Source organism: Manis pentadactyla, chromosome 3, assembly GCF_030020395.1.
Source record: "Manis pentadactyla isolate mManPen7 chromosome 3, mManPen7.hap1, whole genome shotgun sequence".
Taxonomy (NCBI): domain Eukaryota; kingdom Metazoa; phylum Chordata; class Mammalia; order Pholidota; family Manidae; genus Manis; species Manis pentadactyla.
This window is the reverse complement of record NC_080021.1, coordinates 119,011,833-119,156,011: the sequence shown is the minus strand read 5'-3', so window position 1 is coordinate 119,156,011 and position 144,179 is coordinate 119,011,833. Positions and strand designations below refer to the sequence as shown.

General features: G+C 40.2%; 1 long non-coding RNA gene across 1 annotated transcript; it reads left to right on the top strand.

Annotated features, from left to right (window-relative positions):
- The first annotated feature begins 36,206 nt into the window (after positions 1 to 36,206).
- Positions 36,207 to 106,647, top strand: LOC118925880 (uncharacterized). The gene is made up of 3 exons (XR_008996401.1): positions 36,207 to 36,292; positions 94,626 to 94,691; positions 105,685 to 106,647. It is a non-coding gene; the product is annotated as an uncharacterized LOC118925880 (long non-coding RNA).
- Positions 106,648 to 144,179: the final 37,532 nt, after the last annotated feature.

Here is a 144,179-nt window from a genome sequence, read left to right as displayed (position 1 = left end):
GTCTTTTCTTTGGTCATCATTGTGAGAACCTGATGGAACTGCCAGAGGTAAACCCCACAACTGTGTGTGAGCCCCACTCTGCCTGGGCATCCCTGGAGCTTTTCATTCTCAGATTGGTCCCCCCTGAGCCGACAGTGCCTCAATCCAAGGGCAGTCAATTAGAGCTCGGGCTTTCCCACGCCCACACAGGCTTCCTGCGGGGTGGCTGCTGGGGGTCTTTGCTCCAGGAGGCTGTGGTTCTCCGGGTTCGCCCTTCTGTCTCTGTGATTACCGGACCAGTGGTTTGTCCCATGACCACTCATCTTTTATGCACCTAGGAAGAGTTGTTGATTTTTCAATTTGCTTGTCTTTTTACATGTTGTCAGAATGGAATAACAATTTCCAAACTTCTTTCACCTATTTTGCCCATCCCCCCACTCCCTCACTTATGCTTGTTTGTCTGTTTAGATTCCTTATATAAGTAAAATCATACAATACTTGTCTTTCTCTGCCTGGCTTATTTCACTTAGCATAATACACTCTAGGTCCATTCATGTTGTTGCAAATGGCGAGATCTCATTCTTTTCTACAGCTAAGTCATATTCCATTGTATATATGTACCATATCTTTTTTTTATCATTCATCTATTGATAGATATTTAGTTGTTTCCACATATTGGCTATTGTAAATAGTGCTGCCATAAACGAAGGAGTGATATCTATTGAGTCCATTTGGTCTAATGTGTCATTCAAAGCTGTTGTTTCTTAATTGATTTTCTGCCTGAATGAATTCTCTGTTGATGTAAGTGGGGTGTTAAAGTCCCTTACTTATTATATTACTGGTCAGTCTCTCTCTTTATGTCTGGTAATATTTGCTTTATATATTTGTGTTCCTCTGGTGGGTGTGTAGATATTTACAATTGTTATATCTTACTGCTGGTTTGAGCCCTTAGTCATTATGTAATGTCCTTTTTTGTCTCTTGTTATAGTCTTTGTTTTAAAGTCTGTTTTGTCAGATATAAGTAGTGCTACTGCAGCTGTTTTTTCATTTCTATTTGCATGGAATATCTTTTTTTTTGGGAGGGGTACATTTTTAATTTTTTACTTCCATCACTTGAGAACATGTGTACATACTCTACTTACATCTTTCTTAATACCCAAGAGTTTAAAACTCTCTCTTCCTTCTCTGTTCTCTCTCTTTGATCTCTTACTTTGTACTAGAGATAGTTGTACATCTGTATTTCCTCCCCACTAGATAATATACTATTTAAGGATGAAACCACATTTCTTAGAAAAAAATTTTTGATCTATTAGAAGCACTTATGAGAATGTGCTTTTAATAAACATGAAATGCAGAGAGACAAATCTAAGGACATAATGATTTGGGAATAAGAATCTTATTTACATTGACCTTAAGAGGGAAGAGAGGCATTTTGAAGTGCTTTCTTTTCTGATGAATCTTTGAAAGCCAATTTTTGTTAAATGAGTTTACATCTAAATTTTTGTTCTGTTGACAGTTAACTCAAGGGTCTTTTATCTGTGCTTAATGTCACTAGCTATATCCTGCCATCGATCTAAGGGAAAAAGTCCTTATTGAAATCAATGGGGAGTTCTATGTAAAAATCAATGGCAGGATATGGCTTGTAAGAATAGCAGTTACTATAAGCTTTTGGCTGTGAGGCCACCATAAATGGTACTCAGGGTAACCCTTTCAAAAACAACAATGGAAACAATGCTATTTTTTAGAAGGGGGAGAAAATGGCAGGAAGGAAACAGTATGTTTGTACAGAGTAATCTACATGTTCCCACAGCTTAGCAGCAGCTTTGCATTGTCTTTTCAAGATTCTCTAAGAAAAACTGATGTAAAAAGGCAAATGCTTTAAAAAAGCCTCTATTCCTTGAATGGAAAGTAAGTGCATGTTACCATACATAACAGCACCATCAGCTCACTGGAGTGGGGCCAGTCCCTCCCTCTTCATTCACATACTTGCTTCTGGCTCACATTTACACACTCTGTTTGCAGAGGCAACACTGGGACACCAGGGCTGAGAAGAGGCCAGAATAGAACCTGTGAGGACCCTCACTCTCAATCTAAGGCCTGTGTTTTCCAAGCAGTAAATATTTCTGAAAAATAAATTCTAGAACAGTTTGAGAAAAAAATGTGGACCAGATAGAGTGAAATATTGCAAATTTGCCATTTTTGTCTGGTTATTTGGTAGAAATTCCTCCCTGAATGTGTATGAAGTATCTCTTGCATGTAAGGAGCCTGTCCACGATTAGACGTGAGCCTCACCCACTGAGGACCTATTCATATCATGATCTCATAGTACTTTTGGAGATAAAGGAGATGCAGGGTGACTGGACTAGGTTACATTATGTCACTCTCAGAGGGAGACAGTTAAGCACACCCCTCATGTCACCACCCAGTGTTTTGGGGGAAGAATCGTCTTGATGTACCTTTGGGGCACTAGTCCCCTGTCCTAGCACACTTTTTCCAGATCAGATAGGTATCTTTTGACCTCCAGTTATCATGCAGTGTCTCAACTCTCCTTTCACACCTACTGTGAAATAATAGTCTACTGTGTCAGGGAAAAGAGAATTTCCTCTTGTCCTTAGGTAACATATCCCTTTCTGGGGTGTAAGGCCTAAAATTAAGGCCCAATGATATGTGTATCTTGTCATCTGGGGAAACCTGGAGGGCCTCTCCTCTGTTCCTGCGGATGAGGGCCCCTGGCCAAACCGATTTCCTTATCCTGGGGTCATGCTGTTCGCTCCTTTCCCTGAAGAGCAAGTTTCAGTTTCTGACACCTGAGGAAGATTCAAACAAGCCACTCATGCAGGGACGGGTCCCTTCACAGGAACTGGGGGTCCTTACACAAGGCCTGGGGGTCATTTCATCCTCTTGATACATCATGCCTGGCCTCCCACAGCCTGCTTGTTGTTGGCTGCGTTTCCAAGAGCAACGCTGTGTGTGCCTGTGGGGTATGCAGGTTCCCCTCCTCTGGGCGGTAAGCACACATGACTAATAAACTGCTCTCCATCTGTATCGTGTTTGGTTGTCCTCATAACCTAGGCAGGAATCCCTCCACAGTCAATGGTGTGAAGAGAAGACAATGAAAATAATTCTCTAAAAAGTAGCTTGAATTTAGAAATGGTCCCTTATACCCTTAGACATAATTATCTTAATTTTAATGTAAAGACTAGAGCATAATCACTTTAAAAGAATAGCCAGTATCACAGAAAGGAAACATGTTTTGAGGATCTCAAAGGGATAATGCAAAGGAATATCATTTGATATATATGTATGGTGTGTGAAGTGAAATGGCAGAAAGGCACTGGGATTAAGAGACTTACATAATGAAAGCAAAGGAAGGCTATGGTATGAGGTGAACAGGTTTTAAAAGGGAAGCAGGTAAAAGGAGATAAGTTGGAGAAACCATGTTTGCAGATGGAGAAGACAGAAGTTCAAGAATTCTGCCTGAGCAGAAGGAATTTTTCAGAAACCAGGATAATCTCTAGGATTTAGGGGAAATAAAGGCAATTGGTATCAGGAGGTAACATAGCTTAGTTGTTTTAAAACTGATTTTTTAAAAACAGAATTTATCATTCTAAAAACATGAAACCATGTTAATTTCTCTTGAAATGTAGTTTGTCTCCATCTCCCAATTCATATCTTCAAGTTAAGCTGTGTGGTCATCTTCAATGGTGAGTGTGTGACACAAAACCCTGCTACAGATACCAGGCAGAGATCGGGTAAATGTTGGCCCTCTATACTTCTTTTGTAAGAACAGAAGCTAAGAACCCAAACGGCTTGTCAGCAATGGACAGAAAGGAGGAAGGACCAAATCTCCTTCAGTTCATTTCGCTCTTTTCCTAATTCTATCTCACTCATTCACTCTGCAACAGTTTGAGCATTTGCTGTGTTCCCAGCACCGTAATAGACTCTGAGGTTGCAGAGAAGAGTTACCACAAAGGTTCCCCCACCTGACATGTGGGCAAGAAAACCAGGCTGAGGTTCTCCTGGGGACACAGGGACCAACATTTGCTCCCCCCAGGCAGACTTCATAATAAAGGGTCCAGACAAGAGCTCCCAGAAGAGTGGGTGCTTCGAGGGAGATTTTTCAGGCAAACATTAAAGAGATGGAATTGTTAGCACTTGGCGACCACAGGGACATGAGAATGAAGGCGAGAGGGGTCTAGGATAATTCAGATGAAAAACTTTAACAAAGACTAGAAATGTGAAAGAGCATGGTGTGTCTAAGGAATTGTGAATACAGCAGTCCCCCACTTGTCCACAGGGGATAACTTCTGAGACACCCCATGGATGCCTGAAACTACAGATAGTACAGAACCCAATGTATACTATGCTTTACCATATATATATATATATATATATATATATATGATATATGTATACACATACACACACACCTATGATACACACACACTTATGATAAAGTTTAATTATAAATTAGGTATAATAAGAGATTAACAAAAACAATAATAAAATAGAACAATTATAATAATATACTGTAATAACAGTTATGTGAATGTGATCTGTCTCTCTACAAAGCTTACTGTACTGTACTCACCCTTCTTGTGATGATGTGAGATGATAAAATGCCTGCCTGATGAGATGGAGTGAGATGAAAAATGTGGCATTCTGATGTAGCATTAGGCTGCTATTGACTTGCCAACAATATGTCAGGAGGAGGACCATCTACTTCTGTCCTATGGTTGACACTAGGTAGCAGACCACAGAAAGTGAAACTGTGAATATAGGGTGACTACTATAGTCCTGGGGTTTCTAGAGCTTAGCTTTTGGAAAAGGAAGTGGTGAGGAGGAAGGCTGAGTCAAATAATGAAAAGCTCTGAATGAAGGTAAATAGCTTGAAGCCTTGAAAATAAGCAAGAGCCCAGTGATGAAAAGACATAAATGCCAATCTAAAAGCAATGGGGAGTCACTGAAGTATGTTAAGGACAGAAGTTTCATGATCCAACTTCCATTACTTGTGTTACTCTTTTGGAGATGAAGGGGGCAGTTTTGAGAGGTATTCAAGAGAAATCTCTTGAAAGAGATTAACTCAAGCAGGGATTATAATTGATTCGATGGGAGATCGTGAAAGCAAAGATCTTGAAGGACTGGTTTTTGGCTTGGATTCCTGCAATGGAATGTTACTAATGCAGCCAGCACTTTGAGGAGGCAGGAGAGAGTGCCAGCCTGAAGTGGTACCCAGTGGGGGCACCCAAGAGAAGAGAGGGCATACCATTAAAAGTATATTTGCAGGATATAAGAAGTTTAGAGAGTTGTGTCTGGTGGCCTCTCTTTTCTGTCATGGAGGGGCTGAACCAAGCGCTGAGAGAGGGACAGGTGGGAATGTAGATGCTCTCAATGTGGAGGGCTCTGTCCCCTTGGTTTTGCTAACCTGATGCAGGATGGAGCCGGAGGAGGGACTCAGGCTGGTAGTGGTTTGGGGAGGGGCCACACTGACTTTCTCAGGAAGTCTCTCTTCACTGTGGCCCCCAGGCACCTGGCTTATTCCGCATTGGATTGCAATTGATGTTTTTCTTGTTTTTTTCTCCACTAGATGGTATGATGCCTGAAGGTGGGCACAGCAGTTTTTCATCTCTGGGTCCTCCCTTCCACTTTGCCCAGTATTCAAAAATGCCCTGAAGTTTTGCTGAATGATGGGTTATATTAACAGGGAGGAATTTAGACAGAAAGCAGGAAGATTAGGAGTTGGTTTAGCACTGAAGCTATTCTACGTAGTTATTAAAAGGTCTGGTTTTGATGATGGTAGTGGATTTCTGAAGGATAGTAAAGGTTAAATTCAAGTAACTGTGAGGCATACCTGTTGCCATTCACTCATCATTTCATGAGGCATTGAACTGGCTTGAGATGGAGAGGTAGGTTGAGGAGCAGATGATCACAGTCTTGATCAGGTAGAGTTGGTTCAGCATCTATTATTGAACATGTCAGATAATAATATACACTCAGTGTGTCAAAGCAAGTGGACATGCTTTAGCATCTGTGGGGAGAATTACATAATAAAGTGTGGTCCTTATTCTCAATTCACAGTCCCTGGGAGGAAGACGTTCTGTGCTGTGAATGGTAGGGACACTTACATTCTTGTCATCAAAACCCAGCACGGCAGTCATCAGATTATTTTCCCAATGGATTGGCCTCCTTTAGGAGTGTTCATACCCCAGGAGGGAGTGTATACCAGAGCACTGACCAGCAGGCCCATGATTTTAGCATGTTTATTTTATTCACAAGACAAATAATGGAAACCTGACAACAAGCTTTACTCCATCACAGATTCTTGGTGTTGGGGATAAGAAGCCAAGTGAAGAAATAATGAGGATTAAAGATTAGTAAGGCTCTTAAAACAGGGTCGGAGGGTGTGGTGACAATGAGAGAGGTCTTTGGGGCCAGTTGGGTGGGACTCTGACCCTCCTGCCACCTGAGCCGGTGTCTTCCCTTTTAGGGCAAACACACCAACAAGCCTTCCTCACAGCTGGAGGTGGAGACCAAACAAGGTCATCTGTGCCTGGCATGAGTGAGGAGCATTCAAGAACAGCAGCTACGAATGCGTGAGTCTGCATAGAGCCTGATGGAATCATGGTTAGGTAGCCAAAGTGCACAAAATCCAATTGGAGGGGAACTTATATATATTAGCCTGAGAAAACACATTCCTTGCAAAGTGCTGCTTACACCACAGAGTGGCATAAATACTTGTATACTTTGTAAATAACCCATCCTTAGTTTTTAATTTACTATTAATAAAATGATGACAATGAAGGTCTAATGACACTCAGTACTCAGTCCAAACTAGGGGGCAGGCCCTCGTTCAGTGTCATTGTGTTTCATGTATTTTGAACACCTGGCACATCATATTTGCACAGGAGATGGTAGCTGTCATTGTTGGGGCTGCTACTTAATATTTGATGATTTCTTTTTATGTCTGTATCATATGAGTGGTGTGAGGAAATGAAGCTTTGGTTCTGATATGCCATAAAATGTGTTCTTTCTTTTCTCACTTAAAGATCAGCTGAATTTTTAGAGGTGATAACCTCAGTCTTAGGAAGCCTGCTTTTGAAATTGTGTTGGTGTCAAACATGTGGAATAATGCAAATGGATTTGCAGATTAATTTTATTATAATGAAGAGTGTTCTCATCTGGTTAAAGTGATTGTTTCCATGCCTGTATTTTAAGATACAATTGCAGATTCCATTTTATGTCTAATATTGTGCTTGTTACTTTAGTTTACTACATAAATTAATGGTGTTACGTTTACATATGCCCATAAATCCTCCTCTTCAAGCACCGTGTTTGTACAGCTTGCGTTAGAGGTTTTTAGAGCAAATTATGACTTAAGGCTGTCTGATGATGTTGCCATCTTGAACCCTTTGGGAAAGGAGGTAGGGCACACATAAATAAATAAATACATGCTGTCAAACATCCAAATAAAAATGTGAAATATTCAATTTAAAAATGAGTATTTTATCTCTATGGTGCCAAAACATCCAGATTTTTGACTGTCTTTGAACATGGGTGGGTATTGAGAGTCAAACTGACAGTCTGAGCTGGCTTAGAATCTTTCTCTTTTATCTGGATTTGGAAAATGATTCTGAGCTGTGTCCTGCAAGCAGCAGCCTTGAATGTGGACGTTAGCCTGGTGGCTTTTCTGCCCAGTGACTTTTTTCTCTATTCCAGGTTCCCAGTAATTTCTCTCTCCAAGAAATTTGCTCTCTTGCTTACAAAAAAATGAGGGCTTCCTGGAGAGGCAGCGATTCTGACTTGTCTCTTGTCTCCTGTGGTGGTAAGCAAAGCCACTGGGGGGTTTTCACTCACAGTGGGTACAGGCAAATGTCACTTGCATTTCAATCTGAAATACTTAAACATGCATAGACAGATTCAGTATATTTGATTTCTTTAAGAATAAGAACAGTTTGGGTAATGGTTGTGAAATCAAAAGATGGCTTTATATGTTCAGGATGGTTATAATAATAAAAGCTACCATCTAGTGAGGGCTTTCTGGGGATTTGCTTTTTATATGCATTATTTCTTCACAGTATTTTTCTTATGAGATATTGACCACTAATGAATCCCAGTTTACAATGAAAAATCTGAGGCTCAGAGAGGTTAAATAATTTGTCCAAGATCACACAGCTAAAGAATGGTAGAGTCAAGGGTCTGTCTAATTGCAAGTCTGTTTTCTTTCCTACTTGTTATTACTGTGTTCTGATGGAACCTTGATGTGTTTGCAAATATGAGCTCTAGCTCTGTAGGAGGTTAATTCATATGTGGCAGTTTATAGAGTGTTTCTTTTATAACGTATGCTTCATTTTGCTTTTTAAAAAGTATCTCCTTTTCTTGCCAGGGTTTCCAATATTTTTCCTGAAGGATTACATCCCATAGGCTGAGAATCACCTCTGTCACCCCCAGTAAAGATTTGGTCAACCTTTGCTTTCTTCAGATTATGTTATCAAAACTACTTTCTCCCAATAAGAAAAAAAAGCTATTTTATAGCTTTTTGAAATTACCCATAATTCCCCATCCTCCATAGAATTCTGATAAATCTCTCTTGAACTAAAGACTTGGTCCCTGCCTACTCCACAATTTATGCTACTTGAGACATACTGGTTTTAAACTAATGTATGAAGCATGCTATTGATAATATAAGATAAAAAGTTTCTTCCCCCTCACCTGAGTCTTGCATAGAGAAAATTTTGATTCTGAACTCTAAAAGCCAGCCAACTAAATTTCAAAGTGATGAAGGGAGTGCAGATCAGTGAGTCTGCATCTAGCTAGAAAAGCTACAGAAAAGCAAAACATTTGTCCTTTTAATGGTGAATCCAGGACTACATGGAAGCATCTAGACCATGTCATTTGAGGGGCCAAAAAAAGCTTGTATAGGACAGAGTCTCTGCACACCTCTAGGGGGCAACACTCAATTTATGTTGTGCAGTACGTAATGTGTGCAACTATATAACAGCAGTCCTGTTTGTATGAACATTAGCTTCAGCTCAGGTCTCAGAATACTTGAGCTTCTGTTCTTTGGGATGAAAATACTGAGGGTGTTTGCTTTTATATACATGAGGTAAAAAGAATATATACATATTGGCTTCTGCCCCTGGCTCCTGGCACAGAGCCCCTAATACCCTTGTAATTTCCTAACTGCATCTTTTGTTCTCATATCTAGCCATTGACCCTGGTTCTTGACACCGATCTCCTTAATTCCTTGGAATTTCCTGGGTGATAGGAATGTCTTTTGTTCTGATGAGGTGACTCAGGGCAGGCTTATGGGTAGCTCCTAGATGGGGGTGGTCACCAGAAAGTCCAAACTGTGATTAGAAGCTTGGAATTTTCATCTTCACCCCTCATTCTCCAGAGAGGGGAGATTGGCAGGAAATGGAGTTAATAATTGATCATACCTGCGTGATCAAGCCTCCATAGAATCCCAATGGTAAGGGGTAGGAGGAGTTTCCAGGTTGGTGACACATCCACGTACTGGGAGGGCAACGCACCCTAACTCTGCAGGAACAGAAGATCCTGGGTTCAGGACCTTCCCAGACCTTGCCCTGTGCACCTGGCTGTTCATCTGTATTTTTTATCGTATCTCTTAATAAACTGATTAAATGTTAGTCTTTCCCCAAGTTGCTTACAGAGCCTAAGGTTGGGGGGGAACCCCTGATTTGTACCAAGCCAGTCAGAAGTTGTGAATGACCTACTACTTGTGATTGGCATCTGAAGTGGGGCTGAGCCCTTCACCTGTGGGGTTTGATGCTATCCCCAGGTAGATAGTGTCAGAATTGAGTTAAGTTGGACAACACCCGGCTGGTGTCTCAGAGTTGCTTTGCGTGTGTGGGGAAATACACTGTGTGGGAAGTGTTGTGTGGTGGTGGTGTGACAGTAAGAAATGACACACAGGAGGGAAAATGTTTTTTTTTCAATAGACAATTTAAATGTTCTCTTATAGGAATAATCTATTGATCTATTAACAGTTGTTATCCTAGAGCAAATTCCTGAGGAGCAGAAGTTGGAAATGAGTTAATTTTGCTTTTGAAGGAGGGAAAAGAGAGCTGAGAAGGGTAGACCTAGACCTGGTTCCATACTGAGGCATCTTGAGGAGACAGGAACAGCACAGGTCAAGCTAGGAGATGGGAGAATAAAAGGAGGAATAAAGACATATTTTAGATGATTAGAATCAAACTTCTTTCTTTTAGAATGTGGCCTGGGTCTAGTGAGTCGCCTCTTTCAAGTCTGGCTTGTTCTTTACCCTTTCTGAAAGACTGTCTCTCCTGAGAGGTCTTTTGATGAATGCTGAGATGGCTACAAGTTTCTTAAACTGGAAAGGAAAAGGCTCTTGAGCTTTAGAAGTATATGAGTTGGAAATTATTAAAATATTTCCAAGGTACATACTGTGTGACAGGTCCAGGAAATATAACCCAAATATTAGAGTCCTAATATAAGTGAGAGACTTGTGCATTAAGGTGTTTTTTTTTAATGTTTTATGTGTGGGATCTCAATAAAATCACTACAGTTCAGAGTAAAATGTAGCTTAAGTACACTGAATGTAGAACACTTCAAAAGTATAAATGGAATTATTATCCAAAGCAATTAATACTGATTGAAAGGTTCTTGCCAAAAGCTGACACATACAAAGACTCTACTAGCTGGTATCTAAACTAAAGAAATAGCAGGAGTCCAATATGCTGACTGATGAGAACAGAAACTACCTACTCCCACTCAGCCTACAATCTACATTAATTTGAGTTTAATATTGTATTGTATTCATTAGCATAACTTCACTGTTCCAGGAGACGCTTTTCCAGGCAAATTGTTCACTGTAAGAACAATTTACAGGGGCTACCAGCAATTCTGTAGAATGCATAGATTTAATATCAGGTTTGAACCCTTTGCCCCAAATTCCTCTTCTTGTCTCTTCCACGAATTCTAAACTACTCCATCATGATTTTTACTCAATCCTAATTGAGCACATCCCTTCACTGTCCCCTCATACTATAAAAGACCTATGTTAAACCTGAAGGAATCCAGAATATACCACCATAAAGAGCTTTTTCTCCTGAATTCTTACCTGTCTTAAAGCAGAGGCTCCTCATAAATCCCCTTTCTGGGAGTTTTGTAGTTAGGGAAGACTGACTTCTATCACTGGACAATAAGAGATGAGAAATTGGTACTGGTATAAGAAATCTCTTAAACAGTCACAAAACTATCTGATCTCTCACCTATTGTTCTAAAGCCCCACTTGTTTTTCCTAAAAGTTATTTTGCTCTTTCTTCCCCTCTTTTCCTCTATTAAGATGGTATATAAGCCCCCAATTCTGTCTTTTTGAGTCACAAGTATTTTTGTGAACTCCCACATACTCATGTGAATAAACACCTGTTTTTTTTCTTGCTAATCTATATTTTGTCACCTCCAAGACTGAACATAAAGGTGTAAAGGAAAAAGGTTTTCCTCTTCAACAAACCAAACTAAAAAATATAAACAAATTCCAACCTTGTCATTCCCACTTCAGGATGCTACCAAAGCTCTGCGAAGGTGGTGATCTCTCTGTACAGCAATGAACTCAGCTTTGTCTTATCAACATGGTGTTGATGACAGCTTTGTCTCTGCATTTCAGTAAGTGGTGAGCAACCTCTTCTTGCATAATAGAAAGACTTCTACTCAGTTGGAATATTACTATTCCACTGGAAGTCCCAGAAAAATTCCTTTTTGTCAAGAGATAAGTCCTGACAAATATTTGAAACAGATTTGTTCCAGAAATAAAAAAGGTTAATCTGTGATATGTGAAAACTGTTGGAAGCTGAGTGTATTGGGAAAAAGGCATAGTATTTTTCATTAGATCCCAAACAGAGATGGAGTACTGTGCTTTGATTTGCAAGGCATTAATGTCCCATGAGATACTGATTCTGCTATTAAACAATTAATTTGAAGACTGAGTGTAGCTCATTCCTCACAAACTCAGATCACAACATGGTGCCTGAACTGAATTCGTAAAACACTTGTGGCTATAGCAGAGTTCATTAAATAGTTCTCCAGAACTCAACCAGTCACTTCATTGGCTCCCCTGAATGCTAATACAGTGGCTGTTAACTGTGGCAGCTTGTGCATAATAAGGGGGTCCTGCCCCTGCCCTCTTCTAAGGGGCTCTCAAGTGCTCAGCAAAAGTTTAAGAGCAAGCCTTTAGGAGCAGATGTGCATCTTGGTTCCCTAGAAACTAGTCACAAAGCAGTACAATCTTTAATTCTGTGACAATAATCTCTAGAACATTTTTCTGCCTTTCAGATTGAATTAAAATGAGCCCAGGTTCTGTTCTCCCTGTAAAAATAAGACTGTTATTTCAATGCACAGCCAAGAAGATTAAACTTGTTCCAGAGGCATTGATTCATGTTTCTGGGAAAGGACAATTAAAATTATTATTATTTTTCTATTGTAATGAACATTGGTGACCTAGAAGAAAACAGAGACTGATTTTTCAACTCTGAGGGCTCTTACAAAGGATGAATACAGAAAAAATGTCAAGGACGTGGTTGCTGATATTCTTAAATTTAACAGGAATAATATACAGCAAGTAAAAAAAAATAATCACAATACTTCAACTAATTAATAGGAAAAATATGAAGAATTAATATTAGGCTTTGGAATGGCGTGATTACAGTAATATTTGGAAGAATCAAGCCGATGCTGCTAGGCATGCTAAAATTATTTTACAAAAATTATTTAAAAATCTTCCAAGTATTTTAAATGGCATAAGTTTTATCAACTTCATTTGCAGATATAATAAAGCCAATACAAACAATGTTAAGTGCTGTCATGTGGCAAGAAATGATATAATACAGATAAGGAAAATGAAATTATGGCCTTGTAAGATTCCGTTTCAGGTACCTTAGAGGATTGGCACTAGGACTGGTTATTAGACCCAAGAAAGGATGAAATTGCTCTTAAGGGTTTGTACTGCATGGAAACTGAAATGACATCAGGCTTCAATAATTCAGTTATGGGGAAGGCTGAGGGTGATGGGTTTGTTTCCAATGGAGCACAAGAGAGATCTGGTTGGTGTTTTAATTGCTGTTTTAAAATAATGAAAACTAAAAAAATTTCAAGCAGAGCCTCTTCATATTTGTCTAAAAAGCAAAGTCAAATGTAAGTATTTGACAGTTGACACAAAGGATGCTTTGTTTGGGAAAATATCAGAAGGCAGGCTGTGAGGAGCCAGAATAATAGCAAGGAGCCTCAAGAAAAAGAAAAAGCATGAGAAATAAATAGACAGAAATGAGCAGGGACCAGACAGCTCCAAGGTGTGCCCGACACAGGGGTTTTTTCTTCTCCCAGGACATTAGAGTTTCTAATGAGGAGAATGACTCCATCTTGTTCGTATCACAGCCAGTTAAGAACGTGACTTTCAGGGGGAGTGCGCAATGACAGGAAATCTTTGGCAAATGAGTCTAACAGGCAGTCAGTTTGACTCCTTCTGAAATCCCCAAGATCCACAATAAGGACTGTTTCTGAGCAGGAAAACCCGAGGCTCTCATATGCAGTGTTAACATTAATGCTGCCTCCCTGCACCAACTCCCAGTTATTTTAGTAATGGATAAAAAGAGAGCAAGTCTTGAAGGCATGTTTCCCAAAGCCATATTGTTGGAAGGTTTAGGCATTGTTTCCCCAATTAAACACATCTGGACTGATTTGATTTTAGATTGAATTTGACTAAATTGTTTAAATGTCAAGTAGATACAGCTTCACTATATCCTTGGAAACATGGTGTCTTCTCAGCTGTGGCTCTACCCTCTGTCTGTGAATAAAAGGAGTGTTGGGGTGGGGATAAGGGGAGCCCATTCTGATCAATAGCTGCTCCTTGAGATGCCATGTGTTTGGTTCCTTATAGAGCCATAATGCCTATTTTCAAGAAGTTTATAACAGCGTAAAATAAGTATAACTTAATTTTCCAGGGGGTCTCTTGCCAGGTAAAGGGTTGGATTGCTCTTTTCAGGAATATACCAGCAAGATACGTCACCTCTTCAATGGAAAGTATAAATAGACAGTTTATTCCCTAAAATTCCTTGAATCCTTGGTCTTAAAATCCTCACGCCACACTTTTCATAAAGCCTGGACTGTTGAATTGTGATTGACTCAGTTCTAATCAAGGCCCAGTTTTGAAAATCCCACCTTTAAGCCAAACGTCAAATTCTCATTAAGATCCAACCTTGCCCATTTCCTTCGAAAACGCTCTTGGAGCTCTTCAGCCGTGGCGCTTCCCCTCACCGCGCGGAAAGCAATGCACTCAGCTCTGTCTCATCAGGAAGTTATGCTGGCGAAAAGGCATGTGCCCACAAATAGTAACAGGTAAGGGTTGGAGCTGGAATTCAACACAAGCTTTATCTGACTTTAATGTCTGTTCTCTTAACAGCTACATACTGTGCTTCACCTGAGTGGTATTGGTTACTAAGGCTACCGGGAGAGATTTGAACAACCGAAAAAAAATTTTGTGACCAAAAAATAAGGCAAACGCAAAACCGCCAGAGTCAACCCAACACCTGAAAGTTATTCCACCCAGGCAATTTTCTGTTGCATTAGACACAAGTCGATGTGATTATGTAACAGAAAATTGTGCAAAATGACTGTAATTGTACCATCTGACAAGTAAACTACATGAGAGAATAGAGAATGCCTTTTAAATGGATACCTTGTAAGGGAGTACAGGGAGGAGCTAGATACATATAGGTCTCACTTCTCTCTTTTTGCTGAAAAATACCCTTTCTTAACATTCTCCTTCCAGCTATTCATTTTAAAGGGCGTCATTGTTTTTTCTGTTTGTATCCTGTTGGCTGTCTAGTTCAATTACAGAGTAAATTAAGTTGGATACCACGATATGTATCATGCTACTCACAGTAGTGCAAGTGTACTTAGATTTGTAAGACATTTCTATTGTAACTCCAAGTTTCACTTCACTGGAGCTTTCCAAAAACATTATCCTTTGGGGTTAAAATTTTCCTTGCTTCTTTTGAGGCCAAATTTTTTTCTTTTTGGAATGTACGTAAAAAATTGCCTGCAGCTGCATCTGAGTTACTGGTAATCAAAAGGGCTATTCTCATTGTAAAAGTCTTTATCTTATAATGTCTGCAAAACTCAACGAATAAAAATTACCAGTAACAGATAAAGATACCTCAAGACAAATGCTGGGCATAAAAGCAACAGGGCATAAATCTGCAAAGAAGTAAAAAGTCAACCTTTTCAAACAATATTGCTTCTCTCTCACTTACCAACTTTACATTTCCCTGTATGGCCCCGGAAGATGACTGGTTAGCCAGAGATGGGTAAGATTCCTCAAGGGAGGAACAACCTAAGACAGGCACAGTCGCAGGGGGGCCATCAGGTGAGAAATTGGGGATCAACAGAGGTGAGGCTTAAAACCTCATCCCCCCTGTTTTGAGAGAAATCTTCTGCATTCGTGGATGTTTTGTTGCCCTTGTCTAGCTTGGATTAATACTTAGTCTATAGGCACACATTTGATCATCTACATTTGCCCTCTTACAGCACTAAACTATGTTTTCTTCCTTTATCTTGCATCTACCTACCACTTCAGCATTTTATTAAAAATAAAAATAATAATAATAATAAGGGAGAAATGTGGGATTCACACATAAATCAAGTATAAAAATCAAACAAATATTCATATTTGACCTGATTGTTTATAGTTCATGATGCGTGATCAAAACCGAAAGTTTCTGTGATGACTGCCCTTGCACTGTTCACGATGTAAGAACTTATTCACTATGTAAGAATTTGTTCACCATGTAAGAACTTGTTTGTTATGTTTCAGAAGATTGGAGACTATTGAGAATTAGGCTTGGGGTTGATTAATGATTGTGCATCGAGTCCCCTATACAGAATTTTATTGTTGTTAACAACCATTTGATCAATAAATATGAGAGATGCCCTCTCAAAAAAAAAAAAATTACCCTAACAGAGACCTTCTGACACTTCAAGTTATGTAAAAGGCAAATTTATTACTCATTCTGGATTATTCTGGTTTCCCAGTGAAAAAAACCAAAACAAACTGACTTCATTAAATAATAAGCAAATAACTAATTCAGTAAATTCAAGTACCACCTGTGTAAAGAAGGCAACATTCTTCACTTAACTGGCAAATACTATGTGCTGACTTTGGACCAAATGCTATGCATTCCTTACATTTAATCTCTCCAAGCTCTGGTGAACTAGATAATGTTTTGCAGATGAAAATATTGAAGCATAAACTGACACACATTCAAAAAACAGAGAGATAAAATTAATGTTTTTGTATATTAAGGTAAACTAATTAATTTATTCATTTAATAAACATTTATCAAGCACCTACTATATGCTCTTGGGGCCACAAAGGTGAGGAAGACAGATTGGTTTTTCTCTCACCGACCTTAGAAATATTTCAACTGCAGGGGGCCAAGTATCTGTGAACTGAGAAATGTATAATGTATCTAAATCTGTGCTTGGTTCTGTGAAAGATACAGTTTTATTGGGGCAGGTCAGGTGCCAAGGCCAGAAACAGCTGACAGAGAATGTAGTTATAATCTGCACATAGATTGAGCTTCCAATCATCTTGAAATAGCAGTATTGGAAAGACATGACCATAAGGCTGTGGCCAACCTGGGCATCACGATGTTCATGTTAGAGCTAGAAACGATTGAGGCAGATAACCTAGTTTTGTTATTTTCCAACTGCCCTTCCAGGAATCCCACACGATGGGGGAGGAACGTGCATGGGGGAAAAGAAAGCAGGGACAAAATGGAAGAAGGGCCTGTTTTCCATTTCAATAAAAATAATTCTATTATGTTTTATATATTAATTTCTAGTATAATTGAAAGAAAAGACTCTTCAGAAAAGATAAAAAGGATGCTATTTCAAAATCATTCTGGTCTAAATGCCTCCTGTGCACACCCGTATATCTACGATGTCATTTCTTTCTGTTTTGGGTTGAATACAAAAATAGGAATAATTAGATTAGTGAATGGTCAAGACAAGAATTTCAGATGTGATCATAATTAATGCAAATTATTATCCTACAGCTCTTACTCAAGAATTAATTTCGATATGCAAGAAGGCAAGAGGGTCACACAGTTCAAGAACCATGGGATTTATTCACTTCATTCACAAGGAATTTCAAATTAGAGATGGGATGTAAGATAGAACTTCATTTAGGGAAGTCCTTGGAAGAAAGCAACTCCTCCCTACAGAGGAAGGCTGCCCACACACTTGAATCACAGGACCCAGGACAATCATCTGTCTTGCTCAAAAGCATCAAAGGAAACCAAGCATATCACTTTCCTTCATTTTCCAGAGAAAATCATCCGCCATGTGAATTGAAGCCATTCTGTATCAGAAGCCCCTCCACTGTCAGATAAAAAGGTTTTCTCAAGCCCATGTATAGAATATCCAGGACCAAAGCACAATTTATCAAGTTTAGGAAAACACTTTAATCGCCTAAGCCCAGATGTTCAGGAGAAACCTCACTTTTCAAGAATCACTGACCCTTCTTGCAGCAGGGAGACTGTTACTTCCCATAGTAACTTGCAGCTTTGGAAGTGACCACTAACCCTTTATCAGGTTGCACACATCTAAACTCACATCCTGCTGGTTGTGGGTAATGTGCTCTCTGTCCAATCTGGACCCTCCAAGACAGTCAGAAATAGGAGATAAGCACCCCTGGGGGCAGGGACCAGGTCTTCATCCTTGTGTGTGTCCCCAGTGTCAGGTACTGAGTAGAAAATAAATATTCGTTGGATGAGTTAATGGACTCACAGAAGTATAAAGACCCAGCAAGTACCACCCACAAGATAGAGGTATTGGTAGAATAGTGAACAGAATACACACTCATGGCAGCAGAAGCTCATACAGTGCACTGAATGCAGGGACCTGGACAATGAGACAAAGCTCCTCTCCTGTCGGAAGTCTCTCATACTTTGTACTGTGGCTTTCCTGGTCATAGCCAGTCCAGGCCAGAGGAATGAAAGACTTCTGTAGAGCAGCAATTCCTTGTATTACCAAATTGATCCCAAACATGAAATAAATCCCCTATTTGGGGCCATTTGAGTAAACTCCCACTTTGATCTAGTGTGTGTTTATAAAGTTGTTTGATCCAAGCATATGATCTAGGTCATATATGGTTTAATAGACTATACTTGGATTTGGTAAAGCAATATGAAAAGCAGGCTGAGCAACACATCTAAGAAATGAGCCCCTCCAGTCAGCCGTTTGGGAAGGCTGCTCCTTCTCTAGGCAAATTTTCTTCCTTCCAGGCAGCAAGGAATGGCACAGGTTACAAGAAAAGCCACTGCCTATGGCTCTCAAACTGCCCTACCCTCTGCTTAGTGTGTTCCTGTGAAACCACGGCCACTAGGTCAGTGCCAGTCTCAGAGCTACAGTTCCAGTTCATGGGAATCCTTCAAACGGGAGTGGACCTAGGCCAGACACTCCTCATCCAGTTTACTTAGGAAACCTAATCAAAATTCTCTAGAGAACTGGAGTAAAAAGGCTTTTAAAGTCTCTGTTAATAAAATGGAATAAATAAAAATAATGTTGTTATCTGTTTCCATTGCACTAATCACCAGAAAACCTTTATTCCTCTAATATCAAAATGTTATCAAGACTTCCTCTTCTGCAGGGATGGACTCTTTAAACGTCATCAGGAATCATTCCAGCTCATTAAGACTGTAAACATGTTCCTAGAGCACATTTTTCAACAACATTACTCCGTAGAAATCATAGTTGATAGGACTCCTGAACGTGGTGGTCAGAATGCTCCTGTAGTTTTCGTGTGATATAGATGCCAACTCAGATGCCATCTCAGAGACCAACTCAGGAATCTTCTACTAATAATTAAAAACAGAGTATGTGCCACAAAACAGTGATTTTGCTTATACATGTTCTACATGAGAAAAATAATTTCTGTAATGAAATAAGTACCAATTTTCATGCATGGGCTCTGTCCAGAGAATTTTGATTCTATTTAGAGAAATGTTTGAAGTATGATGTGATCATAATACTCAAGAAGGTAAAATCTTATCTGAATGTCCTAAATGTAATTTATAGCCTTATGTTACACAAAAATAATGTAAAATAGGGTACTCTTAGAATGAAAATATTTTGAATAACTATTAGAAAATGGGATTTGAGGAACTGTGTCTAAATAATATATCAGCTAAGCCAAATTTTTCCTGAATTTTTGAATTTATTAAAGTAAATGACACCTATAAAATTCCATGGGAATGATTTACAAAAAATAGCCTACCTTTTAATGAACTTTGCAAATACTGTAACTGAAGATTATTTTAATAAGGCAGATCTCCAGAAAATTTTCAATTGCTGGTTTGATTTTTGCATTGAGCATTTTATGGTTTTTATATCTGTTTTTATTTTCAGTTGAAAATTGCTTTACTAAGAATGACTATGATTAATTGATCCTGTAAGTAAGAATGACCACATGATCATCTATATTCTGTCTCATCATTGTATTATATAAATATTCATTATTTCATTATAGGAATACCAAGAGTAATGCTGTATCATTTTGTCATGTATTTTTAAAAACTTATATTTGTTTGATTTCAGAAATGATCTTTTCTAAAAAGCTATTCTTTAAGCAGGTGTTCATTTAAGTGGGCTTCATTGTTTCTTTTTTGTGCATTCAATTAAACTGCCAAAGCAACAGACTCCAAAAATGTTTGGCCTCAACAGCCTCACTATTTAATTATACCTTTTAAACAGGTTAAATGCAGTTAACTCACATTTAACCAAAACAAATCTCTCAACAATAAACATTAACCCAAACTCTGAAAGTACCTACATCAGTTGCTACTGGAAATTAAAATTTTCCCAAAACACAAAGAAGTTATATGTAATATGAATAAAGAAACACTTCCCTTTATTTAGTGGGGGGCAACTATTTTTTAGTGATGCCTAATCATAGTCTTCTTTTCTGAATAATTTGCTGACATGGATACTTTCCTAAATTTATTTATTTATTTTTTTGAGAGGGCATCTCTCATATTTATTGATCAAATGGTTATTAACAACAATAAAATTCTGTATAGGGGACTCAATACACAATCATTAATCAACCCCAAGCCTAATTCTCAATAGTCTCCAATCTTCTGAAGCATAACGAACAAGTTCTTACATGGTGAACAAGTTCTTACATAGTGAATAAGTTCTTACATGGTGAACAGTACAAGGGCAGTCTGCACAGAAACTTTCGGTTTTGATCACGCATCATGAACTATAAACAATCAGGTCAAATATGAATATTTGTTTGATTTTTATACTTGATTTATGTGTGAATCCCACATTTCTCCCTTATTGTTATTATTATTATTTTTAATAAAATGCTGAAGTGGTAGGTAGATGCAAGATAAAGGTAGAAAACATAATTTAGTGCTGTAAGAGGGCAAATGCAGATGATCAGATGTGTGCCTATAGACTAAGTATTAATCCAAGCTAGACAAGGGCAACAAAACATCCACGAATGCAGAAGATTTCTCTCAAAACAGGGGGGGTGAGGTTCTAAGCCTCACCTCTGTTGATCCCCAATTTCTCACCTGATGGCCCCCCTGCGACTGTGCCTGTCTTAGGTTGTTCCTCCCTTGAGGAATCTTACCCATCTCTGGCTAACCAGTCATCTTCTGGGGCCATACAGGGAAATGTAAAGTTGGTAAGTGAGAGAGAAGAAATATTCTTTGAAATGGTTAGCTTTTTACTTCTTTGCAGATTTATGCCCTGTGGCTGCTATGCCCAGCATTTGTCTTGAGGTATCTTTACCACTTGGAAGAATTATGATACTTGGTAATTTCGGTATGAGGCACAAATTCTACTGAAGGGTTGTAATTAGGAAGGAAGAAGAAAAGCTATAGAAGTAGCAGATGGAAGGAAACATGGGAAGATTGATTATTTCTTTGACATATCTTCTTGTAGAGTAACATAAGCATGTATAGGTTTTAAACTACTAATTGAATTGTGTACACACATTGACATAATAGGAATACAGCAACATAACAAAAGCAGACCTACAATTACCAGCCATATCCAGTGAAACCAAGAAAACCAGTTAGGCACCCTAGGCATTTGTGAAAACTTATCAATGATATGATGGATATTGTCTAACTGAATTTGAATAGTTTGAGAAAAATCAGACAAATTAAAACAACACATTCCTGGGACATGTTCACATCCCATATGTTCTTTTAACAGTAGATAGTCTATAGTTGCATGATTTTGGAGCACTGCAACTTGCACTTCTCCTAATTCTTGGTTGAGTTCCAACAGTATAGATCCAGTCAAATTTGTTGTTTTACTGTATGCACAGGCCAGCTTAGATATCTCCTTCTTCATTCCAATGGCAAGTCCAGGAACCGGTGGGATGAATGCAGCTACAACTGCAACAGTGCCAGGATCTTTCTTGAAGTTTTTTGATGATCATCTTCTGGAATGACTCTTTCAGAGGATGTTGATGGAAGTGCTTCTTCATATCATATCTTAATTCATTTTCTGGGTAGCCAAATTAAGCTTTGATCTTCTGTATAAAAACAAACCCTTTGCCCACACTTTGATATGACCTTTATACCATTGTGAAGAACTTACTGGAGATCACCACACAGGAACTGCTTTTTTTTTTTAAGAGAAAGGAATATTATCAGAAAAATGTAGTTCCAAAGCTGATCATCTGACACCCTTTAAATGACCAAAATTAAGGATATGTAAAGCATGCATTAATCGTTGATTTGCAGTTAGTTTTATCCTATCAGGGAGTAATGCCACTTTTCTTTCTCTTTTCTTTTCTTGTTATCATTAATTTACAATTACATGAAGAATATTATGTTCACTAGGCTCTCCCCTATACCAGGTCCCCCCCACAGACCCCATTACAGTCACTGTCCATCAGCATAGCAAAATATTGTAGAATCACTACTTGTCTTCTCTGTGTTGTACAGCCCTCCCCTTTCTCCCACCCCCCCATTATGCATGCTAATCATAATACCCCCTTTCTTCTCCCCCCCTTTATCCCTCCATACCCACTCATCCTCCCCAGTCCATTTCCCTTTGGTAACTGTTAGTCCATTCTTGGGTTCTGTGATTCTGCTGCTGTTTTGTTCCTTCAGTTTTTCCTTTGTTCTTATACTCCACAGATGAGTGAAATCATTTGGTATTTCTCTTTCTCCACTTGGCTTATTTCACTGAGCATAATACCCTCTAGCTCCATCCATGTTGTTGCAAATGGTAGGATTTGTTTTCTTCTTATGGCTGAATAATATTCCGTTGTGTATATGTACCACCTCTTCTTTATCCATTCATCTACTGATGGACACTTAGGTTGCTTCCAATTCTTGGCTATTGTAAATAGTGCTGCGATAAACATAGGGGAGCATATGTCTTTTTCCAACTGGAGTGCTGCATTCTTAGGGTAAATTCCTAGGAGTGGAATTCCTGAGTCAAATGGTAAGTCTATTTTGAGCATTTTGAGGAACCTCCAGATTGCTTTCCACAATGGTTGAACTAATTTACATTCCCACCAGCAGTGTAGGAGGGTTCCCCTTTCTCCACAACCTTGCCAACATTTGTTGTTGTTTGTCTTTTGGATGGTAGCCATCCTTACTGGTGTGAGGTGATACCTCATTGTGGTTTTAATTTGCATTTCTCTGATAATTAGCGATGTGGAGCATCCTTTCATGTGTCTGTTCGCCATCTGAATTTCTTTTTTGGAGAACTGTCTGTTCAGTTCCTCTGCTCATTTTTTAATTGGATTATTTGTTTTTTGTTTGTTGAGGTGTGAGCTCATTATATATTTTGTATGTCAAGCCTTTATCGGATCTGTCATTTACAAATATATTCTCCCATACTGTAGGGTACCTTTTTGTTCTATTGATGGTGTCTTTTGCTGTACAGAAGCTTTTCAGCTTGATATAGTCCCACTTGTTCATTTTTGCTTTTGTTTTCCTTGCCTGGAGGAGATATGTTAAGAAGGGGTCACTCATGTTTATGTCTAAGAGATTTTTGCCTATGTTTTTTTTCTAAGAGTTTGATGGTCTCATGAGTTACATTCAGGTCATTGATCCATTTCAAATTTACTTTTGTGTATGGGGTTGGTCCAGTTTCATTCTCTTACATGTAGCTGTCAAGTTTTGCCAGCACCATCTGTTGAAGAGACAGTCATTTCCCCATTGTATGTCCATGGCTCCTTTATCAAATATTAATTGACCATATATGTTTGGGTTAATGTCTGGAGTCTCTAATCTGTTCCACTGGTCTGTGGCTCTGTTCTTGTGCCAGTACCAAATTGTCTTGATTTTGGTGGCTTTGTAGTAGAGCTTGAAGTTGGGGAGTGAGATCCCCCCCACTTTATTCTTCTTTCTCAGGATTGCTTTGGCTATTCGGGGTCTTTGGTGTTTCCATATGAATTTTTGAACTATTTGTTCCAGTTCATTGAAGAATGTTGCTGGTAATTTGATAGGGATTACATCAAATCTGTATATTGCTTTGGGTAGGATGGCCATTTTGACAATATTAATTCTTCCTAGCCACGAGCATGGGATGAGTTTCCATTTGTTAGTGTCCCCTTTAATTTCTCTTAAAGGTGACTTGTAGTTTTCAGGGTATAGGTCTTTCACTTCTTTGGTAAGGTTATTCCTAGGTATTTTATTCTTTTTGATGCAATTGTGAATGGAGTTGTTTTCCTGATTTCTCTTTCTATTGGTTCATTGTTAGTGTATAGGAAAGCCACAGATGTCTGAGTGTTAATTTTGTATCCTGCAACTTTGCTGTATTCTGATATCAGTTCTTGTAGTTTTGGAGTGGAGTCTTTAGGGTTTTTTATGTACAATATCATGTCATCTGCAAATAGTGTCAGTTTACGTTCTTCTTTACCAATCTGGATTCCTTGCATTTCTTTGTTTTGTCTGATTGCCGTGGCTAGGACCTCCAGTACTATGTTAAATAACAGTGGGGAGAGTGGGCATCCCTGTCTTGTTCCCGATCTCAGAGGAAAAGCTTTCAGCTTCTCACTGTTCAGTATGATGTTGGCTGTGTGTTTATCATATATGGTCTTTATTATGTTGAGGTACTTGCCCTCTATACCCATTTTGCTGAGAGTTTTTATCATGAATGGATGTTGAATTTTGTCAAATGCTTTTTCAGCATCTATGGAGATGATCATGTGGTTTTTGTCCTTTTCATTGATGTGGTGGATGATGTTGATGATTTTTGAATGTTGTTCCATCCTTGCATCCCTGGGATGAATCCCACTTAGTCATGGTGTATGATACTTTTGATATATTTTTAAATTTGGTTTGCTAATATTTTATTGAGTATTTTTGCATCTACATTCATCAGGGATATTTGTCTGTAATTTTCTTTTTTGGTGGGGTCTTTGCCTGGTTTTGGTATTAGGGTGATGTTGGCTTCATAGAATGAGTTCGGGAGTATTCCCTCCTCTTCTAGTTTTTGGAAAACTTTAAGGAGAATGGGTATTATGTCTTCTCTGTGTGTCTGATAAAATTCCGAGGTAAATCCGTCTGGCCCTGGGGTTTTGTTCTTGGGTAGTTTTTTGATTACCGTTTCAATTTCTTTGCTCGTAATTGGTTTGTTTAACTTTGTGTTTCTTCCTTGGTTAGTCTTGGAAGGTTGTATTTTTCCAGGAAGTTGTCCATTTCTTCTAGGTTTTCCAGCTTGTTAGCATATAGGTTTTCATAGTAGTCTTTAATAATTCTTTGTATTTCTGTGGAGTCTGTCATCATTTTTCCATTCTCATTTCTGATTCTGTTGATGTGTGCTGATTCTCTTTTTCTCTTAATAAGTTTGGCTAGAGGATTGTCTATTTTGTTTATTTTCTCAAAGAACCCGCTCTTGGTTTCATTGATTTTTGCTATTGTTTTTCTTCTCAATTTTGTTTATTTCTTCTCTGATCTTTATTATGTCCCTCCTTCTGCTGACTTTAGGCCTCATTTGTTCATCTTTTTCCAGTTTCGATAATTGTGATGTTAGACTATTCATTTGGGATTGTTCTTCCTTCTTCAAGTGTGCCTGGATCACTATATACTTTCCTCTTAAGAGTGCTTTCGCTGCGTCCCACAGAAGTTGGGGCTTTGTGTTGTTGTCATTTGTTTCCATATTTTCCTTGATCTCTATTTTAATTTGTTTGTTGATCCATTGATTATTTAGGAGCATATTGTTAAGCCTATATGTGTTTGTGAGCCTTTTTGTTTTCGTCGTAGAATTTATTTCTAGTTTTATACCTTTGTGGTCTGAAAAGTTGGTTGATAGAATTTCAATAATTTGGAATTTACTGAGGCTCTTTTTGTGAGCTAGTATGTGGTCTATTCTGGAGAATGTTCCATGTGCACTTGAGAAGGATGTATATCCTGTTGCTTTTGGATGTAGAGTTCTATAGATGTCTATTAGATCCATCTGTTCTAGTGTGTTGTTCAGTGCCTCTGTGTCCTTACTTATTTTCTGCCCTGTGGATCTATCCTTTGGGGTGAGTGGCGTGTTGAAGTCTCCTAAAATGAATGCACTGCATTCTATTTCCCCCTTTAGTTTTGTTAGTGTTTGTTTCACATATGCTCGTGCTCCTGTGTTGGGTGCATATATATTTAGAATGGTTATATCCTCTTGTTGGACTGAGCCCTTTATCATTATGTAGTGTCCTTCTTTATCTCTTGTTACTTTCTTTGTTTTGAAGTCTATTTTGTCTGATACTAGTACTGCAACCTCTGCTTTCTTCTCTCTGTTGTTTGCCTGAAATATGTTTTTCCATCCCTTGACTTTTAGTGTCTGCATGTCTTTGGGTTTGAGGTGAGTTTCTGTAAGCAGTATATAGATGGATCTTGTTTTTTTATCCATTCTATTACTCTGTGTCTTTTGATTGGTGTATTCAGTCCATTTACATTTAGGGTGACTATTGAAAGATTTGTACTTATTGCCATTGCAGGCTTTAAATTCGTGGTTACCAAAGGTTCAAGGTTAGCCTCTTTAGTATCTTACTGCCTAACTTAGCTTGCTTTTTGAGCTGTTATATACACTGTCTGGAGATTCTTTTCTTCTCTCCCTTCTTATTCCTCCTCCTCCATTCTTTATATGTTGGTTGTTTTATTCTGTGCTCTTTCGTGTTTCCTTTAACTGCTTTTAGTGGGTAGTTGATTTTATTTTTTGCCTTTAGTTAGTGTTTGGTTCATCTGCTTTCTTTGCTGTGATTTTATTTTCTCTGGTGACATCTGTTTAGTCTTAGAAGTGCCCCCGTCCAGAACAGTCCCACTAAAATACCCTGTAGAGGTGGTTTGTGGGAGGCAAATTCTCTTAACTTTTGCTTGTCTGGGAATTGTTTAATCCCTCCTTCTTATTTAAATGATAATTGTGCTGTATACAGTATCCTTGGTTCAAGGCCCTTCTGTTTCATTGCATTAAATAAATCATGTCATTCTCTTCTGGCCTGTAAGGTTTCTGTTGAGAAGTCTGATGATAGCCTGATGGGTTTTCCTTTATAGGTGACCTTTTTCTCTCTAGCTGCCTTTAAAACTCTTTCCTTGTCCTTGATCTTTGCCATTTTAATTATTATGTGTCTTGGTGTTGTCCTCCTTGGGTCCTTTCTGTTGGGAATTCTGTGTATTTCTGTGGTGTGTTCAATTATTTCCTCCCCCAGTTTGGGAAAGTTTTCAGCAATTATTTCTTCAAAGTCACTTTCTATCCCTTTTTCTCTCTCTTCTTCTTCTGGTACTCCTATAATACGGATATTGTTCCTTTTGGATTGTTTACACAGTTCTCTTAATATTGTTTCATTCCTGGAGATCCTTTTATCTGTCTCTGTGTCAGCTTCTATGCGTTCCTGTTCTCTGGTTTCTATTCCATCAATGGCCTCTTGCGTCTTATCCATTCTGCTTATAAATCCTTCCAGAGTTTGTTTCACTTCTGTAATCTTCTTCTGGACATCTGTGATCTCCCTCCGGGCATCTGTAATCTCCCTCTGGGTGTCTGTAATCTCCCTCCGGACTTCATCCCTTAGCTCTTGTATATTTCTCTGCATCTCCATGATTTTTATTTTGAATTATTTTTCAGGAAGACTGGTTAGGTCTGTCTCCTTCTCAGGTATTGGCTCTGTTATCTTGGTCTGCCTGAAATTTTGCCTTTTCATGGCGATAGAGATAGTTTGCAGAGCTGGCACAAGTGACAGCTTGAGGAACTTCCCTTCTTGTTGGTTTGTGGCCCTCCTCTCCTGGGAGAACAGCGACCTCTAGTGGCTTGTGTTGGGCAGCTGCACGCAGACAGGGCTTCTGATTCCTGCCCAGCTGCTATGGAGTTAATCTCCGCTGTTGCTGTGGGCATGGCCTGCCTCATGCATCTGCTCCAATATGGTGGAGCCGTGTTGGATGGGCACGGCCGGGAGGGTATTTATCTCTGTGAGGGGCCTCCGTGCTCCCTGCTGCCCAGGGGGTTAGAGTGCCCAGAGTTCCCCAGATTTCCTGCTGCTGGACTAAGTGTCCCAGGATGCTTCCATCTGGCGGTGGGGTCCCTGTCCCTTTAAGACTTCCAAAAAGCACTCGCTTTTCTCTGTCCCCAGGGTGCCAGCTGCAGGGATCCGTTCACAGGTCTTACTGTCCTGTTTCCCTAGTATCCATGACCCCACGCATGCACTGTGTCTGCGCTATGGTGCGGATAGCTGGGGCTGGCTATTTAGCAGTCCTGGGCTCCCTCTCCCTCCCCGCTGCAACTCCTCTCCTCCCACCGGGAGTTGGTGTGTGGGGCCAGGGCTTGTATCTTACCCCCTTTGCGAGGCGCTGGGTTCTCGCAGGTGTGGATGTGTTCTGGCTGTTGTCCTGTGTCTTCTGGTCTCTCTTCTAGGAAGAGTTGTCTTTGTTATATTTTCATCAATATATGTAGTTTTGGGAGGAGATTTCTGCTGCTCTACTCACGCCGCCATCTTGGCTCCACTTGAATCCCTAAATTTATTTTTAACGGACTTTAGAAAACATTCTTAATTTTGATCTTTGAGTCAAAATTACCTCAATACATAGCCTAACTACAGTGGATCTTGAACCATGTGACAATGATGTCTTTGCAATGTTCACAGTAAAATAAGAAGTTCAAAATGTTTGATTAATCCTTGCGAACTTTCCTAATTCATTTTCTCTCCTGCTTGTGCTCCCAGAGTCTGCAAATCCTTTGACTAATCCATTTATTAGACTTGCCTATAAATATGAAACTCAGGTCTCAGCAAGGTCTGATTATTCTAGAAGGGAATTGCATATTTCCCTGTTGACCAGCGTTGGTCTGATTGCACACTGGTAAGAGAACCAGAGGGCCTACTGCAACACCATTTGTCATGTTATGAAAATTCTCCTGCATCTCAGTGATGAACTTGAAGAACAAGAAAGCTGCTGCTGGTCATTTGGAGCCCAATGCCTGGCCCTGAGAGTCTGATTCAAGGATATTGAAATGAGAGAATGAGAACCAGGTCCTTTATGAATTGCAATGTCACAAAAGTTGCAAAATGAGTACATTGCATATGTGCTGAGAAAGAAATTACAGTATGCACTTTGTATGTGTCCAGTCTAGGAATCTGTAGTGTGTGAGGGAAAAAGACTGTGGAAGGAGCTGTTTGCTTTTCTGGAGGAAGTTTCAGGAATATCTCCATTGCTGCTGCTTCTTTTGCTTCTCATTGTTCAGGCAGGTGCCTGGCCCCTTCCTGCCAGGCAGCCTGGCATTTTGTCCTATATTTTATTGGGAAACACATTTTAATATCTGCAAATCATTTGTAACCAGGAGATCAGCATCAGGCTTTCATGCATCTTCTGCCATTCTTTAGCCCATGACAAATACATTGATCTACCATGACAAACTTCCAAAAAGGTTCTCCCTTTGGCGGTGGCTCACAAGCTCTGCTTGCAGAATGTGTTCTTGCTCCTCTCCACACTGGGTAGGGGGAAGAGTTCTTCATTTTGCTGTTCCACGTAACAGCATGGAAGTTGGGACCCAAACTGTTATTTTAACAGGAATAGGCACTACCAATTTGTCTAATTAGATAAATCATTTTTTAATGGTCTTCAGTTTGAGGTTTATTGTATTTTCACTTGTATCTTTCACTACTCTGTTTAAAAAAACATAAATATTTGTTTTGTTTTTCATTCTAAAAACTTACACAATTTTCTCTCTGGTGTGTGTCTCATCAACTTTGTGGTTTGGGACCAAAACTTACCAGGTTAGGTAAAATGGCAGAAAACGAGGTGCCTTGTTGGAAGAGCGAGTGTGCAATCTGCTCTCCCTATGTGGTCGGGCAACTTTCAGGAGGTGATATTCTCTCATGCATCTCTCATCAAACAACTTGTATCCAAATGCGACACTGCTTTCAATGTAGAGTGACAGGTTGCAGCAGATGAGAAAAAGGGAGATGGAAAATCAGCAAGAGAAAGACAACACTGATGGGTAAGTAATGATAGTTGAAACAAAGCAAAAAAGGCAAGAAAAGAACCATGAAGCTCATGAGGAGTAAAGGAAGAAGGTTCTAGTAGAGGGGATATGTCTTTTTATACAGGATCTTGAAGAAGTAAAGCATTAAGAGGTTAAAAAAAAAAAGTAAATTAGGGATAGAAAGAACTCTCAAATCAGAGATGAAAGATGGTCAAAATAAATCAATGGTTAATGTCTGGGATCATGAGAAAAGACTCATCAAACTGTGTGAGGAGAGGCCTAGAGCTGGGTGGATGGCAAGGCGTCCAGCTGAGACATGGGAGCAGGGTTACTTTAAGGCTGGGGGCAGCAGGAAGCTGACGATGGACGTGTGTAAAGATGGAAGCGTGGAAGCGTAAATTCTTAGTTTAATTTATAAATTTAAGTAGCACCTCCGGTATGTGCCCAAAGACTTTATTTTTGCTTAAAGATTTCTTTCATCACCTGCAGAGCCTTTAAAGTGGATTAATGTGCTTAACTTCCTTCATCTCCCTTTTCAGTTTGGCTTTAGACAGAGGCAAAAATAAAGGGGTTCCAAGCCAGTGAAGAGTACAGATAATGAATATCCTTTGGAGTATCCTATGAAAAAGAACATCTAGCCACTACACCTCACTGGCTCAATCTCTTGAAGGCTTGACTTCACTATAACTGAATTTGCTGAGTGTTGAAAGTGTAGTTAAAATCTCACCCCAATTTTCCTGGTCATCTTAACTACAAATATAGGCAGCTCAGAGACATTGCAGATTCTGTTTCAGGCCAACAAAATAAAGTGAATATTGCAAAAAAGCAAGTTAAATGAATTTTTGTTTCCCAGTACATATGAAGCTCTGTTTACACTGCAGTATATATCGCCTATTAAGTGTGCAACAGCATCATGTCTTTAAAAATCTATATATCTTAACTTAAAAATACTTTATTGCTAAAAATGCTAACCATCAGCTGCACTTTGAGAGAGTTGTAATCACTGATCATAGATCGCCATATCAAATGTAATAAAAATGAAAACATTTGCAATATTGTGAAGATTACCAAAATGTGACACACAGACATGAGGTGAGCCAATGTGGCTGGAAAAATGGCACCAATAGATCTGCTTTAAGCAGGGTTGTCACAAAACTTCAGTTTGTAAAAATGCAGTATCTGTGAAGTGCAATGAAGCTAGATATTCCTGTAATAACAGTCACACTGATGATATTAACTTTAGAGGTCTCTCTTGGATGGTTGTAACTACACAATTCCCAAGTATACAGAACTAAACTAGAACTTGCAAATATTTATGCAGAGAATTGTTGTTTTTAATTACTCAGAGCATATGATAGGAAGGTGAATAATAACATGCACAAGTCCCAAATTCATGAGTTAAATTATAAAAATCTTCTCTCTCCCTCTCTCTCTTTCTCTGTATCTAAATAATTAAACCAAACTACTTTTTTTTCCCTGTCAATTGGACCAGACCAATAGTATTACAAAAAATTCTAGCCAAGAAATAGTCAGTCACAGCATTTTTGTTAATGATGCCAAATATTCTTGCCCAAGGGAGGGAAGGATGCTTTCCAGACATAAATCTTTCTACAGTATAGTGAAGCTGAAATTGTTCCTTTTAGTGTCATGATAGTGCTAAATGCAAGGAGACTGATTTCATTCATCTTGACAAAATAAATGTGCTACCCCTACGTCTTTTATACTTTTTGAAGTAATCTATCTCCGTTTGTCAGAGCTATCTCAATGGGTGGGGAAAAATCATACAGAGGTGCCCTGATTTTGAATGGTCACACCTACTACTGAAAAAAGTGGGCCCTCAGGTTCTCAGAACAGCATGTCTATTCTCTTTTGATATGTCACAGACATTTATTTCATCTCTGTAGTTTCTAAAAGAAAGAAAGGTGAGGATTAGGGTAGATTTGGAGGTAGATTAGGGAGATTAGGAATCCATTGGAGACTCCCATCTAAATTTGATATAACTAATGCACCATTTTTCTATGGGTCAGATTTTTGCAGCATTAAAGTTTGTACACCAAGAATTAGCCACTTCTAAGTTCATTTCCTGGATCTTTGTTTTGATATAGGGAAAGATAGCAGATGGTGTTCACTTTTAGTGTGTGAAAATTTCTGCAACCAAACCAGTCAAGAATTGCCTTCTGTTGATTCCATCAAAAGGTCATTAACCAAATTTCATTCTTACCTGAGCCAGATTTGCTTATCTTTGCTTATGATTCTGGCCCAACAGATACCTGGATTGTGCTTCCCAAACTCATCAGAGGTTGAAGCTAAATTCCCACTGGTAGTTGATTGAATAATTAGGCATGAATTTACCCCTGTGGGGATAGTGGGTGATAGACAGTAAAGAATAGCATAGGGGGAATAATAGAAGAGGAAGCGATTATGAATCTTCCTTTCAACTTTAAGTCATCAACACCTGGTTCTGAAAGAAATCATGAGGTAATTGTATGAATATTCCTTTGGAGTAAAGGGTAGAGATAGGGCTTGTTAGGGCTGCCCCACGGTGGGGAAAATGAGATGCCCTGGGATGGTTTTGTACCTTCTCCCCTTTGCAATTCCACTGATAGCAAAGTTCAGTAGATGTCAGACTTGTGTGCTCTTACAGTACTTTGTATCACTTTTCATTTTTCAATTCTTATCACATGTAAACAATTGAAGAGTTCCTACATCTGCCTTACAAAATGGTAAGCTCATTGAGTAGGAAACATGCTTGTTTCAATGCTGTGATTCCTGCAGTGCAAAGCTCAGAATTCTGCCCACATTAAATGCAAAAAAATAATAAAATTAAAGCATAAAATTCTTAGATTGGGGAAAACAGGGATTTAAAATGAAAAGAGAGGTTTTGAGACCTTTTAAGAATGAGAATAATAAATAAGAACGTCTTTTTATCAAGATCTCTCCAAAGTTAGAACAAGGTGCAGGCACCAAAACCACACCTCTGTCTGTGTTTGCTTCAGGCTAGTCATGTATTTTCTTTGCATCATTACACATCTGCCCCTTCCCCTCACACACATTTTTTCTTGTAGGTTTTTTATTTTGAGATAATTTTAAAAATGTAAGAAAAATGTAAATAATGTCCCAAAGAACTTCTGTACATCCTTTATCAAGAATATTACTTATTGCTTACATTTCACACCAGTTGCTGTATCATTGACCACCGTTCCATTTTTCAAGGAGAACCATTTAAGACAGAGGTGTGGATACGTCATGATGACTCCTGAATGTGTCAGTGTATGTTTAGAACATGCAATTCTAAGGACAAGAAAAACAAAGAAAGGACTGGGACTTTCTCTTTCATGTACATCTCTGTACATAATACAGTTATCAAAACTAGAAAATATGGTGGTACATACTATGGAAGTGATGTTGTATCTTTTTCAATGTGTCATGTAAAGAGGCACAAGATATTCCTTACCCCATTACTGGTGATATTAGCTGGGATTACTTGATTATAGTGATGGCTGCCAGGTTTCTACTCACATGTAGCTTTTTAGGGGTCTTAATCAGATAATGTGAATTATAGATATACAGCTGAGGGAGTCAATAATTAAAAAGACAGCCTGGAAGATAAATAAGTCATTTTATCCTTTTTGATGCTCTAAAATGGACACTTCTATTAAGCCAGACCATAAGAAAACCATGAACCCAGACCAAAACAGGGTTGCTATGTATAGGATTGCTTTACTTGATTGTGTTTGGTTCTGTGCCATTGGACTCTGTTGTATAATAAAGAATTTATTTGGTTTTTGTTCCAAGATCCTGACACAAAACTTCCAAAACCCTTGGAATTTCCCAAGGGATAGGAGTGTCTTTGTTACCATCAGCTCCCTTGGACCACACGTGAGGTTATGCTAATGGAGTGGCTCAGGATGAAGGCTGGCCACCAGAGAGACCAACCATGTGATTACAGGGTTGGGGCTTTAAGGCAGCCTGACCTCCAGGGAGGGCAGGGAGGCTGGAGATGGAGTTTTCAATCATGCGTATGTAATGAGACCTCAGTAAATATTCTGGACATGAAGCTCAGTAGAGCTTCCTGGTTGGTGAAGCCGTTCATGTGCTGGCATGGTGACATGCTCAGATTCCACGGAGAGAGGACACAGAAGCTCTGCACTTAAGACCCCCTCAGACTCTGCTTATGCAATTCTTCATTTGGCTGGTCCTGATTTGTATCCTTTATAATAAAAGTATAGTCATAAGTACAGTGCTTTTCTGAGTTCTGTGAATTATCAAACTGGAGGTGAGGGAGTGAGTCATGGGAAGCTCCTGGATTTGTAGACAATTGGATAAAAGTGCAGGTGGCTGGGGGATGTGACTTGTGGCTGACATCTGAAGTGAGGGCATTCTTAGGTATGGTGCCCTTTAACTTGTGGGTCTGTGTTAATTCCAGGTGGTTAGTGCCAGAGTCAAAGTGCAATACGGCAGTTGGTGTCAGAATAGGCTCTTACAGAAGGACTGTTATGTAACTCATAATGATACTTGAATTTGATAACAAAGTTTCAAATAAGAATGTTCATATATATGTATATAAAATGAGTTATATACATATATGTAAATAAGGATTACAAACATAATCCATCAATTAAACTTTACACGAAAAAAATAAAGTTGTTACAAAATAGTTGTATTTCTCATTAATTCCTTAGCAGAAATACTGATCCAAGGTTACATTAAAAATTCTGACCTTACATGTTTATATTTTAGTAGTTTGCCAAACATCTACTTAAATAAAGCTTGCATTTGATCTTGCCATTTTATTTGATAAAAATGATGAGTAATCAGTAGGAATTGTTCTAAAGAGTTCATTGTGAAAGTTTATTTAACCATGCTTTTTATTTTTTTCCTTCTAGATCGATATGTGAGCATATTAAAGTTTGTGAAAGATTTCTAGGGATGTAAAGAACTCAAGAGGTCCAAAATTTGTTACCATATCTTTGGTAAGAATTATACTCAAACCATTTCAGGAAAATGTTATCTTGGTGTTAGAATAGAAAGTATAGGAAACTGAGTGACTCAGTATCCCTCTTGCTCAGCTCTTGATGACTAAGTCATCCACAACTGGAGTCCTTCTTCAGACTTCTCCCTAGATCGTGAGGCAGTGAGGGCAGCAAGGGCATGCTGAGTGGGGTGAGCCTTGGGACTCCCCCTTCAGGAAGGGGAGACATCCCTTGAACCTATTACTTCTACAGGGAGGTATTTTCTGGGCCCTTCACAGAGGTTCTTGAGCTAAGGCAGCGTGGAGCAGTACCTGATTTTGCGATCTAAGTGCACACTCTCCCTCGGGGGTTCTGGGCTTTGCTTGTAGACCTGGACATTTTTGGTGGAACAGAGAAGTAATGAACTGAATGTTCTTGACCCGCTGTCTGTACAAACCCATGGGGAGTCTGAGACAGAGACGGATGGTCTAGTTACTCGTGGGAAAGGAAGGAAAAGATATGGAATACCTACTCTGTGCTAGGAATGAGTATCATCTCGTTTAATTATTAACCCAAGATTGTGGAGTGAATTTCTTCAATTCCTTTGCTCATTCATTTATCATACAAATATTTCGTGAGTACTGTGCGAAGTGCTGGAACTCAGTGGGCCTTGCCATACGGTTCTGGGTATTTCATCATTCATATTGCTTTCACTGAATTTTAATTAATTTGAAACTTCACAATATTTCTGCAATAAAATTAATATATTAAGAAGATAACAAATAAAATATGTAGGAGGTAGGATAGAAAGAAGAAGAGCAAATGGTCTACCTCCTAACATTTCCACTTAAAGGAAGGGAGTGTGTAAAAAGAACAAAAACCAACTTTTTAAAATCTTTTTTTTAATGTCCCCTATCAGGCCTTGCCATTGCTTTTGTTACCTAATAATACTTGGCCTATGAATCTTTCCCATCATCATATTCCAGTGAACTTTATTTCAAGATCAGCCTGTCTATTTTACAGGACTGATCTCCTTCCAGGCTTCAGATGGGAAATGTCAGCCCTCCTGTCAACATCCCTAACATTTAAATTCTTGGGATACCAAAGATACTCTAAGAGAACAGACAGTAATGGACTGTGTACACATTACTCTCCCAAGTGCTACTGGAAAGAGGCAAGATGAGAGCTTCCCAGCCATTTTTTAACAGCAAAATAGGCTAATAAAATGATGATACAAATCCAGAATCATCTTTTTGCTGAAGATTTTAGCAGACATATATAAAACAGAAATAAGATTTATAATGCTTATAGAAAACCTCAGTTGATTTTCAATCCATACCCTTGAGACCCACCAGGCATTCTGTGCTTTGGAGATACTCAGCTTCTTTATCAAAAGGACACCAAATTTACTAATATGACAAAGGCCACATTTGCCCAAGTGTGGGTGTTTTGGAATATGCTAAAATGTGGCACTCTCCCAAAAGGTATTTCTGCAGAAGTCTGTCCTTCAGACTGGCTTGCTGTGGCTGCCTGAGCACGAACATGACTTTCATGTTAAATCAGCCTCCCAGTCATTATGTTTGAGTGTGCGAACTTGTCTTGTGATTTTGTATGCCTAAGTGCTCCTTAGCTGACTCACAAGAAATTTTCGAGGTTATTTGCTGTGTCATGAAGAATCATCCTGTTTTGCCAGTGTGCAGAACACTTTGATCTGGAGAGCAGGGTTTACTGTGACTTGTGGGTGCTAACATTAAGCATGGCCATGGCCTGCAGGGGCCAAGGATGTGTCCTGCTGACCAAGGGGCTGCCCAGAGGCACACAGATGGGCAGGAAACAGGAGAAGCAGAACTCAGGAAAAGATGACATTTCAGTACTGATGAAAAATATCCCGGGTGAGCTTGTACGGGGATTGAAGGGGGCTGGTGGTGGACTTTGCATGCACCATTATGAAAAAGCTGCAGAGCGGGGAGCTCTTTTCCTGGGAGAACAAGACCTGAGGAGGCTGCTGAAGACATACTGTATCTGTCACAGCCAGAAGAACAGTATGCTGCCATTTGGACTCTAGTGACAGGGATGAAAATGAGATTTTGTGAAAGACATATCAGAGTCAATAGGCAGGAGCTTGGCTGTGGCAGGAAGGCTGAACCAACCAAATTGAGACAATTTGCTGAAAGAAGTGAAATTCCCAATAATTGCCTCAAACAGAGTGTGTACCTGTGTGAGAAAAGTGGCGTCTTAGCAGAAAGATGGGTGAGCTCAGTCCTCTTAGTGTTAACTTTGAGCAGCTGGTGAGGTCTCCTGGTGAGAATACTGTGGAAATAGTTGGATAAATTACTGCCCAGAGGGAGACAGTGACTTTCAGATTTGTACGGCCATTGGATCCGGCCCACAGGCTTGCTGTTTTTTCTTTTATAACTTAACATGGCTCAATGTGACCTTCTTGCTCTGTACTGCCATTGCATGTGATCAAGCCTGAGCCACGGGTGAGAAAATTCGTATGAGGTTTGCACTGGATGACATATTTCAATAGAGCTCTAGTAACTAAAAATAGAGTGTAACCCATGGTTTGTCTGTGGCCAGCTTGTGTGGATCTTCTGCATTTATGTTTATCAACAGGTTGCGATTTGGTGCACCTGAAAAAAAATTGAACCCGTTATTATTTGCATGCCAGTCAGAGAATGCCCATCTCACATAGGACCATTACTGAGGGTTGAATCATGATAACACTAATAATTCTTACATTTCCAAGGCAAGTGTACAGAAGAATCCCAAAAGCCTTGGATAATTGCCCACAAAATGCTCTAGTGAGGAGGGAGGGAAGGTGGAAGAAACTATTTCCCTATATTACCTGGAAGAGGTAAAGAAACAGCTTAAGCGAAACACCCAAGGTCAGACAAGAATGACAGCCTGACTCCTTCTCACCTATTTCAAAAGCTGGATTTCCCAACCCTGATCTTATTTTCTGTATGAATAATGTGCCTTGAAACCTGTATTCTGAGACTCAATCCAATTTCAGGGAGCTTCTAACAGGCATTAAGTGGGAAAAGAACATCTTTCAGGGGCCAGAGAGATCACTTCTTAGAGGAAACTAAATCCTTGATAGGAAACATACCCTGAGTTGCTGGGGAATACAAGCTGGGCGATGCTCAAATTAGTTTATAGGCACACACACACACACACACACACGAGTGAATGTTTATATGCAACATGGGTACACACACATCTTTTCTCAAAACTGTTTAGAAATTCATACAGAGTCCCTAGGTCTTATTTCATGAGCTACCTTAAGGATCATTTGAGAGTCAGTTTAAAAACACTTGCCATAGGACAGGGCACATCAGTGTGGGGCAAGGAGGAGACAATGGAAAACCCAATCAGCAGACAGACATGTGAATGTGAATTTGAGAGAGCAAATATGGCCAAGTGCCAGCACTCTAGGGAGCAAATGATGCCTTTTAGGCCAGCAAAGCCTGGGGCAGTGCTGATGGTTTATGGAAGACCACTATGCCAGTAATGGCTACTCTCAAAATTGGATTCAGTTTCTAATACAGTAACCGAATGTTGTGGTCACTTTTGAGCATAAACTTTATATATATTCAAAGGCAAGATCATTATCCCAATACCTCTTTAGAAAATATACTGCCTGATGATAAAGGAAGAGAGTATTTTTATTATTTTAAATTAGGTTTCAGATACTGTTTTAGTCCTCTCTCTTCAAATAGCCTCCTTTCGTCTTTCCAGCTCATGCCCAGTCTATAGCTCTATATGAATAATGTGTGCTGAGACCTATAGTAAGTGATTACCTGCATGTATCAGAGAGCTGTCATGGACATTCAGGGGCCAAACTACTTTAAGGCGATAGTTATTTTTATAGGAAAAGAGATCCAGATTAAAGCAGTCCTCTCCCAAGACAGCTGGTATTTCCAGTCCTCTTTTGATTTCCGGGAGAAGGAGATCTTTTGTTGGTTATTGCGAAAATCTGCCAGAGATCACAGAAATCCTGCATATATTAAACTTTAGCTCCCAGAGATAAATCTTAAAACTATTCATAAGGGGTCTTTATTTTTTTGGTCCCTATTTGATGTTTTCTGGGCAATTTATGGCAAAGAGGGCTTCCATCATCCAGAAGCCCACTGTTTTAGAAACTTTTGCTAGAAAATGCCAAACAAGTGAAAGGAAAGTGAAAAATTAGATCTTCCAGAAGTTTTCAACACCATTACTTGGCAAGTAATAACACTGACATGGGCCTTTTGCATTATCTCCTAATTTTATACCTCTGTCCCTGCTCCCACTGGAACAGATGTTCTCCTGTGGAATCTTGGGGCTTAACGACCCCTAGAAGATGACTTAGCCCAGATTTGCCATGTGTCTCTGGGACCTCAGGAGGGTGAGGACATAGAGCCAGCTGCCTGGGTGTGAATCTTTGTTCACCTCTGACTCAGTGTGTGACTGTGGGCAACTGACTTAGTCTTCCTGTACCTGGGTGTCTTTATCCGCCAAACAAGGGTAATATTAATCCCTGCCTCCTATGGTTGCTGGGGGAGTACAAAGACTTTCCAAATGCATAGTATTAGAGTGCATGTGGCTGGGTTCACTGAGATCACTGTCATCATTTTAGCTGTTCCCAGTGTCTTACTTAAAGACTGATTTAAATCTATGGCCTCTCTTCCAGCAATTTTCTGAAGTTCTGGAGTACCTTCTTGGCCTACAACTCCCTTTGTTTTCCTTGGGAGTGTGTGTTGTGCAGAATGCAAGTGCAACTACTGGAATAAAATATAACTTCAAAGCCTACAAATAGCCACTTGTTTCTTTAATATGTAGCATTAAACTAGTCCAATAAATAGTTGGTTAGTTCTTTCAACAGGACCAACTTTTGTTCTTCAACATCCTCAAGGAGGATTTCATTTATAATCTGTGGCTCAGGAAGAGCTTTTATTCTTGCAAAAACACACTCAGCCCCCTGTGGAAAGTAGCTTCTAAGAGCTGGGGGAGCATCGAGTAAACTTTCTTAATCAATTGTGTCACAGCTACCAAGAGTATGTCTGCACCCCCTTGTCAAATCCTCACTTAGGTGCTGTGAAGACGCTTTGCTTGCTTTCATGTAGAAGAACTGACTGTACAAAGAAGAACTATAAAGCCCAACTCTGGAAAGCCAGACCCATCCAGTCATAGCTTCCTTAGAGGCAGCTCTGGGAAAGGCTGGGGACTGGGAGGGTCTGCCTCCTGGCTCCAGCTCCCTCCCCCATTCTTGCTGCTCCCCAGCCCTCTCCATGCTGGCTCCCTAGCCCTAGAGCTGCCTAGGGCTCTGCATTTGCCCTGATCTCATCTTCCATCCAAACCAAAGTGCTTTCTTGCCTGCACCCCTGGGAATCTGCTAGGAATAATCTGGTAAACTAAATCTAGTTGCCACGGATATCATGTGTGTGTATATGTGTGTGTGTGTGTGTGTGTGTGCGCGTGCGTGCACGTGCATCTGCAGAAGTACAAGTGCAGGGTTGTAAAGGATGTTAATAATTGAGTTTGTTAAGTTCCCAGATTTAATTTACATTTTAGTAAACATCGGTGGAGTCTTAATCCAAAAAGAGAATCACATGGAGGGACACAGTGTCAGAATCAGGAGGGGAAACTTGTCCAAGGAGGCTGTTTCTACTGCCCCTCAGGTCCTAGAACATTGTCATGCATGGTTCAAATATGATGTTGGCTTTAACAGTGATGTTATATATCACATGCTGCATATACCAAGTCTGAAGGTCCTGATTGACTAAGCTTCATGACTATTGGTTAAAAATCTTTAGATGTTTTATTGGTGGACAAAACCTTAAAGGTGGTGGGGAGACACATGGTCTCAGAGTTCTGAAGGGCTCTCAGTCTTGGTTTGCTTAGCGGAATCACTGAGGCATGTGCTATATTCCCAGCACCAACAGTGGCTGTGCCATTCTGCCCTCCATCCTCGCTCCACAGGCATCCAGCTCAGGGGAGGATTTTGACGAGGACACAGGTGTCCTTCTGGCTCCTTCATCTCTGGTTAAGAGTCACTCACCTAGATCAACTGGCTTTGAGTCCTAGCTATGGCACTTGCCACTGAAGGAGTTTGGATAGGTTATTTAACCCCTTCTAGTTTACTAAATATGAAAAACAGGACAAAAATATCTAACTCACAGTGTTGTTAAGATGACATGACATAGTATATGTAAATTGCCTGCTTCCTTGTAGATAGTCCTACAACTATTAGTTTCATTTCCTACATAGTCAATTTCCACATGGCAGAAGGGAGGCTTTGGGAGGTTAAATGATTTACTCCATATCAACACAAAGATATTTCTATATATCAGTAAGCAGCATTTTACCAATTATGCTCATTGGCAAAACTGACCCCCAGAAAGGTGTGTTTACCATTCATGCTCTTTCTGGAAAGAGAGAGAGCATGTTTTGGTCTGTGACATGTTCTTCTCAGGTCTCAGGGTAGCTGTGAGCTTTCGGGCCAGCAAGTTCTAACAAATTACGTCCAACACAAGTATGGTAATTTTGCGACAATTGTTACTCTGCTGGAAGTTGAAATGAGACAACCAAATATATAATTTTCGTGTTTCAACTTTTCTGCACTGCCTTATTATCTTTAAATAGAAAATAATGTACAAACAAAATGTTAGGTACTTTTTTTTTATTCCTACGCTTCTCCCATGAGGTCCCTTCATTCCTCTCAGTCTCCATGGTGCCTCCAAGTGCTGCTTTCAACTGTTATGGGCCAAAGTTCCCATCGGCCTGCTTTCCCTGTCCTCCTGATATTTACAGGTGCTGATTCTACATGCAAAAATTCCAATTTACTAGTGTAATTACCCAATTTATATGCACAAAGGTGGACTGTCATTCACAAAAATTAATGTAGCTCCAAGTACCACAGGTGAGGCCAGCTCAACTGTGATTCTCACTTAACACATTCAGACCTGGCTGGGAACTCTGTTGACTAAATTGTTTTAGTTATGCTGCATCTCTTAATTTTACATCATTGCCATGATGGAGTCCTGTTCTGATGCCCATGCTTGAATCTTGACTTGATCTTGTAGGTGGCAGGGAGCTTTGGTGAGTTTTTCAGGATGGTGATACGATGGAGTTTGAATTTTTGCAAAGGGAATCTGGTAGGACTCTGCAGGATGATTGGTGGATTCTGCCATCTGGAGACACATGAGACCATTTCTGTTGAAGCAATGAGTGTGTGGGCTGGAAATGATGGCCTGGAGATCTAGAAGGGAAACATATCGAGGGGGTGGTGGGTGGATAAAGAAGGCTGGTAATGGCTCAATACTCATGCTGGCTAAGATGATGGTAAGAGTCTCAAATTGCCTGAGAAAGTAATACAGGTGGTTTTTGACTTGAGGGGGAGGTAATTTAGGAATTCCTGCTAGAGAATAAACAGTAAGCTTGGTAAGGACATGGTCTTTCATGGCAGGGACCAAATCTCATCCATTTCTGTGCTCCCACAGTATTTTTACAGTGTTTTCACCTGAGTGCATAGGTACTCAATAAAAAATTTGGTGAGTAATTACCTGTGTAATTTGGGAATGTTTGAATAATTCAGTTGTAAGACAAACAGGTCCAGGATGGCTGGTTCAAGGCTTTGCTATTGAAAGTCTATGCAACTGACAATTGTCACTATGTAAGATAGCTGGTCAGCCCAAACTTCATGTTCCAAAGAATGTTTTTCTCTGATAGACTTGTAATTCTCTAGCTCACTTGATCTACTTGTCAGTATGTGCCTGGGGTGCTAGTTCTCCCTCAGTCTACTGTTCTGCCAACAGTGAAAGCAAGCAGAACGTGGTGTCTGCGTATGCTGCGGAGGAGGCAGGAGGAGAGCTGTTTCACCTACAAGGCACATGGATTGAATACTGTGAAGTCACACTTTTGAAGGCCCGTTAAAGCAGAACCATCATCTCGCCTGGACACCATTCTGCATCTGGACTCTGCTCGGCAGAGGCCAGTGATGACAGGGGAGACCTGGCAGCTCGTGGAATGACAGCAAAGTGGCACCATAAGCCCTCAAGTCGTGCAACACTCATATCTGCTCTGAGTTCACATCTATTAAAAAAGCTGCTTGATACTAGAGTAAATTCTATCTTTGGGTCTGGCAAGCTGTTTTAAACTCTTGCCAGTTAGGTAGGCAAGAATCCAGAGACTGAACTCAAAATAACCATGACTGCAGGGTTTGCTCTGAGTGACCTGCAAAGAGGAAATTACCCCTTTTCTTCTCTCTCTGTTCTCTCCTCTCTCTCTCCTTTTCCCTTTTGGTTCACCAACTTGTAGGCCTAGTGCTGCTCAGTTGTTCAACAATCTGTATAAATTTTAAGTCAAATTAATGCTTTCTCTGCCAAACTTAAGGAGACAATTGCACTAAAGCCCCTCTGATATGAATAGCACACTTAAAAGTCTAATGTAACAGTAACAAACATGGGTTTTTTCTTCCTTTTTATTTGCCTTATCTTTTTTCATCAATTTGGGACATTTGTCAATAGTCTTTTTAGATTCTTTCCTGACTTAATATATGGGCAACCTAGACTCCTTTAAAAGGGAGGTGTGGTAATGAGAGAGGGCAATGTACAGAAGGTCAAAATGTGTCCTCTCTGCTCTGGCAAGACAAAGATGTTAGCATGGTTGGCATGTTGCAACCAAGCTCCCAAACTGGCCTGTTTATCTTCACGGGTCACATCTGAGGGATCCTCTCTCTCCTCCTTTCCTGATAGGGAAAGTGAATTCCAAACCTGAGGCCAATCCTTTGAAGCTTATGGGAAAAATAAATACCTTAGTGTCTGTAAACAATCCCTTCTTGCTACAAGAAAATATATTTATTTATCAAATAAAAATTGTTGTGCAAATATTTCTTTAAAGAGAAGCAATCAAAATGACAAGGTGCTTTATACTATAGCCTCCAGCCCATTGTAAATGTCTTGAGTCACTATAAATGCTGTATTAACCCCCAAGTAAACTGCTTGTTGGACATGAGCTCAGCCGTCCTGGGCTCTGCAAAGCAGTTTGAGCTGAAGGGTTCCCAGCTGGTATAAAAGACAAGCCAGAGACGGTAGCTTCTGTATTTGCCATGCGCTTCATTCCTTGGCTTCCAAAGGGTCTGAGTAAGAAGTGAGTTAAATGAAATGATGAGAAGGTCCTGCTGTAATCAGGTGTGTAAATAAAACTCAGAGGAGTCAGAAACTCTGTCATCTTTTTAGACTCTAAACAACCAGAAAGCTTCTTTTCAGGTCTATAAATGGAAAAATATTAGATGCCAAATATCCACTCTTCATTTTCTTTCTTCACATCAGGTCCTTCACACACCCTACTACCTCCTGCCCCAGTGGCCTTCTCATCTACTTACCTTGAGCCCTGAAGCCCTTTCTAGGTGCAGAAGATTCTCAGGGAACCAAAGCCTATTTCAGACTAAGACAATCTGGCTGGTGGGATGTGGCAGAAAGGTGGCCAGGTTAGAGGTTGGGAGCAGACCCTAAGCAGAGGCAGATTGTGATCATTGTCATAAATTGTGCACAAAAACAAAGTTGTGGGTGTTCAGAGAACAAGGGCACATCCTGTGGGATTCAAATACTATGGTACCAGAAATTAGATAGTGGCTCCAAAACCTAAGGTTCATTAGCAATGGCAACTGCTGGGCACAGAGGAAAAAATTCACAGCACTCTCCTTGGGCATGATGCTATTGTTTTCATTTTCATTCTTGTTTTGTTTAGGCCTTTCCCTTAGAAAGTAATAGATATATATATGCTTTTCATTTTATTAATAGATACAGTTTTCTTGCAGCAAAAAAGGATTATTTGCAATCACAAAAATATTAATTTTTCTCATAACTTACAAAGTAGTGGCTGGGCTTTGGAATTCCCTATCAGAAAGTTGAAGAGAGAAAATTCTTCTTTTTTCCCTTTTAATTACAAATATGAACATAATCATAATTAGCATCATCATGACACTAGCCATTTTGAGCACCTATTTATGTGTCAGTTCCTGGGTTAGGGCCTTTGGTACAGAATCCTACTTAATCTGCCCATTTTACAGATGAAGGAATAGAGACTCATATAGTTTAGTTTGTCCAAGGTCCCAAGAGATTCAAACCAGGGCTCTCTGGCACGGAAATGTGAATCTGTCCCCTCTCACCGAGCTGCTGCTGAGGCTCATGCTCTGGGGTCCCATGGGGTTGCCCCGCTCTGGGCAGTGTAGTTTTGGGGCAGGTGTTCCCACCCTTCTTGCCCAGTCCCTTCCTGCCATCCTCTCCCCTGTGCCTCTCAAAATGGTTCCCTACTCACTGGCTGATTCTTGAACTTAACTGTCCCTCTCCATTGTACTTGCAGTGAATTTGTCTCAGGGTTTTGTTTATTTACTCTCGTTTTTTTCTGAAAACAGAGTTTTGATAGGGCCTGGGGGAAAGAAGTGTCAAAGGCTCCAGAAGCCTGACTGAATTCAGCAGGCACAGAAGTACTGATGAGAGAGGCATGGAGCCAGGGACTCTGAGGGAGAAGGTTTAGTCCTGTCCCAGTTGAGGACAGCTTTATTCCCAACCAAGGGGCTGCTTTCTCCTGGGCCCACTATTGAACCTAACACTGATATTTGAGGGGTAAAATCAAGAAGGAGAAAAAAAGAAACTAGAGAATATTTGGGTAATATATTTGGAAACTTTGCTGTTCCCTTCAGAAACTATAAGCTTTTTTTATTTTTCACCATTTGCTGCCTGCATTGTCCTATAATTTACATGTCAATTAATTAATGTTGTACATGAAAGAAGTATTTTTAAACTATGCACTAATTTCTTAAGTTGAACAGCAACTGATAGTTGCAAATATAATCGATGGTCCACAGGAACATTTACAGAAGTCTGCAGATGAATTTCCCCAAATTTTATGTAACATAAATATAAACTCCTCAGCAATGCTCCTCTTACTGGCTTTAGGGGTATTTTTATGAGGAATACAAATAAGTAGACATAAGTAAAACCTTTGAAAACTGGCTCCTTGAGGTGGCTACTCCTAGTATCTGAACTTAGTGGAAGCAGATTGTTTTATTGTGCCAGCTTTCTAGATAGAAGGGCATTTGAAGCTGCTTATTGATTCAAATGTAGGATTAAGGGTTTAATAAAATGAAATTTGAAATTCCATAGATTTAGAAATATCTTTAGATAGAATCATGAACTGTTTAGCCTAGTTTGAGACAGTTGAGGTTTGTACTTTTTTATGTAATACAATTAGGAGTGGAGTAAATGTCTTCAGGAGATGCTGAGTGATAAAAGCAACCAAAGTGTCCATCAGTAGATGAATGGATAAAGAAGATGTGGTACATATGCATAATGGAATATTATTCAGCTATGACAAAGAAAGAAATACTGACATTTGTGACCATGTGGATGGACCTACAGGGTATTATGCTCAGTGAAATAAGCCAGGTGGAAAAATACATATACCGTATGATTTCACTTACATGTGGAATCCAAAAACAAAACAAATAAAACAGCAATAGACTCACAGACACTGAGAAGTGACTGGTGGTTACCATAGGGGATGGGCTGGGGTAGGGTGGGTGAAATAGGTGAAGGGGATAAAAAAGCACAAAATCTCAGTCATAATATAAATTAGTCATGGGGATGAACGTACAGCATAGAGAATATAGTCAGTAGTTCTGTAACACCTTTCTATGTTGCCAGATAGTAACTACACTAGTTGGGGTTAGCATTTAATAATGTATATAACTGTTGAATCACTATATTGTATACTTGAAACCAATATAATACTGTATACCAACTATACTTCAAACAAGAAATATTTTTAAAAAAACAAATTTTCATCTGTAAAACTGAAATCTTTTAAAACACATATTTATTTTCTACCTGTAATATATGTTTGTTGTAGAGTTGGAAAATATAGAAAAGTGTGAAGAAGAATATCTTGACAGAATTATTCATAATCTTACCCCCATTAAATATTTTGGGGGACTGGCAGAGAAATACAGATCCAAATATAAAAGGAACTACATTGGCATCAAATTAAATATACAATTATACTCCCACTTTTTTCCACTTAACATTTTTTATCTTGAGCATTTACCATGCATTGACTATATATCAGAAATGTGTTTTTTAAAGACCAAAGAGATTCCTATCCTATGGCTACCCAAAAATTAATGTTACCAATACTCCATTGTATGCCACTTGGAGTTTCCAATTTTTAGTTAGTAAAATAACCCTTAAAGAACAATCTTATTATATTTATTTATCTTTATGTTTGTGTGTAGATAAATAGATCCTTTTCTTGAGATAATGTCTACTAGAAGAATTATTAGGTTGAAGGTTATGAGCATCTTTGAAATCCAAGTTTGGATCCTACGTCAGTTTTTCAAAGGCATCCATACCAGGAGTTGCTGATATGCAGCCAGTTTCCTTTGGCGAGAGTGGACCATCATAATGGGCAATTCCAATTTATGATGGGTATTGTCCCAGTTGGCACGTACAAGCTTCTGTGAGTTTGGCAGTGATTGGCTCCATCCAGGGCTTATTTTACTTCCACCTGCCTAGAGTTCATTACAGACCCTGGAGAAAGGCCCATCCCTCCACAATGAGCTTCTAGTGGGCAGAGAAAACAATGGTAGCCATTGAGATGCTGGCTGGATATGTCACCTTTATGCAGACTGCTGTGTCTCTCATTCAGTTCACCAGCTGCCTCTGGAGAGCCAAGGGAACTCCTTGTTTACCCCACAGATATCATTCTCTGGATGGGGGGAGAAGGATAATGAATGTCTACTAGATGAAGCAATTAATCTTTAGAAAAATAAGAACTAATGTTGGAAGAGTGTCTGTGGAAGATGCTATATTCTATTTTTGGCAAAACGTGTACATTTATAGATAAATCATTCTGTCTACAGCACATACAGATTTTACCACCTGTGCAGTTAATTGAGTCAGTACCTAAATACCAATTTAGGTAGTATGCTCATTTATAAAGTTGGTGCCTGTTATTTATCTTTACAACAAAGGACAGTTGGTTTTCTTTTGATTTTCAAAGCTAAAAAACTGGATATCTTACTTGACACTGAAGTCTAAAGGAGACAGAATCTAGGGTCATTGGCCAATACATCTGTTTTCCTCTGAGTCACAAATAAACCTAGCCTATTTTCATTATACATTATTTTCAGGGCTGAAGGGAGCCCTGCTCCAGCACTGGCTGGTGTTCAGGCTGCCCTCAAACATCAGCTCGGAATGGAGGCCAGTGTGGAATCCTGGTATATTGGACATACAGACCAGGGGAAGGATGGGTTTGGGGGTGAAGCAGTTGGCAATGTAACAGTAAGAAACATTCAGGCACTTAATATTTGCTATTGCACTTGGAACTTGCATGGAAGCATCCTCATGGCCCAAATTGCAGTGTTTTGCCTCAGCAAGATGGACTCCACTGTGTCTCTCTCTGGTTAGTGTTGGTAAATAATGGCCTCTGGCTGTGCATGTGAAGGCAGTCTCCTTTGTCTCTCCCTGTTCCCAGAGTCCAGCATTTGGCTGAGCCCACAACGTGATGGGGAATCCATGGGAAAGGGCCTTAAAATAACAAATATTTCCCATGGCATTCAGATTTGTACTAGGTTAAAAGAGGAGGAGGTGGCTTCACTAACTAATCTTGAAGCAAGCCACTGATCTCTTTAGCCAGTTTTGTTCCCTCTACTATGTTTATTAAAATTAAAGCAAGAACACAGTTTCTAAAAATATGCCTGTCTCAGACCCATCATTCTATAAAACATCACATACAATCCTCTTAAACCTTTGTCATTGAATCAAGAAGCTGCCTTGGAACTGGAATCATCTTGTTTTCTGTTCTTTTAGTAAATGAATGACCAAATCACCCAGGACAAATGAAGCTGCTAGTTTTGTTCTTAAGGAGCCCCATGATGACATCAAGTGTTGGCAAGTGTGGGAGGAAATGGGTTCTCTGGCCCATTGAAGCTATAAGCTGGTACTTTCAGCAATGCCTATAACAGCAAAAATTAAAAATATCCTATGTGTCTGCAATAAGGGAAGAAGTGAATAAACTATTTGGACCCATATTATGGAATGTTTTGTAATTGGTAAGCAAGAATTATATTTTTGGAATGAGAAGTGGTAAGTGTAAACATGTATGTAGGATAGTATGGATCACATATGAAGAGAATCTGCCCACCAGATATAGGTACTGGTGTGTGTATGTCTGTGTTGGAAAAAGTCTGGAGAAAAACAGAGCAAGTCGACTAGTGTGTTGTGTACTTTTTGAAATGTAAATCAGGTATAATGGGGGTGACTAGGGGAACTTTATTTGTAATGTTTAAAATTTGAATAACTGTTACTTATTACTTATATATTTTATTTATTGCTTTTAACTTCTGATATTAATTTATTAGTTCATTATAGCTTTTATTTATTTCTTACCCATGTATTTTAAAAAGGTAAAAGAAAAGCTCTTCAGAGCAAAGCACACAGCAAGTGCTCAACATCTGCTGTCATAGACACTGTCAAAGGGTGATGGGTCTTCCGCAGTGCACCATTTCAGTGTCTGTTGTATCCTTGTGTCACAGACCTTCCTTTTGTCAAGCAGAAATTTTTCCCAATTTAGTTCAAGCTCATGCTTATTTTTTTCATTGGGCCCTCCTGTTGGGCCTTTTGAAAATTCAGAGAGCATGGCCAGCATTTTCTGCCTTTTCTGCCTATTGCAAGCCCTCTGACAGACCTGTTTTACATTCTGCTAGCTTCCCTTCCTCCCCTGCTGGGAGAAAGTTCTCAGCTTCTAAAGCTCACTGAGCTGGCTGATGGTTGTGCTCACAGGTGATCGTGTGCGCGACTCCTGCTCAGTCTCGGTGTGAGCGCTCATGGACAGGATCTGTCCACATCTTATCAATAGAACACAGGAGTGGTCCCTGTTGGCTGAGAGGGAAAAAATTAAGATTTCCTTTTGTTTTTTAAAGTGATTGACCCTGGGAAAGAGTTTCCATGCTGAACATGAGCTGTCAAACTATTCTGTGGACAATTAGTTCTCTGCAGTTCATTGTATATCAATACATATGCGCAAATTTAGAAATTTAGCAACTCAAGCCAAATATATTTGTCTATCCTCAGTGGGGAACATGTTCACCATAAATTATGTTAACTGTCAATCCAAGTTTTTTTTAATACATGAAAACAGCTATCTTACTTCTCTTATAAGTCAGCAGCCTGAATAATTCTATAACCTGAGTCAAATTTTACACAATGAGAGAAAAAGTGAGGAGCAATGTGAGGAGAGACAAATAGAAGATTCCATTGCTAGCTGGTGGCAAGAGGGCAGGGGGAGCAAGATGAATCCATGGGAAACTCTTCATAGAGAAGGTAAGGTGCCCAGTTTTTCATTTCACCATTTGTATTCCTCACATCAAACAATATTAGTCTCACCCCTGCCCCAGCCAATTGAATGCTAGCATGATGTTAAACTGATAGCCATTGCTGACAAGTTCTAGAACCTTTCTCACCTTGGGTAATTTCCTAACACTTCAAAATTGTCTTTCTTAGATGGTTTCCATCCATGCAAATGATGAAAAGCATATGCTGAATAGCACAAAAGATAACAGGGGCAGGAGCTCTTGGGAATAAAGCATTGCCTTTTCCAGGCCTTCTAGACCAGCTTGAGGTACTACCAGCCAAGACACAGAAAGACAGCAAGAGAGGAGAAGCCTAGAAACTTAGAAGGAGGCCACCATGGCAGAGTGGACAGAGGCGTGGCTAGAGCAGACTCCCAGTGGCCTCTCCCCCAGTGGCAGTGGCTAGTCTCCAGTGGAAACTCTGCTCTCCCAGGGCCTGGCTGGATGCTATGTACTCTTCTTGCTGTGACAGCAAGGCCACATCCCCAGTCTGGGACTGGCCATTGCAACTGCTCTCCAAGGTCCAGATGGAGGGTTCTCAGATGGGCTCAGCCCCACAGCCCTTCATCCTCCTCCATCCCAGGCCAACCTTGAGAGATACACATGTCCCTCTTTCCAAGTCAGGGTCACCTGAACTGTGAGGCACCCCTAGAGTTACTGAAAGTCAAATTCCTCCTCCTCTTAGTTGGAAATTTCACCAATATTTTGTCTCTGTCTTTTAAGATACTGCATTATGCCTTATGAGCATGTAGTCAACTATAGGTTCACCATGCCTCAGTGATCTTGTGACATGTCCAGACAACACACTTTGGAAGTGAGATGAGCAGGTTGTTAGGCTTGAACCACCCACCCTGCCACTGTGTGGAACGTCCTGGCTGCAGAGCAGGCAAACAGTCACAGAGCTATAGCTGGAACAGCCTCTCCTCTCCTCCCCATGGTAGGAGTCTGCTCAAGGACCCCCCCTCTGTCCGCTCAGCCATGGTGGCTTCCTTCTAAGTTTCTAGGCTTCTCCTCTCTTGCTATTCTTCTGTGTCTTTCCCCATGTCTCTTGTGTTACTTACTGAATGAAATTAAAATTGCCTAATATTAGTATACAGGATTCTTCACAATCTGCCTTACCACCTATTGTGAGATGAATCCTGTCCTCCAAAAAGACTCAAGTCCTATTTTTGATACCTGTGAATGTGACCTCATTTGGAAATAGGGTCTTTGCAGATGTAGCTGAGATGAGGTCACACTGGAGAGCAGGGTGGACCCCTAACCCAACATGATGGTGGCCTTGTAAGAAGGGGAGACAAAGAGACACTCATTCAGAGGGAGGAAGGCCATGTGACCATAGACACAGACTGGTGGGATGTGGGTACAAGAGAAAGGATGCCAGAGATTGCCAGGAAGCACCAGGAACCACCAGGAACTAGGAGACAAGTATAGGGCAGATACTTCCTCAGAACCTCCAGACACCTTGTGCCACCACTTGTGACACCTTGATTTTGGACTTCTGACCTCTAGAACTATGAGACAATCAATTTATGTTGTTTTAAGTTATCACAAATTTAAGTAATTTGTTATAGGAACCTGAGCACCACCCATGCTCTACCTCCTTCCCCATCCTGAACTCACCATGTAGATGCTCCACTCTCCTCTGCACACACCAGACCCACCTCAGTAACCTCTATCTCACCAGGAGTTTTTGTGTATTTAGGGTCTAGTCCTGGAGACCACAGAGAATGTAGGTTCAGAAAAAAACGCAGATTCTCTCAGACCATAATGACCTCTTACAGTGGGGCATCTGCTTCCCAGGTGGAGAATATTAGCTGGTCAGATAAAGATTTATGATGTAAATTGAAGCAAAAATTAAAACAGACAAGTGCAGATTATCTAGCATGGCATCCATGTAGTTTTCCCCCATGAATGTAAATATTTGTGGTCGATATTGAATGCAAAGTTGGATGCCCCAGAAGAAGGGTGTCCTCAGAGGAAACCTGTCTCTGGTAAGGTTATGGAAGAACAGAAGTCACCAACCTCCAGGCCATAGGAAACAGTCCCGTTAGGTAACTGCTCACTCACTGTTCCACCATTGTTGACTGAGACAAAGTCCATCGTAAAGCATGAGGGCTTCAGCCTTGAAGGTCAGATTTTTGTAGCTGTAATAGAACAATAGGAAATTCAAATACATTTCCATTTCTGCTTTTATTTCTTTCTTTTGCTCTCTTCAACTATCCATAGGCAGTAACTTTCCTGACTTTGGTTCAAAGAAATACTGTAGTTTCTTAAATCCACACACCTTATTTATAGTGCCTATGGCACAGGAGGCATGTATGGAGGTATATAGAAATAACGAACTAATATACAGTTGAGGGGATGAGTCAGAGAATGGGTGAATGGAAATATTTAAAACCCTAAATTAATCTGTGGAAGCTTCTCAACTTAACCTCTTTCTGAGGGCGAAAGAGAAGGAAGAGAGGATGTGGGTGGTACACTAAGAAGCAGGCGTGCTCCCTGGTCCTGAGAGGGACAGCAGTCTTTCTCACACAGGAAGAATAGTTGGTACTCCTTTTATCATTTGGGTAGGAAGAAATTCTTCCCAGAAATCATGGGGGATTTTTTCTTTATTAAAGTATGGATTTTTTTATATTTGCATATTTCTAGGTTTTTTTTAAAACTCTAGACTATTTCCATGGGATTTGTGGAACTAATTGTAAACAAAGTTTCTGATATGCAATCCAGTCAGCCTTTTCCCACATGATTGCTTTTTCAGATGGATTAGAATTTCTCCAGCTCGTGGACAGTACACGCTGCTTTACTTCAAAACCAGAGCTATTCTATCTGATAGCTCTGGACAAACCTGGGTACAGTGCCCATCATCCCCTTTCATGATTGTCTCATTATCTATTTCTGAGCTACATGGGTACAATTACCTACGTGTGTACACATGTATATACACACACAGACACACAGCAAGGCATGTACACACATTGATGCTTATTTTATTTAGGGGAAATGATGAGTAACTGGAGGGCAAGTGTATTTTATCACTTAATTCACTTCATTGAGTTACAATTCTGCGTGCACCACTGGCTTAACCCAGAATCCTCCAGAGCACATCCAGAATCCTGGTTCAGCACATGGCAGTAGGCAAGGCCTCGCAGTTGAGCAGCCAAAAGCATTTAGTGTTGCATTTGTTGTTGATTTTGAAAACAAACAAATGTGTATTGACGTAAAGCAGTCTAAAAATTCAGTTCAGGCATACTGACTTTTTCACACTTAGGCGTCAGAGAGTAGCTGAGAAATGAAAGATTCACCAATAATGGACGTGTGCCAGCACATGGTTGTAATGCACATTTGAAGGCTTCTCATCTCAACTGTCTATCACAGTTTTTAGCACGAAGAGAGTGCTCTGGTTGGTGCTTTGAATGTTTTACAGGGACTGGATGAACACAAATGCTTGTATTCCAGTATAGCCTTTTCCTCTGGCCCTTTGCACTATTAAGATGTGCACAGAGGGGTCTCTGTGAAATCATCCCCACAACCTCTGCACTTCACCAGGCACCTGGCAGAGACAGTTGAACTACGTTCCCTAACCCATGAGGCCCATATCTCAGGAGGAATTGGAAATGATGGAAAATTTGAGAAGCTACTGTTTGGTACAGGCCTCCCAAATAAAGCCACTACTTTTTGATAGATGAAATTCCCCCAGGGATTTCTAATCCTTTGGGAAGGTCATACTTTATTATCAGGATTATGCTGTCCTCAACTTTTCCTGTTTTCTAAGAGCTTTTATTTTATGCCCATGAGCTAGAAGGCCAAGAGAATTAAAATTATTATCTTTTCAGTTAAGTTTATAAAAATGGGTGAGTTTTCGGTATTATAATCATTCATATCCTCCCATTCTGGGACAACATCAAAATGACGAAGGGCTGATCTGTCACCTTTGTGTAGGCAGAAGAGCTGCCATTCTGTAAAACTGGGTATTATTTAACACAGGTGCTTCTTTGTACACACACCAAACAACATGGTCCCCAAATAACAAGAGACTGTTTTTGATGCACTGAGCTAAACAGAGTAATTATAGGTTCTGAGGAGACAGGCCGCTGTGGATTGAAGCTGTCTCAGTTTGGACTTTCTTTTTGTGGAAGTGTTTTAATTATATCTTTAATGGCCTAGAATTCACAAGAAACTGGAAAAGCAATATACTGATATTCTTTCTTGGGGTGTATTTGTTGGTTGTATTTGTTTTGTAAAATGATGCAAGGAAATGTTGCAAAGACTATAAATACTTGGGAGGAGTTGCTTATCTACCTCTGAAGTTGGCAGATTTCTAACCTCAAGATGAACTCAAATGTATTACACTTTAGGTTGGTTTTTTGGGGGTGGGGCAAGCACCCTTTTTTAGTTTTAAGGGTCTGAAAGATGGCTTTCTTATGTCTGTGTTCTAACAAATATGGGTTATAATAATTTTGGGTAGCTTCAGTAACACTAAGCTATAAAATAAAACAAGACCATTTGTACTGTTGGCATTTTCATAATGAGAAATAGCTTAAAAGCCATCGTCTTTTATCCAGATTTGAACTTTTTTTTATAAGTTTGGAAGTTATTTTATAAGTTTAGAAGAGTATCATATTCTCTGAAAGGTTATAAACATGCCTCCTGTTTCTTGAGCCATATGGAATGCATGATTAAATGAACTGAGAAAACATCTAACAGTGCCTACAAAATTATTTTTATTGTATTTGATGCATTAAGAAACAAAGAGGATATTTTAAAATTGAGACTAGTGATGACTTCCTTCTGGAGTCTACTATTAAATGTGTGTTTATCAAATGCCACCCTGCCAAGCAAATCTATGAATCAGTAGTTTAAGGGGGGAAAAATGGGTCAAGCCAACTGCTTGTCCTTTTATAGCTAAAACAATTGGTGAAATGGTCTAATTTTTTGATGGCCAATATGTTGTCATGGTATCTTATAGCTGTAGTCCAAATTCATGCTGGGGGAAGAGTGGGCTTTACATGATCAGGAAGACTACCTGATCAGCTTCTTTGTTTTTCCTGTTTTCAGTGTCCTCTTGCTTGCTTTTCTCTCTGTTGGGGACAATGTGATTCTCCTAAGCTCAGGAGGAACAAGTTAGCTTGCAATGCTCTCCCATAGTCTCATCTACAAGATGTGAATAGAGAAAAAGGTGAAATAATCCCAATTTATAGATTCATGAATTGTTTTCACTTCCAGTACGATCATCTAAACACCTACTAAAAGTTGACATTGGATGTTTAGTGTTGGTTTATATAAAACTGAAATTCAAAGGACTATAGAAATACTATTCTGTCCAATTATCAACACTGGGACACAGAGCCCTGTTTTGGTCCCAAAGATGATCGTGTCCTGAGAACTCCTGGTGTGACTCTGCTGGGCATCTAGTTGCATTACAGCAGCAGTCCTCCTGGGAAAAGTCTTGGCCTAATGAAGTATACACTGAGGCACATGGTAGCACATTTCTAAGTGCACTGAAATATATGTCTCTCTAGTTTCACTCACCCAAGCCCCCCCCCACCAGGGCTCAGACAAGACAGGGAGAGTGAGATATAAGAGAGCTGAGAGAAAAAAGCTGAAAGCTGTGTCCCTAAGAGCCTGTAACGTGCACTAGGAGTCACGACCTTGGGACCACATGACAGCATAGCTATCGTGATAAGCTTACTGTTGGGACCTGAAACACCTCCAGCCAAAGGGCCTTTGCTACAACACTGTGGCAGCAAAGTGCAGGTGCCTTCAGACAGATGCCTTCTGTTGACAGTTGCAATATTTGGTACCATCTCAGAAGTATCAGAGTAGCAGCAGTGGCTTTAGGCTCTGGTGGCAGGATTGGTCCCACTAGCAACACTGTAGCATTGGCAACTTTTTTTTGTAGTAACTGATGATGTCTCAGCAAAAGCCAGATAAAAGGGCAGTGGCAGGTGCCACACAGTGCTTGAGCAGGTTCAAGCACCCAGGAAGTAACCCCAGAGTCCCCAAGGAGGGACATGAGCATTTGAGGGGACAGCCCATTATGTATTGGTGGGTAGTCAGAGGAAAGTAGAGACAGAGAAGCACCACTGTGTCATGACTAGAGTGACCGATTGTTCCTAGGCTTCAGTAGTGTCACTGAGTCTGGACTGTGTTTCAAAGATGTATACCAGTTACTCTGAGAGACTATGAATTTCTTGTTTCCCAAGGTGTTGGCAAGAATTTTTGAGAACTCAAAGGGAAATTCTTTTATTGCAGAGTTGCTACCAAAATTGTGTGATCTTGTCAGCCAGAGTGTCAATTAATTGGGCTTGAAGAAGCATGTTCATCACCCCCCATCATATACTGGCTCTTGGAATTTCAAGCAGCAGTCCTCTACACACAGTGCATGTAGAATTTCTGTCATAATGTGAGAATGGGAATCATATGCTCTGCTTTCCTAAGGGGGAGAAAAATAGTCTCTAATGTTTTCCAGAAATGACACTGTTTTTCATTATCCGGTGCATTTCATGTATGTCGTTCAGCTCTATATGTTGGATTCGTGTGGCTGTGGTTGTTTCCCTAAGCTGCAGGGAGGAACCAGCATTTTTCTTTGCTAGGAGTTTGGAAGGCACATATCCATTTCTCTGGAGAAAAGAAAACAAGAAAAAATTCTTCGTCCTGTCTTTTGATTTACCCTCTGCCACCTCATTTACTTTATGACAAGTGAGTTAGTTTGGTCTTGAAAACATATCTCTAGAAATACAAAATTGACATTGAAATAATGGACACGACTGAGGTGCCATGAGCATTTTTCATTGCCATAATTTACTGTTTAGAGATCAACTTGGTTTCTAAATGGATTTTGAAAAATATGATCTCACAGTACATTTCAAGACAGAAGGAGGCCATATGGTCTACCCAAACCCATCCACCTGTCTATCTAATGTTCGTAGCATGGCATTTTTTTCTTCCTTGTCCAGCTCTCCTTTGAATGTACTCAGAGCTGCAGGTTTCATTGTTACCTTCGGAGGACCAGTTCACACATCAGTTATTCTCTGCATAAAGAACTTGGCTACTTTTTTTCCCCATCTTCCTGAAGGCTGAAGGGGAAAAGGTTGACTATGACTAACTTGAATCTTATGATAGCAGGTGGGCAGTTAATTGGGAAATGACAGCAACCTAACACTAATTTGCAGAAGCGTTTGTATTTCATGAGTAATTGCCATGTGAAAGGTAACTTGGCTGCAGGCTCAGTGAAGCTGAACAACAGACAATGTCTAAATATGGCTTTGGCATTTGGGACATATGTTCTTTGTATGGAGGTGTAGTGAAAGAAAGGCGTTGTTTCTGGATGCAAACTTCAAATTAGGAGACTTAGGATATTTTTCAAGGGAAAGCAAAAGTGAATGGGGCTGCATGTTTTCAGTGGGGTCAGATGTGCTCTGTAAGTTAGAGTGACTTTTCTCATCCTAGAGGCTGGGGTATGTTGTAGTGTTTGCTTGAGAGCCAGTACAATTGCCAGAGGCAAACTTTCTCTTCCCTAAGCCGAGAGAAGACCTGTGTGCTGCAATCTCACTCAAAAATGAAGCTGCATAGTTAATTTATCTTCCTGAGGAAGAATAGGAACCGCAAAGAGGTTTACTGGATTCTTTGTCCAAGGCTGCCTCCTGTGCAAGAAAGCCTATGAAATTAGCCCAAGGATCTGGGATTATGTCATGGATGGGAATCCTTTAGATGACATGTCTGCTTGCATGCAGCTTGGACTGGAAGTCCAACAGCTTTAGGGTCCATAACGTCAGATGACCCAGAGGTGCATTTTATATCCATAGACATCTCCCTGAGGGTGAAGAGGTAGTGATTATAACTGGCTGTGCCCTACAAACAGTTGCTGTGTTTGGCAGGTGATACAGCCTTGAATTCTCTAATACTGCCACACGATACCAGGGCCTCCTGACCAAGTTGTAGCCAAGAGCAGACACAGCAGCCTCAAGGAGAGATTCTCTTTGGTGAGGCTGGGAGGAGGTCAGTAAGACACAGGGAATGTGTGTGGAAATTGACTTTAATGAGAATGTTTAAGGCATATGGGAAAGCATTTGGAAGAATTACATTTATAATGCTGGCTCCCCAAGCCTCTAAGAAACAATTCAGAAAGGTCTCTTTACCATTTGTGAATTGTGAAATATTCACATCTCCAGGGGCGTGCGTGGGTGTGTGTGCATATTCCTATTTCAGGGGTGTGGACAATACTGGTACCAACTATTTCTTAAGTATTTGCCATTCCTATCCTGCTCTGACTCATCTGAAACTGGTGGGCTGCAAATCTTTACTGGCTGCCAGATTACTTTCGAAAGGAAATGTTTCTTCCCATTACCTTTCAAACTCAGCTTTCCTGGGTGTTGCTGGTGCTTTATTTCAATGTACTGATATCACTGAAGGAGAGAAGAGGAAGTTTCCCTCTTTGAGCAGGGGACAGAAGGGTCTAGGAGAGTTAACAGCAGCCCCATTAGAGAGGAAATGTGCCTGATGACTAGCTGGGGATTTAGTATCCTTCCATTTACCAAGGATTTACGAAATGCCTTTGCTCAACCGCATCTTTCTCTGCTCCCATTGTTCTGTGTAACTGAAACAAGTCAGCATAGCATTGTCATCTATGTCAATAACGGTCACAAAATTGCCTTTTCTCCTTCTGCAGTAGACTGCCTGCAAAATATAAAGGAGTGTAGTGATGCACCCAAGCAAATTACCCTCCCAACCTCATTTAAATAACATTTTCCCTTCATATATGCAAAAATCAGATGAATATTTACAACATCCAGGAATAGGTACCACAGGAAGGGAAAAAAACCACAAAAACGACACACAGCCAACCCACCCCAACCCTGCAAGTGTAATCATTCTCAAAATGCTCCCCAAACAAATTGTTCTGGCTGCTGGTTTGCCCAGCAACGATACGACTGTAGTATTCTGCCTGGGCACGTGTAAACTAGAGTGGTCTTTCTGCTTAGAGATTGCACAAACAGCAGAGCAGAGATGGAGCAAGATGTGAGGGGGTTAAAGTAGGGTCAGGAGTGCAGGTTGCCATGACCCTCAAATGAATTTCAGGCATTGTATGTGACATTTTTCTGTGTTCCATCACTTCACATTAGTCTTGCAATGAACTGCCTAATCAGACTTTGGGGGCCACGGGACCTCAGAGTTGCAGTAGTGTTAGGTCAATTCCTACCCTCCAGTGTACCGCCACTTGGGAGGCAGGCCATTATGTAGGCTCTTGAGGTTCTCAAGCTCTGAGCTGGGAGAGAGGACAAAGTTGCTAGGGCCCCTGTGTCATTCAGCAGGCTCTGACATAGCTCACCTTGTGGCTTCAGCTGCACCAAGTGCAACTGGCGCATGCAACGGCAGCTTCCTCCCAGAAAAGCTGCCCTGCGTGATGGGCAGTTCTCCTAAGTCATCCTTCCTAAGGTACAGGAATAATATTTTACTCATCTTTCTGACAGATGTATATGTAAAGAACAAAAAAAAAAAGGAAAAGGAAGCAATCACATAAAATAATGTACCTCTATCTGGTGCTAATCATTGGTCTTAATAGAGTCATGGAAGTATGCATGGGTGGGCTATAGTGTACTCAGGACAGAGGCAGGCTGCACGGAAGGCTTAGGGAAGTTCCACGTATCACTGGACCTTTCATTACATTTCTAGATGTTTCTGTGATGGTATGGGAGACCGAAGCAATAATACCTTAATTTATAATTGAGGTTTTACTTATTTATTGGTTATTAATTTCTGATATAATTAAGGAGTTTTATTCAACAAAACTCACAGTTATTTTGCAGAACAATTATCTCACAATCGCTTAATCTATAACTGATATAAGCAAAATATTGACAATATGCATGAAAATTAGCCCATAAAATTTCCCTCTTTGATTATGAAGACTCTCCTCCTCAAAACTCTTTATGAGTCCCATTCTTTAGAATAATATTTAAATGCTCTTTTTAACATCTTTCCTGTACAGCCAGGAGTTCTCTTTCTAAGCCTTATTCACCGATACTCCCTTAGTGAGGCCTGGGCTCAGTCAAACCAAAGGTACAGACTGATGGCAAGAACAAGGGGCTGGGGCAGCTGAGTTCACAGCTCTCCTAACTAGCTGTGTGATTTTTGGCAGGTGCCTTAACCTTTCTTGGCCTTTGTTTCTCTTCTTTGCACTGAGAGAGCGAGACCCTGTGATTCCTAAGATCCCGCACTTAGTCCTCTAATGCTCCTGTTTGCTCTGTTTTTCATGCGAGGCTTCCTCTATTTGACCCTTTAGTGTGATGGCAGCTGTCCTCGGCATCCCCTCCTTCAGGCTCCTCACTGAGCTCAGCCCTGTCTACAGCTCTGCTGTCAAAGCTCCAGTCCCACTGTCCACACTGTGGGACAGACGTGACCGCTCTCAGAGTCTCCAGCTCGTTTCCCTGCTTGGAGGAAGGCTGCCCACCTCCATGTTCTTCCATTCTGCTGCCAGGCCATCCCTATAACATGAAATGTGATCTGACCCCTTCCTTTGCCAAAATCTTTGTGTGTTTCATCATAGCCTACTAGGCAAAGTCTGATGTTCTTAGTGTGACACACAGGCCCTTTGTGATGGCAACTGGCTCATTTCTCCCAGGCTGCCCCTCGTCCCAGGAAGATGGGGTTACCTTTGCTGGGTGGCTCCCTCTGCACCAAACAACCTTGTTTACTCTTTCCTCCTCTGTGACTCCCTTGTGTCCTAGCTGTGCCCACATTGTATCAGCATTTTCTACATTGTTTTGTTACTTTCTACTCTGTGTGTTTCCCACCATTAGACTGGGAGCTGATTGAGGTTTAGGACTGTTCTCATTTTTGGATGCCTAGCTCAGTGCTGGCAGGAAGTTAGCATTTACATAAATATTTATTGAGAGAACAGTGTATGGTTTATTCACTCTCCATGAAATGGACCTTATGCTTCTCTTGAGCATCCTCTCCATTTCTCCCTGACTGTGCACATAATATTCAAGACTCCCTTTTTCCTTCCCTGCACCTCTTCCAATTATCCTAACCTAAGGAATCAAGCCCATTTTCATAAAGAACTTATTATTTATTTATATATCATTTAACATATTATTATTGTTATTATTAAATTATTATTATGTTACATATTAAATATTATTTTATTATTATTTATTTCATAATTAATTTTTCCCATATTCTTAGCTCTTACTATCCAGGTAAGTTATTAGAAGAGCTTATTTTTTGTAGCCCACATGGTTTGCTAAACATTGGTCTTCAGAAAGTATTTTTTCTATATTGATTACTACTAATGATTCTGTTTTATTAATGCCAGACTTTTCTTTTCTATTTAGCACTATTTTTATTCTAGAGAATGGTGAGAGATTTTCAGCCCACCACTCCTTTATCTTAGTGATAAAGAAGGGAGCTGGTATGACTTCTATTTTCAGTAAAAGCCTGCTTCCCTTATTTACTTTTTAATATTTAAAGAAATAAAGCAAAATGTCATGATGACATTAGAGTAAATGTTGTCATGACAAGCATTTATATTAAAGAAATTCTAGTCCTGTCTATGTTTCCATGGTATGTTCATTTAAATTGATCTTATAAGAGGGACTCAGACAAATTTTGGTTCTCAAAGCCACAATGCTAAAAGACAAGCTCCAAATACCTTGGAATGGTTGGACAGCTGATGGGAAGGGAGATATTTTATTAAGAGTAACTGGTTACTTAAGAGCTATTATTATTCATGATTCTTCTTCAGATGCTAACAATTCTTTCAAAGGCTCAAGCAAAGATTATTGCTACATTTCTGTGGTCAGTGGAAAAGCCCAGTGTAAAACTTGAGACCAGGAATAAATGAATCTTTTTTTAAAAGTAAAATTTAGATTGGGATAAATATCCTATAACACACTGGAAATTCATGGAACTTATGAACCTCCCGTCAGGAGATGTCCAGAGCTTCCTGCCAGGTTGCAAATACCAAGAGAATAGACTTTTTGGGGATATTTCTGTGCTCTACTTTTGATTCTGACAAAAAGGAAAGGTACAGCATTGTGCAAATGCAAATTTGTTCATTTAGTTCCTTTGGGCCAGCACTGAACCTGGACTGGACTTTACTGCAAATGGTTTATTTAGCACTTAAATTTATAGAGCAAAATTTTAGTCCTTGGCAAAAATTGTATTCATAGCCACCTACTAAAAGGAAAATGGCTGCTCACCATTTTAAAAATAATCATCAACCATTTTCTTAAGTGCTTTTTACATGGTATGCAATATTCTGTATCAGCCTCAGCCTTTAATTGTGTAAGTTGCAACTGGTGAAATATACTCAACCGTCAATCTCAAAATTACCTTCTGTCCTCAGACTCCTTAGGTTAAGAAAGTTAACTAGAGGAGTTCAAAGAACATATTAGAAGACTTTATTGAATAGAAGATGTGCCAAAAGACCATAATATATTCTGGTATCTTGATATGCACTAATTTGGTTTATGAAAATTGAACCTTGGAACTAAGATTTTCTTATGTGAACTACCTCTAACTCTGGTGTCATTAGGTGTGATAAACAAACTTAATAAAATCCTCATATTCCTCACTGCTGACAGCACCAGAGAACCAAACTCAAAAAGCTGTAGTGCTGGGTGATGGTCTGAAGAAACCAGATTCCTGGTAGGCTGTGAGGTCAGAGTTGCTGTTTCCATGAGTGGCACGGCCTCATCCTGACACTGAAATGGGCTACACTCGTCCATCACTCAGGGCCAACAAAATGCTTCATGTGCATCTTTCAAAAGAAAACTAAAGCTCATTTCCCCCAATTTTGTGTGTGTGGCTCAGAGAGACTCTTTTGCTTAGGGAGGTGTTGTGTTTGATCACAACTGTCCCCTCCAGTCCTTGGCCAGTTCCAGCCATCAGAAGGATCTGGAGACCCAGGGCCATGGCACGGGAAGCCTTGTCAGAGCACCAAGCTGTCCCGTGTGGCAGGCTGGGTTCAGCTGCCCAGTGATAGCCACCAGAGTCCCTCAAAGTCTCCCAAATTTGAAGTTCTGTTCAAGACTTTTCCTAATTAAATGTCTTTGCACATCGCCAAAACCAATAGTGTTCTGAGATATCAAATCACAGCACAAAGGGACTGTGGTCTCCACCTGTAGAAATCGAATGTTACTTTCTAAAACTCCAGGGAAAAAAGAAGGTGCCTTCCATATAACCTGACTATCTGGGCAGTCGCCCTCGTCACTGACTTCTCTTGAATATTGGCATGCATCCCATGTTTCTCCTGGCAAAGGAACTTGTTCCTCCCTCCCCCAGGTGACTCCATGCTGTGTACATGTCTCTAGGTCCACTCTTTCACTTGGGCTGCTTTCCTTATTCTGTTGTTTTTCAAGTATACTCCTTCCTCTTCCCAACTTTGCATTTTGTGTTGTTTCCCTTTTCAACTCCCTTAGTTCTGCCTGCACCAGTTCTTAGAGTCATACATCTGCACTTCTGAATAATTTAAGTTTCTTTTGAAAGTAATAGGAATCCCCTCTGAGTAACTCCAGTAAGAGAAGGAATTCCTTGGAAGGGTAGTGGGATATACCATAGAATTCCAGGAAGAACTGAACAAAGAAAACTTCCAAAGGGGAGAGGAAGGGGTGATTTAGTGACTTCAGTGAGAGACAGCATAAACTTCCTCACCAGAGTATCGCCACCAAGGTTATTCATCTGCAAGGACTCCCACCCCATGAGAAACTTGATTGAACTCTGAAATCTCACAGAGAAGAATCTGACTTACCCAGGTTAGCTCTGGTTGCCCAACTCTCCTGTCCTGCATGACATTATAGAGCCGAGGGGACAGGACATAATGTAGAGACATATTTGCTCTCTCTGGAGAAAGGTCTGAGCAGACTCATTTCCCTGACAAGGGGAAATCACTGTCAGCTGAGAAGATACCCCCAGTATTACAAGTTCTTTCTACAGATAGATATTTTTGCTATTGGCTCTTTGTAGTGAACATTTTTTAAAACCATGTTTCTATCCTGATCTAGAACATTAAGCTTCTCCATGGTAAAATGGGGCTGAATGTCCTTGCTTCTGTCCTGCTTAATTGATGAACTTCCAGTAGAGGCCTGACTAGCCAAGCCAATGAACGCCACACCAACTCTCGAATGGTAAGTTTCCCTTAGCTAATTCCCCTTCCCTAAACCTGATACTTAATAAACACCCACTCTACACAAGATATATGCAAGGCATTAAGTACTTAAAAATAAATTAGACATGACCATTATTCGTTAGACATACGGTCTAGTGGGTTTACTATATGATTAATATTTTGGGGGATTTTAACATGTAAATACTTGAAACAAGTCATTAGCAGACTCATTTTGAGAGTTCTCAGAAGCTGGGTAGTTTCCATTTGGGTTGTATGGACTCCACGTCAGGCAAGCATTCAGGGAATCACCATAAAATACAGGATTCTGATTGGCTATCTTTCCCAGCTTTTACCCTTAAGATAGTGTTTTTTGGCTATCACCCACCAAAGCTGACATTTGGAGCTAAAAGAAATATTTAAAAATACTTCTTTTTTCTCTAGCTATCCAAGATAACATTGGAAGACGCGGATATTTCTCTACTCTGGTATCCACATTTTCACATTGTGCTTACAGGTGTTACATTAGAGTTCTTATACTGTTTGGGTACTATGTGTATAAATGCTTTTTTATGACTCAAAGATCTTACTGAGTTCACAAGGAGACTGTCAGAGTAGAAAGAGGCTCTCGAGTGAACCAGACTTGGGTTTAAAGCTGGGTCTTAGAGCTTCCTAGCTTTATGACTTTGGCCAACTTACTTTCTGAGCCTTGGTTTTTTCATTTGCAAAATGGGGTAATAATACCTATGCCACACGACTGTTGTAAGAAATAAATGAGATAATATATGTGAAAGATTCTGACAAATCACAGAAAAACTGGTGTACATTTCTTTGCCTTCCACCAGGTGAAACCGGGAGCCTTCCTCCCTGGGCCTTCTTCCTACTCTAGATGTTTTCTCTTGTTTCCTAACCTGCACTGACAAGCAGCCTGAGGACGACGGGCATCTGGGCTCCTACTACTTCTGAGACAGCCTGGCTTGATGCTCTCTGGAGGTTCCTGAGGGTGTGTGACTAGAGGTAGTCACACTCCAGGTCTCCTGAACATAAGGCTAAAGCTGTAGAACAATGTCCCTGCAGGTGCTGGCAAAGATTTGCATATTTCACAGTGGCTTACTATATATTTTGTTTCAACATGCAGATAAAGATGCTTAATACAACCAACTGCTATATGTTAATCAATCAATGGTTACTCTAGTAGTTTTTATTTCTTCAAGCAAGGGGATGAATGAACAAATTTGGCCTTGGTAAGAGCTCAGAATAGGTGGCAGTCACAAATGGCTTTAATAAATGAAAGAGATATTTTGGCATAGCCAACTGAAACAAGTGAAGACTAATGCCCTCACCAGCATCATGGATTATATTAGATCTTCTACTTTAATTGCTCCTTATGAATGGAGGGGATAGAGGAAATGGAATTTTAACATCTAAGCTATGCTATTGAAGGCGAAGGTCTTTGTGACTTTATTGATTTGAGAAAAAACTATAGGGCACAGCTGAAATTGGCACAAAAGTTATGTCTCATTGCTGACATTTGATGCCTGCTATCAAATGTAGAAAACAAGACAGGAATCCAAATGATTTCATGTGTGCATTTGCCAACAAATACTGCTGAGCATAGCTAGAACCCTGTGGTGTTCAGAAAGAGTAGAATGTGATCAGTTTGTGTCCTGTTCCCTGTTGTGAGTTCTAGAACTGAAGGTATCTTTAACTGTGTTTACATCTCTTGCTTGGTAATCACACAGGCTACATGTTTTGTAGGCATAGTGACATATTCTGTATCAAGCCTCAGGGGCTACCAGCGGGCATTAGGAAGTCCTAGAATAGTATTGACATTTCATTTTCAGAAAGGCAGGGCAAAGGCATAAAGGGTTTGGCTGGGACGCAGGCTGGGGGGACTTCATCACTGTGCTCTGTGGCAGTCCTCCACCGCTTGGTGCTGCTGCACTCCAGCAGCTCACACTCTGATGGTCCGACTTTCTCTGCACTCCGCTCCCAGTGCCCATGACTCACCCCAAGGAAGTCCTTAGTTCATTGCGCCTGCTGAACCGCAGCTGTGGTGAACTTACATCTCCACCTCTGTTCACATAATTCTGGTTAGACCGTCTAGTCACCCAGATATAGCATTTTGATATGTGTATCAAGCATCTGATCTTCTCTGTTTTCATCCCCAGTTCTCAAAAATGATTTCATTCCTCACAGTAAATACATATTTGATATATATCTGACATATCATATGTCTGAAAAATCTGATACTCACACATAGCATATGAGAGGCCACATGGTACAATGAAAAAAAAGCATTAGACAAAAAGAAAAAAAAGGCAAAAAGATGTAGGATTTTGCTTCTAACTAATTATGCTATCTTGAGTAAATAAATAATATACCCTTTTTGGACCTCTCATTTCTCATCAATAAAATGCATCAACAAGATCCTATAAAAATCAAATGAGATAATTACAGGAAGTATTTGAAAACTATTAAGACATATAAATGGGAGGCAATTGTTTAATACCTGCCTCAACCTGAGTACCCTCATAGTCACTATGGAAGTTGAAGAAATGAAAGACACATTACCCATCTGTACTGGATACATAACCTGTGTAGGAAGATCACACATATAGACACATAAGATAATTAGTCATTCGTGTCATTATAAATTGATGCACATACTGTAGGCAGATGGCATGCCTCATGATTACAGTTCAAAAAACTGAAATCTTGTAAACATTGGATTATTTCACAACATAAAATGTCACTATTAACAATAAGCATTATCATCATCTTTACCACTCATCATACAGATTATTTTAGAGATTATCTCCATCCTTCTTTATGTCCTAATTTAGGTTCAAGATAAGTCTACATAGCTATGTTTCATTTATGTAGTGACTTTATGTCTTATTTACTACTATATCCCAGCATCTAAAACAATTTCTCAATAGATATCAGTAAATGAGTGGATGGATCAGTCAATCCATGGGGAAAAAAAGCAGCTTTTCTTTTGGGTCACATCTATTTTGCAATTCTGGGGAATATAGTAAACAGTGGGAGAAGGCTGGTGTGTGCACATGTCTTCACACACACTAGTATGACCATATGGAGGCATACCAGATTTGGAGTCTGGGGAGGTTGGTAGGCAGACTTTGAAAAAGCTATGCAGATAACTCTGTTAATCTCCCACATCAGTGAGAACCACTTGTCGAACGTACTTAGGGGCTCCACTGCCCTAACATACTATTCCAACAAATCGGAACTTTTCAGACAGCCTTCTGGCTTCTCATGCTTCCCCATTCCTTTCAGCTGGCCAGAACCTCATGATATTAACCAACTTGCTTAAGCTTAGTGTGAAAATTTATGTCTGATTGGATAATCAATTTCTTTTAACCTGGATATTGTTCTGAAAGTAGTTGGAGACATGTAAAGCAAACTCTTACCCCATTGATGTTTACCTATTGCTGGTAACGATCAGTTCAAAGGGAGTCATTTTCTACGAAGATAAACTGCTCTAATCAGTGTCAGTGTAATAGTTAACCCCTCAGGCCAGAATATATGGCTGGCTGTCATTGTGCAGCTGTGCTGATAGAGTAGTTTGGGCCATCTGAAAATTTATGCCATTTTTATGTGATTGCTAACCACCCATTATCTGTAAAGGATAATCAGTTTTTTCTTTTCTTCTTAATTTCTAAGGAACAAAAGCTTGCCTTCTCTTTCTTACTGCAGAGTTTGAGAAAAAGCAAAAAGTGAAGAATAAGAGTGCCTTCCATTGTCTAATGTCTACCCCAGTACTTGAGCTACAGCTCTTACCCCTCCCCTGCCTATTTTCAAGTATTTCTGAAAAAAATAAAAAAGGCACTTTAAAGAAAACAAGATGCTGTGCATGGAACCCAAGCACCAGCAAGGAGAAGGCATTGAGAAGTGGCTGACGACCCCAAATGACAACAGATATAGTTGGAAATTAAAACAATCTTTTTTATTTAAAATGGAAATACTAGCAGATGTCACCAGAAACATATGGAACTAGCCACAAGCAAATACAGAGCACTTTTTGTGGATGAAGCTAGAATAGAGGGAATGTCCATCTCAGACTGCTGGGGGAAAACTCCGCAAGGAGTTTTCTGAGTCTAGAATCTTGCCCTAACAAAAGAGTATTTACAAGCTTGACTCAGAAATTTAAATATTTCTTGTCAGGCAGCTTCAGGACTCTATCCATAATCACATTTATTTCATAATAGGTTGATCTCATGTATCTTTTTGAATGTGTTTGCCATTGCATTTGTGCATTGTTAAATGTTTGCTCTTGTACCTCAGAGTGAAACAAAATAGACAGTCAGAAGACATGGGGTATGCACGTGTTGTCCACAGGCATTTCCCACCCCAGAGATCTGCCTGTGCTAGCTTGTTAATTTATTGTTATCTCTTGTCAAACAATAAGATATTATTCAACAACCCACATATTTTTCTAAAGCAATATTTCTATATCTTTACCTGATTTCCAAGAATATGATCCATGTTATTCCAGTACAGGTATTTTTTTCCCTGAAAAGGGCAGTAATATAGTAAATGTTCCCTTACCCATGTGCCACATGGAATAATGCTTTTGAAAAGGCAATCACAAGCCATCTTTCTTTATGTGATATTTATCCTTCCCAAATAGTTCACTGGGGTCTGTAACAGGAATGAAATGCTTTCTATATATGAAAGTATTGTCTCTAAGGATGAAAAAGCCCTAAAACCCTGACTGACATTCAGGTTTGAGGTATTGTGAATATGTGGAAAATAGGATTTTACACAGTGACAAGACTAGTAAGAGTTCTGAAAGGCATGCTTGTAATGAAAGGGTTCCGTGTGGAACAGCCCAGATTATGGACTCAAATGGTCTCCATGTGACGGAGTATATTTGTGAATGAAGTGCCTTTCAATGAGGAGAAATCAATTTTAACAGCTCATTTATTGATGAAACCAAGTCTAGTCTCAGCAGTTAGAGTACTTTCTTGGAACATGGACTAGATGATTCATCTGTCTCACCTTAACAGAGGAAAGAAAAGCTTCTCATAAAATGTGTTTATAGTTCCTCTGCTACTGGAGCTTGGATGAACTATTATTTGATAATTATTTAACAGGAGATTTAGGAAACTCAGAATGCCTACTAACATTTCCCATGCCTGTTGCATTCTGTGGCACAATGATCATTCAAATATGCCTAAAAAACGAACCCTGAAATGACTGGATTATGGGCTCATTTAATGTCTTAATCCCACTAAGTGTCCTTAACTCTACCTTTTGCTTTGTCTACACTGGTTTATTTGCCATGCCAACCCCATGCCTGGAATTTCCCTACCTCTAAGTCTGAGCTTATGCACAGACTGTACAGTGCAGAAATGGATGCAATGGCTCGGCCTCCATTCCCCTGCCAGGTACCTTCTTCGCATCCCTGTCAGTTGAAATCCTGCTCTTACAGTTTCAGCTCTTTTGTGAAACCCTTCTAACAAATTTTGCTGTAACTTCTCTTTTGTATCTGTGGTGACCTCAGTCACCAGGTGGGTACAGACCACGTTCTGTTAGTTGTTTGGGTGTGTCTGTTGAGAGCCACAGATGGGTTGGAAGCATTGAGGCAGGGGGAATACCCTTTTCAATTCCCATAAGCACATGTTTTCTCCACCTAGTTACCAAGCCAAAAATCTAGCCACTATTGATCAGCCTCTCCTTACTACCTGCTTATATCCAAAGAGTGAATCCGGTCAGTTCTGTAACCAAAATACATTTTCTGGTCTTCCCTCTTTTCACAAGCTCATTGGCTATGTCCCTAAATCAAGCCACCATCTTCTCTTTCCAACTGCCATCTCCCCCAACTGGTTTCCTGCTTTGACTCATTTCCTTCAATAATCAACCTTCTACAAAGATCAATATCCTTGCCCTCCAATCCTGTTTAAAACACCTCAGGAGATTTCATTACAATTACAATAAAATTTAAAAATTGCATAGTCTGTATTTGACATTTTTAGCTCCCTAGAACATGAATCCCCCTTCTTCACCTAGGTGAGAACCTGCCGTGGCATGGATCTCACTGGCAGATGGGACTGTGTCTCCTGTAGTGAGCTTGTATGAGCCCTGATAGTGGCTTAGATGCTTTCTTAAATGACTGAATCCACATTCAACTATTGTAATGCAGTTGGGAAGGGATAGACTTTGGTCAAACAATCAGTAAGGAATTCAAATTCCTCAGAGTGAGAAATGCTGGAGTGAATTTATTCTTGTAATTTAAACTTGAATTTATTTTTATCCTATTTTTTCCCCTTGAGAGAGCCTCTAAGACATTATTCACGAAAGCCTTGAGAAATATATTGGTGAAAAATTGTACCATCATCTTTGAAAAACATGTTAGTGCCTGTGTTCTGTGACTCCTACCATTAAAATTCCTCATTTCAATATGGGCAAAGGATCTTTAGGTGACAGAGATTATGCAAATAGTGAGTAACAGCCAGAGACAAAGTGGGAAAGGTGGCTGTGGGGTCCTTCCTGGTGAGCAGAGTGGTTTGATCAGCAGGGATATGGAATAATAGTTAATTAATGAAAGATCTTAGGAATGAGAGAGATATGCATTCCTTTAAGGTTCTACTTTATATTAAAGACCCTATTTATATTAAGTAGAAAACAAAACCCTAGGATTCATGAAGAAAAGCCTGAATCGAGCCACACTGAGAGAGCTAAAACCCTCTACCTTTTTCTCAGAGCTGTTCAGGTGAAGGGAAAGGACAGAATCCTTGAGGACTGCATAAGAAAATCACAATTAGGGATAAGGAAATATCCCCATCTTTCCTCAGGGATGCATGGTGATGTTAATCAGGGTAACTGTGCACCAAGGAAAGGAAATACCCAACAATTCCTGGGGCCATCAGACCTTAGATTGAACATTCATTTCTAGAGCCCAAAATAACACTGCAGTCTACCAAGTAAATTCAATTAACAAATACTTTTGAATACCTACTATGTGATAAGCACAGTTCTAAATGCAGGAAATACAGTGCTGAGCAAAATAGAATCCTCAAGAAGCTTGTATTATATTGGACAAAGAGGTAATAAACAAACAAACAAACAAATAAATAAGTAAATTTTAGAAGCTCCTAAATGTTCCAAAAAGGGTATAAGAGGGGTAATATTAAACAGTGATTTGGAGGCAGTTGCTGTGGAACTGTGCCCTGAATTTTGAGGAAGACACATTTGTGGAAAAGAGTTCCAAAGAAAGAAAAGAGATGATCAAGGATCCTGACATATTACGAGTATGTCTAGGTCTCCAGGGAGAGAAGCATGACTAGTGCAGATTGCAGTATATAAAAGATGGGGAAAAATGGAAAGAGTTGGTAAAAGAGAATTTGTTTGGAGTCAGAAGAAACCCTTAGGCTTTGATGAGTTTAGACTGTGTCACAGCCTGATTTGAAAGCCATTGAAGAAATTGCAGTGGAAAGCCATTTGAGGATTGTAGTCATGGGAGTTACATGATTTGATTTATGTTTAGAAAAATTATCTTAGATTCTTGCGGTTATAGTGTGGAATGTGGGCAGACAAGAGTGGAAACAGTGAAAACTACTTAGGGTCCTATTACATTAGTCAAAGAAGAGATGTCAGTGATATAGGTAAGTGTTGTAGCAGTGATTATGTAATATGACATATTTGGGATACATTTTGTAGGTAGAACTTATGGCTGGATTCAATGTAGACACAGGAGTGAAATAAAAAATAATATCAAGATTTTTAGTCTGAAAAACTATGCAGATGGTGAAAAGCCATGCTTGAGAAAGAACAAGTTTACTTAGTGGGGAGAACAAATCGACTATAGTCTTTTATTAGTTTAAGATGGATAGTAACATCCAAATGGAGAGATATAGTAGGAGAATATGTAGCTCAGGGATAAGTTCAAGCATATGTGCTTACATGCAAATGCATCTATATGTACATATACATATAAACACATACATGTCTATGTACTCTTTAGAGTTGTACGTCACGTAAGATAAGGAGAAAGTATACATTGAAAAGAGGAGGGTGCTGAGCCCCAAACCGAGCTCTGGAGCTCTCTGCATTCTGACAGACAGAGACCTGGACGAGTGGAAGAAGCCACCCAAGCAGGACAAACAGCAGTAGGTCAGGTGACCAATTGAATTTTGATCCAAGCTTGGTCAAAGTTTGGTCTCATTAGGACCCAGTGGGACCCTAAACCATGTGTTTTCCCCAGTCCAAACACACAGAGTAATCAACAACTGAGAAAATCCATGCACATCAGCTCCCTGATCTGTGAAGGGAGGACCAAGTGAGTATCCCTGGATATTTACCAAAATCACATTCCAAAAAGCAATCTTACATTGTTAGAGACTTGAAAAATGCACAGGTATGGTGATTTTTATTGTGTCCTAATTTCATGTTCCACTATGGCTTGCTGATGGGTTTTGGAGAATAATGGGTTATTGTTTTAATATTATTATTAATTAAATAGTGACTCAAATTTCAGCAGCTGTTTCAGATGTGTTTTCTTTACTGAAGCAGGTAATTGCATCTCTGCCACCTACCATACAATATTAAGTTGAAGAATTTTTTTTTCTCAGTCTCATTAAACAAAGGACACCAGAATTCATTTGTTTTCATCTGGCAGAGATTATAATACACCTTCAAAAATTTGCCTCAATGTTACTTTAACCTCAGAATTACTATTTTAATTCTGACATTAGCCATATGTGGTCCAGAAACTGATCTTCTCCCCATCCCACATAGTATCATGCTAGTTCATCAAATTTATAGTGTTTAGCTGCTGGAACTTAGACAACTGAAAGTAGCTGATCTATATGCATCAGTAAGATATATGCAAACCAGAGGAGCTAAGATAAATCCCTTGAAAACAGAAGGCATTATGAGGACTGCTGTCTTTCAGATGCTCCAGACAAAACAGTGTACCTTATGCTTCATGTCACTAAAGGGAGCCTCTTTAGATTTTGGAGATAATATATACAATATTTGTGTGTATACCACTCTAATCCATTTATAAGGTGAATTGAAAGACTTAAGTGGAAACTAAAGTAAGAGATTGATCTTTGGCCAATGCAAGCTGGGTGACAAACAGTTTAGTATTCAGTCTTTGTGGCCCAGCAGAATTCTGGTGCTTTCGGTCTCAGAGAATAAAAATATTACATGAAACACTGGCAATACCTAATGGGAAGCCATGGGATTTTTGTAGTAAAACCATGCCTTCTTTAGAAAATATTACTCTCCTTTTGAAAAACAAATAAGGTTTTTCTAATACTGGGGATTGGTAGATTTAATTCTTGTTCACAAACAGCGAGTGACCATGTGATCCATGTTGTCCATGATGGAGTAAAGAATATTGGATCCCCATTGCCATAAAATCAGGTGTGCCCGGCATGTCTTATCACAAACCTCCAGGGATGGAGGCAGAGCACAGTTTCAATGACTTGGACATGTGTCAGTGAAGTTTATTTGGATACTGCCATCCCTAAGAGCCTAATTAGCATTGTTGAGCAATCCTGAGGCCTTGATATGGTATTATACCCTTGGGGCGGAGGTACAAGCAGACAGTAGTAATCTGGTAGCAAGCTTTCCATCTTGAGGAGGAAAGTGTCATCATCGTCCAATGCACAACATTGCTTCTGATCCAGGAACTCACTTAAAAACCAAAAAGTCTGATGTTCCTTTTAGTCACTGGGTCTATCATGCACCCCTATTACCTGCAAGGTCACAGAATGCTTATCAGCTCAAATGTCATCTCCTTAAAGAGGCTATTCCTGACCACACAAGTAATTATCCTATTATTCATTTTATCTTTGTTCCACAATGTATTTCTTTCAACTTTTGCTTTATTACTTTAAAAAATCAGTTTTCTCATTAGAATATAAACTAGATGAAACTGAACCAAATCCACTCATTCAAATCCATCATATCTGTAGCACCTAGACCAGTCCTAGGAAACAAATAGATGCTTAATAAATATTTGGTTAATGAGTAAATGCATAAATTATTAATTAGAATGGATAGTTAGGACCCAATACATATTTGATTAACAATTGGAAAATCAGGGACCAAATCACTTACTTAACAAACTAGTGAGGACACAATTTTCCTTTAGAAAGGCTAATTTGATTCCTTCTCAGGAAACTTACAACCCTAGAAATTTAAATACCTGGGAACAAATGTAAGAATCAATCAAATCTAATTTCATTCTCTCAGTGCCCATTACTTGAAGAATTCTATGCTAGATAGAAGAGAATATATTGATAAATGTAACATGACTCTGTACTCTAGGGAGTTATAATTGAGAAGAGAAAATGCATAGAAAAAAACTGGCAGACAGACATAAGACACCTAAGGAATTGTGTGTATGTGCAAAGAGAAAGCCATTTATTCAGCTGAGATAGGGAAATCAGAAAGCTTTTGTTGAAGAAGCAATATATGATATAAGACTTAAAAAATAAGTAGAACTTCAACAAACAACTCTGGAGAAAAACATCTAGGCAAAGGCAAGAAAATGGATCATGGGTATGGAGAATGGGGAATGCCAAAAACACGGAGATGGGTTGGAGGTGTTGGCCAGATCATTCACGATTTTGGATGTCACACTCATGTGGCTGACTCCATCATGTAGGCAGTGGGAAGGGAAAACAAAGATTTGGGAGGCAAGGTCTAATGCCATGTGATCTGTGTTCTAGGCTATGTTTGGCGGAATAGAAGGATGAGGGAAGATATTGAAGACAGAGAAATCAATTAGCAGATTAATAGTCTAAGGACAAACTGAAGCCAGTGGACTTGAAATAGGCCCATGCAGGAGCACATGAAGCAAAGGAAATGGATGCATAGATATTAGGAGAGGTTTGTAACAAGATCTAACTGTGTGTTACATGCTGACATCTTGGGGGTAAGCATTGTGTAAGGTGCCTTTTGTAATTCCAGTCTGAGTGATCTAGAGGATCCAAGTGATGTTAAGTGAAGACACAACATCCTAACAAGAGGTCACAGCTCTGATTATGACAGTTTCCCACTTAACCATGAATGGTCCAGGATCGTTTATACACTAATGTCCCGACTCTTTATATAGCATTCAGAGTGTTGCTGACATGGTCACCATCTCGCTTTATATCCCATGACATTATCCCTCTTCCATTCACATACCTCTATGCTCCATGTTGACTTTACTACTTTGGGGCCTTCATTCCAACTGTTCCCTGGAGTTTTTCCCACTCAAAAGTCCCTGACTGAATTGACCCTTATAGAATCTTCTCTGTGCTTCTTTTGTACATTTGCCTCAGTGTCCTTTGCTGTTATATTCCTTTGTCTTTCAATAGACTGTAGCTTTTGAGGACTGAAAGTTTTTCCTCTTCGTGCAGTATACCTGCTTTCTTGAGAATCTGAGCCCAGCAGTGATTACATGGATGTTCTTGAGAAAAAGAGAGAGAAATAATCACAGCTTGGCACATTCTGGCTCTGTGTGTTCCCTTTCTTTTCTTGGTCTGACTGATCCGATATAATGAGAAGAAACATTAACGAATGCCCATAAACAGGATAAAAGTCCCTCGTATTGCTTCATTCTCTTGGCCAATTACTTTCAGAAAAAAAGTAAAAGAAAGAAAGAAAGTAAGGAAGAAAAAAAGAAAGAAAACCCACAAAATGTATTAGGTCTGGAACTGGAGGGAACTTCATTATTTTTAATGTCCTAGTAAAAGATATTTTTGTCTCTCTACATTTACCAGACTAATCCCAATAATGTCTTTCAAACAATTAATTCTAGTTTCAAAAGCATTCTACTCGGCAGTTTGTCCAGAATTAAGTGACCATTAGAAGGCATTAGCTTAGAAATGAGTGCCCTAATTACTTCTGAAAGTTAGCAATAAAACAAGAAAAAAAGTCCAAATTTCAGAGAAATCAGCATCCTTGCAGCCCTGGCTGCCTTTTGTATACCTTCCTGTCTTCCTAGCATGAAATGTCAGTCAGAGGACAGCCCCAGTGTGTATTGATAGCTGCTGACTGAATTTTGTTTCAGGCAAGTTATGTAATCTTGCCCCAACTCTAGAGAATAAAGTGAATGAGAGACATTAAAATGTGGACAGTTTACTGTAGACTAACTTGAGGGAATGCCATAAGGGGCCACAAATGGTGCATGTCTGATTGTGAATCTGTAGAGTTTTGTTACTACTTCAAAAAGTGTCATAGGCACAGTGGCTCTCTGGGGTAAGCATGCTTGTTTCAGCAGTGATGTCAGGTCAGTTTGCTGTCTGAGCTCAGACCTCTCAGCTACCTATGCCAGCCTGCTGGATACGCTGTTCCTAAGTCTAGGTATTGTTGGGGTCCCAAGTTTCTTAACACATTCTCTTTGCATACAAGGGGGAGTTTCCACCATGAGACCTGTTCAGGGGAGATGGTGAACTAGGCTGTGCCTACACGACTGACGGCAGAGGTTTCGCTCAGTGGGATTCCACACATCTATGTGGAACCTGTTTGCAAATGTTAGATGGAAGACTTGGCAGGGCTCACAGCCTTAATGTCTACGTTATAAGCAGTTACCTACAGCTTCTGTGTCCACCCGTGGAAATGCAGGTGTTCCAGAAGAGGGTTCTTGCATGGGGGTGGGGGAGCAGTGAAAGCTTCTCGTATTTACTGCTTCCCCTTCCACTCTGTTGCAGTGTAAGATCTTGGTGATTGTGCCCTTTAGGGGAATAGCATGAAACTATGAATGCTTTAGGGGGCAAGACAGGGCTTGGGCTCACTTAGACTGCTTTACCAAGATTTTGAGGTTCAGGGGCAGAAAGAAGTGAATCAGTCATTTTCTTCCCTTAGGTTTCACTCCAGACTAGAGCAGCTACCATTTCTCAGGTTAACAGCTTTTCCACGACTTCATGTCGATATGGGAGTCTTTGAGGGCATTCACTGACTTGAAGGAACTTACTGGTCAGGCTGGTCTGGGACTTCCCCCCTCACTAAGTGGGCAGTAGGAAGGTGACACAGGGCAATCTAGCTGAGTGGGGCTCTACGGTTCCACACTCCTGCCTGGGGACCCTGGCTGTGCCCCTTGCCATGAGACATTAGACACCTTCCATATCTCACAGTCTCAGTCTGAGATTAAATGAGATAATGTGTCTGAAGGGTTCAGCACAGGACTGAGCACATAGTTGACAAATGTTGGTCGTTAACAGCAGTAACAACAAGTTTTGTTGTCCAGTTCTCTGAAGCTTCACAAAGGAGAGAGGCATCCAAGGGAGGAAAGACAGAGAAAAACAGCATTACTGTCTGCATATTGCTACTTTGTTAGAAGTCTGGACTTTAATCAGATGAGAGCATGTTAACTTCAGAGCACTGTAGTCAGACACTCAACACAGGACCTGCTGGCCTAATGAAGTCTTTGATGTGGTTCACCCTGGTTGCATAGGTACCTACCTTTAATCATGGGAAGCCAAGGACTGATAGTAACTCACAAGACTCCCTTTCATCTCAAAGCATTCTTATAGCATGATTTGAGAAGTAAATACCCAGGCATATTATTTTTGCCTTTATACCAAATTAGAAGCAGGTGAAAGGATGCTATTTTTTGGCCTTTGCCATGAGGAGATGAGTTGCCCAGAGAAAAGAAACATGTATCCTTCTTCAAAATTTATGTCTTTCTCTGAACTCCCATGGCTTATGAATAAGTTCAGGGCTAGGAAACTTAAAAATGTTGGAAACTGCAGGTTTCATACCCCTGAAACTGGTTTCCACTCTTTCAAGAAAGGTTGTTGAATGCAAGAATGTTATGAATTCCTTGAACATTAATCACTGAGCCCCACCAGGGAATTTTCTGTCCCTTGCCTTATCCATCAATGAAAAAAATTCAGAAGACCTATATTATTCCATTTATTTCATGGTTATAAATAATCAAATACAATTTGCATCTCTGTGGTTTGTAATGCATTCAGACTGACTTAGAACATGATGGAAAAGAACATGTTTGCCTTGTACTTGAGCTTTGCTAAGGCCTGGAATTCCCCAGGTAGCTCTCTCTCTCATTATGTAGGGCACAGCTATGTTGCTGGGACCTCTCTGGAAGCCCAGGGGAGCGCTGCCTCTCATTAGGCACGTCCCAGTGAGCACCACTGTTGGGAGTTAGTGATGCACTGAAGACCTGCATGTCTAGGAGAATGATCAAGATTTCAAAAATGGAAATCTTTTGAGTCATCTTGGCAAGAGATTTTTTTTTTAAATCTTTCAAATCCTTCAATGCAAAAAAGAAATAGAGGGTGATAATTCAAAACGGAAGATTGTTGCTGTGAATTGGTAGTGACGACAATATGGTCAAGGTCTGTTTTTCACAGTTGGGTTCACACTTATTTCAGGGCTGGGGGAAAATGTGTTCTTGAAATAAATCGGAACTCATTCAGAGATTGTGAGCATGAGATGTTAATGGAGATACTTTTTTTCTTTCCTTTGGAAATTATGAGTCTCATTCTGAGTCCAGCCTCCCTGCCTGCCTGAAGGAGGGTCTGAATCCTCCAGCAAACTAGAGGTAGCTGCTTATTTTCTTTGGTTTTTCCCAAGGCCAACTTCTAAACATCCTCCCACCTGCCATGTTGGCAGGAGCACTGGCTCCTAATTAAGTCACGCCACATTCAGGATGGGCTCCTCTGGGGACAGAGCCCTGCTGGGGAGATGGCTGAGGCTGTGACAGGGCTGTAGTCCTCAGGCCCTATCCCAGGCACCTGGGCAGCTCCGTTCCTGGCATGTAGCCCCTACCCTGAGCCTATGGGCTTTGTTCAGATGGTGTTCGCACGAACAAGGGAGCAAGCATGGAAATCACTGTTCTTGTTGAAGCATTGGCAAAGCTTAAGGGTGTCCTTACACCATGGACTCTCAGGGGAGTAGGTACTGCAGCTAAATCCTTGATGCAGCAAGTACTAACTACTCTGGCCAGATTAAAAGGCCAAGATTAGAACAGGTGTTCTGACTCCACTGAACTCGTTCAGGGGGAGAAAAGAGTCTGCAGGCTCCTTTATTTGGTAAGAATTCTTAAATTGGCTGGTCCCCTTAGCACATGGTGTCATGTGGGCTTGGCAGGGCATCCTGTCCAGGAGATGAGGGGCCAGGAGCATCCACCTCAAACCTATCTCCATTGATAACTACAAGATTAATGGTACCTATGATTAATCCCCGTCACCCTCAGAAATTCCTCCTCGCTGCTTTTCTCATCCCCTTCCCTGTCTGTGCCCCTGACCTAGCATTCTGAGCCTTTAACCCAAATGTCTCTTGCCTCACCAGCCTGCAGAGACAAATAATAGGAAGATAGATATTTAAGCATTCTTGCTCTTGTCCATGTAAAGCCAATGTCCATTCCATGTCCCTGTCCTGCTATTTATCCCATGAAGTCCAGGGTGTTCACATGTGTAAACTAACAGTTACCACTCGACTCCTGACTTATTCAGTGATTCTGCCTGTGTTGTCTGGGTGTGAACCTGCCCGAGGGAGCCTCTCTGCTGAGAGGCTGCCTAGCCCAGGAGTGCTGATGTCCACATACGAAGGGGCAGGAGTAATGGGTTCCAAGCCCTCCTGCAGCCATGCCTTTAACTCTCCCAGTGTAGGACTCAAGGCCAATCGTCAAGTTTAAGTTGGGGCAGATATCATTCTACCTGTCCTCAGGTGGTCCTGAACAAGTGGAATAAAACAAAAAAAACGTGGACAGAAAGCCCCCTCTTTCCATTTAAAAACACAGCATCCTCCAGCACACTGATTTATGTTAATAGACACTGGAATGGTCCCCGGTCCCCAGTTCCAGAAACAGCCGAAATAGAATCCCACCAGGGTCTTGGCTACTGTAGACAATATAGGCAACTGCTCTGTATGGTATAGAGGCCACTTGACCACCTACAAAGACACAGCGAGCCTGCTCTCCTCTCTGGAGATTTGTGATTGATTCATCTGGGCCCCTCCAAAGCTCATATACTGAAGCCCTAACCCCTAATGTGACTGTATGGACATAAGGCCTTTAAGGAGGTCAGGAAGGTTAAGTGAGGCTATAAGGGTGGGAGTCTAATCTAATGGGATGGTGTTCTAACAATAAGAGGAAGAGATGCCAGAGATCTCTCTCTTTGTTCTTGCTTCTGCTCAAAGAAAACCGCCTGAGGACAGAGTGGGAAGGTTGCTGTCCACAAGCCAGGAAAAGAGCCCTCCCTGGACACCACTCCTGCTGGCACCTTGATCTTGAACTTGCAGCTCCAGAACTGTGAGAAAATACATTTCTTTGTTTAAGCCCCCCAGTCTGTGTGTCTTGCCATTGCAGCCTGAGATGACTAACACAGGTTCAGTCCTCAGCTGGACGTGTGAGGTAATGGGTAGGTGGAAGGGCCAAACCTCGGGCCCTAGTCACAGGTGTTTTCTTATGCCAGTGCTGTTGTAACAGGAGTAAAGGAACAAAAGCCCCTTGCCCTTATACAGAGATTTGTCCCTTTCAAATGGCTTTCATGCATGGTACTTCCTTTGGTTCTCATAACACCTTTATGACCCTTTGCAAGAGTCAGGCGATATTATTGCCATTTTACAGCTAATGAAACTGAGGTATTAAAAGGCTCTCTACTTAATGTAATATGCCTGAAATCACCCTGAGAGTCTGTACTTGAGGACTGTTCAAATACCAATCCAGTGTCCTTTACACCATGCCAGAGCATCTTCAAGTGGGGTGGGCCAAAGGACCTATGCTGGGCTGGCAAAAATTGAAGTTCATTTTGTGTTTGTAAGCAGTTGTATGATGGCAATGGGCTTCATTCACATTCGCAAAACAGCTGAGAGAAGCTGGGGGAGGCCAAAGATGACAGCTGCAGGAAACAGTGGCAAAGAAGCCCAAAAAGCAGCCCATGGTGACCAGATGGGGAGCCCATGGAACTGTGAGGAAGGCCAGGCTCTGTGTATGCTGCCGACACTCTCCAGGATGCCTCCTGACTGTGGTAGGCTGGCCCAGAGGCTGTCTACATGGCATGCCCCTGTTATTGTTACTTAGGCTTTTATTCTGTGATTCTCCATAAGAAGGACCTGAGAACCATCCTTTAAGGCCTGATGGTTTGTCATAAACACTGTCTTTTCACCCCTAAGGTCGTTCCCCTGGCACAGTGCAGGACCACCCAACAGTCCCCAGTTCATCTTGCTGATTGCTTTGTGTAACTAGGATGCTTACTGCCCCATCCTTCCTGGGAGCAGTGGGGAATTCCTAGGAACACCTCACTTTTAGAGCAGCTTTTTCAGAGGTGGCTGGAGCTGCAAAGAATAGTACTCCAGATTCACTCTGGCCTCTTCTGCACCTTGAGAAGAAAACTTTCCAGGTATGCTTTATTTTGCCTAAAATACTCATGCTTTTTCAGGGCTGGTCTCCATCCTAATGCAGTGGTTGAAATCAGAGACTTGGGAGTCCGATTCTGCCACTTAACTGCCTTGAATGAGTTACTGAACCTCCCTGCTTCCAAATTTCTCCCACCTGTAAAATAAGGGTGAAAGGAGCACCTCTTCCTAGGGTTGATATAGTGATTATATGGGCTAATATGAACCATGCTTGGAACAGGGCTGATGTATGGTAAGTGCTAAGTAAGTGTGAGCTCTTGTTGTCATCACCATCAGTATGTTCACCCAGTAGCTACCACTGAGTTGAATCTTGCCTGATACATGTTGAACATTTCTTTGTATAGCTAGGTTTGCCTAGATGTATTAGTCAGTAACAGCATTGGGATTATTTCCATTCTTATGCTTTCACTCTTGGTCCTTTCAGTTTTAATTTTGTTACCTTCCTTCTTAGCCATTCCTCAATTTATATAATTAAAAAAACACTCCTTTTATATTCTTTGTTCCTATATTATTTTCAGAATACAAAGTTGACACGATGTGTTCCAGCAAAACCATTATCTTTGGTCCTCTTTGGACCTCCAATGGTACCATCACACATACATCGTCACCCCACTTGCCCTGACGTTCTCAGGGCCAAGGCTTGTGTCTTACACCTTTTCAGAGTCTCACACAAACTTTGCATGTGGTAGATACTCAGAAGTGAAGCAGGGGTTGACTTGTTTGCATCCTATTTGCCCATTACCTTCTCATGTCTACAATGCTCATCTCTCATAATGCTCAAGTCTATTCTACTGATACCTAATACATTTAATAGACACCCAATGGTACTATAAGCCACCCAGAGAGATATGTGCATCATGTTACATTATTTTTCAAGGTTGATTTCCTCTACAGCTGAGCTCCTCTCTCTCCTTCAAAGCAGGACATTATCAGTCCCATCCCTTGGGAGTAAGAATCCTGTGGGGCTTGTGTGCTGATGTGTCCGGCACTTAGGATAGTGGACTAGTAGACATTGTTAGCTGCCTATCTATCAACCATTGCCCTTGCTGCCTTGTTTTGTCTGATAAAACCCTGATTTGTCTCACCCTAACCCAGAGAGTGTGTTATAATTATTCTAAGTCAGTCCTAAGTTTTCCTATTCTTATTACTAGTGATTGGTTTAGGAATGGACATGTTCTGTGCTTTTGCCACAGTTGTCCTTGTCTCTAGAAAAGAGCAATATGATGCCTGGATTTGTGCAGCCATCTTGGCATCATGAGGGAAGCCAACTTAAGACCACAAGCCAATAACCTGATAATGGCAGAGTGGGAAGAGAGATATTCTGTGGTGTTGGCAACATTGTTGAGTTGCTACAGATTAACTAACCTTGGAACCTCCACATCTGCAGACTTCTTATGTGAGATAATACATAACTTAATCCATAGTTGATTAAGCCACTTTTAATTGGGTCTTCATTTTCCATAACTGAAAACAACCTGGCCCAGGAGGCATGCCATAAATGTTTGTTAACTTACTGACTGTTGAAACCTGCCTTAACTTATGTCATATTGGCTAACTGTACCTCAAAATGTTGACTCAGAGCATCAGCAAATTCTGGTAGACAAAAACAATTGTATTTAAGCAATCAGAAAAAATGAATGTTTTTTATGTTGTTCTAGGTCTTGACTTTGGTGGTGAGGTTGGTGGGTGAGGAGATTCTGAACCTTGGAAAATCACCTTAAGAGAAAATCTCCAAAAAGTTTGATTGTTGCTCTTTAGTTGAATTATATATTTAAATTAGCCTGTGCTCAAAATACTGCACTTTCTGCCCTAGAAGCAAGTGAGCTTTTTCTCTGGCTAGTGCTGTGGCAGGATGTGGAGCCATGTGCCTGAGTCATGTAGTGCCAGTCTTAGAGGGAGGGCTCTTGTGGCCTCTGGTCACCTCCAGGGCTGCTACCAATGGAACTATATGGCAGCTACTATTTTAATGGGGCAGTCTTCCATCATTTGCAGCCCAGATATGCAGCCCATTTTCACTCTTTTTCCATATTGTCAGGTAATCTACCTGCCTGCATAAGCTATCTGAGTTTGGAGAACCACAGCACTGGCCCATGAAGGCAAGCAGGATCTGGCACATGGCAAAGCCCTTGCTTCAAACTGTTAAGTCAAGTCAACAGAAGGACTTTTGGTGGTTGGCCAATTTGTAGTTTTGCATCTCCTGGAATATTGCAGTAACCTTACATCTACTCAACTCTAGTTTTGCCTTATTCCAGCTCACACACTGCATGGGTACACAGAGCCAACGGGGTGGGCGGCTTCCCTGCCAGACAACCCTTTCATGGCTCCTCGCCATCTGTAGATACATGCAAGCTCCTGAGTCTGCATGTGCGCTCTGGCTCTGTGTGGACTCTGCTTCCTGTCCAGTCTCTTCTTTCCTCTTGCTCCCCCAGGTAGACAAAAATCTACCCACATCAAACTACCCCTTTGTGATGCTTTCTTCTTTGGAATGCATTCCTCACCTTGCCATCCCCACACGTCACTACCTGTGTTGAGACACATCTCTGGTGCACTCTGGGAAGCCTTCCCTGGTTTCCTTCATGCAGAATTAGAGTTCATTTTTTCTCTGCTCTTCTTACTTCTAATCACCATTATTACACTAATCAGCTGTTTGTTTGACAGTTTCTTTGACTCTTGCCCCCACCACATTCTGAGCATCTGTGGTCAGGACTTGGTCCCGCCCAGCGCTGTCCTACCTCACACACCAAGGGCCTGCTCAATCACTTTACGGTTTGAACTGAAGGGAATCACATTGAAAAAGAGTGTGAAGGAATCACCTGCAGCAATTTCTGATGCAGACAGGTCTGTTGTAGGTTTCCTCTTTTTGGCAACAGAAAATGAACCAAATGTTAACAACTTCCCAGGGGAGTGCCTGGGAGTGAATTTTGAACAGAGAAAGAGAATTTGGGGAATTGAGGCAGCAGCTACACAGGAGCACTACTGACTGACCCCACACTAATCCAGTGACCTGTCACTCTTCTCATTCTTTGTCCTACCAGTCAGACCATTGAAATATTTTCTCAAGCTAATAGTTACCCATGAAAGCTTAAATGGGTTGCTTTCATTTCCTCCTCTTTTTGCTTTATAATCTAGAGCTAGGCATAGCAGGCAATGAAATTGTTATCTCCTAACACTTCCAAGTCCCTGGCTGATTTGTGAGGCCAGAACATTTGTTACGTTCTTGCTCAGGGTTTCCTCTCTTCTCATTTGGGAAATTACCGTCTGCCTCTGGTGTCTCTCCCCAACTTCCTTTGTGATCTAAAGGGCAAAGTTTTAACTCAATCATTTTAGCAATACCTACCTCCCCTGTGATAAATAAATCTTTCCGAGCTTTCTTTTGGGAAGTCCCTGTCTCCTCTGGTCACCTATCACTCCACGTATGAAACTGTCCTTTCAGGAACTTTCTCAAGAACATCATTTGGGTTTATCTTGGACAGAGACATGCACCTGGATTCCAGAAAGGTAGTCTCCCAAAGATCCTGTGGATGAAATCCTTTCCCAGTATTTTGTTCAAAGGGCAAACAGGGTCTTCATTACCCTTGATTGTCATTGTAGGAGGAAAACTGGCTGTCCCTATGGCGGAAAGGGAAAACTTTCAGTTACTGAGAAATTTGAATGCAATTCATCTGTCTGTACGGCTCTCTTCAAGGCAATCGAGCACATTCACTTCTGTGGTTTCTGTAAGCTTGGTAAGCCAAGGTACCTTAGAGTTATTTTGTTTTCCCCATCTATAGACCCTTTTGCTTGATTACCCTGCCTGAACCCAGAAAGTATAGTTTGAAAGATGATATTTTATGTAGAAGTATTTGCATAGTGCTTAATGAAAGAATACAATAAAAGAATAGAGAAGTGACAGGAAATTCATATTTTTGCTTTTACTGCATGCACTGCAGTCTGTCTGAGAGGACTGTGGACGTATGTGGCTTGGCTGGTGTGTATACAATCAAATGGGTCAACAGAAAGTCTGGAAACTCTGGGTCATTCAGCAGTGTGGCATCTTTAGAAAAGCTACACCCACACTCTTCAGTCTCTTGAATGCTTTACAAATGAGTTTTGCCAGTTTCTTTCTGTCAACTGGTTTCCAAATAAGGGGTAAAAGAGAAAAAAAATGATGGGGAATGATGAACGGTTGTCATGTGCTTTCGCTCCCAAGCATGAAATAGGGGCTCAGGCCAGAGGACTGAGTTTTCTTTGGATCCAGGCCAGCTAAATGAACCCCTAAGAACTCAGTCTTTGGCATGTCATTATCTAACAAGCCAAAGGAAATAGATGACATGATGCTGACTAAATGAGATAAATTTTGGTCTATAATTTATGTGAACATCAACTAACAGTTAAAATACTGATTCATGTCAGTATCAGATTGTTCAGTCATGAGGACAGTGAGGATGGAGCCACAGTGCAGGCAGATTCTGCATGGTCATAAGGACTTTGGTCTAGATACCCTGGCAATGATCATTAACTCTGCTGGGTTTTGATTTACTGTTTGTGTTAATGTATTCTAGTATGTCTGAGAATATGAAGCAACACCTGGTGTGCTCTGTGCAAATGCTTCTCTGTTTCAGGAGGAAAGCCAAAGGGGACACACAGCTGAACCTGAAGGATCATTATAAATAGGCTCCTGGGAACAAACTCCTCAGATTTCTGAGAATAAAACAAAGTCAGAGAAAATATACAAATATTTGAGCCTTTCTCACATGCAAGACATACCATTAAGGAAATGTTATGCTCAGAAGTTTGTAAGCCAGTACTGTATGTTTTGTTTGCATGTAAATGCCCTTAACAACACACACACACACACACACACACACACATACACATGCACAGTGTGAAAGCAGAGGCTGTGAGGCAATTAAAGAAATGCTCATGTTCAGAGGTTTAATTTTGCTGATATCTCGAGGCTATCAAAAGGTAAATAGTCTTCCTAGAATTATACCTTCCAGAGCTGGGTACACCAAACAGTGTGCTAGATAAGTGCCCTCATGGTGAAGTGCCGACTTTATATTCCTTCAAACAATCGCTTCAGCTCCCAGCACCTCTGAAATCAGCACCCCCTTCCTTTTGTGTAATTGAGAGCTGGCAACTCACACATTGAACTTATCATGTAAAGAGTCTCTAAAAAAAAAATAGGCAAGGCAAGAAGCAGCCCTTTCCTCAGAAGACCTAAAACATGGCACCTCACATTGAGAAAAGCTGCTGGATTAGTTTAAATTTATGGTATTTCCTAGATCTGCATCAAATCTAATAAAGGAAGATAAATTGAGTTCTTGGATTTCTTCTACAAAAATATCCAAAAGTCATTTCAGCCTTTTATTCCATGTCTACTTTAAGAAAAAATCTTAGCAACTCAAGTTTCATTCAAATCTAGCTTGCCCCTTCCACCCTTGTTAGAATTCATCACCAAAGAGAAGATCACTAATCACACAATACCATTTTTATTGCTATCCCCATCTTACAAACCTACTGGCAATTCTGGTGGACATTTCTAAGATGTAATATGAGCAAGAGAGAATCCACTATTTCCCCCCCTGATGTCTAAAGGGGCAAAATAATTTCCCTGATTGCCACGTTCCCAGGGCTAGGAAGTCCTACTAGCAATCTCCACCTCCACCTGGAAGCCAAAGGTGGTAATATGCAATCAATGAATTCGATATACCTTGAAAATACATTTCCGGCTCAACAAGAGTGCTGAGCATTCAACTGGAGTTCTCAGGTGCAGTAGGAAAATGCAGTGGTCTGCTGAGCTCACATTCTGGCTGATTAATACATTGCTAAATGCTCTTTGGAACTCTGCCAGGAGAAATATAAACAGCAAAAGAACTTACTCTACAAGTATCTGTCTTTTTGCAAATCATACAAGGAAAATGTGTTGAAGAAAAAAAAAATGATAGGAGGATGTGTTTTTATTACATGTATGCTCATCAGATCCCAGCTCTGCAAAACCCATTAAAAACAACATGAAGTATTTAAAATCAGCAGCAATCACCTTGGTTGGTTACTGATTCACAAGATTAAAAACATTCTGAACTGAAGATGAAGGTGTGTTAGTAAACATGGGTTCTTCAAAGAATCCTTGGTGGTTTCTTGCTGGTCTCTTCTGGGAGAGGACTCAGGACTTCTCAAGGAAAAATGTCAGCACATAAGTGAGGGGGAGGCGTTGATACTTGGCAACATCCCTAGGAAATTGAGAGGGTCGTTTAGTAGTCACTGCTCAGAGCCCTAAGCACTATCAGTATTTGTTGTAAAGTCTCTGGCATGCATGGGTCCAGTGACAGGACAAGTTTTCAAACTGACTATGCACCATGAGGGCCTTCCCACAGTTAGGGAAGACATTCCCTTTATTCTATGCTTGTTTGGTTTTGTAACTCAGAACTTCTGGAACACAGGAAAATCCTAGTATTGAAGCAGAGTAGAATCACCAGCACCAATCCCTGGCCAGCACTTCGTCTGTGCCATGCTCCATTGTGAGTGTTGACAAAGATGAACACCTTTAATCTTTCCAAAGACCTCATCAGTTGATGCTGTCATTATTGTGTTTTATATTATAATATGATATATTACAGAAACAGACACTGAGGCTTTGAGAGATTTAGTAACTTGGAAGAAGTTCTAGCAGCCAGCGCATGGGGGAGATGGACACAAACCCAGCCGACTGGCTTTCAGAACTGAAGCCAGCATCCTGAGCTCAGATGTATTCAGATCTTATCCTTTAGGAAGCACAACTTGAAATGATCTCTCACTGTTTGTCCTCTCCCAAAATGTATCTTTTTGGAGGAAAAAAAATTCAAATGGGTGGAACCTTTGTTTATCAGTGTTGGAAGTGAAATAATTGGGTGCAGTGTAATAAATAAATGTAAAACTGTAAAGAAGAAAATGGAAGATGGCAGGTTCAGGTCATTTTTAAAGAATCAGTTCCTGGTTATGAAGCTCACCAATGTCTCAGGGTCAGCAGATGGCTGAATGCTCCATTTGGGGATGTGACTGGAGCCTAAAGTTCAGAAAGCCATGAAGCCAGGGATGCAATTGATGGAAGCTGTGTTTTCACCCATTTCTGTGCTCCAAAGTCCCTGCCGGATAAGGGGTCTTCCCCTCAGTGAGTGCCTCATGGTTACAGTGATTCACCACTGTGGTACATGGAGGGGAGGAAAGCCCAACTGATAAAACATAGATACTTATAGATTTATATCTCTCTCGCTACTGAAGAATCTCAGCATTTTCTTTTTAAATGAATGTATGTTTTATTTAAAAGTTTCACATCTTTTGGGGGAGAAAAGTTTCAGGATTATTTTAACACCAACTTGGTTTTCTTTGTTCTTGTTTAGATAGTTTATTTTATTTTTATTTTGGTATCATTAATATACAATCACATGAGCAACATTGTGGTTACTAGATTCCCCCCATTACCAAGTCCCCACCACATATCTCATCACAGTGACTGCCCATCAGCATAGTAAGATGCTATAGAATTATTACTTGTCTTCTCTGTGTTCTACCGCCCTCCCCATGCTCCCCACCCCACATTATACATGCTAATCATAATGCCCACTTTCTCTTCCCCGCCTTATCCCTCCCTTCCCACCCATCCTCCCCAGTGCCTTTCCCTTTGGTAACTGTTAGTCCATTCTTGGGTTCTGTGAGTCTGCTGCTATTTTGTTCCTTCAGTTTTTGCTTTGTTCTTATACTCCACAGATGAGTGAAATCATTTGGTACTTGTCTTTCTCCGCCTGGCTTATTTCACTGAGCATAATACCCTCTAGCTCCATCCATGTTGTTGCAAACGGTAGGATTTGGTTTCTTCTTATGGCTGAATAGTATTCCATTGAGTATATGTACCACATCTTCTTTATCCATTCATCTACTGACGGACACTTAGGTTGCTTCCATTTCTTGGCTATTGTAAATAGTGTTGCAATAAACATAGGGGGATCTCTGGATTTTTAAGGGTTACCTCTTTATAATGCTTCAAGACCACTGTGTTGCAGGTGGGCCTGCCCTGCTCAGGGTCTGACCTCATGTTGCCCTTACTTTCCAGATGTCACCTGAACTATGCATACAATTTCATAACATCATTGGACTTCCCTTTGTGCCTTTGTTTTACTTGGCTTTCTAAGTAGGTAAGATGTCCAAGTCTAGCTGAGAGAAGGACAAATTTCCAGGCAGAGAAACATTGCTTCATAAAGGAATACTTTCTGTCTCTGAGGTAGCCCCAAGCTAAGCGCTCCATAAAACCTCACTGTGCTCCAGAGGCTCAGGTGCCCTTCTAGGTGCCATCTCCTGTCCCCATCATGATACCCTTCACTCACGCTTTGGGTCAACTTTGTGTCCTATTGCTTCACACCTGTACCTGCAGTTAGCATCTGCTGATGCTTCCGCTGGACTGGTCAGCTGGCTTTCAGTGGTGGCTTTGTCCTGGATGCTGTCTCTGGATCAGTCCCAATGCTCCTTCTAAAGCCATCTATATACTCAGCCCAGATCCTTGAGATCCCAGCCCAGCAGCTCTGCTCCTGGAGGGAAGTTGGAAAAATGTACATAAAGATCAGGTTTAATTTTCTTTTCATGAACCAAGATGCCACATTTATCAATAGGAAGAAGCTGCTGGGAGTCATGCTGGAATCATTGATAAAAGCCCAAGGTATTGTTATAAAGCTACATCTTGGCTTTTGGTGGCCTCTACCCTTCATCGACTAGTTCACTGGACACGCCTACTGTTCGGTGTTTTTTTTTTTTAATTTTTTCCCTCTTCTGGTACTGTGTGAATGAGTGATGCATCTCATTCAGCCAGATGCTTGAGCTTAACTCCCTGCACATACTCTCTGTAATAGCAGAAACAATGAGGTTATCTTACAGTGGTCTCCCCAAAGCTCAAACCAATACTGCTCACATCTCAAACCATTACTGCTGAATAATCATATTCAGCCCAGGGTAAGAACTTCTCCAGCATTGAGGGGTTAGTAAACAATTCTGTTATATAAACTGATTACATATTAAATTTAGGTTTCAAATAAGTTCAGTCAAACATGTACAAAAATATACTGAAGCACGGAGACCCATTCTGGCATAGCTGCTGGGAGACACAAGTACCCTGTCTGGGAGTGATTATGGTAACACAGCAAGGTGACAGGAGATTAGCTGCATCTAATGTTAATGGGTGACGTGAGTGACCATGTTTGCACACGGTGATATTTTTTTTGACTGATGAGTCTAGGGGAGTGGTCATGTGATCTGATGACAGCCTACTTTAGGGGATTCTGAACTCCATGTACACTCCACTTCAGAGACTCATGTTAATGAAAAGAGCTCCAGTAATTAGACTACAGTCTGTGCCCTGGACAGTTGGCCGTTACCTCTTTAATCCTCACACCAACCCAGAGGTGGCCAGCAGTTGTCAGCTGCATTGACAGAGAAGGAAACTGGGACCATCCTGGTGAAATGGCTTGCTTATGGTGACATGGCTGAGGCATAGCATGGCAAGCAAACTCACCATGTCCCCTCACTTAAAAGCCCACTATCTCCCACTTCAGTTGGAAATCTACCCATACTCCCCTTCTAGTTTTGCAAATTAGGGGGCTGGGAATTCTCACTCAAAGAATACATTATCACAAGGTTTCCTTGACCACATGCCTTGGGTGGGGAATACTGACTCTGGGGCTGTCCCCTTAGGAAGCAGGGTGGACAGTTGTTTCTGTTAATATTAGGCTGCACCCAGCCACCCTGAATAATCAGGGAAGCCCTGATGATGTGCCCTTTTGGTGAGATGTGGTGTTCTGCCTCCCACTATAGAAAGCAGAGAGAAGGTGGGAGAATCCCCACATCCCTGGAGGCCAAGCTTCATGCATGCAAGTGGCCTGGGTCTGGACAATTGGAATTTCCTGCCGGTTTCCTAGACAGACCATTTCTGCTGAGAGGCACTTCTTACATTTCCTGCCCCATGGACCTCCCAAGCTGCCAGAGCTGCCAACTTCCCAGCCGCTCCTTCAGCTCCTGGAGCCTCCCCTGTCCTTCCAGCAAATACCCTTCCTGGCTTTTTATCTTAAGTGCCACCTTTTCTGCTGCACTATCAAGAGCTGACCACCTTCTGCATGCTGGGGTGGCACTGTGTCTGGCAGATCACCAAGAAGACATCTCACTCCTTGACTCCTGGGGTTTAGGTCCCCAGGTGTCTTGTTTGGGCTTAGCTAGGGTCCTGGGTTTTGAAGTAAAATATTCCTTTGTGGACTCGATCTGGCCTTTCAAATTTGGTTTTGTCCAAATAAGGAAACTATATAAACATGGAAAACATTTGTGTTTGATATTCTTAAGTGAGAAAATGAAACTTAAAATTTATAAACATCACTCCATAGAGAACATGAATAAAATGTCAAAGTATATATGACAAGGCTTTGGTGAACCCAATAATCCCTATTTTGCCTGAATTTCAATATTCTGGAATTAACTTTTGTTACTTTTTTACCTTCAGAAAGAAAAAATTAAGAAATGACTCTTTCTACCTTTCTGTGAGTTAACTCACATCAGGAAAAATGTGGTTTGATAGGGTATTTTTCTATTGAGTACCTAGCTCTCTCCTCATAGTTTAAAAGAGCCTGTCACAATTCCCAACATGTTAATGCTAAACGAGCTGTGAAGAGAAAGAAGCACATGCCCAGGGTTAGAATGAGCTACATTAATGAGAGCCAAGTATAAGTCTATAAAAAGGAAATATACACACGTATATGTATATACACATATAAGAACATAAGGATATTCACACATCTGTGTATATGTATGTGCATATGTAAAAAATCTTTTTATTTCCATACTTTTTTGATGAGCTCTAATGGAACTTAAGTTGGAAACAAACTGATACAGTCTGTGCATTAAGCAAATGAAATGTCTTAAATGGAATTCTTACTCCTGAAACTTCTCCTTCTCCTGAAAGTCACTGGACTGGAATGAAGATCTGAGCCCCTGGCCAGGTTCTCCGAAACATCTCAGTGGTTTGATAGGGATGGGCTTGTTTCTTGACAATGAAGGGTTAGGGGTCCATAATGAACTTCCTAAAAAATTATGAGGCTATAATTTATAAAAATGCGCTTGTTGTGAATTCTCCTTTTGCTGCTGTTCATGTTCCCAACTGGTTTTTTCCTAAATGCTGAGGAGCTGTGTGCACTAATTCCCCTGCATTTCCATCCCTGTCACTCATTCCCCATGCAGCTGCAGCTTGAGGCCTGTGGGAAGACATGGGGCTGTGGGTGGGGCTGCTGGGTGGTGAGTGATGCTATCAGGGTCTGAACCAGGGAACCCGGAGTCCATGACTCCCATGCCACTGAAGTATTTCTGCCATTAAGTCATTCACTCACCACTTAAAGTGTTAACATTCCATACATCTACATGGAAAATCCAACACTAAAAACCAAGACAAAGTGTATCATTCAGGACACCAACAAGAAACAGATGGCTCACTAAAATTAGGGAATTTCAAAGGAGGTTTATTTACAAAGAGACTCTTTATGAAAATGTGGGGAAGCACAAGGAACATTGCTGTAACCTGGGGTCAGTAGTGGAGTAGCTCCCATGACTAAGGCTGAGGAGATGAGGGGAGAGATTCATGTTCTGAATTTTCAAGACTTACAGAAGAGACCTTTTAGAGAAGAACAGTGACATTTGCTTGAGCAACAGAAATAGCCCAAGGTAATATCTCAGAAAGGGAGCCAAGGTGAATAAATAATACCAGGGTACTCTCTTCCCTTGTTCTCATCTTCTGCCAAAGCTCTTCCCTGGTTAAACTCAATTGGAAGTCAAGAGGAGGGGGTTCCACGGATGCAATCCATATACGTAAGTCTTCTGAGGCAGGAAGGAGGGTGGAGAGGAGCAGGAAGTGAAACTAGAGGATCAAAGAGAAGATGTCCAGCATGCAAAGAAAATAAACAAACACAACCCAGGGGCAAAATGGTTTCAAACTCTTTCATTAGAGAACTGTAACCTTAAGACACTAGTTATATAAAAACACTAATACATTTGTTCAGCCTTTTGTCATATGAACTTGGGTAGCAGTCCCTCCCTGAGAGATGAGGGATAAAAGTTTACCCCGTGAGCATCACACAATGACATCAACATCTAATGGATGAGAGTGGAGATAGTGGAAAGGGACAAAATGCCTTCCTGGTCAGCAGGATCAGAAAACTACCATCAGGCATTTGTGTATCTATGGAAGCAATATGCTGGTCAGTGATTAGTACAGGGTTCTAGAAACACAGAGGAGGGAGTCTTGGAGGCAAGATTTGGGCAATGAACTAGAGAAAGAGTGTTCAGGCTCCAGCAAGGAACTGCTCTGATCCCCTGCTTGGCATCCTGTTGCACAGGAACACACCTGGGATCCCCTCCTGCTCCCATAAAATCCCTTTGTCTTGGGTACATGATCTTCAAGCAGCTCTCATTCTGATCTGGCTTTATTTGTAGTGTGAATACAAAGTGAGAATGTTCTGAGACAACCTCATGTGTCTGAGATGGTGGTCATATTTCCAATGACAAATGAGAAAACTGTCATTCTGCCTGCATTCTTCAGTCCTGTGAGCTTGACTGCAGTCTGTAATGGATCAACTCTCCTGAGCTGACCACCTAGATTCTGAGTCTGCAAAGCCGAGAGCCAGAGTATGGACCTGAAGCTCTTAGAAAGTGGAGCTGCCATCTCCCTGCAGATGTGAGGAGCACTACCCTTTACCTCTGGGAATTTCCATCAACTTCTCATCTAAAGTCACTTTCATACTTTCCCCTTCGATCTCTACTGCAGCCCTCTGAGAATGATGATTGTCTTCTCGTATTTCAATGGATATGAACGAAAGTTCAGAGAAGGGCAATAAATAGACCAAAGTTACGTAACTACTAGGTCACAGAGGAGGGTCTTGAAATCAGACCTGAGTACAAATTTAACGTTAGTAGTAGTTATAGCTTAAATGCATTAAGAAATGAGTATGTACTAGGCATTTTTCTACACATTTTCTAAGCATTAACTCATCTATTTCTCCAAGAACCGTATGGATGAGATTATTATTATCTTCATTTAGTATGTGAGGAAAATGCAGCCAGAAGATTAATATCCTGCCTAACATCAAACATTTACTGGTGACGTGAGTTTTCAGCTGCAGGGGGTCTGAGTCCAGAGACCATGCTTTCACCATGTGTGACTGTGCCCTGGGGTCCAGACTGAGGGATGAGGGAGCAGAGGGTGGGAAATGAAGTAGTGGGGACAGTCCAATTCACACCAAGCCAACTGTTATGGGGTTAATGAGCTCAGATGTTAATAGCAGATTTTAACTAATCCTTTACTTATTAACTCTCTGAATTAAATGCTGCTTGCTTTGTCTTTCAGAATATCTGAGGATTTAACCCCAGTGCTTGTTACCCATTTGAATGAACACTCCAGGAGGTTCAAAAGGTTAAGTTACTAAAAACAAAACCTTGGTGTTTTGCTTTGTTTGGTTTTGGGGATCCAACTGTCTACTTCTAGTATTTATGGAACCAGAAAGTGCTGAAATAACAGGAATGTGATGGGCAGAGTAATTTGTTACAAAAGAAATAAGAAAGAAAGACCTGGAAACTGTTGAAAAAAGATGGTTCTTGCAACATTTCTACCTGAGTTTTTTTCTCAGTCCAATTTGAGTGTTGGTTTGACAGAGGTTTTTGTCAATGATGAAAATGCATTTTAACCTTTACCTGGGCCAAGGCTGTGCTAGATGGTAGAGCCTCTAGCACATGTTGGGGTCACAGAGTGTATTTCACTGCCCCTGCTTTCTGATACAACTCCACAAAAGGGCACTATTTTGTTTCAGTTCAGTAATGTGGACTTATTTTTGTTTTTTTTCTGTTTTAATGATTCTTTTATTTCAGTGAATATTTTCTTGTTTATTTCATTTTCCCATTTTTTTTTTGTAGATAATTATTTTTTATTGAAGGGTAGATGACGCACAGTATTACATTACATTAGTTTCAGGTGTACAACACAGTGATAAAACATTTATATACATGATAATTCTAGGTACCAGCTATCACCTTACCAAGCTGTTACAATATCTTGACTATATTCCTTATGCTATACATTACATCCCGGTTACTTATTTATTTTACCATTGGAAGTCTGTACTTTTTTTTTTCTTTTTTGTGAGGGCATCTCTCATATTTATTGATCAAATGGTTGTTAACAACAATAAAATTCTGTATAAGGGAGTCAATGCTCAATGCACAATCATTAATCCACCCCAAGCCTAATTTTCGTCAGTCTCCAATCTTCTGAGGCATAACAAACAAGTTCTTACATGGAGAACAAATTCTTACATAATGAATAAGTTGCATAGTGAACAGTACAAGGGCACTCATCACAGAAACTTTCGGTTTTGCTCATGCATTATGAACTATAAACAGTCAGTTCAAATATGAATACTCATTTAGTTTTTATACTTGATTTATATGTGGATACCACATTTCTCTTTATTATTATTATTTTTAATAAAATGTTGAAGTGGTAGGTAGATACAAGATAAAGGTAGAAAACATAGTTTAGTGTTGTAAGAGAGCAAATGTAGATGATCAGGTGTGTGCCTGTAGACTATGTGTTAATCCAAGCTAGACAAGGGCAATAAAACATCCACGTATGCAGAAGATTTCTCTCAGAACAGGGGGGGTGAGGTTCTAAGCTTCACCTCTGTTGATCCCCAATTTCTCACCTGATTACCCCCTTGTGACTGTGCCTGTCTTAGGTTGTTCCTCCCTTGAGGAATCTTACCTGTCTCTGGCTAACCAGTCATCTTCCGGGGCCATACAGTTAAATGTAAAGTTGGTAAGTGAGAGAGAAGCCTTATTGTTTGAAATGGTTAGCTTTTTATTTCTTTGCATATATATGCCCTGAGGCTTCAATGCCCAGCATTTGTCTTGAGGTATCTTTACCACTTGGAAGAATTATGATACTCGGTAAATTTGATATGAGGCACGAATTCTATTTAAGGGTTGTAATTAGGAAGGAAGAAGAAAAGCTATAGAAGTAGCAGGCGGCAGAAAACATGGGAAGATTGATTATTTCTTTGACATATCTTCTTGTAGAGTAACTTCAGCATGTATAGGTTTTAAGCTACTACTTAAATTGCGCACACACATTAACAAAATAGGAGTATAGTTACATAACCAAAGCATATCTGTAATCACCAGCCATCTCCAGTGAAACCAAGAAAACCAGTTAGGCACCTTAGGCATTTGTGAAAACTTATCTATGATATGGTGGATATTGTCCAACTGAACTTGAACAGTCTGAGAGAAATTAGACAAATTAAAACAACCCATTCCTGGGGACTGTTCACATCCCATATGCTCTTTTAACGGTAGATAGTCTGTAGATGTAAGATTTTGGAGCACTACAACTTGCACTTCTCCTAATTCATGGTTGAGTTCCAACAGTATAGATCCAGTCAAATTTGTTGTTTTACTGTATGCACAGGCCAGCTTAGATATCTCCTTCTTCATTCCCATGGCAAGTCCAGGAGCTGGTGGGATGAGTGCATCTACACCTGTAGCAGTGCATGGATCTTTGTTGGGTTTTTTTGATGATCATCTTCTGGCATGAGTCTTCCAGAGAGTGCTGATGTTGGAAGTTCTTTTTCATATCGTATCTTAGTTCATTTTCGGGGTAGCCCAATTAGGCTTTGATCCTCTGTATAAACACAAACAGACCCATTGCCTACACTTTTATATGCCCTTTATACCCTTGTGTAGAACTCATTGGAGGTAACCACACAGGAACTGCCCTTTTTTTTTGTTTTGTTTTGTTTTGTTTTGTTTTTGGTATCACTAATCTACACTTACATGATGAATATTATGTTTACTAGGCTCTCCCCTATACCAGGTCCCCCCTATAAACCCCTTTACAGTCACTGTCCATCAGCATAGCAAAATGTTGTAGAATCACTACTTGCCTTCTCTGTGTTGTACAGCGCTCCCTTTTCTCCTACTCCCCCATGCATGCTAATCTTAATACCATCCTACTTCTCCCCACTCCTTATCCCTTCCTACCCACCCATCCTCCCCAGTCCCTTTCCCTTTGGTACCTGTTAGTCCATTCTTGAGTTCTGTGATTCTGCTGCTGTTTTGTTCCTTCAGTTTTTCCTTTGTTCTTATATTCCACAGATAAGTGAAAACATTTGGTATTTCTCTTTCTCTGCTTGGCTTGTTTCACTGAGCATAATACCCTCCAGCTCCATCCATGTTGCTGCAAATGGTTGGATTTGCCCTTTTCTTATGGCTGAGTAGTATTCCATTGTGTATATGTACCACTTCTTCTTTATCCATTCATCTATCGATGGACATTTAGGTTGCTTCCAATTCTTGGCTATTGTAAATAGTGCTGCGATAAACATAGGGGTGCACTGATCTTTCTCATACTTGACTGCTGCATTCTTAGGGTAAATTCCTAGGAGTGCAATTCCTGGGTCAAATGGTAGGTCTGTTTTGAGCATTTTGATGTACCTCCATACTGCTTTCCACAATGGTTGAACTAACTTACATTCCCACCAGCAGTGTAGGAGGGTTCCCCTTTCTCCACAGCCTTGCCAACATTTGTTGTTGTTTGTCTTTTGGATGGCAGCCATCCTTACTGGTGTGAGGTGATACCTCATTGTAGTTTTAATTTGCATTTCTCTGATAATTAGCGATGTGGAGCATCTTTTCATGTGTCTGTTGGCCATCTGTATTTCTTTTTTGGAGAACTGTCTGTTCAGTTCCTCTGCCCATTTTTTAATTGGGTTATTTGTTTTTTGTTTGTTGAGGCATGTGAGCTCTTTATATATTCTGGACGTCAAGCTTTATCGGATCTGTCATTTTCAAATATATTCTCCCATATTGTAGGGATCCTTTTTGTTCTATTGATGGTGTCTTTTGCTGTACAGAAGCTTTTCAGCTTAATATAGTCCCACTTACTCATTTTTGCTGTTGTTTTCCTTGCCCGGGGAGATATGTTCAAGAAGAGGTCACTCATGTTTATGTCTAAGAGGCTTTTGCCTATGTTTTCTTCCAAGAGTTTAATGGTTTCATGACTTACATTCAGGTCTTTGATCCATTTTGAGTTTACTTTTGTATATGGGGTTAGACAATGGTCCAGTTTCATTCTCCTACATGTAGCTGTCCAGTTTTGCCAGCACCATCTGTTGAAGAGACTGTCATTTCACCATTGTATGTCCATGACTCCTTTATCAAATATTAATTGATCATATATGTCTGGGTTAATGTCTGGATTCTCTAGTCTGTTCCATTGGTCTGTGGCTCTGCTCTTGTGTCAGTACCAAATTGTCTTGATTACTATGGCTTTATAGTAGAGCTTGAAGTTGGGGAGTGAGATCCTCCCTACTTTATTCTTCTTTCTCAGGATTGCTTTGGCTATTCGGGGTCTTTGGTGTTTCCATATGAATTTTTGAATTATTTGTTCCAGTTCATTGAAGAATGTTGCTGGTAGTTTCATAGGGATTGCATCAAGTCTGTATATTGCTTTGGCAGGATGGCCATTTTGATGATATTAATTCTTCCTAGCCACGAGCATGGGATGAGTTTCCATCTGTTAATGTCCCCTTTAATTTCTCTTAAGAGTGACTTGTAGTTTTCAGAGTATAAGTCTTTCACTTCTTTGGTTAGGTTTATTCCTAGGTATTTTTTTTTATGCAATTATGAATGGAGTTGTTTTCCTGATTTCTCTTTCTGTTGGTTCATTGTGAGTGTATAGGAAAGCCACAGATTTCTGTGTGTTGATTTTGTATCCTGCAACTTTGCTGTATTCCGATAACAGTTCTAGTAGTTTTGGGGTGGAGTCTTTAGGATTTTTTATGTACAGTATCATGTCATCTGCACATAGTGACAGTTTAACTTCTTCTTTAGCAATCTGGATTCCTTGTATTTCTTTGTTTTTTCTGATTGCCGTGGCTAGGACCTCCAGTACTATGTTAAATAACAGTGGAGAGAGTGGGCATCCCTGTCTAGTTCCCGATCTCAGAGGAAATGCTTTCAGCTTCTCGCTGTTCAATATAATGTTGGCTGTGGGTTTATCATAGATGGCCTTTATTATGTTGAGGTATTTGCCCTCTATTCCCATTTTGCTGAGAGTTTTTAACATGAATGGATGTTGAACTTTGTCAAATGCTTTTTCAGCATCTATGGAGATGATTATGTGGTTTTTGTCTTTCTTTTTGTTGATGTAGTGGATGATGTTGATGGACTTTCGAATGTTGTACCATCCTTGCATCCCTGGGATGAATCCCACTTGTTCATGGTGTATGATCCTTTTGATATATTTTTGAATTCGATTTGCTAATATTTTGTTGAGTATTTTTGCATCTACGTTCATCAGGGATATTGGTCTGTAGTTTTCTTTTTTGGTGGGGTCTTTGCCTGGTTTTGGTATTAGGGTGATGTTAGCTTCATAGAATGAGTTTGGGAGAACCCCCTCCTCCTCTATTTTTTGGAAAACTTTAAGGAGAATGGGTATTATGTCTTCCCTGTATGTCTGATAAAATTCCGAGGTAAATCCATCTGGCCCGGGGGTTTTGTTCTTTGGTAGTTTTTTGATTACCGCTTCAATTTCGTTGCTGGTAATTGTTCTGTTTAGATTTTCTGTTTCTTTCTGGGTCAGTCTTGGATGGTTGTATTTTTCTAGGAAGTTGTCCATTTCTCCTTGGTTTCCCAGCTTGTTAGCATATAGGTTTTCATAGTATTCTCTAATAATTCTTTGTATTTCTGTGGGATCCTTTGTGATTTTTCCTTTCTCGTTTCTGATACTCTTGATTTGTGTTGACTCTCTTTTCTTCTTAATAAGTCTTGCTAGAGGCTTATCTATTTTGTTCATTTTCTCGAAGAACCAGCTCTTGGTTTCATTGATTTTTGCTATTGCTTTATTCTTCTCAATTTTATTTATTTCTTCTCTGATCTTTATTATGTCCCTCCTTCTGCTGACCTTTGGCCTCATCTGTTCTTCTTTTTCCAATTTCGATAATTGTGACATTAGACCATTCATTTGAGATTGCTCTTCCTTTTTTAAATATGCTTGGATTGCTATATACTTTCCTCTTAAGACTGCTTTTGCTGTGTCCCACAGATGTTGGGGCTTAGTGTTGTTGTTGTCATTTTTTTCCATATATTGCTGGATCTCCATTTTGATTTGGTCATTGATCCATTGATTATTTAGGAGCGTGTCGTTAAGCCTCCATGTGTTTGTGAGCCTCTTTGCTTTCTTTGTACAGTTTATTTCTAGTTCTATGCCTTTGTGGTCTGAAAAGTTGGTTGGTAGGATTTCAATCTTTTGGAATTTTCTGAGGCTCTTTTTGTGGCCTAGTATGTGGTCTATTCTGGAGAATGTTCCATGTGCACTTGAGAAGAATGTGTATCCTGTTGCTTTTGGATGTAGAGTTCTATAGATGTCTATTAGGTCCATCTGCTCTACTGTGTTGTTCAGTGCTTCCGTGTCCTTACTTATTTTCTGCCCAGTGGATCTATCCTTTGGGGTGAGTGGTGTGTTGAAGTCTCCTAGAATGAATGCATTGCAGTCTATATCCCCCTTTAGTTCTGTTAGTATTTTTTCACATATGCTGGTGCTCCTGTGTTGGGTGCATATATATTTAGAATGGTTATATCCTCTTGTTTGACTGAGTCCTTTACCATTATGTAGTGTCCTTCTTTATCTCTTGTTACTTTCTTTGTTTTGAAGTCTATTTTGTCTGATATTAGTACTGCAACTCCTGCTTTCTTCTCGCTGTTGTTTTCTTGAAATATGTTTTTCCATCCCTTGACTTTTAGTCTGTACAGGTCTTTGGGTTTGAGGTGAGTTTCTTGTAAGCAGCATATAGATGGGTCTTGCTTTTTTATCCATTCTATTACTCTGTGTCTTTTGATTGGTGCATTCAGCACATTAACATTTAGGGTGACTATTGAAAGATAGGTACTTATTGCCATTGCAGGCTTTAAATTCGTGGTTACCAAAGGTTCAAGGTTAGCCTCTTTAGTATCTTACTGCCTAACTTAGCTCGCTTATTGAGCTGTTATATACACTGTCTGGAGATTCTTTTCTTCTCTCCCTTCTTATTCCTCCTCCTCGATTCTTCATATGTTGGGTGTTTTATGCTGTGCTCTTTCTAGGAGTGCTCCCATCTAGAGCAGTCCCTGTAAGATGTTCTGTAGAGGTGGTTTGTGGAAAGCAAATTCCCTCAGCTTTTGTTTGTCTGGGAATTGTTTAATCCCACCGTCATATTTGAATGATAGTCGTGCTGGATACAGTATCCTTGGTTCAAGGCCCTACTGTTTCATTTTATTAAATATATCATGCCATTCTCTTCTGGCCTGTAGGGTTTCTGTTGAGATATCTGATGTTAGCCTGATGGGTTTTCCTTTATAGGTGACCTTTTTCTCTCTAGCTGCCTTTAAAACTCTTTCCTTGTCCTTGATCTTTGCCATTTTAATTATTATGTGTCTTGGTGTTGTCCTCCTTGGATCCTTTCTGTTGGTGGTTCTGTGTATTTCATGGTTTGTTCGATTTTTTCCTCCCCCAGTGTGGGGAAGTTTTCAGCAATTATTTCTTCTAAGATACTTTCCATCTCTTTTCCTCTCTCTTCTTCTTCTGGGACCCCTATAATACGGATATTGTTCCTTTTGGATTGGTCACACAGTTCTCTTAATATTGTTTCATTCCTGGAGATCCTTTTGTCTCTCTCTATGTCAGCTTCTATGCGTTCCTGTTCTCTTATTTCAATTCTATCAATGGCCTCTTGCATCCTATCCATTCTGCTTATAAACCCCTCCAGAGTTTGTTTCATTTCTGCGATCTCCTTTCTGGCATCTGTGATCTCCCTCCGGACTTCATCCCATTTCTCTTGCGTATTTCTCTGCATCTCTGTCAGCATGTTTATGATTCTTATTTTGAATTCTTTGTCAGGAAGACTGGTTAGGTCTGTCTCCTTCTCTGGTGTTGTCTCTGTGATCTTTGTCTGCCTGCAGCTTTGCCTTTTCATGGTGATAGGAATAGTTTGCAGAGGTGGGACGAGTGACGGCTGGAAGAACTTCCTTTCTTGTTGGTTTGTGTCCCTCCTCTCCTGGGAGAACAGCGACCTCTAGTGGCTTGTGCTGTGCAGCTGCGAGCCGACAGGGCTTCTGCTTCCTGCCCGGCTGCTATGGAGTTAATCTCCGCTGTTGCTGTGGGCGTGGCCTGGCTCGGGCAGCTACTCCAAAGTGGTGGAGTCGCGTTGGAGCGGGAGCGGCTGGGAGGCTATTTATCTCCGTAAGGGGCCTCCCCACTCCCTGCAGCCCAGGGGTTAGGGTGCCCAGAGATCCCCGGATTCCCTACCTCTGGATTAAGTGTCCCGCCCTGCCCCTTTAAGACTTCCAAAAAGCACCTGCCAAAACAAAACAATGACCACCAAAAAAAGAAAAAAAAAAGAAAAAAATTTTTAAATAAAAAAAAAAAAAAATTTTTTTTAATTAAAAAAAAAGGTGGCCGCTCGTTTTTCTTTATTCTCCGGCGCCGTCCTCAGGTCTCTGCTCACTGGTCTTGCTGCCCTGTTTCCCTAGTATTGTGGTCCCTATCCCTTTAAGACTTCCAAAAAGCGCTCGCCAAAACAAAGCAGCAAAAAGAAAAAAAAAAAAATTGGTCGCGCGCTTTTCTTATGTCCTCCAGCGCCCTGCCTCCGGTGCCCGGTCACTGTTCTTGCTGCCCTGTTTCCCTAGCATCCAGGGCCCCCTGGGCACGTACTGTGTCTGCACTCTGGCTCGGATGGCTGGGGCTGGGTGTTCAGCAGTCCTGGGCTCCGTCTCCCTCCCACTCTGCCTATTCTTCTCCCGCTGGGATTTGGGTGGATGGGCACTCGGCTCCTGCCCGCCGGGGCTTGTATCTTACCCGCTTCGTGAGGCGCTGGGTTCTCTCAGGTGCGGATGTGGTCTGGGTATTGTCCTGTGTCCTCTGGTCTTTATTCTAGGAAATGTTGTCTTTGTTGTATTTTCATGGATATATGTGGTTTTGGGAGGAGATTTCCGCTGCTCTACTCACGCCGCCATCTTCCCTGTAGTCCACTGTGGACTTATTTTTACATGAGCAATCTTATAGGGCATTGCATAATGGAATTTGTTAGATGGCATCCTTGTGTTATGCCATCCAACATGTTGGTCACTAGCCACAAGAATATTTAAAGGTAAACTAATTAAAATGAAATATAGTAAGAATTCAGTTCATCAGCTGCACCAGCCATATTTGAAGTGTTCAGCAGCCTCCTGTGGGGTCAGTTAGTGACAGCTGCCTTGGATGGGGCACACACAGGGCATTTCTGCCACCAGAGAAAGCTCTACTAGAGAGCTGTGTAAGGCCCCATCTCAATTGGGAAGGAAATGAAGCACAAAAGGGGGTTCTTTTGGTGAAGAGGTTTCTTTCCTGGACTCGCACCGAGAATGGCAAGGTGTCTGTAAATCTCAGGGAGCAAGCCAGCTCGGGTAGAGGCTCAGCACTACTTTGGAAGCCAGAATATTTATATCCCACACACTGTTTGTGCATCTATCCTCTTATTCTCTATGATACTACTAATGACTTTAGGAAGTTAGAACCTCTATCAGCCACACAAAAGGGAACCAACGAAAATGGCTTTGGGCTACAGCTGGATCTGAACTCCTAATAGTGGTGGTAGTAGTAATCAAAATGGAGAGTCTGGGGGAGGCAAAACTCGGGGTAAGAAAATGGAGGACCCTAGGTCTGCTGGCCATTCCACTTGCCTGGAATTCCCTTTCAAGGAGATTCTGGATTTTGTTACTTTGTCAGAATCTGTGTTCTCTTCGTAAGAAGCCATGTCGCCAGCATCTCTGAAGCTTTCTGCCTCTCTTATATAAAACTGAGCTCAAGGAAATTCTTTTACAGGCATGATTGTCTCAACTTTGACCACGTATTAGAATCATCTGGAATCTTTTAAAGCACCCAATACTCAGACTGCACCCCAGACTAATTGAATACAAATCACTGGGGTGGAAGGTGGTATTGTTTTAGACTCCCCAGGTGATTCTAAGGTACAGCTAAAGTTGAGAAACTGCTCTCTCTAGAGAATCCTTTTAAATCATAGAACAGAATGACCTAGATACATATTCCATAACCTTTTCTCCATCCCTCGGTTTGACAATAATAAGAAGGCCTTTAATTTATATTAAGATGATCTGTCTTGATGGCAGTGCAGTAAAGGAGAAAGAATTCTAAATCAGGAGCCAGAACATTAGAGATTAGTCTAAACTCTTCCCCAAAGAGCTATTATCTTATGCAAACTGCTTCACCTCTCTGCACTGTCATTTCCTCACCCGTAACCTAGAGGCTTTAGACTTGAAGAGGTCTAACTTCCCTGGAGTTGTCCACTGTGTGCCTAAGACTGTTCCAGACGCCCAAATCCGTGAGTATGGAGATGAGGTACCTCTGACGATGTAGCTGCTGACCTAAGTATTTGGGGATAAGGAGACCTTTTCTCCTTTGACGCTCCACAGTGCCCACTGCAATGCCTCCTTAGCAATAGCCACTTACTATTGCTGGCTGGATGAGTGTGTACTTTAGATTATTCTCTCTCAGGGTATTGATGAGTCACTATTATGGACAAAATGAGCAGCCTTTTTAAAGTCATGGAGGTTATATGTAGTGCTTCTCTGCCTCTCAGCCACGTCTGTCCCATATGACTGGAATACTCTGCATACAGGACAAAGCTTGGGAACAGGATTTAGAATTTGACTCCATTGATCAATTTGGCCATGATGCACAAGTTCCCACTGGAGGTCCCAATATGTGGCCTCCTCTCATCAGCCCAGCTCAGGAATCAGGTGTGGCTGCACCTACCAGTTAAAGGCAGCAGAACACATAGCCGTTTCAGGAACACCCCAGGAGACCAGGATCCTCTCCTTTATCTGCTGCTAACTAGCTGCATGACCTTGGGCACAAAAACATCTCTTTATATGTCAGCTTTCTTATCGCAAAAATAAGCTGCTCAGGTCATGTGATCCTAAGATCCTTTCCAAATCTAAAGCCATTTGAAAGAACGTTTTCTTTGGAAAGCTATCCTTGTTATTAGTCAATGCCCTGTTCTTTTCAAGGTACTTGACAATAGATTTTGTGATTATTTCCTCTATCTTTTCCCCCTAACTTCCTATGTAGCAAAGTTAAACTTGGAAGCCCAGGGTTTTTCAGGGTCATTTCTTTTTCCATTTAGAAAAAGAAACCACGTTGTTCCATTCCTGCTTTGTCAAATCATTTACCCTTCAAAAAAAATCTTTAAAATGACACCTGATGATACTGAAATTACTCTGGACATGTTCTTAAGTGTTTGTAGTTCAAGTTGTCAGGGCCTGGAATGGATTTTAACTGTGTCTCTTATTTTGCCTCATTTTCTTTCCTCCTATTACAGGGTTTCTCTGCATAGAGACTGAAACAGAGTATCCTGACTTCTTGGTGTCTGCCAGCAATTTTTCCCACTCCTTAATACAGAGTTCTCAAAGCAAGGTGCCTTGCCCAGCAGAAGAGGTGGCATTTGGGAAACTGTTAGAAATGCAAATGACCAGACAGTCCCAGACCACAGAATAATCAATCTATGTTTTAATAAGCCTTATGGTGGTTCTGATGTGTGCTAAATTTGAGAATTTGAGAATTACTGCTAATAAAAGGCAGCATTTTCTCTTTTCCTTTTCATTCTTGATATACTTCCCTATTTCCTTAGGTAATACATTAAAAGACTATGAGATTGTTTCTCTGTAAATCTTTTGAAAATGGAGTTCTGTTTTCTGCTTTGACTTTTCTTATTCTGGCTCTGAGAGACCTATTAAATTCTTCTGTCCTTTATTGAATGGCTTTCATTTTTCTTTCTCTGGCTTTACCACAGAGTAAGTTTATCACCTGGCATGAATTAAATGAAATGCAACCTAATAGGTGGCTGATGAATATTTTTACAGAACTCTAGAGTCTTGCTACTCCAAGTGTGGCCCTCATTCAGCAGGACAATATCAGTGTTACTGGGGGCTGGCTGGTTCTGTAAAATCTGTCTCCAGTCTCAGCTCCACTGACTGAGGATCTGCACTCTGAGGGTCTCCAGGTGATTAATGTACAAATTAAGGTGTGCAGTGCTCTAAAATAATACCTCAGACCTTAAGTGAAACAACTGTTTCTGAAGCTGGGATAGTTACTTGAAAATTTTAGCCAAGCTGACAAGTTTCATCTCCAAGGCAAAATATTACTGTATTTGGTAATGTGAGCTTTAAGATGATGGCAAAGAAGGAAGAGAATACTTTATCTGAAATAGATTACACACAATCAGTGAAAAGGTTTTCATTCTTCTATATAGGATTGTTTCAACCCAAGGATGGAATCACAGAGAAAATCCAGGTGTAGGTAAAGGAAGCATAATTGGAAAAAATTTGCCAGAATTAGCATATAGACCACTCAGCCAAGGGAATGGCATAGATAATGTCACTGTAAAGAGATTACAGAATGGATCTAGAGGCACACATGGCTCCATACGAGAGCAGTGTAGTAATGTTAGTCACTGTGGTATATTTACTGAGTAGATAATAAATAAACTCTGCTATGCATTTTGCCTGCATCATGTCACATAACACGACAACCCAATGAGGTTGGTACATCATTATCCCTATTTTACAGGGGGGAAATTGAGGGGGTTAAGTAACTAAACATGGATATTCATTCCAGAAGGTTTTCATTACTCTTACTGATTTAATTAGGGTAACATTGGTGGCAGTAGCAGATAAAATCACATGTCTTGACGGCTTATGAAAAATTCATTCTTACTTATGCAAAGTTCAAAAAGGGTGTTCCTGGTTAATGGAACGGAGGCTCTTTTTTAAACAGCTTCCATAACCCAACTTCCTTCTTTCCTGTAGCTCTGCCGTATTCCTCATTGGCTTCCAAGGCCAGCCTGCCTCTGTAGCCAGAAGAAGATGGAAGAAGAAGAAAGACATGGGCCATTGGCTGAGGGGGATCGTTTAATGGTCCAGCCTGGAATAGCATGCATTCACATTCTACTGGCTTGAACTTCAAGGGAGGCTGAGAAATATGGGCAATCCCCAGAAAGAAGAGGAAACAAGTTTGGTGAACAGGTCTCTACCAAACTACCTGCCTGAATTCATGCAAGTAACTTATCCTTGCTAACTTCAGTTTCCTCATCTATAAAATGAGAATAATTATACCTGCATCATCAGAAGGCTGTTAGAATTAAATTTCTTAACCTTTATTATGACTGCAGTGCCAGGCTGATAAAGTGATTTTTCCTAGCTGATGGAAAAAGTGCAGCCTATTCAAGACTTACTCTGATCTTACTGAGGATGAAGGCATGAGAGAGACTCTGGAATTAAGTAAAAGTATTATCAAGGAGTCCAGAGGAGCAAGGAAATTAATATTCATCAGTTAGGCATAAACACTGAATTTTAGGAAAGCAGATTTCAAAGACTTTGAAGAAAATATAGCCTCTTGGTTACAGACTGCAAATGTGAATGTGGCTCATTATGGAGGAAAGGATCTAAAAGAAAATAAAATTCTGACAGCGCACCATACATGATTACGTTAAGGAAGAAAAGGAAGGAGTCAATGTCCAAAGAAATCTTTGCTGCTGTTTAGAGTGGTTTCTTGAAAAGGGGACGTGTAGAAAATAGGGGAGCCAGAATATACTCATTACAATTATCAAAGAGCATCATGTATCAGGAAAGGCTGAAGTCAAAGGCAACAGAAACAACTTTCCCTTCTGCTTGGAGGAAACACAGAAAGGAATCAGGCCCTGTGATCGGAGCAGATGATGTGGAGGTAACAGCTGTCAGAGCAAACAGCCCCCATCCCCCATTTGCTTCTCTATTCTCCTTCAAGAACTGGGGGAGATGGAAAACTGGTTCAGCAAGGAGATCGTCGAACCTTTAAAATGGGTCCAGACACGTAGGTGCAGGTGCAGGACCTCCCAGGATTTATGGGAACACAGATTGAGAGTCAGGAGATTGGAGACGGCCAAACCCCCTTATTTTCGAAAAGCAGAGCAAGGCAGGAATGACCACTTTGTTTGGTGACCTTCATAGAGTTCTGCCTCCATCCCGACCTCCATGCTTTACCTAAGAGCTGGTGAGTTCTTTGGGAAGAAGTGGGATGCTTGTGGAGCAGCACGGTTTCCCTCATCTCAAACCTAGCTCATTTCTCCCTCCAAGGGGAAATGTGCCACAGTCTTAATATAAATTGGTTTCAGCAAAGAATTAAACCAAATGTAGCACAGAACAGGGACTCAGTTAAATTCGTTAAATTTGTGGATAGATAAGATCCTTAGTAAGAAGAGAAATAACTACTGGTTTAGACAATGCAGTTAGGTGGAATTATGTAGTTTGAACAATAGATCTGTGTCTACATGGAGAAGGTCTTTACCAGGTTTTCTGTCTAGCCCTGTATAGACTTGGGTTTGGTCTTAGAATTGGCATGGAATGAAGACCCAGGAGGTAAATATGTCAAATCTAGGAAAGATGTGGCCCATTTAAGGAGGTAGTAGCTGCCCAGTTCCCAGAAGAGGTTAAACTGGGCTGCAATATTATTTCAGTCTGGAAACCACATGAAGAGGACCAGTAGGGAACTAGGACCTGCTCCAGTGGTCAACGGTGAGGATGAAAAGGTGGAAATGAGGCCACATAAGCAATGGTAAGAGAGGCCAGGGTTGTTTAGCCTGGATAGGGAAGACTGGAGGTAGGGGTGTGGGCATATGAGCCACTTTCCACATGTTCTAAAGACTGGGGAGGGTATGAGCTATTCTAGGCATCCCACTCTTATTTCAGTATACGCAGAACTTGAGGCTTCCCAAAGCAGTGATTTCTCTCTGGTCTGAGTGGTCACCTTCCAGATGTGTTAGTCAATTATTCCAGCTGTGTATGGGAAATGGAAGCAAATAATCGCTATATCTCTGGACCCAAAAGCCAAGATGATCCTTGATTCCCCTCTGGCATTTTGTTCTCCTTCCAGATGACAAACTAAGGTGCTGGATGTGCAGCAGCTGGCTGTGCTGGGAAGTCAGGGCTGCTGACTCGCATTTCTGTTGCGTTGGCTGCTATGCTGTGAGGAGCAGCACGTGCGTGTCACTTCCATAATGCATGCCACCTCCAGCGGAGAGATGCCTCTGACAACTGGCCAGGGAAGAGCCCTGATGTCAGCTGTCAAAGCACCAATAGTCTGAGCTTGCAAGCGGGGAAATGAGATTTCGTTGCAACAATAAGAGAGCAGACAATATGTTCAAAATTAAACTGACCTTAAATAAGTTCTTCCATTTATATGATACTGGGAGTTCTCCAGGGCAAGCCAAAGTAGCTCTCATTAAGGTGGTAGTTACAATGAGTGGCACATTATTAGTATAGTAGTAAATATTGTGATCCTTGTGTCTGTCTGGTCTGAACACCTCAAGGGCTGTCCTGCTTTTCTATTCATTCCTCCTTACCCACAATAAATAAACTTCCCAATTCATTACTACCTCCTATTGAGAAGGTCTCTTTTTCTGGGGATCAAAATCAGGAAATCTGGGGATGGGGAACTTGAGTAAGTGATTCTAAAACAAAGTGTTAACATAGATTTCATGTATTTCTCAAACAGAACCCTAATATTGAGCCTGAAGCTGATGCAAATAAGGTAGTGACATGTGATTCATATTTATACTGTGTACGTATCTATCTTGGCATACCATTAAGATGCAGCAGTGAAAAATTTCACTTGCCTCCATAAAATCAAAGTTAGTTATTATGAAAATTATGAATTTCTCTTTTCCGAATAAATACCCCAGATTCTCCATCCATTCCCCAGTGGACATGTTTCTGTAACTACCCTTGACATCACAGTACATGTTTCATTTGGTCTTGTTGAGAAATGGCCAGAATGAACTTCTAGATTGCAGAGAGCAGAAGAGGCCCATCTACTGCCCCATCCAATTCCTCATTCTGGCTACTCCCTTCCTAGTAACGTGGCCTCATTCCCCTGTATTTTCCAAGGCAAGCTCCTTGGGCTCTTGGGTCATATGAAGCTTACTTTCAACATAAAAACCTTTTGTCTTTTTGATGGTACAAAGTCACATCTTCCCCATACCACATTGTTCAGGTTATTTTTTTAACAGCAATGGAAAATTCTACATTTGTCTCTGTTATATTTCATCTTATGAGATCCTGTTCATTATATCAGTGTGCCAAGAACTTATTGAGCTGGTTCCATAATCCTTCATTTTTCTATCCTTCCAAACCCTATGTGAGCTGCAGAGCAAATAAAGCCACCCTCTACTTCTTCATCTAAGTCACGGATTCTATCATCCAGGACATGAAAATGGATTTTGAGTAACTTTTCCCCTTTCAAATCATTTGGCTGGAATATATTAAGCCATCTTTATTTTTGTGATGTACTCACCCTCCTCATCCTCTGTTATTTCTTCTGTTCCAGTTATCTGTAAACATGGTGACCTAAAACAACAACTACTTAATTGGTGCTCACTGATGATGGCTCAGGAATGTGGACAGGGCACAGCAGGGTGGCTTCTTTCTGCTCTGAGATGTTTGGGGCCTCAGCTGGGAAGACGTGAATGGCTGCTGGTGATTCAAACAGCTTGGGCTGAAAGCATCTGGAAGCATCCTCACTCGCACGTCTGGCACATGGGCTCAGCTGGGGCAGCCCCCTGAGCACTGACATGTGGCATCTTTGATCAGCTGAGCTTCTCACAGCCTGGAGCCCGGTCCATGAAGAAGCATCCAGAGAGAGAACGTTCCAAGAGGACCTGGAGAAGCTACACAGCCTTTTCTGACCTGGTCACAAAGCATCATTTTACTCTGTTGGCTGAAGCAGTTACAAGACATCCCAGATTCAAGGGAAGAGGACCTACCCACCATCTCTCAATGAACAAAGTGTCAAAAAAGTTGGGAGCATTTTAGAAAATATATACATTTGAGAGCTCTCCAAGTCTATTGAGCCTTATAATATGAAAATACATTTTGTTAAGGTTTTGTTCAGACAGAAAAAGCATGAATGAGCACACACAAGAGTTACGTATTAATGTTCAACCCATATGGAGTTTTTGTTTTAGTATATCAGTTTTGGAGGCATATTTAAAGATTAGTAGAATATTTGAAAGCATTGTATTTGATAGGTTGAGTATACTACAGTGGCATGTGATATTCAAAGCCCTAATGCGCCATGCATACAATTTCTTTAATTCATTCATACCTTCTTCATAAGTGGTTGATTCTCAATCATGAAGCTCACCACACATGTGGAATTACTCTCAGAACCGGAAGCTCTAGCTAATGGTGATGCTACAGGTGGAGGAAATGTGCTTTCTGTCCCAGGAGCCAGCGAGGGCTTCTGGCACCGAAGCCTCTCAGAAGCACTCAGAAGCTCTCCAGATTAATTCTGTGGGAAGGAAGATGTCACAAGCAACAGAAAGCACCTTCACATCATGAGTAGTTCATGATAAGGCAATCAAAAAAGTAAAATACCAGAAGAAGGTTAAGGATTCAGGGGAGGGTCTCCACATGGTGCTTCAATAGGAAGCAGCAACATTGGTAAAGCAAAAACAAAGACATTTAAAAAAACCCTTAAAACTAAATTCTTATCTAAATCATCTAAGCTGGATTTCATGTTTTTTTCCTTTGGTCATCATATGATATTACTGTTTAGAACTCTTGTCCTCAGGGCCACTGTGAATGCCAGCAACATGTCCCAAAGCAGCATCAGCATGTGTGATGGTTTTCAGAGATGAGCTCCAAGAGGCCATGCATCTGCCTGTTGGTTCCGTGAACAGCCATATCATCTCATGTTATGTATAAAGTGAACGTTCCTGTGGTCAGGATTCTCACCTGGCCCTGGTCGGCTGGCTCACCACACATGTGGGGGCAATACATCGTTATTGCCTCTATGTAGAGTCTTACCTAGTGCTCTGGGTGACACAGTGGCATGGCTGCAAGGCTGCAGGAGAGCAGAGACTAGAGTGGTGGCAGTGCTGAGGACAGAGACTGAGATGGTTGTGGGGTGTCTTGCCAATGGGTTTCAGCCCCAGGTAAGCTCACTATGGATTCAGTGTGACCAAGGAAATGACACTAGAACATTCTTGGGGTTACACCCAACATTATTTCCATGGTGGCAGGTCAGTCACTAAAATCTCGTTCACTGAGAGCAAGTCTGCATGCAGCAAGCGGGTCTCTGCCTCTGGGCCTCTCTAACAGCATAGCTGTCCTCTGGGCTCTCTGCCTGCACAGCCATCCTCTGGGCCTTTGTCCTCAGCGCTGCCACCACTCCAGCCTCTGCTCTGCTCTCCTGCAGCCTTGCAGCTGTGCCACTATGTTGCCCAGAGCACTGGACCGAGCTCTTTATATAGACTCAATAGCAACGTATTGCCCACAGGTGTGTAGTGAGCTAGCCAACCAGGGTCAGGTGAGAATCCTGGCTACAGGAACTCTCATTTTATACACATACAGGCAGAGAGGCCCAGATGCAGAGACTGGCTTGCTGCAGTGAATGGGATTCTAGTGATTGACCTGCCATGATGGGAATAAAGTTGGGTATAATCCCTTTCACCCCAAGAACATTCCATTGTCATATTTTTTGTCTCATTGAATCCATAGTGAACTTGTCCAGGGCTGAAACTCATTGGCAAGGCACATGTTGACCTCCTTCCTGAGATCAAACGGGGATGATAATGAATTCCGGATTGGTCAGCTCTGCCTGGCCAAACCTCCGAAATTTGCCTGGTTTCAGACATATCTGCTGGGATGTAAGAATCATTCTTGTTTTCCTCTCAGAGTCTGTTACTTGCAGTCCTCAGTGTGACCTAGGAGCTCCTAGACCAATGTTCCCCTTGGAATATATGTTTGAGAGGGAAGGCGTATGTTCCCTCAGAGTTATGTGATGAAAACGCAGCTTAGAATTTCAAGCTCTCCTTTCAGAGATTCAAGCTTTCGCAGACCATTTTAATTAAAGTTCTCTAGACAGGAGGCGGAAAAAAGATTGACTGGAATGAATATAACCTGCATGGAGCAGTGAAAAAAAAAGAATCACGTGGGGATGTAGAGTTATACAACACGTTTTTGGGAAACAAATCAATATGTATCCCACAAACAAAGCACTGGCTGCCCAAAGATAAAGTTAAAAATAACACATCAAGCGGCTTGAGGCACAGGATTATTTGAAAAATACATCTTTATTGCCTTACAAATTCACTTTAACAAGAGATTCGTTTTTCCACTGAAGGATGTGCTGATTATTGTCCTGTGGTTTTCAATTAATAAGTTCACAGCTAACAGTTTTTAAGTACACTGAATCATGTAAATTTCCATATCGCAGCAGCTAATTTATTTGTTTATTGTGGTCTCACAGGCACCACATGAATCTGGTTTTGAAATCAGTTCCAAGTAAAGCAGATGAGTTTTGCAGGAGAGACGAAATGTAATGAAGACCCTCAAGCTTCTCCCCGTGCTGCTCCATCTAGAGAGGGTTTCATGCTGCCACAGCAAGTGGGAAGGGCAAAGAACCAACGTTACTATCCACACTGCTAGGCTGGGAGAATCGAGTCCTGTTTCTGAGTCACTGCTATCTTTTATTTATGATAATGCACTCTTTTCTTTGAGAGCTCTTAATGTATTCACAGACACACAAACACAAGGATCATTAAGTTACAAGCTGGGTTTATTTACCGTTTGCAGCTATCTCAGATGGTATGGTGCTACTGAACAGCATTCGCATTTTAAGATTATATACCAGCATTTCCGCTTTGCCTGACCCCTGTCCCTGACCCAGGCATGCACAGGAAATTTTACTTGGACTTTAGGAAGCTGATTCTCTAAAGAACTGTTCAGGATTGAGGAGGGATCCTTTTGAAATATCAGATGTTGAGAAAGTTCCCCCTAGAACTGGCAGGCTGAGTGGAAGAGCAGGGAGATAAAGGGAGCAAAGTTTATGAAAAGGGAAAGAATATGGAGAGAAGGGATCAAAGAAATATTAGAAAGTTCTGACACCATTCTTTCAAAAAAAATTCGTAATGATGATCTGTTTCTTTGAAATGAGTAAATGAAGAAATGTTTGAACATTTCAATCAGTACAACACATAGACCGTGAAGAAAAAGTGACATGAAAGCATTGAGAAATAAAATTGAGTAAAACGTCCCCAGTTAATTTGAAAATTTCAATACACTCTCAAAATTGCTGGCAACCAAAGAAACCTCACAACTGTGCAAATTGGAATTTTCTTTTCTTGGGCATCCACGCGGATGGTGTAATTGCATATCTGAATGTATATGTTAGTATTTATACTGGCCTTGAATGTGTTGATCTTGGACACTTTTCTCCTGTAACCTATTAATGTTAACATTTTCTCCCAATGCATTATGAGCTACCATAAGCATTTTAATCATGAAGCAGCTTGATCTTCAGATTTACTGTTCCATGAATATGAGGAGAGCCCATTTTTGTCTTCCCCAGAGCTGTCATTTCAAGGGGCCCCATCTTCTACATGTTTGCTCCATCTGTCTCCCTTCATGTCTGCCTTTGTTCTGCAGTGGAAAAAAATAGGCAAAGTAGAGACGAAAAAACATGGAAACCACCAGAATTGGAATATGTCTGAATGATGCCCTTACAAAAATGGTTTAATTTTGGATTCTTGAAAAAATAAAACTCAGATGTAAATAAGCTAAGCATAAGTGGATCTTGTTTCAAGACAGGGACTAGCTTTTCCAGTAAGCTGGACACTCTCAATGTTGCTTGCGACCTTCAGGGTCTGGGATGAAGTAGACATAATGCCTCATAGAAAATGAGGTTTGGGTGGTTGTTGATTCTTCTTCTTGAAGGTCATGGGGCTTTAGGACACAAGTAAGCCATTGTGATTTTTTTTTACTTTGGTATCATCAATGTAAAATTATATGAGCAACATTATGATTACTAGACCACCCCCATCTTCAAGTCCCCACCACATACTCCATTATAGTCACTGTCCATCAGTGTAGTAAGATGCTATAGAATCACTACTTGTCTTCCCTGTGTTATACTGCCTTCCCCGTGCCGCACCCCCCCCCCACATTATGTGTGCTAATCATAATGTCCCATTTTCCCCATTATCCCTCCCTTCCCACCCATCCTCCCTAGTCCCTTCCCCTTGGTAACTGTTAGTCCATTCTTGGGTTCTGTGAGTCTGCTGTTGCTTTGTTCCTTCAGTTTTTTCTTTGTTCTTAAACTCCACAGATGAGTGAAATCACTTGATACTTGTATTTCACCTGGCTTATTTCATGAGCATAATACCCTCTCACTCCATGCATGTTGTTGCAAATGGTGGGATTTGTTTTCTTCTTATGGCTGAATAATATTCCATTGTGTATATGTACCACATCTTCTTTATCCAGTCATCTACTGAAGGACACTTAGGTTGCTTCCATTTCTTGCCTATTGTAAATAGTGTTGCGATAAACATAGGGGAGCATATGTCTTTTTCAAACTGGAATCCTGCATTCTTAGGGTAAATTCCAAGGAGTGGAATTCCTGGGTCAAATAGTATTTCTATTTTGAGTTTTCTGAGGAACCTCCATACTGCTTTCCACAATGGTTGAACTAATTTACCTTCCACCAGCAGTGTAGGAGGGTTCCCCTTTCTCCACATCCTCGCCAACATTTGCTGTTGTTTGTCTTTTGGATGGTGTCTATCCTTACTGGTGTGAGGTGATATCTCATTGTGGTTTTAATTTGCATTTCTTCGATTAGTCATGTGGAGCATCTTTTCATGTGCCTGTTGGCCTTCTGAATTTATTCTTTGGAGAACTGTCTGTTCAGATCCTCTTCCCATTTTTTAATTGGATTATTTGCTTTTGGTTTGTTGAGGTGCATGAGCTCTTTATATATTTTGGGTGTCAACCCTTTATCAGATATGTCATTTATGAATATATTTTCCCATACTATAGGATGCCTTTTTGTTCTACTGATGGTGTCCTTTGCTGTACAGAAGCTTTTTAGTTTGATATAGTCTCACTTTTCATTTTTGCTTTTGTTTCCCTTGCCCAGGGAGATATGTTCATGAAGAAGTTGCTCATATTTATGTCCAAGAGAGTTTTGCCAATGTTTTCTTCTAAGAGTTTTATGGTTTCATGGCTTACATTCAGGTCTTTGATCCATTTAGAGTTTACTTTTGTGTATGGGGTTAGGCAATGATCCAGTTTCATTCTCTTACATGTAGCTGTCCAGTTTTGCCAAAACCAGCTGTTGAAGAGGCTGTCATTTCCCCATTGTATATCCATGGCTCCTTTATCATATATTAATTGGTCATATATGTTTGGGTTAATATCTGGACTCTCTACTCTGTTTCATTGGTCTATGGGTCTGTTCTTGTGCCAGTACAAAATTGTCTTGATTACTGTGGCTTTGTAGCTTGAAGTTGGGAAGCATAATCCCCCCAGCTTTATTCTTCCTTCTCAGGATCGCTTTGGCTATTCAGGGTCTTTTGTGGTTCCATGTGAATTTTAGAACTATTTGTTGGTATTTTGAAGGGTTTGCACTGAATTTGTAGACTGCTTTAGGCAGGATGGCCATTTTAACAATATCAATTCTTCCTACCCAAGAGTATGGGATGAATTTCCATTTGTTAGTGTCCTCTTTAATTTCTCTTAAGAGTGTCTTGTAGTTTTCAGGGTATAGGTCTTTCACTTCCTTGCTTAGGTTTTTTCCTAGGTATTTTATTCTTTTTGATGCAGTTGTGGATGGAATGGTTTTCTTGACTTCTCTTTCAGCTAGTTCATTGGTAGTGTATAGGAAAGCAACAGATTTATGTGTATTAATTTTATATCCTGCAACTTTGCTGAATTCAGATATTAGTTCTAGTAGTTTTGGAGTGGATTATTTAGGGTTTTTAATGTACAATGTCATGTCGTCTGCAAACAGTAACAGTTTGACTTCTTCCTTATCAATCTGGATGCATTTTACTTCTTTGTTTTGTCTAATTGCCATGGCTAGAACCTCTAGTACTATGTTGTATAAAAGTGGGGAGAGTGGGAATCCCTGTCTTGTTCCCTATCTTAGGTGAAAAGCTTTCAGCTTCTCACTGTTAAGTATGATGTTGGCTGTGGGTTTGTCATATATGGCCTTTATTATGTTGAGGTACTTGCCCTCTAAACCCAATTTGTTGAGAGTTTTTATCATGAATGGATGTTGAATTTTGTGGAATGTTTTTTCAGCATCTATGGAGATGACCATGTGGTTTTTGTCCTTCTTTTTGTCAATGTGGTGGATGATGTTGATGGATTTTCAAATGTTGTACCATCCTTGCATTCCTGAGATGAATTCCACTTGGTCATGGTGTATGAACCTCTTGATGTATTTTTGAATTCGGTTCGCTAATATTTTGTTGAGCATTTTTGCATCTATGTTCATCAGGGATATTGGTCTGTAATTTTCTTTTTTTGTGGTTTCTTTTCTGGTTTTGGTATTAGAGTGATGCTGGCTTCATAGAATGAGTTTGGAAGTATTCCCTCCTTGTCTATTTTTTGGAAAACTTTAAGGAGAATGGGTATTATGTCTTCTCTAAATATCTGATCAAATTCAGCAGTGAATCCATCTGGCCCGGGGGTTTTGTTCTTGGGTAGTTTTTTGATTACTGATTCAATTTCGTTGCTGGTAATTGGAATGTTTCAATTTTCTGTTTCTTCCTTGGTCAGTCTTGGAAGGTTGTATTTTTCCATAAAGTTATCCATTTCTTCTAGGTTATCCAGTTTGTTTGCATATAGATTTTCATAGTATTTTCTAATAATTCTTTGTATTTCTGTGGTATCCACTGTGATATTTCCTTTCTCATATCTGATTCTGTTTATGTGTGTAGATTCTGTTTTTCTCTTAATAAGTCTGGCTAGGGGTTTATCTATTTTATTTATTTTCTCAAAGAAGTTAGCCATTGTGATTTGCAGAGTAAGGTATTCTGTTGTGATTTGTAAGCAGAGAATATATAATCTGCAGTAGCACTTCATATTTCTTCAATGAAAATACACTAGAGCCAGCATGATCAGTTCTAGCATTCTTTAGTTGCCTCTAGCCCAAGTTCCAGCACCATGGCAGAAAGGAATGAATATTAATAGAATAATTTGGTTCAATAGACCAGTACTGGCAAAGAGGTAAAAGGAATGCCTATCAGATTTCTTGAATTTAGTGCTCAAGAAACAGAAATTCATTGACAGTGTAGGTTATGGTCCCTCTTGATTCAGCACAGATGGTGCTGACACATGAAGAATGACACAACAGCCTCTTCTGTGTCGACAAGTGAGGGAGGCACGTAGCTCCCACTCATGGAGGTTTGTTCTTTGCATTCTGTCTTGAGACTCCCCACAATGGTGCCTACTGTAGCGGTTGCTCATGCCACATGCCAGTTAGTCATTTTACACAGGTTATTTGCTCATGTCACAAAAGCCAGTATTTGGCTCTGGGCAAAGTGTTTGTAGGTAAAAGTCCACCTAGATCACATGAAACTCACAACCTAGAACTGCCAGCTCTGTGTGTATTAAGAGATTCACAGATCTCTTCAAAGCAAGCCTTTGTGATGTCAAATTTCACATTCTTTCTTTCTTGTGTTATTGAATAGACACCCTAAAAGTCCAGAAGAGATTCTGAATCTCTTCATATTTTGAGTACTTTCAGGCTGTATACTTGTCAACGCTATCATTTGCTATTCATTGAAATGCTAGATTAGTACTTATTCTCTTAAGGTGGAGACTGATAAAGGAGAATATGCACCTCCCCCGAACTCAGTAATGATGCCCAGATACAGTGAAAGAGGGTGAAGTACACAAGATTGTTTTTAATTCAAAATAATCTAGGGGAACTGTTGGCTCTTTGGGTATCTTTATTATTTTTTTCTTTGGGCAACTTTAGAATAAAGAAGTGGTTTCTGGTACATGCTGGATGAGATTAACGGAAATAAGTTTAATATTTTGCATGGACTGAAAGGACTCTCAGAATCTTATGGGCTCTGAGATGCAGGATTAGGCGTCATTTGGAAAGCAAAGATTGTGACAGACACTCCCAGAGATAAAGGATCCAACATATAACCCATAGATAGGTTTAAGGAGTCTAGAAAAAGTGGAAAACGGACAAGCCAGTTCTTAGAAAACATAGCCAGTTTTATGACAGTGTAGCCTGGGCATTCTCTAAATACTCTCCCTTTTGAGAGTTTAGGATTACAAAACAGCAAAAATATAATGAAGAATTTCATTCCTACTTAATGGAGATAAATAATACTTAAGAAGACAGTTATGAAAAAGCACTGTGAGTGTTAACTTTGATGATGACTGTAAAGTGTATGGCACATAAGTGTCAACTATTGCTAGTATTAGAAAACTATTATTAATAAGATATAATACTTATATTACCATTATTCTCTTTATAAGAAGAAAGCATAATGGGTTTAGAGGTCTTAGGAGTAGTTCTGACCAAGTGATGGTCTTTAACAATTATAATCAAGAGAAAGACTTCCTAGCTCCCATCTAGCTAGAGGCACCTACTCAGTCCTTATGTTTTCCACCATAGTGAGATTTTTCTTTTAGGAATCTCAAGCAGATTAGAGAAGAGAAGGGGCCAAGCAAGGCTTTTGGACATGTAGTCTGAGAACCTCAGGGAACCTGACTCATACCACTGATGGCAAGATGCCTGGCCTGCAAATGTTTCCAGTTTGTTTGGAAGTTCTGTGTGGGGAAAGGAGTCATCTCTTCTTCCCACAGTACGTAACCTCTTTTCTTTTCCCAACTGTGTCTGAAGTTGGGGTCCCTGGACCACAAACCAAATATATCAGATAGCTGCTGCTCCCTCTTCTGGGGTTTCTTTTCTCTACCCCCACTGGGTCAGACAGAAGCTGATAGGTGGGCACTACAGCAACACTCAGTATCTAAACTAAGTAGGAAAACATCTTCCCCCAAAGAAAGACAGTATTCCTCAATGACAAGAAATACTTCTCTAGGGCTGAGAAGAAAGGGACCACTGGAAATATGCTTTATTAGAGCAGTCAACCAAAGCTTGTTAAAATTCCATGACATGAAGTCACAGTAGATTCCAGGTTGCTGAGAATGGGGTTGGCACGGGGCTGGATGGTTGGAAAGGACTACAAACAACTCATAGTCACAATTCCTTCTCCCAGTAAATTTTGATCGAGGCAGTGCTCCCTGAAAATATTTTTATTCTAATTAACCTGCAATTTTAGGTGCTAAATTGTAATCCTCTTTCGGATTTACTTGAACTTTAAAGTCCTCATGTCCAAATGTAAATGCACTTCATGCTCTAATTAGTTACTTCCCTAAATCGGAATCAGCTGTCTTTTCATCACCAGGCTAGAAACCTCAAAAATCTTTGATTCTCCTTTTTTTCTTCCCCCAAGGTTAGAAAGCTGCCAAGCAGGTGGATTGTTAATCTGCAGGGTCTGGCTAGTATCAGTATCAGTTTTCTAATTCCATTGTGCTGGTTCTTAGAGTCATTGCTTTTATTCTTAACTGTTCACTCCATCTTCCACTTCTTTCTGTTGCAGTCCTACCTACCTCCAACTGCTAGATTGATCTTGCTCAGGAATGCATCTATGTATGCTCAAAAAGGTGAAGTCATCCTGAGCAGTCAGTATACTGGTAAATAAGCTCTTATAAATCTGACGATTGCAAATCAAACTCACCACGGCTTTGTCACCATTGGATGAATGGAGATAGCTGAGTTACTGAACTCTCATTGTTTGAAATATATGGTGACCCCAATAAGATGCAATAGCCGTATGAAGCTCAGTTCGGGACACAGGTCCCCTGGTGTTGTAATGCTAAAGTAATAAGTACTTTGATCACAGCACTAAAAATGGGGGACCAAACAGAATTAATTCTAGACTCTCATTATTTTATTTACAAACTTTAGGCCTTGGGCAAGTTATTTTGCCTTGCTGAGCTTGAGCAATTGTTTCTGATTTTTGTTTGTTTGTTTTAATAAGAATATAAAGAAGAATATTAAGAAGATATTAATAACATAATGAAGAATTTCATTCCTACTTAGTGGATTGTTGGGAATTTATACATGTATATATATTTATTTGATATGGTAGAGTACCTAGTATGTGGTGGCTGCTTTGATAATAATAATCCTTATAAATGTTAGTTACTACTGAGATCCCCTTGCTGTTTGTATTGTAATTCTGAAACTGTACAAATAATTAGGCGTCTCCCCAAATGGTATTCCTGTCATGTTAGTTTTAAACATCAATTTCCCTTTTTGCCTATAATCCAAAACCAAGTGGAACCACAAAAATCTCATTCAAAGTAGAGAAGGCAGCTGCCATTGTCTGACCTTGGATCCACCTTTGGCACATTCTTTTCCCTGGAGGAAATTAGGGGAAATACTGAGCCAGTTTCCTGCAGGACATGCTTGGACTTGCTCAGATATGACCTCTTTCTTCCTACTAATAATCACCCTTCCCCCTCCAGAGAAATAGTCCTCTGTAAGGGCTTGAAAATGCATTAGAAAAAAATCCAGCTCTCCTCTTCTCTTGAGCAATGGGCACCAGCCCCCTGATGAAAACCTAGGTCAGTACAAAACCAGCAGGAGAGGCATTCCTGTCCTCCAGGGAACAACTGAGCATCTGAAGACATTTTTGCACTCCATGTACTCTATAGACAGAAAGGAGAGGAGCAGAAAGGGGGAGGATATTACACCGGAGAGGAGCAGCTTTTTGGCAGGGGAAGCTTCTAGGCTAATAGAGAGTGGGGAGACTGAGCCAAACCTTCAACCCCCGATCTGCCAGGGTGGGAGAATCCTGGGGTGGAAGCTCTGTGGGAGCATGAGACGCATGCCTTCAGTCCCAAAGGACTGTCAATGTTATCCTCATCCCTTTTGAGCAATGAGGATGTGTCCTTCATTTGGCTTCCTTTCAGGCCCTGATGCCAGCACCTTCTTGTCTTCTGTCCAAACTCTGTTCCCTTACCGCCACCCCACTGACTCACTGTAATTTAAGAGCATGTGGAGGTGGAGGGAGGGCTGAGCCAGGAAGCAGGAGCTAGCCTTTGGGTTTGTGCTCCACAGATGACCTTCCATGGGGCCTTGGGTGAATTGCTTGGCCCCAAACCTTCCTGTCTCTCCATGCACTGCAGTAGAGGTAACAGCAAGTATGTCGCCAAGCAAGTAGGGTTTCTGAGAAATGAGATCATGCAACTGAAAGTGTAGAGTATTGTGCAAAAAGGAGGCACTTCTATGTCCATTCCTTTTTTCTCACATAGGACTAATAATTTGAACACAGTTCAGGGGGTGTGCTTCAAATAATAAACACATGATTCACCCTTTAATGGACAGAATAGGAAGTGTGTGGAGCGATCAGATCCAAATAAGCACAGGTGCTCAATTAGTAGCCACTGTTTAGAAAACAACAACTTGAATCCAGACACTGCAGACCTCTTTAATAAATATCTTCTTAATTGCCTGAGCAGTTGAAAAAGTTCAGCAGAAGGAAGAAACATTTAGATCAATGTTGAGTGGAACAGGATGGTCAGACAGCTGGAAGGCATGTTCCTACTCAGTATTGTGCTCTCATGGCAGATTATAGACAAGCAGAGATCATGCTAAGAAGTACGAGAGCTGATTCTAGAAGCAGGAGTGAGGGAACCTAACTTCATTATGCACAGGGCAGCTGCCATTAGGGAAGGGAGAATGAGCCCGGAACTGAAGAAGAACATCCTCAGGTCTGAACTTGCAGAGTTTATCCAAAAGTCACAGGAGGTTGGAAAAGCCTGAAGAAGGTATCTTGAGGTCAGATTAGGGAAGGATCTTTCTCATATAAATAACATTTGCTTTTAAGGTTTGGAACTTTCTTTTCAATTTCTTTTTGAAAACTCCCTTTGACAGTTCTAATCTGATAGGGTTATTCTGATGGAAAAGACTGGTTCAAGGTCAAGCAAAGGAGAAACAATGTTCCGCGGTGACAAGACAGTATGATGGAATTAATATGGCAAACTGGTGTGGGGACTGAGTTTGTGAGAAAAATGTTGGAGCGAAGTTCAAGTATACAATACAGAATTACTGACTATAGTCGTCCTGCTTTATGTTAGGTCCCCAGAACCTATTCATTTTGTAATTGAAGGCTAGTTCCCTTTGAGCACATCTCTCCATTTCCCCTACTCTCCCAGACCCTAGCAACAACCATTCCACTCTCATCCTCTCTGTTGCTATGACTTGGACTTTTTTTTCTTTCTTTCTTCCTTTCTTTGTTAATTCCACATATAAGTGACAACATACAGAATTCATCTTTGGATAATTTCATTTAGCATAATGTCCTCCAGCATAAATGTCTTCTAGGCTCATTTATATTGTTGCAAATGGCAGGATTTTCCTTCTTTCTCATGGCTAATTCATAACCCATACCACATCTTCTTTGTCCATTCATCTCCTGATGGACACTTGGGTTGTTTCCATGACTTGGCTATCGTGAATACTGCTGTAATAAATATGGACTGTAGATATCTCTTTGAGATGCTGTCTTGTTTCTTCCACATATATATCCAGATGTGGGATTGCTGGATCATATGATAGTTCTATTTTTTATTTTTTTGAGGAATATCCATACTGTTTTTTATAATGGCTGTACCAATTTACTTTTTACCCACAATGTAAAAAGTTTCCCTTTTCTCCATATCCTCATCAACACTTGCTATCTCTTGTCTTTTTGATAAAAGCCACCTAATATGTATGACATGATATCTCATTATGATTTGCATATCCATGATGATTAGTGATGTTGAACATCTTTTCATGTACCTTTTGAACATCTGTATGCCTTCTTCAGAAAAACGTCTGTTCAAGTCCCTTGCCCATTTTTAGTCAGGTTATTTGTTTTTTCCTATTGAGTTGTAAAAGTTTCTTACATAGTTTGAATATTAACTTTATCAGATAATATGACTTGCAAATATTTTCTCCCATTCCCTAGCTTGCCTTTTCATTTTGTTGATTGTTTCCTTTGCTATGCAGAAGTTTTCTAGTTTGATGTGGTCCCACTTGTTTAATTTTGCTTTTGATGCTTATATTTCTGGTTTCATACTAAAAAAAAATCATTGTTAAGACCAATGTCAGGGATATTTTCCCCTATATTTTCTTCTAGGGCTTTTATAGTTTAGGTCTTACATGTAAGTCTTTAATCAATTTTGAGTTAATTTTTATGATTGGTTGTGAAGAGAAAACAGCTGATGAATTGCTGCCCATACATTTTACAATATGATAACCCTGCTCACACCCAGAGTCTGGACATTTAGATAAAGACCCAAGCTTAGGACTCCTGCCCCAAGTTCCCACTTTGATTTTCCTGGGAACTGCTTAGAGTTGAGCCTGTGAAAAGTCAATGACCACTACCCCAAGAAATAGGTGTCTGCTACCTGATATCTCCTGCCAGCTTATAACCTGGAATGGAGGACTGCCCTTCTGAAGGCTCGTTGCACCTCATCCCCCACCATTTCTAGGATATATAAGTAATAAATCCTATGACTTTAATTCCTTTGTGTGAGTGTATTGAAACCGTGCCTTCAGTCAAAATGGTCCCAGGGTCTTTATTTCACTTCCCCAGAGTAGGAACTTGGATGCTGAGGGAATTACCTATAGACCACATGTGGATGGCTTGTGCCTCTTCAATCAGCAGGTCATAATTTTCACATCCTTAATTTAATACATCAGCTATAGCACTCCCTCCACAACACAATGACATCAAATAGGGGTCTGGTTTCATTTTTTGCATGTAACTATCCAGTTTTCCCAACAGCATTTACTGAAGAGGCTATCTATTCCCCAACATGTGTTCTTGGCACCCTTGTCAAAGATTAGTTGATTGTATATGCTTGGGTTTACAACTGGACTCTCTAATATGTTCCATTGGTCAATGTGTTTGTTTTTATGCCAGCTTTGATCAATATAGATTTGTGATACAGTTTGAAATCAGAAAGTATGATGCCTCCAGCTTTGTTCTTTTTCATGATTGCTTTGGCTATTCAGGGTCTTTTGTGGTTCCATAAGACTTAGGATTATTTTTATATTACTGTGAAAAATGCCAATGTAAATTTGATGGAGATTTCCCAGAATCTATAGATTGCTTTGGATAGTATAGGCATTTTAACAATATTATTTTATCTCATCTGTGAACATGGGACATCTTTCTATTTGTGCCATCCTCAATTACTTTCATCAATGTTTTACAGTTCTCTTTTTTATAAATTGAATTACAGTTGATATATAATCTTATATTAGTGTCAAGTATACAACACAGTGATTTAACAGTTGCCCATATTATTAAATCCTCCACCCCACTAGTATAGCTGCTATCTGTCAACAAAGGAATATGTTACAGAATCACTGACTATGTTCTCCATTCTGTATTACTCTCTCCCTAACTAACCTACATTATGATTGAGAATTTTTGTGCCCCTTTATCCCTCTCAGTCTCCTCCACAACTGACTCCAATCACCCCACCGAATGGTTACTATCAGCCACTTCTCAGTGTCTATGAGTCTATTACTACTTTGTTCATTCTATTTTGCTTTGTTTTTGTATTCCACAAATAAGAGAAATCACATGGTATTTGTCTTTCTCCTCCTGGCTTATTTCATTGAACATAACACCCTCCAGATCCATCCATGTTGTTGCAAATGGTAGGGCTTCTTTTTTATGGTTGAATAATATTTCATTGTGTATGTTTACCACATCTTCTCTATCCATTCATCTGTTGATGGACAGTCAAGTTGCATCCATATCATCGCTGTTGTAAAAAATGCAACAGTAAACATAGGGATGCATATTCTTTTAAAATCAGAGATTTGTTTTCTTTGGGTAAACTCCTAGAAATGGAATTACTGGGTCAAATGGTATTTCTGTGTTTAGTTTTTTGAGGAACTTCCATACACTTTCCACAGTGATAGCAACAACTAGCATTGCCATCAACAGTGTAGGAAGGTTCCCTTTTCTCCACATCATTGCCAGCACTTATTATTTCTTATCTTTTGGATAGCGGCCATCCTGACTGATATGAGGTGATATCTCATTGTAGTTTTGATTTGCATTTTCCTGATGAATAGCAATGTGGAGCATCTTTTCATATGCCTGTTGGCCATCTGTATTTATTTCTTCTTTGCAGAAATGTCTGTTTAGGTGTTCTGTCCATTTTTTATTGTTTTTTTCTTTTTTTGGAGTTGAGGCATATGAACTCTTTATGTATTTTGGATGTTAATCCCTTATCAGATAAATCATTTAGAGATATATTCTCCCATATTATAGGTAGCCTTCTTTTTCTGCTGATGGTGTCCTTTGCTGCACAGAAAATTTTAGCTTGATGTAGTCCCATTTGACTATTTTTTATTTTGTTTCCCTTGTCCAAAGAGACATGGCTAGGAAGAAATTGGTCATACTTATGTTCAAGAGGTTTTTGCTTGTGTTTTCTTCTAAGACTTTTATGGTTTCATGACTTACATTCAGGGCTTTGATCCATTTTGAGTTTACTTTTGTGTATGGTGTTAGGCAGTAATTCAGTTTCATTCTTTTATATATAACTGTCCACTTTTCCCAACACCAGTTGTTGAAAAGGCCTTCTTTTCCCCATTGTATTTTCATGAATCTGTTATCATATATTAATTGAACATATATGTGTGGGTTTATATCCAAGCTCTCTATTCTGCTCCATTGATCTATGGGTCTATTCTTGTGCCAGTACCAAATTGTTTTGATTCCTATAACTTTGCAGTAGAGCTTGAAGTAAGGGAACATAATCCCCCCAGCTTTTGTTTTTCTTTCTCAGAATGGCCTTGGTTATTCAGGGTCTTTTGTGGTTCCATATGAATTTTAGAACTATTTGTTCTTATGTGTTGAAGAATGCTGTTGGTATTTTGATAGGGATTGCATTGAGTCTGTAGATTGCTTTGGGCAGGATGGCCATTTTGACAATATTAATTCTTTCTATCCATGAGCATGGGAGAGATTTTCATTTATTGGTATCTTCTTTAATTTCTCTCATGACTGTCTTGCAGTTTTCTGAGTATAGATCTTTCAGCTCCTTGGTTAGGTTTCTTCCTAGGTATTTTTTTTTTGATGCAATTGTAAATGGAGCTGTTTTCCTGATTCCTCTTTCTGCTAGTTCTTTATTAAAATATAGGAATGCAACAGATTTCTGTGTATTAATTTTGTATCCTGAAACTTTGCTGAATTCAGTTTTTAGTTCTACTAGTTTTTTGGTGGATTCTTTAGGATTTTCTATGTACAATATCATGTCATATGCAAATAGTGACAGTTTAACTTCTTCCTTACCAATTTTGATGCTTTTTTATCTCTTTGTATCAGCTTAGTTTTTTTATTATATATTTATTTTTTTGGTTAAGGTGTCATTGATATACTCTCTCATGATGGTTTCACATGAAAAACAATTTCAGTTACTACATTCACCTATATCACCACATCCCCCCCATGCCTGTTCTTGTGCCAGTACCATATTGTTTTGATTCCTGTGGCTTTATGGTATAGGTTGAAGTCAGGGGGTGTAATTTCCCCATTTTTGTTTTTTCTCTGGATTGCTTTGGCTATTTGGGGTCTTTTGTGTTTCCATGTGAATTTTAGAACTATTTGTGCATGATTATCAAAAAGTGCTATTGGTATTTTGATAGGGATTGAATTGAATCTTTAAATTATTTTGTATAAGATGGTCATTTTGACTATATTAATTCTTCCTATCTGTCAGCATGGGATAGATTTCTTCTTCTTTTTTTTTTAGATAATTATTTTTTATTGAAGGGTAGTTGACACACAGTATTACATTACATTACTTTCAGGTGTACAACATAGTGATTCAACATTTATATACATGACAATTCTAGGTACCAGGTATCACCATACCAAGTTGTTACATTATCTTGACTATACTCCTTATGCTATCCATTACATTCCGGTTACTTATTTATTTTACCATTGGAAGTGTGTACTTTTTTTGTTTGTTTGTTTTTTGTTTTTTTGTGAGGGCATCTTTCATATTTATTGATCAAATGGTTGTTAACAACAATAAAATTCTGTATAGGGGAGTCAATGCTCAATGCACAATCATTAATCCACCCCAAGCCTAATTTTCATCAGTCTCCAATCTTCTGAGGCATAACAAACAAGTTCTTACATGGAGAACAAATTCTTACATAGTGAATAAGTTACATAATGAACAGTACAAGGGCAGTCATCACAGAAACTTTCAGTTTTGCTCATGCATTATGAACTATAAACAGTCAGTTCAAATATGAATACTCATTTGATTTTTATACTTGATTTATATGTGGATACCACATTTCTCTCTTTATTATTATTATTTTTAATAGAATGCTGAAGTGGTAGGTAGATACAAGATAAAGGTAGAAAACATAGTTTAGTGTTGTAAGAGAGCAAATGTAGATGATCAGGTGTGTGCCTGTAGACTATGTGCTAATCCAAGCTAGACAAGGGCAATAAAACATCCACGTATGCAGAAGATTTCTCTCACAACAGGTGGGGTGAGGTTCTAAGCCTCACCTCTGTTGATCCCCAATTTCTCACCTGATTACCCCCTTGTGACTGTGCCTGTCTTAAGTTGTTCCTCCCTTGAGGAATCTTACCTGTCTCTGGCTAACCAGTCATCTTCCGGGGCCATACAGGGAAATGTAAAGTTGGTAAGTGAGAGAGAAGCCTTATTGTTTGAAATGGTTAGCTTTTTATTTCTTTGCATATATATGCCCTGAGGCTTCAATGCCCAGCATTTGTCTTGAGGTATCTTTACCACTTGGAAGAATTATGATACTCGGTAAATTTGATATGAGGCACGAATTCTATTTAAGGGTTGTAATTAGGAAGGAAGAAGAAAAGCTATAGAAGTAGCAGGCGGAAGAAAACATGGGAAGATTGATTATTTCTTTGACATATCTTCTTGTAGAGTAACTTCAGCATGTATAGGTTTTAAGCTACTACTTAAATTGCACACACACATTAACATAATAGGAGTATAGTTACATAACCAAAGCATACCTGTAATTACCAGCCATCTCCAGTGAAACCAAGAAAACCAGTTAGGCACCTTAGGCATTTGTGAAAACTTATCTATGATATGGTGGATATTGTCCAACTGAACTTGAACAGTCTGAGAGAGATCAGACAAATTAAAACAACCCATTCCTGGGGAATGTTCACATCCCTTATGTTCTTTTAACAGTAAATAGTCTGTAGTTGTAAGATTTTGGAGCGCTACAATTTGCGCTTCTCCTAATTCTTGATTGAGTTCTAACAGTATAGATCCACTCAAATTTGTTGTTTTACTGTATGCACAGGCCAGCTTAGATATCTCCTTCTTCATTCCCATGGCAAGTCCAGGAACTGGTGGGATGAGTGCATCTACATCTGTAGCAGTGGGTGGATCTTTGCTGGGGTATTTTGATGATCATCTTCTGGCATGAGTCTTCCAGAGAGTGCTGATGTTGGCAGTTCTTTTTTCACATTGTATCTTAGTTCATTTTCGGGGTAGCCCAATTAGGCTTTGATTCTCTGTATAAACACAAACAGACCCTTTGCCTACACTTTTATATGCCCTTTATACTCTTGTGTAGAACTCATTGGAGGTTACCACACAGGAACTGCCCCCTTTTTTTTTTGGTATCACTAATCTACACTTACATGACGAATATTATGTTTACTAGGCTCTCCCCTATACCAGGTCCCCCCTATAAACCCCTTTACAGTCACTGTCCATCAGCATAGCAAAATGTTGTAGAATCACTACTTGCCTTCTCTGTGTTGTACAGCCCTCCCTTTTCTCTTACCCCCCCATGCATGCTAATCTTAATACCCTCCTACTTCTCCCCCCACCTTATCCCTCCCTACCCAACCATTCTCCCCAGTCCCTTTCCCTTTGGTACCTGTTAGTCCATTCCTGAGTTCTGTGATTCTGCTGCTGTTTTGTTCCTTCAGTTTTTCCTTTGTTCTTATATTCCACAGATAAGTGAAATCATTTGGTATTTCTCTTTCTCCGCTTGGCTTGTTTCACTGAGCATAATACCCTCCAGCTCCATCCATGTTGCTGTAAATGGTTGGATTTGCCCTTTTCTTATGGCTGAGTAGTATTCCATTGTGTATATGTACCACTTCTTCTTTATCCATTCATCTATCAATGGACGTTTAGGTTGCTTCCAATTCTTGGCTATTGTAAATAGTGCTGCGATAAACATAGGGGTGCACTGATCTTTCTCATACTTGACTGCTGCATTCTTAGGGTAAATTCCTAGGAGTGCAATTCCTGGGTCAAATGGTAAGTCTGTTTTGAGCATTTTGATGTACCTCCATACTGCTTTCCACAATGGTTGAACTAACTTACATTCCCACCAGCAGTGTAGGAGGGTTCCCCTTTCTCCACAGCCTTGCCAACATTTGTTGTTGTTTGTCTTTTGGATGGCAGCCATCCTTACTGGTGTGAGGTGATACCTCATTGTAGTTTTAATTTGCATTTCTCTGATAATTAGCGATGTGGAGCATCTTTTCATGTGTGTGTTGGCCATCTGTATTTCTTTAATGGAGAACTGTCTGTTCAGTTCCTCTGCCCATTTTTTAATTGGGTTATTTGTTTTTTGTTTGTTGAGGCGTGTGAGCTCTTTATATATTCTGGACGTCAAGCCTTTATTGGATGTGTCATTTTCAAATATATTCTCCCATACTGTAGGGTTACTTTTTATTCTATTGATGGTGTCTTTTGCTGTACAGAAGCTTTTCAGCTTAATATAGTCCCACTTACTCATTTTTGCTCTTGTTTTCCTTGCCCGGGGAGATATGTTCAAGAAGAGGTCACTCATGTTTATGTCTAAGAGGCTTTTGCCTATGTTTTCTTCCAAGAGTTTAATGGTTTCATGACTTACATTCAGGTTTTTGATCCATTTTGAGTTTACTTTTGTATATGGGGTTAGACGATGGTTCAGTTTCATTCTCCTACATGTAGCTGTCCAGTTTTGCCAGCACCATCTGTTGAAGAGACTGTCATTTCGCCATTGTATGTCCATGGCTCCTTTATCAAATATTAATTGACCATATATGTCTGGGTTAATGTCTGGATTCTCTAGTCTGTTCCATTGGTCTGTGGCTCAGCTCTTGTGCCAGTACCAAATTGTCTTGATTACTATGGCTTTATAGTAGAGTTTGAAGTTGGGGAGTGAGATCCCCCCTACTTTATTCTTCTTTCTCAGGATTGCTTTGGCTATTCGGGGTCTTTGGTGTTTCCATATGAATTTTTGAATTATTTGTTCCAGTTCATTGAAGAATGTTGCTGGTAGTTTCATAGGGATTACATCAAGTCTGTATATTGCTTTGGGCAGGATGGCCATTTTGACGATATTAATTCTTCCTAGCCACGAGCATGGGATGAGTTTCCATCTGTTAGTGTCCCCTTTAATTTCTCTTACGAGTGACTTGTAGTTTTCAGAGTATAAGTCTTTCACTTCTTTGGTTAGGTTTATTCCTAGGTATTTTTTTTTATGCAATTATGAATGGAGTTGTTTTCCTGATTTCTCTTTCTGTTGGTTCATCGTGAGTGTATAGGAAAGCCACAGATTTCTGTGTGTTGATTTTGTATCCTGCAACTTTGCTGTATTCCGATAACAGTTCTAGTAGTTTTGGGGTGGAGTCTTTAGGATTTTTTATGTACAGTATCATGTCATCTGCACATAGTGACAGTTTAACTTCTTCTTTAGCAATCTGGATTCCTTGTATTTCTTTGTTTTGTCTGATTGCCGTGGCTAGGACCTCCAGTACTATGTTAAATAACAGTGGAGAGAGTGGGCATCCCTGTCTAGTTCCCGATCTCAGAGGAAATGCTTTCAGCTTCTCGCTGTTCAATATAATGTTGGCTGTGGGTTTATCATAGATGGCCTTTATTATGTTGAGGTATTTGCCCTCTATTCGCATTTTGCTGAGAGTTTTTATCATGAATGGATGTTGAACTTTGTCAAATGCTTTTTCAGCATCTATGGAGATGATCATGTGGTTTTTGTCTTTCTTTTTGTTGATGTGGTGAATGATGTTGATGGACTTTCGAATGTTGTACCATCCTTGCATCCCTGGGATGAATCCCACTTGGTCATGGTGTATGATCCTTTTGATGTATTTTTGAATTCGATTTGGTAATATTTTGTTGAGTATTTTTGCATCTACGTTCATCAGGGATATTGGTCTGTAGTTTTCTTTTTTGGTGGGGTCTTTGCCTGGTTTTGGTATTAGGGTGATGTTAGCTTCATAGAATGAGTTTGGGAGAATCCCCTCCTCCTCTATTTTTTGGAAAACTTTAAGGAGAATGGGTATTATATCTTCCCTGTATGTCTGATAAAATTCCGAGGTAAATCCATCTGGCCCTGGGGTTTTGTTCTTTGGTAGTTTTTTTTATTACCGCTTCAATTTCGTTGCTGGTAATTGTTCTGTTTAGATTTTCTGTTTCTTTCTGGGTCAATCTTGGAAGGTTGTATTTTTCTAGGAAGTTGTCCATTTCTCCTAGGCTTCCCAGCTTGTTAGCATATAGGTTTTCATAGCATTCTCTAATAATTCTTTGTATTTCTGTGGGGTCCGTTGTGATTTTTCCTTTCTCATTTCTGATACTCTTGATTTGTGTTGACTCTCTTTTCTTCTTAAGAACTCTGGCTAGAGGCTTATCTATTTTCTTCATTTTCTCAAAGAACCAGCTCTTGGTTTCAATGATTTTTGCTATTGTTTTATTCTTCTCAATTTTATTTATTTCTTCTCTGATCTTTATTATGTCCCTTCTTCTGCTGACCTTAGGCCTCATCTGTTCTTCTTTTTCCAATTTCGATAATTGTGACATTAGACCATTCATTTGGGATTGCTCTTCCTTTTTTAAATATGCTTGGATTGCTATATACTTTCCTCTTAAGACTGCTTTTGCTGTGTCCCACAGAAGTTGGGGCTTAGTGTTGTTGTTGTCATTTCTTTCCATATATTGCTGGATCTCCATTTTTATTTGGTCATTGATCCATTGATTATTTAGGAGCGTGTTGTTAAGCCTCCATGTGTTTGTGAGCCTCTTTGCTTTCTTTGTACAGTTTATTTCTAGTTCTATGCCTTTGTGGTCTGAAAAGTTGGTTGGTAGGATTTCAATCTTTTGGAATTTTCTGAGGCTCTTTTTGTGGCCTAGTATGTGTTCTATTCTGGAGAATGTTCCATGTGCACTTGAGAAGAATGTATATCCCGCTGCTTTTGGATGTAGAGTTCTATAGATGTCTATTAGGTCCATCTGCTCTACTGTGTTGTTCAGTGCTTCCATGTCCTTACTTATTTTCTGCCCAGTGGATCTATCCTTTGGGGTGAGTGGTGTGTTGAAGTCTCCTAGAATGAATGCATTGCAGTCTATATCCCCCTTTAGTTCTGTTAGTATTTGTTTCACATATGCTGGTGCTCCTGTGTTGGGTGCATATATATTTAGAATGGTTATATCCTCTTGTTGGACTGAGCCCTTTATCATTATGTAGTGTCCTTCTTTATCCCTTGTTACTTTCTTTGTTTTGAAGTCTATTTTGTCTGATATTAGTACTGCAACTCCTGCTTTCTTCTCACTGTTGTTTGCTTGAAATATGTTTTTCCATCCCTTGACTATTAGTCTGTTCATGTCTTTGGGTTTGAGGTGAGTTTCTTGTAAGCAGCATATAGATGGGTCTTGCTTTTTTATCCATTCTATTACTCTGTGTCTTTTAATTGGTGCATTCAGCACATTAACATTTAGGGTGACTATTGAAAGATAGGTACTTATTGCCATTGCAGGCTTTAAATTCGTGGTTACCAAAGGTTCAAGGTTAGCCTCTTTAGTATCTTACTGTCTATCTTAGCTCACTTATTGAGCTGTTATATACACTGTCTGGAGATTCTTTTCTTCTCTCCCTTCTTATTCCTCCTTCTCAATTCTTCATCTGTTGTGTGTTTTGTGCTGTGCTCTTTCTAGGAGTGCTCCCATCTAGAGCAGTCCCTGTAAGATGTTCTGTAGAGGTGGTTTGTGGAAAGCAAATTCCCTCAGCTTTTTGTTTGTCTGGGAATTGTTTAATCCCACCGTCATATTTGAATGATAGTCGTGCTGGATACAGTATACTTGGTTCAAGGCCCTTCTGTTTCATTGTATTAAATATATCATGCCATTCTCTTCTGGCCTGTAGGGTTTCTGTTGAGATATCTGATGTTAGCCTGATGGGTTTTCCTTTATAGGTGACCTTTTTCTCTCTAGCTGCCTTTAAAACTCTTTCCTTGTCCTTGATCTTTGCCATTTTAATTATTATGTGTCTTGGTGTTGTCCTCCTTGGATCCTTTCTGTTGGTGGTTCTGTGTATTTCATCGTCTGTTCGTTTATTTCCTCCCCCAGTTTGGGGAAGTTTTCAGCAAGTATTTCTTCTAAGATACTTTCCATCTCTTTTTCTCTCTCTTCTTCTTCTGGAACCCCTGTAATACGGATATTGTTCCTTTTGGATTGGTCACACAGTTCTCTTAATATTGTTTCATTCCTGGAGATCCTTTTGTCTCTCTCTATGTCAGCTTCTATGCGTTCCTGTTCTCTGGTTTCACTTCCATCAATGGCCTCTTGCATCCTATCCATTCTGCTTATAAACCCCTCCAGAGTTTTTTCATTTCTGTGATCTCCCTTCTGACATCTGTGATCTCCCTCCAGACTTCATCCCATTTCTCTTGCGTATTTCTCTGCATCTCTGTCAGCATGTTTATGATTCTTATTTTGAATTCTTTTTCAGGAAGACTGGTTAGGTCTGTCTCCTTCTCTGGTGTTGTCTCTGTGCTCTTTGTCTGCCTGCAGCTTTGCCTTTTCATAGTGATAGGAATAGTTTGCAGAGGTGGGACGAGTGACGGCTGGAAGAACTTCCTTTCTTGTTGGTTTGTGGCCCTCCTCTCCTGGGAGAACAGCGACCTCTAGTGGCTTGTGCTGGGCAGCTGCACGCAGACAGGGTTTCTGCTTCCTGCCCGGCTGCTATGGAGTTTATCTCTGCTGTTGCTGTGGGTGTGGCCTGGCTCGGGCAGCTACTCCAAAGTGGTGGAGTCGCGTTGGAGCGGGAGCGGCTGGGAGGCTATTTATCTCTGTATGGGGCCTCCGTGCTCCCTGCAGCCCAGGAGTTAGGGTGCCCAGAGATCCCCGGATTCCCTACCTCTGGAATAAGTGTTCCGCCCTGCCCCTTGAAGACTTCCTATAAGCACCCGCCAAAACAAAACAACCACCAAGAAAAAAATTTTAAAGTGAAAAAAAAGTTTTTTAATTAAAAAAAAAAAAGGTGGCCGCTTGTTTTTCTTTATTCTCTGGCGGCAGCCTCACGCATCTGCTAACCAGTGTTGCTGCCCTGTTTCCCTAGTATTGGGGTCCCTATCCCTTTAAGACTTCCACAAAGCACTCGCCAAAACAAAACAGCAAAAAAAAAAAAAGTGATCGCTCGCTTTTCTGGTGTCCTCCAGCGCCAGGCCACCGGTGCCCACTCACTGTTCTTGCTGCCCTGTTTCCCTATTATTGGGGTCCCTATCCCTTTAAGACTTCCAAAAAGTGCTCGCCAAAATGAAGCAGCAAAAAAAAAAAAAAAAAAAAAAATTGGTCGCGCGCTTTTCTTATGTCCTCCGGCGCCCGGCCTCCGGTGCCCACTCACTGTTCTTGCTGCCCTGTTTTCCTAGCATCCAGTGCCCCCTGGGCACGTACTGTGTCTGTGCTTTGGCCCGGATGGCTGGGGCTGGGTGTTCGGCAGTCCTGGGCTCCGTCTCCCTCCCGCTCTGCCTATTCTTCTCATGCCAGGGTCTGGGGGGATGGGTGCTCGGCTCCCGCCGGGCCGGCGCTTGTATCTTACCCCCTTCGCGAGGCACTGGGTGCGGATGTGGTCTGAATATTGTCCTGTGTCCTCTGGTCTTTATTCTAGGAAGGGTTGTCTTTGTTATATTTTCATAAATATATGTGGTTTTGGGAGGTGATTTCCACTGCTCTACTCACGCCGCCATCTTCCGCCCATCTCAGATTTCTTCTTATGTGGGTCTTCTTTAATTTCTCTCATGAATGTCTTATAATTTTCTGAGTATTAATCTTTCACTTCCTTATTTGGGTTTCTTTTTTTTAAATTTTTTATTAAGGTATGATTGATATACAGTCTTATGAAGGTTTCACATGAAAAAATAATGTGGTTACTACATTTACCCATATTATCAAATCCCTATGCATACTCCAATGCAGTCACTGCCCATCAGTGCAGCAAGTTGCCAGAGATCCACTATGTCCCTTCTCTGTGATACACTACTCTCCCCGTGATCCCCCACACCACGTGTACTAAACATAATACCCCTCAATCCCCTTCTCCCTCCCTCCCCACCAGCCCTACCACACCCGTTCCCTTTGGTAACCACTAGTTCATTCTTGGAGTCTTTGAGTCTGCTGTCATTTTGTTCCTTCAGTTTTGCCTCATTGTCATACTCCACAAATGAGGGAAATCATTTGGCATTTTTCTTTCTCTGCCTCACTTATTTAACTGAGCATAATGTCCTCCAGCTCTGTCCATGTTGTTACAAATGGTAGGATTTGTTTCTTATGACTGAATAATATTCCATTGTATATATGTACCACATCTTTATCCATTCATCTACAGATGGACACTTAGGTTGCTTCCGTATCTTGGCTATTGTAAAAAGTGCTGCGATAAACATAGGGGTGCATATGTCTTTTTGAATCTGAGAAGTTGTATTCTTTGGGTAAATTTCAAGGAGTGGGATTCTGGGGTCAAATGGTATTTCTATTTTTAGTTTTTTGAGAGACCTCCATATTGCTTTCCACAATGGTTGAACTATCCTACATTCCCACCAGGAGTGTAGGAGGGTTCCCCTTTCTCCACATCCTCGCAAACATTTGCTGTTCTTAGTCTTTTCGATGCTGGCCATCCTTATTGGTGTGAGGTGATATCTCATTGTGGTTTTAATTTGCATTTCCCTGATGATTAGTGATGTGCAGTATCTTTTCATGTGTCTGTTGGCCATCTGAATTTCTTCTTTGGAGAATTGTCTCTTCATATCCTCTGCCCATTTGTTAATTGGGTTATTTACTTTTTGGGTGCTGAGGTGTGTAAATTCTTTATATATTTTGGATGTTAACTCCTTGTTGTATATGTCATTTACAAATATATTCTCCCATACTGTAGGATGCCCTTTTTGTTTTGTTGATGATGTCCTTTGCTGTACAGAAACTTTTTAGTTTGATTTAGTCCCATGAGTTCATTTTTGCTTTTGTTTCCCCTTCTCGAGGAGATGGGTTCAGGAAGAAGTTGCTCATGCTTATATTCAGGAGATGTTTGCTTGCCTATGTTGTCTTCTAAGAGTTTTTTGCTTTCATGACTTACATTCAAGTCTTTAATCCATTTCGAGTTTACTTTTGTGTATGGGGTTAAACAATAATCCAGTTTCATTCTCTTGCATGTAGCTGTCCAGTTTTGCCAACACCAGCTATTGAAGAGGCTGTCATTTCCCCATTGTATGTCCATGGCTCCTTTATCATATATTAATTCACCATATATGGTTGGGTTTATATCAGGGCTCTCTAGTTTGTTCCATTGGTCTATGGGTCTGTTCTTGTGCCAGTACTTGGTTAGGTTTCTTCCTAGGTATTGTATTCTTTTAATGCAGTTGAAAATGGAATGGTTCTCTGGATTTCTCTTTCTCCTAGTTCATTATTAGAATATAGAAATGCAGCAGATTTCTGTGCATTAATTTTGTATCCTGAAACATTGTTGAATCCAGTTATTAGTTCTAATAGTTTTTGGTGGTGTCTTTAGGGTTTTCTATGAATAATTTGCCATATGCAAGTAGTGACAGTTTATTTTCTTCCTTACCAATTTGGATGCCTTTAATTTCTTTGTGTTGTGCAATTGCCATGGTTAGGACCTCCAGTACTGTGTTGAAAAAAAGTGGTGTTGGTTTGTCTTATATTATGTTGAGGTATGTACCTCTAAGCTGATTTTTTTGAGAGTTTTAATCATGAATAGATGTTGAATTTTGTCAAATACTTTTTCAGCACCTTTTGAGACAATCATGTGGATTTTATCCCTCTTTTTTGTTAATATGGTATATGATACTGAGATTGATTTACTAATAAAATATCATCCTTGCATTACTGGAATAAATCCCTCTTGGTTGTGATGGTTGATCCTTTTTATATATTTTTGAATTTGGTTTGCTAATATTTTGTTGAGTAATTTTGCATCTATGTTCGTCAGGGATATTGGTCTATAATTTCCTTTCTTTGTAGTGCCTTTGCCTAGTTTTTGTATTAGAGTGATGCTGGCCATACAGAATGAGTTTGGAAGGATTCCCTCTTCTTCTACTTTGTGGACTACTTTAAGAGGAATGGGTATTAACACTTCCTTAAATGTTTGGTAGAATTACGCTGTGAAGCTATCTGGTCCTGGGTTTTGTTTTTTGGGAAATTTTTGATTGCCAATTCAATTTCATTGCTGGTGATTGGCCCATTCAGATTTTCTGTTTCTTCCTGAGTCAATCTTGGAAAGTTGTATTTTTCTAGAAATTTGTCCATTTCTTCTAGGTTATCAAATTTATTGGCATAAAAATTTTCAGAGTATTCTGTAATAATTCTTTGTGTTTCTGTGGTATGTGTTGTGCCTATTGCTTTTGCATTTCTGATTTGGTTTATGTGTGTAGACTCTTTTTTCTTGAAAAGTCTGGCTAGGGGTTATCTATTTTGTTTATTTTCTTAAAGAACCAGCTCTTAGTTTCATTAATTTTTTTCTATCGTTTTATTCTTCTCTATATTATTTATTTCTGCTCTGCTCTTTGTTAGGTCCCTCCTTCTACAAACTTTGGTTTTCATTCATTCTTCTTTTTCTAGTTTCTTTAATTGTGAGTTTAGAATGTTTATTTGGAATTGTTCTTGTTTCTTGAGGTAGGTCTGTATTGCTATGTACTTCCCTCTTAGCATAGCCTTTGTGGTGTCCTAAAAATATTGGACTGTTGTATTTTTGTTTTCATTTGTCTCCATGTATTGCTTGATTTCTGTTTTAATTTGGTCATTGATCCATTGATTATTTAGAAGCATGTTGTTTAGCCTTCATATAATTGTAGGCTTTTTAATTTTCTTTGTGTAATTCACTTCTAGTTTCATACCATTGTTGTCTGAGAAGTTACTTGATACAATTTCAATCTTTCTGAATTTTATTGAGGTTCTTTCTGTGGCCAAGTATGTGATCTATTCTAAAGAACATTCCATGCACACTTGAGAAAAATGTATCCCCTGCTGCTTTTGGGTGGAATGTTTTATTGATATCTGTTAAGTCCATCTAATATAATGTATTGTTCAGTGCCTCTGTTTCCTTATTTATTTTATGTCTGGTTAATCTGTCTATTGATGTGAGTGGTGTGTTAAAGTTTCCTACATGAATGTGTTGTAATCTATTTTCCCCTTTAATTCTCAGTATTTGTTTTACACATTTAGGTGTTCCTATGTTGGGTGCACAGATATTTACAATGGTTATATACTCTTGTTGGACTGACCCCTTTATCATTACAAAATGTCTTTCTTTTCTCTTTTTACTTTCTTTGTTTTGAAATCTATTTTGTCTGATATAAGTACTGCTATTCCTGCTTTTTTCTCCCTATTGTTTGCATGAAATATCTTCTTCCATTCCTTCACTTTTAGTCTGTGTATGCCTTTGGGTCTGAAATGACTCTCCTCTAAGTTCCATATAGATGCGTCTTTTTTCTTTATCTATTCTGCTACTCTATGATTTTTGATTGTTGCATTCAGTCCATTTACATTTAAAGTGATTATTGATAGGTATGTAATTTTTTCCATTGTAGTAGTTGTTTGTTTTTATAATTTCTCTCTGCTTTTTTTCTAGCTCTCTTATATTCTTCTCTTGTTATTTGATGGTTTTCTTTAATGTTGTGGTTGGATTTCTCTTTTTTAATTTTTTGTGTATCTATTACAGGCTTTAGTTTTGTGGTTACCAAAGGTTCAAGGATAGCTTCTTGACTATATAACAGTCTATATTGAGTTGCTGATTGCTCTATTTCAAACACAACCTAAAAGTACTTTTTTTCTTCTTCCTCCTTCACACTTTATGTATTAGATGTCATAATATGCACTTTTTATGTATTCCTTGAATTATTTTGTGTATCATTGGTTTTGCTATTTTGGTTTTGTTTTAATTTTGTACTTGTTTGATAATTAATTGGTCAACTACCTATTACCATGGACTTATTTTCACTGGTGAAAACTGTTTAGTCCTAGGAACATTTCCATATACAATAGTCCCTTTAGCATATCCCTTAATGCTGGTTTAGTTGTTATAAATTCCATTTATCTGGGAATTTTTAAATCCCTGTTTCAAATTTAAATCATGATCTTGCTGGGTAGAGGATTCTTAGTTTAAGGTCCTTTTGTTTTAGTACATTAACTATTTCTTGCCACTCCTTTCTGGTCTATGAATTTTATGCTGAGAATCTTCTGATAGCCTGATGGGGTTTCCCTTATGTATAATTTTTTCTGTCTCTCTCATTTTCAATACTTTCTCCTTATCCTTAATGTTTGCCATTTAATTATTACATATCTTAATGTTGTCTTCTTGGGCTTTCTTTAGTTAGGGGCTCTCTGTGCTTCCATGACCTGAGTTTCTATTTGTTTTCCCAGATTGGGGAAGTTTTCAACAATTATTTCTGCAAAGAGATTTTCTGTGCATTTGTCTCTCTCTTCTCCTTTTGGTACCTCTATTATGCAAACATTGTTTCATTTGGATTGGTCTCACAGCTCTCTTACAATTAATTCTTTCATTCCTAGAGATTCTTTTTTCTCTCTGTTCCTCAGCTTCATTGTGTTCCTGTTCTCTAATTTGCATCTCATTGATTGTCTCTACTTGCAGCTATCTATTATTCATTCCCTCCACTGTATGTTTCATTTCAGTTACTGTATTCCTCAGCTCTTGTATCTCTGTTGAAGTCCTCTCTGAGATCTTTAATACATTTCTGTAGATTAGTGAATATATTTATGACTTTTACTTGGAAATCTTTATCAAGAAAATTGGTGATCTCTGTTTCATTGAGCCCCTTTCTGGTGTCTTATCATGTAGATCGGTTTGAGACATATTCCTCTGTCTCTTCATTTTGTCAGGTTTTCTGTGTTTCTTCCTTTGTATTAGATATATCTGCTATGCTTCCTGGTCTGGAGAGTAGTGGCTTTATGAAGAGAATGTTCTATGGTGCCCAAAATCTCAGGACTCTTTCTTCTCCATTGCTTGGTTCTCCTTTGCCATTGGAGCCCCAGTTGCTGTTGAGCAATGGGCTGAGTCACCTTTCTGTCTGTCTGCTGAAGTTTATCTCAATTTCCCTCAGTTGGCCCTTTGTGATCAGAACAGGGTATTCTGCTGGGATCTTTGAGGGCAGGACCACATTCTGCCTGGCCTGAAGCAATGATAGAGTTGCTGGGTTGACTGGGTGGTGGGTGGGTCAACTGCATGATGAGTTGTGCAATGGCAGGGTACATGGGCTTGGGATGATGGAAAGTCTCCCAGTTGTGGACATGCAGGCACGTGGCAGTAGCAGTGAGCTGAACAGTGGTAGGGCATGCAGAGGCAGGGAGGCAGCAGGTAGCATGGTGGGAGGCCACACCAGGGGCAGCAAAGACAGCTAATCAAACAGTGGACATGCACATCTGCTACAGCAAGTCAAGTGGGTACCCTGTAGCAGCATCAAGGTGCACAGCACTGGGCTTGGCCATCTGTAGGGAAGGCAGGAGCTCTCAGAGCTGGCTCCTGCAGATGCCTCCCAAGTTGGGCTGAAACAAGGCTGTGAAAGTTGGGAAGTCTCCCTCTGCCCAACAGGCAGAAAAATCTGACTCTGGTGGGCATTGGTGTTGGACAGGTATATACCTTGTGGCTGAGACACCAGGAAGTGGGATGGAGCATCTGGAGCTCCTAAGAGTGCCCAACTTCTTGGGCTGAGAGAGGGCTGGGGAGGTATCATCCACCTTCCCTTTCTTCTGCAGAGATAGTTCCATCCAACCCTCACCCCTCTGGCTCCTGTTGGCAGGTCTTTCAAACTGCTGCCTCTATGCTGGATCTCAATAGAACCAGTGGAGAAGCCTGTCCTCCACAGGCAGCTGGTGTCTCAGCCTCCCAGAGTATTCCAACTGTCCCTGGTGTCCTGTCCTATTAATCACCAGAACCCAATGCAATGTGGACTTATGTTCCAAGGGTAGATTTCCTCGGCCAGGTGTGCAAAGTTCCTGGGTGCCTATCCCCTTCCTACTCCGTTTCTCTTCCTCTCACCTGAGGGCTGGGATTGGGGAAGGGCTTGGGTTTTGTTCAATGGTGTCTCTTCCACTTTATCCTTTTCTGTGTGGTCTTTTCTTCTTTCCCAGTTGTAGGTGGTCTATAACTGTAGTCTTCAGTTCATTTTCAGATTTAGTTTTATTTGCTGTAGTTGATTCCTTGGTGTGTATGTGGGATGAGGTTTCTGCCTTGCCTTCCCACCCCACCATCTTGAGACACCTCCTAATGTTTTATAGTTTCCAATGCACAGGTCTTTCACCTTCTTGACTAAATTTTTCCTAAATATTTCATTGATTTTGATGCTGTTGTAAGTTGTATTGTCTTCATTATTTCTCTTACAAATAGTTCATTGTTGGTGTATATAAATGCAACTGATTTTTGTATATTGATTTTGTATCATGAAACTTCACTGTTTATTAGTTCTAACACTTTTTTCATGGAGTTGTTAGGGTTTTCCATGGATAAGATTATGTAATCTGCAAACAGAGACAATTTCACTTTGTTTCTGATTTGGATGTCTTTTATTTCTTTTTTCTTGCCTAATTGCTGTGGCTAGGACTTCCAGTACTATGTTGAATAGAAGTGGTGAAAGTGGACACTCTCATCTTATTCCAGACCTTAGAGGAAAAGTTTTCATGATGCTAGCTTTGGTCCTGTCATATATGGCCTTTGTGATGTTGATGTAGATTCCTTCTGTGCTTATTTGTTGAGAGTTTTTATCATGAAAGGATTCTGTCTAATGCTTTCTCTGCATCTATTGAGAAAATAATATGGTTTTTATTCTTCATTCTGTCAATGCAATGTATCACATTTATTGAGTTGCATATGTTGACGCATTCTTGCATTGAAGGGATAAATCCAACTTGATCATGGTGAATATTCCTTTTAAAGGAAGAGATAGTATTTTCAACAAATGTTAATGGGCTGTATAGATATATGTATATGCCAAAAATGTAAACAATAAATGGATCTCAATCCTTGACTCACATCATACTTCAATATTTTCTGGAAGAGACTTAAATATAAAAGTTAAATCTATAAAGCTTCTGATACAGGTTGGCAGATTATAGCCCACTGGCAAAATCTGACCAGTCCCATTTGCTTATATATAGTGAATGGATGCTTTGGTATTGCAATGGCAGAGCTGAGTAGTTGCAACAGAGATTATTTGTTCCTTAAAACCCAAAAGATATCTTTACAGAGAAAGTTTTCTGTCCACTGAACTAAAAGGACACACTGACGAATATCTTTGTGACTTTGGAAAAGGAATAATTTCATAGAATACGAAAGTCACTATCCACAAAATAAAATATAAATAAACTACTAGATTTAATTAAAATTCTAATATTTATTCTTCAGAAGACACTACTAAGAAAATGAAAAGACAAGGAAGCGGCTGGGAGAGAATATCTGCAATAGCTACACCTCTTGGAGAACTTATAGATAGCATATATAAAGTATTGGTACAATGTAATAATAATAATAAGACAAATGATCAAGCTTAACAATGGGCACAGACATGAACAGACACTTCAAAAATAGGATAAATGAAAGGCCAACACACATATG